At 31.8% G+C, this 109,893-nt stretch overlaps 1 protein-coding gene across 8 annotated transcripts; it reads right to left on the reverse strand.

Annotated features, from left to right (window-relative positions):
• Positions 1-6,139: 6,139 nt before the first annotated feature.
• LOC143240167 (host cell factor 1-like) lies at positions 6,140-106,291 on the reverse strand. 8 transcript variants are annotated; one of them, XM_076482153.1, is made up of 28 exons: positions 106,031-106,291; positions 97,096-97,409; positions 95,569-95,773; positions 83,960-84,151; positions 83,279-83,424; positions 79,444-79,561; positions 73,874-74,152; positions 72,897-72,959; positions 70,388-70,509; positions 68,489-68,684; positions 66,223-66,374; positions 66,007-66,063; positions 64,388-64,540; positions 59,813-60,107; positions 56,398-56,553; positions 49,564-49,688; positions 48,478-48,678; positions 44,956-45,127; positions 42,525-42,688; positions 36,254-37,157; positions 30,246-30,485; positions 28,199-28,654; positions 24,771-24,946; positions 23,285-23,425; positions 21,925-22,113; positions 10,509-10,827; positions 9,137-9,200; positions 6,140-8,529 (listed from the first exon to the last, which is right to left on the reverse strand). In XM_076482153.1, the coding sequence occupies exons 1-28, from the start codon at positions 106,188-106,190 to the stop codon at positions 8,502-8,504; spliced, it is 5,787 nt and encodes a 1,928-aa protein (XP_076338268.1). In that variant the 5' UTR covers positions 106,191-106,291; the 3' UTR covers positions 6,140-8,501. The 8 variants fall into 8 exon arrangements, with proteins under 8 accessions (XP_076338268.1, XP_076338267.1, XP_076338266.1 ...); XM_076482152.1 differs by having other exon boundaries at positions 48,478-48,681; positions 72,897-72,956; positions 106,031-106,290; XM_076482151.1 differs by having other exon boundaries at positions 48,478-48,681; positions 106,031-106,289.
• Between the last annotated feature and the right edge of the window lie 3,602 nt (positions 106,292-109,893).

The following is a 109,893-nucleotide window of genomic DNA, read 5'->3' on the forward strand; positions in this document are numbered from 1 at the left end:
ATATATATATATATATATATATACACATACATGTTTATCTTGATTATCGAAACGTTTTACTTAATCAATTATATTTCTTGGAACTGCTTTGGTTAAGAGTATGTGATTTTTAAGTCTTAAAAACCAAAATTTTTATCACATTTGGTTTACTTAAACATGCAGTTTGGTAAGGTTTAGAACATTACTGGGAAATGTATTCAAACGTAATGAGTGGCCAGCAGTCCCTTTTCTCAACACAATGTGAATAGACAAGTACCATACCATTCTACATAGTACTGACCAGGAAGGCTTCTTACGTTCTGGTCAGAATGGATTCTTCGTATTTTCCTTTACTCTGGAGTAACTAAATACGGTTCAGAAGACTGTTTGTTTTCATGTACATATTTCAAGATGGTTCGATACTGAGGGATTCTAAGTGACAATTTGTCTACCTTATCTTCTAACGTAGGGTGCAAAATAGTCATTAATAGAAGCATTTCACACACTTATTAAAAACCGTTTTTTAATGACACAGCACTCAAGATGAATTTTAAAACAATTTCGTTCAAAAACAAATGTTTCGAAAACCTGGTAAATGTCTCGATACATTTTATTGTCTTTTTTCGTAGTATGTTTTATTTTAGCACAGCGTCATTTAGCTAATCTCGCTTATATTAATCCAGTAGCATATTTTTATTAATGAGGGAAAAACCCCAAGACCAGAAATGTGTATTTCCAAATTGTGTCGTCAAAATACTGTGTGCCATTACTGTTTTTATTACCACAATGCTATTTTCTTGTCTTTTCATGCAAGCACCATGTCGCTGTTTTTCTACTTCTAACATGAAGTGTTTGTGGAAAGTATTTAAGGAGCATTGGTCATTTAATGTTAAAATTACTGAAATGTCTTTGGGTGTTTCCAATATACAAACCTTGAATAACGATCATCAAGTTCTCAGACATCTTAGAAGACGGAGATGCATTTTATTTCAACCAGATATGTATGTCCCAATTCTATAGGGCGTTACTGAATTCAACACGTACTAATACGACCATGTTTGTTAAGAATTAGAGTATATTTACGTCTCCGCAAAGAGGCAAACTATTTACTGTTATTCCTTTTTCTTTCTTCTTTCAAGCACTTTTCAAATGATTACTATTCCTTCATGTGTGTTTTCGTATAGCAAAGCGCTACCTGCTGAGTCCACCAACTATTCCTACATTTCTCGGCGGATGGACTTGAAACTTGGCAGGGTTATTATACCTTGGTCCAATACACCTAGACACCTTTTTGATATCTTTATGTCTTTTAAAGTATTTTATGGGGTTAAAATCAAGTAACTAAGAAATTACATTTTGGCTCTCGTGCAGTCATATACACAGCAATCACGATGAAAATTTGCACTAATATAAATTATCACGAATGTTTACGCACAGAAAAGTTTAGTTTGCTCATTTTAGTCTCTCTAGGGGGATCAGAGCTCACAGAAATTCATAATTTGAGAGTTTTTGGTAAATTAATAAACCTTATTTTAACCAACTTGCATGGAATTTGGAAGAAAGATACTTTTCTACAGGTCCCACACGTTGACAGGCAAAAGTCGTAAACCTGCCCATTTTTAGTTATTATATGGAGCTTAAGATGCCACAAAAAAGCATAATTTGAGAGATTTTGACAGTTATTCTGTCGTATTTTGGCTAATTTACATGGGATTTGGTACAAAGATGCTTTTAACAAGGTCTCACACATATACATACAAAAATGTGGAATACACCCGTTTTACGTGGGGAAAACCAAAAGGTTAAATAAACTTATAATGTTATGAATTTTAGTCAATTACTTGGTCACATTTCGGCTAACCTATATATAATTTAGTAAAAAAATAAACTTTACAGATCCCAAACAGAGATACCAATAATTTCGAAATTTTTGGCTTTTGCTCAATTTTTCGGCCCGGCATGGCCAGGTGGTAAAGTCGCTTGACTCGTAATCTGAGGGTCGCGGTTTTGAATTCCCGTCATATCAAACATGCTCGCCCTTTCAGCCGTGGGGTGTTATAATGTTTCTTTGAATGCCGCTATTTGTTGGTAAAAGAGTAGCCCAAGAGTTGGCGGTGGGTGGTGATGACTAGCTGTTTTCTCTCTAGTCTATACACTGCTAAATCAGGGACGGCTAGCATAGATAGTCCTCGTGTCGCTTTGCAGGAATTCAAAAACAAACTCTTTAACATAATATTTATTTATTAAACTAAGAAGAGTACGGAGCTTTTGCATTTACTTAATAAGCCATTTTTAACTCGATTTATGAAGAGAATGGCTGGAGACGAACGTTTTGAAAGTAATTTTATAATAGTTAATAGTGTTCGAAACATTAACAAATAGTAAATAATATTATGTATTAGAATTTATTTCGGTTTGTTTGTTTGTTTTTGAAATTCGCACAAAGCTACTCGAGGGCTATCTGTGCTAGCCGTCCCTAATTTAGAAATGTAAGACTAGAGGGAAGGCAGCTAGTCATCACCACCCACCGCCAACTCTTGGGCTACTCTTTTACCAATGAATAGTGGGATTGACCGTACCATTATAACGCCCCCACGGCTGGGAGGGCGAGCATGTTTGTCGCGACTCGGGCGCGAACCCGCGACCCTCAGATTACGAAGAGCACGCCTTAACGCGCTAGGCCCATTTATTTCGGAGAAGTCTTCGATTTATTAGTTACAAACGTTATGTGTTACTATTTCAAATAACCGAAAATTTGAACTTTGAAGTTAAATAACTCTTAATATATATCAAATTTATAAATGCTAAAAAGAATGATATATAAAATTTCCATTTTTAACAAATATATTTGATATACAAACGAAAAAACAATAAAATTTAAAGTAACCGTTATAACTAATAGTTATTGCAAATGATGGTTAAAATACAATTTTATAAACTTATAGACAATACCCAGTCTTCTATCTGGTCTAGAACTGAATATTGTTTCGACGACCTAGGCCCATGAAGAGTAAATTAATTCAGAGTTGATATTATCACACCTCGCTTAAGCTAACTGGCTTGGTTCTTTGGCCTCATACCTTTACAACCTGACTTTTTCGGCGGATATGTTTAATGTTCTCGTGGAAATAAAGTCCGAAGTTAATTCACTGAAGTTTAACAGTTTGTAATGCTCGAAATCTACAAACGTTCCTGGTCAAATTCTGTAGTTTTCCGATTAGTAACTGTTAATCACAATAACAGCTTCCATGACTTGCAGTATACTAACTGCAGCTGACTAATAATAATAATGATTGTCTCTCGGCTAGCAGTTTTTTTTTTTTTTTAAATAAGAATCATGCGAGTTTGTAGAAACTTCAACAATGTTCTAGCATGTTTTCGTAAAATACATATTGCTGGTTCTTAATCTCAAAAAGCTACAAATTTCGAGAACAGACAGTACTCACATAATACAGTCAAGAATATACGTCACATTCAAAAAAGGAAATTATGCTAAAACAAGCAAAGGTATTAAAATAAACGTATAATGATGAATCCGTTACAATAACAACGTGGCGCTTGAACTCTTCGCTAACCAACTTTTTAAAGTGCAATATTTTAAATCCATTAACTACAAAAGGCTTCAGAACAACCAATACACAACTTAATTTATAACCCTTTGTGGGCATCTTGGCACTTCAGTTTTATGGCGACAAAAGGAGTTCCAAATGTTTTAAAACTAGTATATCAATTCAAAAAGAAATATAAGTCAAACTTCTCTTTCGAGCAGACCAGGTTGGGGTGCAGCACTTTTAACTGCGAGTACTCTATAAGAATGACAGTCAATACACTAACTGATAAAGCAATAGCATTCCTGGAACTGGAGGAGAGCACGTTTGACAACACGAACTACCTTCCTTCTGGCGTATCAGTTCAAAATTAAGGATGGTTAAGCATCTATTAACCAGCCTTGTGTAGATATGCAGGAATGTTTTAAACCAAAGCAAATTTGTTTGACCATCATGCACATATGTACCAATGAGGGGTTCAGCCAAACTTCCCATTTCTATCATGTAAAAATAATTGTTTATATAGCTATACCACACCTGCTTATGTTGTTTAACGTTTTATACATAATCTACATTATTTTGATGATGCACAAGCATTTTTTGGCTTGAAATAGTGGCATGTTCTTCAGACATCTCTAGCATTAGCATGCTGTTTGTGCTTCACACAATGTGTGTTGGCTTTTCATTTCGCAAATTAGAACCCTCCCTTTCAAACATATGACTACGTTCTGATATCTATCGTTATTAACGAAAAATATTGTAATTAAGCCCTTTTATTCCCTCTATTTAGTTTGCAAAAACCGTCCAGCTAGTGAAAAAGTTAACTCTATAACGTGAGTCAGCATACAGGTTAAATACATTCCGTCCTTCCTTCGAGAAGTGGTTAAGTTTACAAACTTCAAATGTCAAGAGCCAGGATTCGATTCATTAGGCTAGACAGTGTCTAGTTTGCTCGGCTTTACACTAAGAAAATAAAACCTCGATCACTCTTTGACACCTCAAAAACATCCATTCATTCCTCTTTGAGGTAACTTGTCCAAAAAATGTTTTTCAAATAATGAATTCTCTCTTTTAATGATTGTGAAAGTTAGGCTTTCACTATTAAATATTATCGTGAACTTTGATAATTTTCACACACTACATAAATGTTTAAGGGCTATTATTGAAACGTATGACTATTGCACCTAATCCTTCGTTCAAACATTATACAGAATACACAAAACGTTAGTACTACTTAACACGAACTATTTAACGAATGCTGTCTCTCTTCAGGTCCTACCCCCTTTTTTTTCTGCTTTATTTCTTATTCCTTGAAGTATCCACACATTAATTAAAACATTGTTTATGTATGTACTTGTGTTTAATAGTTGCTGTCACTTAAAAGTTATGTTCTAAATATCTGTTCCTAATTTCTTCCAGCTACCTTATCATGTACTTGAAAGTTGATTTAATTATAGAACTTTGAAGTAATTTTTTTATCAGAGAATACATAAGGTTTGAAGGTGCATTCTGAACAGAATGATACAAAACTGGATGTAATAATTTCACAGCAATCTTCAAACCTAATAAAGTGTGAAAACAAGGATTACCACAATTAACTTTCAAGTTTCTAGAATGAAGGTATGTACTGTGTTATTAGAAATGTAAAATGTACAATTAATTAGAAGTGTTCAGTGTGAGTAATATACCTTGTTATGTTTGACAGGAACTAAGCAATAAAACACTTATCCTTTTTTGACATAACCCCAATGTAATTACTCATTTTGATTTACATACATAAGAACAAGGTTAAAGATCTGTTACATAAGCAAGACTCAAATAATGAATCGCACATCACTGGCCTTTTTTTTTTAAACCAAGAATGACCTATGACCTAAAATACAACATGTGTTTGGCTTTAACCACTACCACTAACACACATTACATTTGCCACTTGGAGAGTTCTGACAATAAGTGAGGTGTATTTGAACTCTGTATTACCACAAGATCACTTTAATGAAGATTAGGTACAGTGACACTTAAGTGAAGCTGTATTTCTTTATCAGTTTTCAAATTAGTTAAATGGTGGGATTAATCTTAAAAACACCTAATGAAATTCAGTTGAAAGCTAAACACAATAAAGACCATACATCTATTCAGTGTCAAAAATTAAAGTCAAGTTATTTTGAAAAGAAAAAGTGTTTTAACCTACATTATTAGATATAGAAATTAAAGTGAAATGTCACTGAAAACCATGAGAGTAAATTACACAAAATAAATCACATCCTTTATAGTAATTGTCTAAAATCATAGGAATAACTTCCATAAAATAATTGAAAATTACATCCTTTGTGGCACTAAGTAGTTTGACAACTTTCAGAAAAAGATCTTGTACACGTGATATTTAAATATATGAACAAAAAAAGTAAAGTTTGGGCTTACTTGAATAATAAGGAGGTTTAAAATTAATATCGTCTAATGATATTAAAGCAAACAACTTAAGGAATGGAAAACAATTCGAAAAGTACTATTCAATGGTGAATTGGTTGGTCAACATCAAAAACCGTAGATCTTAAAATAACACACTCATATGCTCACAAACAAAAAAAATACTCATACTACACTTTTCCTCAACGGTTTCTTAAAAGCTTACTTTATTCAGAGTACAGAAACCAAGTTACAGGATAGGATGAAGCACAACACAATAATCATAACATGACAACGTGGGTGTTAAACATTACACAATGATAAAGTGCCAGTTTTCAAAGTAATCATGTTTACACATAGTACAACTTACTTAAGTAATGGCAAGTTTCAAATCTTCTTGATGGCAAGAAACCCACTTGAAATAAAGATGTATCAAAGAACAGCTGGTATGGGTATCAACACCCATATCAGATGTTCCTGAGATACAAGTTTCAAATCTACTCATGAGATGATTTATGTTTGGTGTACTAAAAACCTTTCAGTTTAGATTACAATTAAAATAATGATATTCCTGTTACACAGAAATGCAAGCTATACAGAAATATTTTTCACTTTAAATAATTGATTTTTTCAAATTCAGGCATTCAAGCAAAACAAATTTCAGGTGTTGATTTCTTTTATACATACAGTGAAGACTCAAACATATTTTACAATTTGAAATTAAAAAAGTTACATGTGGATAAAATAGCCCAACACCATTTAAAACGGCACTTCCAAAAATGGGGTGGGTGAGCAGGGAATAAAGTTGAGTGAGAACAAAAGATAATTTAGAATACAAGCTCCTTATACCCAAAAACACACACAGACTGATCTTAAAATCAAGCCCCAACTATAATAAGTTATTTCTTACCTAGTTAAAGCTTTCTTACCAAAGTTCTACTCTCATATAATCTCTCTTTATATCAAAAAATATGAAAGATTAAAAATCTTTTTTTTTTCAATAAATCTTTGTCACAACTTAATAGAAAAACAAAAGAAGACTAATTTCCCTTCAGAACTCATCATATTTAAATACATATAAAGCAAGTATTTCCTCTTTGTCAGAATTAAACCAAGTTTAATTTAAGTTTAAGCCAGAGCAATCTGTTGACATACTTCATGATCATGACAAATTAAATGATAGTTTAATCAATTACTTCTTCACTTTGTTCACTGGATTTATAATTATTTAGAAAAGTTTATTTGAGAGTTAACAAAAGTTGAAAATGAATAACAGTAAAGTCAGCAACAGTTATAGCTAAGAGAAAAGCTGTTAAAACATGAAATTTAACTCTTGTCTCAGGTTAAATTTCTACTTAATATACACTTATATAGGAAACAATTTAATGTTCTGGAATTTAAAAACAGCAAATAATGTCATTTTAGAATGTTTAAAACATGTATAGTTTCTACTCATAGGATTATTTGAAAATGCAGGAAGTGAAAACAAAATTGAGGGAAAATAACAGAAATAAAAACAGTCCCCAAACATGTACTCAATTTACACAAAACATTATTGTACCATTGATCAAACTGCTATGAAAAATATTAATATTAATCAGTCATAAAAGACCCTACATTACAACACTACTAGAATTTCATTTTCAGAAATACTCTATGTATAGTATTAAGATTACATTACAAAAAGGAAACACTTAAGTGCTTTCTCATGAACAGAAATGCTCTAGAAATATTTGATGCAATCACCAAGCATGAATGGTTTATGTTATGAAAGCAGATGAACCCAAAATTATGAAACTTTTATAACAATGAGACTAACAAACATTCAGCAAACATAAGACTGATATGATGATGAAACTGTACATGTCCCAGGGAACTTTTCTCACCACTGTTATTAGAGAAAAAGGTCAATATATATCGACTAAATAAAAATAAGTCAGATCTATAAATGTAGCTTACATTCTACTCTGCAAGCCACATAATTTTACTTAAAAGACTCAACTGTTATCTCTAAATTCTGGTAAAAACTTTGTATACAAAATCTTCACTTAATATATCCATCAAACAAATATTTTCTTTCAGTGTTCCAACTAACTTTTGCATAAAATTCTGTAAAAGTGTTTGACCTTAAGTAAACTTCATACAAGAATTGATGGCTCTTAAAACACACAAAAATACTTTTTTTTTTTTTTTGCTTTTTCAGTTTAACTACAATAGTTCTGATATTCTTAATGACAAGCATATCAGAGTCTCAAAGTTTGTTTTTTTATTCTGGTTGCTTACATAAATCCCATTCAGAATCACAGTAGTTCAATACACACTAATCAGGATATGCTTCATAAGTTTATCATCTCTTTTAGTTACAGCAGACAGGTGATCATTCTTTTCCCACTAATATTTATCAGCCAATAATCCTCCAGTAATTAAACTTAATTGTACACCAGAGTAGTAAAAACCACCAATTCAAAACGTACACCATGCTGTACAAGCCTCAAGATAAAAATCAATAAATTTACAAAGGACTGGTTCCCACAGTGCAGACCTGAAGAGAATCACAGATTCTTTTCCTCAGTCAGTCCTTACTTTCTTGGAAGTCCTAAAACAAAGAAATAGATAAATGATAATAAATTGGAAAAATCTGTAAAAGTTTTCTTAATGTATGATCAAAGTAAATATTAAAATATTAAACATTAGTTTGCAGTGGGGTTTGACAGCACAATCAAGAAAACGTACTTAGACATAATATTATGTAAGTAATAAAATATTTAAAAGGATTGCAAGATAAAAGACCTATTCAATAAAACTGTAAAAGGACAGACTTTTTTCTTTTGTTTTTTTGCTTGGCCAAAGCATGTAATTAACATCAGTGGTAAAATAATAAAATACGTTTGTCTTAAAACATGAAAAAAATTCATCTATTAGATTTCTTCAAAAAATTACTACTTGTATAGAAAAGTAATAAAACCTATATCTATGACTTAAGGAATATCTCAAGGGCCCTATATACACACACACAAAATAAATATACTAGTGGTACCAAGAACTTCAGAAAAACATATGTATCTGGAGGAATATAGTTTCTTTAAAAAATTAAAAATCCTTTGGCAGTGAAAAATATATTCCAAAACATTTCAGAGTTTAAACAATCCTTAAAATGTGACAGACATAATATTAGCAGTACCACACTCTTTTTTTGTACCTACCCTTCTACTGAAGTAGCTGGCCTTTTGATAGCAACAGAGTTTCTCACTGCAGCAGGAGCACCATCTAAAGAAAGGGCTGAATCTTTATAATGCTGAGACACCTTTCAAGAATGTTGTATACACATTTTATAGTAAAAGTATTCAAGAACTCATTACCCAATTCAGTAACAGTCTCAATGAGTTATTAAATACATTCTTTTCACAACTTTCACATCTTCATTTGCTATATGTGTAAACTCTAACTTAATCCGTAAAAGACCTGTACATGACACATGGATGCTACAACTGAATTCATTACACACAATTAAAATTCTATAAATCAAACGAATTCTTGCTGTATTCATACAAATCTACTCTTTAGAGGTGGCATATTTTGAAAATCTTCTGGTGAATAATGTTATTGAAAATGGGTCTTCCCTCTTGCAATATGTCAGCTAAAAATTAAACTAACTTTATTATGAATGAATGAAGTGTACCTAATATCGTAGTGTAATTTTCTTCAATTAAAATTCCTTCAATCATTATGAGAGGAGATGAAGTCAATTTTTTTATGTGTGTGGTAATAACTGTCCCATCTTCTTTTAATGAGAACAAATGAAGTGTACCAACAATACTGTTTCTGTCATGACTTAAACTAGTTTTAGCTTCAAGCATAAATGCCCCTGTACTTTTCAAATCCAAGATCAAAATCACACAAAGGCTTTTTTTTTCATTAATTTTATATTCAATGCAATTCATCTTATGTTATTTACATAACACTTAGTTTATGTTTTACTCTAAATATGGATTTATTGCTTTTGTTATATTTGTTTGTTCCAAACATTCTGTACTAATCAACATACAAGGTTATCTGTGTAAAGGTACCCTGATTTGGAACTGAGTCTAAACAGAAAGCACTTAGTCAACAGTTTCCAAAATCAACTCTGACTATTCTTGTCTGACCATGAAGCAGGACTTGTGTGTCACTCTTATAAAGAAGAGAAGATTATTGCAATAAATTATAAATACTAAACCCTTGAATTCACAGTTCAAACACACTAATCACCACACATTTCCTAGCTACCTGTATTATAAGACAATCACATTCACCTCACAGTGTGACTTGCTCATTATGTATCAAATAAAATTATGTAGTGATTTGTTACTGACTATGAGGAATTAATGCATCCCAAACAGGCACTCTTGGACAGGAAGATGATAAAAAGTGACTTAGTTTGATTTTATTACTTAAAAATAGTTTAATATTCTTTTCATTTTTTAAAAACATTTTTAATAATACATTTAAATTGTTGATTGAAAAGGTATTACATATTTCATGTTTCCCCTCATAAATTTGAGACTTACCCAATTTTTGTTACTCAGGATAACTCACCTTGTAACCACCTGACCTGTGTAGCAGGACCATATCCTTTTTCATTGCGAGCAGCAATCCTAAAGATTATGGCGGGTTTCATGGTTGTATCCACATGGGCAGAGGCCAAGCTACTGTTGTTTACTGTACATGTAGCCTTAGGGCCACAATACACTCTTACAAAGGCAAGTTGTGAAGGGTTAGATGTCACTGTAGTTTTAGCTCCATCTCCTTGTCCACCTGTAGTGGCTGACCTCACAGCAAGGTAAACTGAATACTCAGTAATTTCTCCTGATGTATTTTGGGGGGCTTCCCATGACAGGTGTGCTCCATCTGCCCCCTGAAACACAAAATAATTTTAATTTACCCTTACTGCAAGCTTCAGCAACATCTACACCTACCAAATAGAAAATGACATATTCTTGTCAGTTCTTGCTGAAAAAATCTTACATTATCTTAATTCTAAAAAAAAAAGAAACATACTCATGTCCCTTATTACAGAAACTATTAATGTATGGTTTGATTGGTACTCATGTAATGATGCTTTCACCATCAACTAGATGAATAAATCGCATTTTATCAATATAATCTCTTTCTTTCAAATAACTTGTGTAAGTTACACATATTTAGTTATTGTGAAAATAAATAATCAATTTTAACAAGCTGTTAATTTTAATGATTGAAAAAACGATAAGTAATATACAGCAACTACCTACCTTAGAAAATATTAAAAATTCCAAGCACACATATACGAGGTCTGATCAAAAAGTTCTAAGACTTCTTCTGTTACAGGTGCCAGTACATATGCAGTGAGCTTCATTGAGGGATTTACAAAGTGCAAATAGTGATTAGAACACAAACAAGCCATTCCTCCAAACCTTATACCTGTGTTGCAAAAAGTGGTCAAAGACAGACCACTTGCCCTTGTCATAACAAAAATGGATAGAAAATAACAATGTGTTTGCATCATGCTTTGTGTGAAAAATGGTAAAGGAGGAACAAAAATCCTCAAAATGTTAAGAACTGCCTTTAGTGATGACTGTTTAAGTAAGGCTGTCGTTTTTCAGTGGATAAAATGCTTCTGATACGACCAGGAATCAGTATAAAACGACCCACATTGTAGGCGGATGTCCACTGATGAAATGGTCACTAAGGTGAAAGAAAAAATTTGCAGTAATCAACAATTAAGTATCTTCAAAATTGCTGATGAACTGGACATTTCTTTTGGATCATGTCAGCTGACTGTAACTGAAACACTGTGCATGTGTTGTCATCATGACAACACATCTTCACACACTGCTGTGTCTGTTCAAGAATTTTTGGCAGAAAAAAACATTCCTGTGATACCACACACCCCGTATTCTCCTGATCTTACCCCGCATGATTTTTTCTGTTCCCAAAAATCAAAATTAAATTGAATGGAAAGAGATTTGATGACATTCCAACCATCCATAATAACATGAAAGCAGAACTTATTCGCATAACAGGTGAAGACTTCCAGCATTGCTTCCAAAATTAGCAGGAACGTTGGAGCAAGTGTGTATCAGCTGAGGGTTTGATTGATTGATTTAGTGTTTTATGGCACAAAGCAGCTAGGCTTTCTGCACCAAACGTCCAGTAAAAAGATAAAAATAAATGTAGTAAAATACATAAAAGGAAATGAAGGTAAAACAAAACATCAGTGAAAAGCAGAAAAAGCATAAAACCAATGTTGACACCTAGTACAATGTTAAGAGAGAAAGCAAAGCACAAGAAGTTGTAAAGGACTAACTCTAGCAAAATGGTAATGATCATAAGCCACCAGGAAGACTAACAGGTAAGTACAAAAACCACCGTCAGTCACCTGAAGTTGTTCTTTCTAGTCTTGGTTCCAGGTTATGTGTCATTATGGCCAGAACCAAAAGGTAAAGTAACAAAAGTGTTAAAAGACATGCAACAAAATTGTAATAACAACTCGCCAGGATGACTAACAGGTAGTTCAAACAGCAGCGTGAGTCACCTGAAGTTGACCTTTCCAGTCCTGGTGTCGAGTTATTTAATGTTCTGGCCATTTTCCAATGTCAAATTGAACTAGAGAAATTGAGACTGAAAAGGGAACCACAATTAAAAAGTTGTAATGAATAAATATCAAACACTTAAATGAGATTAAAAAAATTAATGGCCATTAAAAAACTAAAAACTTTATCAAGGTGGACAGTGTCAACATCACCAATGACACTGTCCAATGGTACAGACAAACCCTGGGACAGAGCACGTTTAAAATAGTGCCGTCGTTGAGAGTCGTAACGATGGCAAGAAAGTAAAATGTGGCTTATAGTGATTTGAGTGTTACACAAACTACACACTGGTGCATCAGTTCCAGATAAAAGAAAATGATGAGTTAAAAAACTGTGACCAATGCATAGTCCAGTTAGAACAACTTCCTCCTTCCGAACCTTATGGAAACTAGACAGCCAAAGACCAATATAGGGTTTTATTTGAAAAAGCTTGTTGTCATGTTGCTCACTCCAAGTGGACTGCCAGCTGATGCAGAGCAGAGCCTTGAATACAGGACTATAGTCCATGTATGGAATAGGCACAGTAGTGCCAGTGCCAGAGCAGATAGATTTAGCTGCCATGTCTGCAAGCGCATTCCCGTGAATACCAACGTGGCCTGGTATCCAGAAAAACTGGATAGAAGTAGATGTTAATGAGAAATGGGCCAGTCGGTTTTGAATATCAGTGAGAACAGGGTGTGAGCCAACGTGAAGTGATTCCAAGGGCAGCAGAGAACTAAGGAAGTCGGTATAAAGAGTGCAGTCAGAGTACTGCTCAGCTTCAATATGACCCAGGGCAAGAGATATGGTGTACAGTTCAGCAGTGAACACAGAAGCTGCAGAGGGGATTCTGTGCACAACCACCAAATTGCAACAAACCATGTCAGAGCCCACAGAATTAATTGATTTGGAACCATCCGTATAAATTGGAATGAAATTATTGTTCGAAAGATGTTCAGTAAATAAAAGACAGTACTTCCAATCGGGAGTATCTGCCTTTTTCAGATGACTTTAAGAAGGGTCACATTTGGGGGCTGTAATGAGCCATGGAGGGATGGGCTGACCAATGGATTCTGCAATGTTATACAAGGACAGACCCAATTCATCCAACTGCGCCTGGATGCAAAAGCCAAAAGGAGCAATGGCAGATCGTCTGTTCTGAGAAAGTATGGTGCATTGAGGAAGGAAAACACATCCCCAGGTGGGATGCTTTAGTAAGGAACAAAGTTTTGAAGAATACAGTAAAGACAGTTTCAAATGGCGAAGGTGCAGAGAAGGTTCGTTAGATTCCACGTATAAGCTCTGAACTGGGGAGGTGCAGAAAGCCCCAGTGCAGAGTCGAAGTCCTCGATCATGAATGGGGTCCAGCATCTTTAAGGCCCAGGGTCTGGCAGAGCCATACACCATTGATCCATCGTAGAGTTTTGAATGAATAATAGCACGATATACCTTTAACATAGAACTTCGATCCGCTCCCCAACTGGCGGTAGAGAGAACACAGAGGATGTTCAGTGCTCTTGTGCATTTGACCCATAGTTGCTTTAAGTGTGGTATAAAGGTCAGCTTATGGTCAAAGATAAGCCCCAAGAACTTGGTCTCAGGGACCATTGGCAGCGCAACCACACCAATACGGAGTTCAAAATTAGGGTGAATACCCTGTTGGCAGCAGAAGTGCATGCAAACTGTTTTAGAGAGAAAAATTAAAGCCACTTGCCACAATCCACTTCAGTACATGATTGAGAGCAGTTTGTAGTTGCCGCTCAATATATCTCATGTTCGACGACTGACACGAGATGTGAAAGTTGTCGACATGGAGCCCGTTTTTCTTTATACTGAAAAGTGTGACACTCAAAACACAGCCCTGAGGTACCCCAAGTTCCTGTACAAAAGAACGGGAAAGTGTCAAACCCACACGAATTTGGAATCTCCTGTCAATTAAAAATTTTTTAATAAACATGGGTAAATGGCCATGTAACCAATATATATATGGAGGTCTCACAAAATGCAATACCTCCATGTTTTGTCATAAACCTTCTCAATATCAAAGAATATTGATACAAGATGTTGGCAAGGTTTCTTTGATTGATGTTTCAAGTCGAATTAGGTGGCCCGTGGTGGAGTGCAGTCATCGGAACCCACACTGGTTGGGCATGAGAAGGTTGTTTGATTCGAGGAACTAAACAAGACGAGCATTAACCATCCTCTCTAAGGTCTTACAGTGACAGCTCGTCAAAGCAATTGGACGGTAGTTTGAAGGAATCTGGGGATCTTTCCCAGGTTTAGAGAAAGGTAAGATAATAGCCTGGCACCAGGCATGAGGAAAAACATTCTCCTGCCAGATCCAGTTAAAAACAGAAGAATAACAAGAGAAGCAGGAGAGAGATAGCGCAGCATGTCATAGTGTCCATCATCAGGTCCAACAGATGTACTGCCAGACCAATGAAGGGCCATTTTCAGTTCCACCAGTGTAAAGGAACAATTATAGTCAAAGAGACAGTCAGTTCGAAAGGAAAGAAGTGAACTCTCTGCCCGAGTGTTGATGGCCAAGAAGGTGGAGGAACAAGCAGAAGTGCTAGATACCCAGCAAAAGCTTTCACCTAGAGTACCGGAAATGCTCCGGACATCAGCTACCTCTTGGCCATTAGAGAGTAAGATGGAGAGGGGGACAAAATTGTGGTGCCCACTGACCTTTCGAGTCCTGTCCCATATGACCTTAGAACTGGTGGTAGAAGATATGCTAGTTGTGAACTTAATCCAAGATTCCTTCTGGCTTTGACGTCTTACCCACCTAGCATGTACACGAGCCCGTTGGAAAGCGATGCGGTGCAAAAGTGTGGGATATCTACAGAAAGTATTCCAGGCCTGTTTTTGAGCCTTCCATGCCAAGTGGCAAGCAGGATTCCACCATGGATGAGGATATCGCGGAAAACGTGTCGAGGTTTTAGGAATACACTGAGCAGCTGCTTGTATAATACAGTCAGTTACCACTGCCACACAGTCGTCTATTGATGGCTAATTCATGATGGCAGGATCAGGTTCTACGAGAGCAGTGAAAGTGGACCAGTCTGCTTGATCCAGCTTCCACCAGGGCACGCCAGTAGGTGGCATCAACCACGACCAGTCTCTCTCAAAAGTATCGGAAAATGATCACTGCCTTGTGGATTACTGTCAACCCTCCATGAAAAATGGGAAAATAATGAAGGGGAGCAAACCGAGAGATCAATAGCGGTAAAGTACTGACTAGGTGCATGAAAATAAGTGAAAGAACCAGTATTGAAAAGAGAAAGATTATGATCAGAGAGCATACGCTCTACAGAGTGATCCCTCCTATCAATAACAGCACTTCCCCAGAGGGGATAATGTCGATTAAAGTCCCCCAGGATTAAAAAGGGAGACGGCAACTGTTCAATGAGAACATCAAGGTCTGATTGACCATATGTATCTCCAGGTGACAGGTAGAGAACAAACGGTGATGGTATGACCCAAGGAAACACGGATTGCTATAGCCTTCAAGGGTGTGTTGAATGACAAAGACAGAGTGGGCAGATGCTGATCAACCAATAGTGCCAACCCTCCATGTACTTGTCCGTCACACAGCCTGTCATTTCTGTACAGAGAAAACTGCCGAATGGTGACTGTATCAGCAGGTTTTAGAAATGTTTCTTGTGAGGAAAGACATAGAGGATGGTAGGAAGCAATCAGTGTTTTGATGTCATCTAGATTAAAATGTAAACCTCGACAGTTCCATTGCATCAAGGTGGCCATTTTTAATGACGGGTAGGCGAAGTGGCTGGAGAACCCTCCTGTTTATGACCACGTCTTTTTTTCTTACTGTCCTTATTCGGAGCAGGTCTATTGACAGCCATGGATCCTGCCCTGGGTTGATTAGGCAGGTCTTTGTTGTTGGAAGGGGATTCCAGTGATTGAGGATCCGAATGAATGATTGTTTTGCATCGTGGGGTGAGAGAAAAAGATGTATCAGAAGAAATGCCTCTATTTGAAACTGATAGATGTGGATCTTGAGGTTTGTTGAAATGTATGGGAAAAACAGAGATGGGTGTAGAAGTCGATTCATCAACCTTTATAACCATGGAGGTCAAAAGGCTTTTCATTTGTTTTGAAAATGATTCTCTTGGAGGCACAGAGAGATCTGTTTGCACTCCCACTGTAGTTGTGGAACAAAGTGCAGCAGCATATGTCTGAGATGGAGTGGCGGACAGCAATTTCCGAGCCTCAGGATAACTAACGTTATGAGTCGTTTTCAAACACTGCACCTCTTTTTCCTCCAACCATTTTGAGCAAGAACGAAAATAAGAAGAGTGGGAACCATTGCAGTTGACACAATGTGGGTCCGTGTGACACTCGTGGTCAGGCATCGTGGTCCCTGAAAGAACAGAACCTTCCCTGGAAGGCCCCCTCACCACATACAGGAATCCACACCGAGGGGTCAGCTGAGGGAAATTACTTTGAAGGGGATAGCATATAATACTGATATATGTACATTATTCTTTAGAATAAAAGTGAAGTCTTAGAACTTTTTGATCATACCTCATATACTACACACATACATGTAAAATCTGGGTACAAACTGTGGAAAAATTTATCCTAGTAGGTGAGCTATATGCAGTAATAGGATTCACAGAGCCATGGTGATAAACCATACACTAGATTTAATCTAAACACCAAAGTGAAAATAAAACGAAAATAAAAAATCAGCAGTTGTCATAGATGATAAATGCACATTACTCCACTTCTCAAACTACATTTTACTGAGTGAAGTCAGTTATATAAGTCAGCTGCTCCTAATGAAACCAAAGTTCATCTAAGTATAACAATTAACAGGAATAAAACAACAGGTTTCCAAACACACACAACTTGAAAGTGACAAGTAATCATGCACATGCTAGTCACTTGTGTTAACATGATATGCAAATAAGGAGCCTTAACGGACATAGCATAATTAACATAACCTAAAGCAAGCCTTTACAAGTTGGAAGAACTGTTGCATTTGAACAATATTACACATAAAGAAGAGAAACCATCATCACGGGTAGATATGATTGATAAAAGTGTTCAAGTACACTCTTAAGGTTATGTACCATTTTAAAAGAATTCTAGAGTTGCATTCATTACCACAAGAATGTTACCTATGTCGTTACACTACCTATACCTCCACTAGCTGGAACAACTCAAATCAACAATATCAAGTACCCATACACACTTCTGTTTTTTTAACCCATGATTCTTTTAAGCACTATACTGTTTTTGAATGTGATGTCTGTGTGAAACTTTATAATAAAAATGATAATGGTTTATGTTGCATCACTCTTTACTGACCCAAATGGATTTTCAGTAAAGTACAAAATACTATTTCAACTGTAGTAGTTTGTTTGTTATACATCACTGACAATAAGGCCTTTTGTACTATGGCAAAGCTCATAATACTAGCTGGATTCCAATATACAAAGTCTCTGTTAAAATGTTAATTACATGAGTCACAACAAACTTTAAGCTGCACAATGTCCTATCTCTGACTGATAACATTTTTAAAAACTGTGTGATGTTACCTCACATGATGAAATAAGGAGAGTGGACAATAGAATTACAACTGTACCTTCCCTGTCATATGCTGCTGCTAAGGAAAACATTGCAGACCTTGTCACACTGGATGAATTACGACATAAAAAGCCTTGGCTGAAACACTATTTTTTACACTTATCATAATGCTTTATTAGTTTTGTACAACTTATTGGAGTATTGAATACAGTAGTTTGAAACTATGTTCACTTATTCACTGACTAAGCAGATAGCTCAGATTAATTCCCAAAGAGAGAGAGACTGGCAAACATAATTAACATTTTGTTACCTCAGTAAGATGACAAAGCCCACAACACTTTCAATATTGTGCTGTAGATAAAAAAGGTCAGAAGTAATAATACGCTACATTACATCCAAATGCAATATACAGGAACAGCTTGATTTAACTGGAAGGTGTACATCCAAATGACCATCTTTGGTCACTCCAAGCTCTTTCTCTTCCTCGCTTCACTAGGTTCCTTTATTTGTTTCTCTTCCTTGTAGTTTATGGTTACAAAGCAATATAAATAATATGGATTGGAGGTTTAATTTAGGTTGTTGGGAATAAAAAAACACAAGCTATATTTGCAGTTTTACAAAAAATACAAATGAAAATATAAATGATACCTGGTGCTTCTGTGATATAATACTCTAAAACTAGATACAATTTCCTCTACATATTATTTGGTGTGTGAAAGAATGAAAACAAATGATCTCACACAAATCACATGGACTTTTAATCTTTTTACTAGTTACTAGTCTTGCTGTAACACCTACCTAAATACATTACTAGTAAATGTCATGTTTGTTCAATTAAAGTGTTCTATGCCCTAAGTCAGATTAAATGTGTTTTATAAACTACTGTTGTGAAAATAAACTTCTAACTCATTAACTAGTGGCTATCTGTTAGAGGTAAAATAACACACACACATTAAATATAGCTCAACAAGTTTTATCTAAGTTATATTCTGGTTGAATCTAGTAATTGTATACTGTGGGAATTAGCAGAAGGTAAAGAAGAGTTAATATTTTTAAAATTTATTTATTTGCTAATATGAAACCAACAATAAAATATAAGGATAGAAAAGAGAGTAATCTGCATTTATATGTCTAAATATTAGTTTTATGTTAGCAACACCTATTGGCCAAGGTTTACTGGTACTATACTTTTATGGTTTTATTTTTTTTTTAGTCTATTTTAATATATATAAAAATCAGGATCACCAAGTTGTCTTTTTTTTTTAATACTTTTTTCTCTCTAAGGTTATAGTTATTTTCTTGCATGGACATTCAAAGTCTTCCAGTGTAGTATATTCATATCAAACTTAACATAAAAACGTATTTGACAGTAATAAAATGACACCCCATAAAAGGTCTACAACAGTGGTGCACAAACTTTTTGAGTCAGGGGCCACAAACAAACTTCTCATAACCTTTGAGGGTCACAAAAAAGTGAAGATTAAAATCGACCCACAGTTGTTTTACACAAGATGGACATCACATTTAAGAACACACAAATAATGATTACATCAAAGAGTTTGCACATAATTCTAAGAAATCTTATGATACGTCAACTATCGCAAAGTCAGTGCGATGAATGGTGCTGCATGTCACATACGAGCTTAGCAATATCCGGCTTGATGTTTAACGCAAGACTGCTTCCAGATGATCATCAGTCAGCTGATTGCGAGTGTTGTTTTTGTTCAGTTTCATATGCAATAAAGCCTGTTCACAGCAGTACATGCTGCCAAACATGCTTGTGTGGACAAGTGCGTTGTTTTTCAGATTAGCAAATGTATCAGGCAATGCTTTGTAGAAGTCAAGCAAACTGATTTCTCGGTAAATAGCACGCAGTTCATCAGATGCCTGGAGATCAGGAAGTTCGAGCTGATATTCTGCTGACAAGTCATCCACTGACACACTGAACAGATCAGCAAAAAGTTTCATCAACAATCTGCATTGGTCAAAGTCATGAAACTGCGAGTTGAAGGATTGAATCAAGGTATCTAGCTTCCCAACATAAACTTGTGTGTCAATGTCCTTAATTCTTCTGTAGCTGTGACTGAAAAGTGGGAAAGTGCACAAAGTTGCCTGATGCTGCTTGCTGCCGGAACAATTGCAACTTTGTCCTGAAAGCTGAGACGTGATTTGTAAGCTGACAGACAAGCTGATTTTTGCCTTGCAATTTCAAATTCAGATCATTCAAGTATTGTGTCATATTGACCAGAAAGTTCAAATCAGGTTGCCATGTTGAATCAGTTGTGGAAATCACTTCTGTGTCTTTGTTCTTGCTTCTGAGGAATTCTATCACTTCATCAATCAACTCTCATAATCATCTTAGCATCTTCCCTCGACTCAGCCAGCGTACTTCACAGTGATACCCAAGGTCACCATAGTCTGGATCAATTTTTTCAAGAAGACTTCGAAACTGACTGTGATTGAGCACTCGTGATTTGATGAAATTAATGGTTTTCGTTGCTAATGCCATCAGTGCCTGAAAACCAAGGTCTTTACTGCACAGGTCTGTTAGTGAATAATACAGTGCAACTTCACCAACTGTCTGTTCTGCTTTCCTCGATGCTTCATCAACAGTGCTTACAGCCCGCTAATTTCTACGGTCATGGTTGGTGCTCCATCAGTTGTCACACTTACCAGTTTCATGAAATCCAATGAAACACTACTACACAGATGTACTATCTCCTCAAATAGAGTAGACCCAGTTGTCTGACCCTTCATGGAACCCATGCTGATTAGTTCCTCTGTGATATCAAACGATGACGACACACCACGAACAAAAACTAGTAGCTGTGCTGTTAAACTGATATCAGTCGACTCGTCTGCTGCTAAAGAGAAGCAGACAAAGTTGGCAGCTTTATTTGTAAGCTGCCTTGTCACGTCTGCTGAGAGGTGTGAAATTCTTTGTTGAACTGTCATACGATTCAAAGCCACCATATGTAGCTTGCAAACTGCTTCCGGACACAACTTTTCCGATGCAGTAATTATAGCTGCTTGACAAAATCACTATCAGTGAACGGTCAGCCATATTTCACTATCATCAACGAAATATCATGACTGACTTCACATGCTGCACCTAAATCTGTTGAGTGCTTTGAGAAAACATTCTGCTGATGATTCAGTGACCGTCGCAGAGATTCAATTCGAGCTGTTCATTCATCACCGACAACGTTGTGGAAATCTTTATGCTTCGACCCATAATGACGCTTTATGTTGGATACCTTCGCCACTGCTACTGTCGAATGATACAGCAGACAAATTACGTTCTTCTGTTGTTGAACAAAACAGTATTGCGCAGTCCAATCATCAGGAAACTGCCGGTTTTCGTCGTCAACTTTTCTTTTACGATTAGCTGCCATTTTTGTTGCAAAATAATATCAAAATAGGGCTCGTAAGTAAATCTCAAAGAACAATTGGAACGCGTAAGATTTTGTAATTACGGAAATATTATGTCATTGCACCAATGATTAAATGCCAATGCATTAACAAGATTTGCTTATTAAATTTTCTTTATTGCTCGACACAAATATGGAATCATCCAATATCTTATCTAATGCATATTCTTCTATAGTGCTTAATCTTTGTGCAGGTGCAAACTCTCTATGTTTGACTTTCCCGTTGGACATCACAGGCCACTCGGTGACTCATCGTGGGCTGGATTTGGCCTGCAGGCCAGGCTTTGTGCACCACTGGTCTGCAATAACAGACATGTGAAATACTTTATTGTGATTCTGTTAAATAAAAATGTAACTTACAAATAAAACAAATGCATGATTCTGTCACAATATTATGAACAGCAAATGTTATACCTTGCTGATTTTTATTGCCGAAGGAGCTCCTGGAAAACCGGGTAAGCACGTTTTAAAGGCTGAAATTTCACTCCAAGGACCACGACCACATATATTAATGGCAGCTACACGAAATTTGTAGGCTGTTCCTGGAAGCAATTCTTGTTTCTGAAGCATAGAGTGATTTGGCACTGACACTACATCAATGTCCTGCAATACAAGATACAAAACACCACTGTAATTACTGTATGCAGCTTGTGGACAAAAAGAATGATAAACAGCTTTCACATGAAATAATGTTAACTAGCATGTAACACAGCCAACATCTTTTACAGCAACTGATACCAATCATTATACAGCAAAGCAGACCAGCACATTTTCATGGTACTGGTTGTAAACAAACTTCATCACAAAAAAAAAGTTAGTACAACAAAATAAAAACATCTCTCTCTTCATAACTCCAACACTGTAAATATAAAAAGCATTAAATATCTCACGTATAGATCAGCTACACACAAACAAGCTACAACACAAACAATGCATTTACAAAGAAAATGGAATTTAAATATTTTAGCTATGATAAGGCAAAAACTTATAATATATAACAGTGTCAAACACCTCAGCTAAATTTTATACATATTAGGCACATAATGATGTGAAACAGAAATGACTGGTCATTTAGTCTAGTCCTAAAATCAAATCTAATAAACGTGATTTTAAATCTTTGCCTTTCACTTGAAAAAAAAGAACATGGTTGCCATGAACAGCAAGATCAGACTGGAACAGAGGTTGCATGCTTATAATAAATTTACTGATGAAACCCTGACCAATTAGCTTGGTAACAGTTCTACATTCTGCTAACAAATGATACTCATCGACAATTTCTAACTAAGTTTTATGTCACTTATCAGTACATTTATCTGATAGTTTACAACAAGTAAAACAACAAAATATCTTTTTTACTATTATTATTATTATAGTTGTTAAACACTACATAGTACCTACTTTGATCAACATAACTATTAGACAATAAAAAAAAAGATACAAATATATCTGCAACAGCATCTCTTGAAATAGGTTCTATATAATTAGAAACACTTATACAAATATTTAGTCAGATGTTGCAGAAAGATGGTTAAGCATGAAACGTACATAAATTCTTGAACATTCCTTACGTTTTAAACATAAAACATGTCAAATAACAGCATAAATCTGTGAAAGAACCATTTTAATTCTTCCCCTTCTTTTTGTTTGAAAATATATATTTTCTGGTTATTGTAAATTTTGGTGAAGAATATTCATCATAGACTAAAACTAAATCTAACTACTTGATAACTGAACAAACTATCACACCCATTTTTACTGTTAATAAACAACTCACGTCGTCTTTTCTCTCAGACTGTTCAGAGGGTAGAAAGAAATGGGTAACTTGTGCAGAATTCCCTTTGAAGAATCCAACATCATACCACTGACTGTCTCTTTTTACTGCAATTTTTGAAGTTACTTCTGGTATTGGGACATTCTGTCATGCAAAAACATACAAAGTAATGAAAATAACGAATTTGAGATGGAAATTTTTATAATACATGTTTGACTGTTGTTAAGCACAAAGCTATACAATGGGCTATATGTGCTTTTCCCACCAAATGTATCAAACCTTGAGTTTTTGGCATCACAAGTCCTCAGACTTATTGAAAAACTGGGGAAGGAAGGCTATAGTACATGTAATTTTCTTATTTTTTAAAATAAAAAATATGTTCTCATAATCACATATTACAGTGTAATTTATTTGTTTTCTTTTTTCAGCTTTTACATTGAATTAAACTTTACTCTCAGTGCTATTCTGGCTGAAAGTTAATATATTTAACCACAATTGTTTCTGTTAAAGGGGAATCATCATGGTTATTATGTTATGAAAAACACATAAAACAGTAAAGTATAATCTTTCATCACTTGAAAACACATTACAAAAAGCAATAAGACTAGCTATTTTTCCTATAAACAAGCCAATACTTAAAAACAAAATCAAAAAGACTTGTTAAAGACTTCTTTAATGATTAATCACAGTTGTAGATTCAGAAATTAGGTGTACATATTTCAAAAATTTAGCTTGAATTTTCAGCAAACTAATGTTATTTTTTTCTGTAAAGTATGTATGTTTGCAATTCAGAATAAAGAAACAACAAATGTATTTTCAAGAAAAGATTAATCAGCTGGTTTAACGGAAATGTTTAAAAATTATTTGCTGAAGGAAACTTTCACACACTTTTTCTTTTTTTTTCTGAATCAAACAATGTTTACATTAGGTTTATAGGCTATAGTCACTCAAAAAACATTCCTTTAGAAGGAAAAATATTTTTTAATTATTTTCTCACACCAAATAATTATCATTTTATCTTCATTTCAATGTACTAAAGTGAATTCACATGCAAATATTGAACTAAAAATTAAACTATTTTCTCCCTTCTACGTGGAACTGTTTTCTTCACTTTTAATTAGGAAACAATTCATACACATTTACATAAGATAGTGTTTCATAAGTTTTCTGAAAAGAAACTTTTTGTTCTACACAATTTATTACTAAAAATTATAGAAAACTTGTAGAAAGAAAAACGTCCAGTTTTGTGGAATATGGAAAATGAGTTTCACACTGTGTATCTCATGACAGCTGTTATGGGAATTTTACCAAAATAAAGCAGAGAACATTTCAACCTTCTCAGGTCATCTTCATGCTAACAAAGAGGATTTTTCAAGTGAGTTTCTCATCATCACAAGTTTCATACTCAAAAAACAGTTAAATATCCAACAAAAAATGAAATTCTATCTATATACTGATACTATTTTTTTTTCTAATCATATTGACTAACCACTTTATCTTCAGGTGGTTCTGATTTAACAACTGGAGTTGAAGATTCAGGAGATAAACTGGGATTATCAGAAGATTCATCTTTTGTTGAATCTTGTTTAACAGGAACATCTTCAGCTTCTTCATTATTGCTGGCAGATGACGAGATGGCAGCGCTAGCAAGTGTTGCAAGAGGATCTTAAGAAAAGAAAATATCACAGTTAAGGTTTAACACAGTAATAAAATCATTTCTGTTACATGATGCTGCAATGGTTCAGCCAAACAAAATTATAACAAGTTCTGATCTCACATGTAATATATAATTAGGTCTTTAATTATATTCTGTATTCTTTAGATAATAATTTCTTGATCAATTAACATTTAAGCTTCATCTGACAGTTAATTTTCAATGACAAAATACAAGTACAAAATACTAAGGAAATGGTCTAGCAAGACATCTGTTTGCTCAACATTAAGAGTTTATGATAAGAAACCACTTACTACTACAGTCACAAAACTATGTTCTCTAGTCAATAAACAATCTTAAAATCTTTAACTCGTAAGATACAAAAACATTTCATTCATTTAATGTATATAAATTATATTTCCCATTATCACTGAATATACAAGTATTCACTTTATTGCTTAAACTTTATAAAAATTATAAGTGTTTATATTTAAAACACTCTTTCAGTAGCTCTAATCACATGTGATTTGCCTGACACCTTATGATAAACATGTACAAATACAAGTGGCAGGCATTTAAGTTATGGGTATCAATTTCTGAAATTCTCATCTACATCATGCTAATTTGTTAAACAGCATATTAATAATAGGCTTGCCATTTTAGAAAAGATAGTGATACTTCAAGTATTGTGAAATAAACTTTTATACTGAAAGTGATCAATGAGAAATGGAAGTCAAAAAACATTTTTGGAATATAAACAAATAACCACTAATGACGTAATAAATATCTAACATGCTTATCTATGGTTCATATGGAGTAGCAAAAGATATTCCAGGACTTTTAACTGACCATAAAATGTTAATAAACAAAGTATTAGTAAATATTTCATCATTTACTGTCCTCTATATGTACTTCAATTTTTCCATCAGTTTAATAACAAATGATACAGCCTTGCATTATTCTCCTAGATTCTTTGCTTTGCCTGAAGCTAAAAACATCTCTATCATGTAAGAAAAAATGAAATAATATTTTCTGAAGGTTTCACCTTGCCCAATAGGACAAGTCAACTTGAACCTAACTGGATGCTGAACATACATCATCACACATCACCATGCAAACATTATAAAGATTCATACTCATCTTGCTATTCAGACTATTTTTATGTTGTCATTTATATAACTGATTAATGTTGTCAAATCAGTGTGCTTCCCATTTTACAAGTAACAGTTTCTATAAATTATTTTCACAAGAAACAAATCCAATAGTACAGCTTATTGTCAAGAAAAACAAAATGTGGTGAAATGAAGGGGAAGACTTTCACATAGTTTTCCAGGCCTTCTTGATAAACACTGCAGGTTTTCCAGGATTTTGACACTGAAATTTCTTTTATAAAATTTCAGAATTTTGCAGAATTTTCATGACACTAGAACAAAACTTGGTAATAAATATGAGTTACTGCACGTTTTTACCTGACAACATTATGTTCATCTTCTCGTTGTCAAGCAACCATATATGTACATTAAAATTCACAAAAAATAGTCTTTAATACTACCTTGATGTATTAACAATTAAATAATTACACAACTGCAAACATTAAACCTAATTTACAACTCAAAATATTGTAACTATTACATGTATATTTGTTATATATATTCTAATTAGTATATGAATGTTTGTTATCAATCTTCTTGCATCTTAAGAGGTATGTCCTATACAATCCTAAGCATAAAGCTAGTACTCATTTCATATTTGAAGCTGCAAACCAATTATTTCTCCTTTTAAATTTTAAAAAACTCAACCTACGTTGGTTGAAATTGAAACCTCTGCAGAAAGACAAAAGTTTTTTATATATTTTCCCCTTCTTCAAAAACACTCTTCAATTTACCTCTGTTTCTTCACTTCCCAGCAGGTTGACTTGCAATGCGGTAGTGTTATACCTTAGTCTAATATGCTATATTTTGGACTCCTGTGCAGTCACATTCACAGCAATCACAATGAAAATTTAAACTAACATAAATTTACATGCATCCAACATTTTGACATTTAAATACACTGAAAATGAGTAAATCCAACTTTTTTTTTATGAGTGTCAGAGCTCATACAGCATAATGAGTTATTCGTCAATTACTCAGCAAGTTTACACATGATTTGATACAAAAATACATTTTTTACAGGTCAAACAATGACAAATAAAAATAGTGAACTTACCCATTTTTAACAATCATGGGAGGAAGTTAAATTCTACAGAAAGCATAGTTTTGAAATTTTTTGACATTTACTCCACCATATCTTGACTAATTTACATTGGATTTGATATAAATATAATACTTACAAGTCCTGAACAGAGATATAAACAATTTTGAATTTTTTGTCTTTTGCTCAATTTTTCAGCAAGGAAACCAAAACTGGGGTTTTCATAAAGTATTCATGTATAATATAAACCAAGTTACTCAGGATTAGGTACAAAGATACCTACTTGCAGGTTCCAAGCAATAATATAGACAGTTTTTGGTTTTTCTTGTTTTCCACAATTTTTCTAGTGTCAAACTTGGCCATGCCAGAATTGTATGGTAGAGACATGTAGCATTATCTCATGAATTTGGTCTGTTTAAAATTTTAATACACATTTGTCACCAATTTTTTCCAGCAATTAAGACACATATCTCTATTTTGTTTTTCTAGATCTTGTGCTTTTTAGGTGTTCTGCTTCCACTACTTAACTACAGTTTTTTTTTCCCCATTTACTTTTACACTTTTGTAAAGAAATATCAGCTAAAATAAAAAAAAAAAAGAATCCACACACACTAGAAATACTTAACCAAAGTTTTGCTACTGGGCAAAAAAAAAACCTTGTCAGCATTCAATATAACAGATGTAGTGTAGCTGGCATAAAGTTCATGCACAAGTTTCAAGAATAACTTATGTAGCATAACAGCAGTGATGAAAGACCACAGATAATACCTTGTTTTTTTTCTGTGAAAGAGTTTAACACATTAATCCGAAATATGATTATACTGCATACTAGCCTATTCATCTGCAAGCTTTACACTTGCCCAGCTGGAAACTGTATAGCAATTTAACTACCAAATATTTAAATCCCTTAGAAACAAAATGCAACACAAATAACAGTGATTACACAGTTGTAAATAGTTTGAAAAGACATGCAGATCTTAATGTTACTACTGGATTATACTTTCAAAGATACTAATTCAGAATTTTAGAGCTTCAACTCTACAGTCTTTTATTATTAGCTCATAACTAACCAGAGGCATCCATAACGGCTGGTTCTGAAAATTTCTCTTCAGTTAAATACTTGGATATGGTAGATGAACTAACTGTTGAAGAGTTACCAGGCACAGTATCTGTGCTGGACAAACACACACTGGCTACCTTAGGGTGCAAGGCCATAGCAGTTGAAACTGTATTGTTATCTGTTGATACTGATGCTACTGGAGATGACCGCATGTTGGATACAGATGGGACACCAGTTTCAGCAGACAAATGTAAGGTACGTAACACTGGAGTAGTAGTTACTTCAGATTGTGTAACAGTTGTAGCTGAAGCTACAGGGTTTGATTGTAAAGAAAGAGTTACAGATGTTGGCTGTATACTTGCAATGTCTGGGATTTCTGAATGATGTTTGAGTGAAGTTTGAGTTTTTGACAGAACTTCTGAGGTGTCCATAGGTTGGAAGGATTCAGAAACAGAATTACCAGAACCTATAAAATAGAGACAGGGAGATACCTCTAATTTCCACTACATAGAGTTTTTATAGAAAACACATTGAAGTTGAAAATAAATATTTTGCCCATGTTTTAAAACTGTATGTATCTGTGGAAGAACAAACAATTGTACAATGCAGTTATGGAGTTTCAATGTACAATTCAGAAACAATGTACCATCTTACTAATAATGATGATCCATTATATGTTGATGTATGCTTACATCAATCAACCACAGTTAGCAAGCTCAAAACTCAATCTTTTTGCATGACAGCTAGAAATTCCCTAACAATGTACACAGGTTACTATGTTGTACAATTTTTGCCCAAGAAGGTGGATGATGATGATGATAAAAACCAGAAAAATGGCACATTTATTTATTTTATAGACTTTTAGCTTTGAACTTAGACAAATACTAATTCAGCTAAGTTGGCTAATTATTACCTCTCACAAAGCAGTGTATGCAATTAGCACTGAATGAAATCACTGAAGATTTATAAAAAAACAAAGAAAAGGGAAGATTATCTAATGTTGTCCTTTATACAATTTTTTGCTTCCTTAATGGGCAACATCAGCTATTTATAATGAAAAACAGTTGTAATCTCCAAGCTCATAGAGGGTTCTTATGTTCAATTGAAAACAGTTTTTTTTATCTTTAACTTAAAAGGTACTTTTATCATACTTCCTTAGTATTATGACTAAACAGAAAAATAACAGTGAAATCTGGAGAATATAGTCTATATTTCTTTAACTAATACCTTATTTTGACCCTCAAAAGCATGTATTTAAATCCTAAACGTAAAATGAGGTTATGAAAATTCTGGAACACAGTCTTCAGTAACATATAAAGAGCCATTACACATTAGAGGTGATTTTTAATCCAGTATTCAAGAAACCTTTATTCACACAATGATATTCATTTTCACAGATACAATTCAAGAGTTTTATTGTATCAAAAGCACAAATAACATTCTGTGTCTTCTTCAATAAGACTCATAATAACAGAATTCATGTCTTTAGCCACACCTCGTCTTCCAATCCTACAATCTCCCCCCCCCCCGACGACTTGAAGTTAAGACGAGGAAATCATTACCAATAAAAATGTGACTTTACAATTAACTTCTAAATGAGGGTAAAGTGAGGATACCAATAAGAGTATAAAACACTTATATTCTCTGTAATTTCCACAAAATAAGAACTTTAAAATTCAAATAATTTTTTCACATGATGTTAACTAGTTTCAACTGGCTAGATACATAGTCCATGTTTATAAATGATAGAATGTTACAAGACTGGTGATATTTTTCAAAGAAAGTCCTTGCAAACTCATTCCAGGTTTGTAGCTAAAAACAAGTAATGATGTTATTACAAGCATCATTTGTCTGCCAAACTAAAAGGATGAAAAAATAGCTTCATTTAATCCTTTAGCTTAGGACCTTAAATAAACTGACTGGATTATATACCAACAGTACTTTCCTGTTTTTTTTTAGTTCACACATAAAATATCACTATGTAAAAAACACTTTCCCCATAACTCTTCATGTTTTTATGTACAACAATACATCATGCATGCAAACATGAATCTAACCTAAGTTTTCTGTACTTGAATGTGTAGTTGAGTCAACTTCCATCTCAGTTTCAGAGTTAGCTTGTGAAGTAGACAAAGAAACTTTAGCTTCTTTTGAGGAAATATTTGCTTCTGTTGAGCCAACAGCTGGTTCTTCTGGATCATCTGCACACATCTGGGCTGGTGGCATTGCTCCAGGACGTTCAAGAGTGAGTTGTGATTGTATGCTACCCTGTGTTTCAGAATCTGTAACATTCTGAGCTGTAATGAGAAAAAAATAGCACTTCCTTTACCAAAATACCCAAAAGCACTTCATAGATTATTCTCACTCAACTGTTAAGATATGTTTCAAAATATAAAAAAAATTTACAGAAGCTATCATGAACAAATGAAGTCTGCAAGTGAAAGATGTTGGTTAAATAAAATGCCTATTCAAGTGACTACCATTTCAAAGAAACTGAAATTTACCAAAAACAAAATTATCTATGATAGTGATACGTTCTTGTTAAATAAACAATTAATCAAAGTAGGATTAAATCAATTAATGTCACAACAATAATCAAGTATTCAATATTTTTATTTCTGATTACTATAATTTCTCGTTATTCTGACTCTCAAATAGATGGAATTATTACTTCTCATAATTATTCAACATTGTTCACCAAAATCATGGTTTCACAACTTACAAAAATAATCAACTAATCAATACCAGTGTTTCAGTTATTACTATTAATGATTATTACAAGTCTTGCATGAAAATAATCAATTATTTGAATCTAAGTGCCCACCTCTAGCAGCAAGTGTTGGAATGTCAGACAAAAGGCTTGTATATGAATGTTTTGGACATGTTATAAAAGTTTATACAGCACATATCATAAACTTAATATTGTGGGAGCACATGGTATATATGATATAGTTGGTCAGTATTTGCACACGCTGAATAAAATTAAAGGATACACTATTCTTGAAATTAGTTGTAAAATAAGTAGCATATACAAATTCTTGACACCTTATCTACTGAAATATAATCCAAAGTATAAACAAAGCATATGCCTTGTCTTTTCTCATCTAATTCATATTCACAGAATTACAAGCAAGCAAAAATAATGTACCAGTGCTTCTCAGAAATATATTTTTTTCTATTTCTTTCACAAAATATATAAAAAGTAATCATTATAATTGAGAATCTTCAAACTTACTTTCCAAAAATATCACTGTTGTTTATTGACTTTATAATATTCTTCTGTATTAAATAATAATATAAAAAATCCTCATCCATAGTTCATAAATTATTTTAACATTAAACTATTGTCAATTTTTACTAGTACTACAAAAAAGCACTACGTAGATACGTTAGTGGTCAACTATAGACTGTATATTAAGGTGTTTCAACTTGCTCCAGTGATTCTTAACATCACTACTGAAGTCATCTTAGCTAGTGATATTATAAGTAAGATTCACTAAATGTTCACAGGGTTGTAGAAAATCTACAACATGTATTTGATTTTTGGCACTGCTTTGAAATATTTTAGTATTCATGTTTTTAAAAAATATGTCAAAGTTTTTTTTTTTTTTGCTTTTATGTAAACAATATAAGATCCAAGTTTGATTATGTTAAATTCTACTTAAACCTAATATAGTCTTAAATTTCATCCCATTCTGAAACTTAACAGAAATAATCTATTTCAGCTTCTCTACTGAAGCCTCAATACAGACACATCATCTCGCTCTAGAAACAAAAGGAACAGCCTATTAATACCAAATCTCTACTCTTTATAGCATATTTTAAACTGGAGCAAACTGGAACACCTAAACAAAGTTATCATCTTCTGTTATCACTTATAAATATGATAATCTTAATATACAGTCTGTGGTTGACAAGTAACACATTTGAATAAATTAATTTCTTCAAACGTACTTTTACACATTTATAATTTAAGCAACAAAATGTCCATTTTTTTCTCCTAATTGTACTTCAATTTCAAATAGTAATTTCTGAATATAAATGTTTCATTTACATTTTGTAACTAAACATGTACTGCACTATTTGGCATTTTACAGTTTTCCCTTTATTAAATCTCTATAGTACATTGAACAAAAATAAGATGTATGAATTTATTATTTTATCAAATGTTGCATTTTTGAAGTAGAATACCTATTACATTTTTAGTATACTCAACTACAATAACATTTTAAATATGTTTTCAGAATGTATTAAAGCATAGCTCTATAGTTTAAATTTGTAAAACCACAGCTTGCATCTACCACATGAATGTTATCATATAGCATACTTTACTGAAAGCAATAGTGACAAGAGCCAGCAAAAAGTTTAATGGAGGCAACTTGTACCAGATATTTTGGGAACCTAGTTGGAGATCATGTATTGCAAGTATTTAAGCCAAGATTAATGCTACACACCATAGTAATCATTAGAAGCCTCCATCCCATGAATACATGCCAGAATATACTGAACAGAGCACTGTTTCAATGCAGACTACCTTAAAATTATATATATAAATGATCAAATAATTTTTTTTTTAAATATTCATTTTTAGATGTCAGAAGAAACAGAACAACAGATTTTTCAGCCATGTTTTTAACAACTTTTGGTAAAAGGACAGATTGTGTAAAAGAAATATTTTACTATAGATCATTTCCCTGAATAAAATCATGCTTACAATGTTGATAAAACTATACTTCGTACCCACAATTCTCATCTTAAAACTTTTTAATATCTTGCAATTTTGTAGAAATAATCAGTTTGCATTTATTTCTGAACACTTAAAATGGTAAATACTGTATGTGCAATTTACTGACACTTTAGTGTTCTTAATATATTTGATCTATGCATTTTTTCCTTGTGGATCCAGAGCTATCATCCTCTCATACTGATTTAACCAAAGGAAAAGACCAAATCAAGACAAATCAAGGTTTTCAATTAATTGTTTTAAAAATATTTTTATGATTATTAAAGAAACAGCTGAAAAAAATCACTGACTGGCCTTTGAAGCCCCTGAAAAATAAAAATTCAGTAGCAAAAAATGATATATCAATATAAAATAAATTTAAATAACCCCCTTGATATGTAAACATGCTCCGGAAATACTAATGTATAAGTTTTAAAAGATGAGTGTTTTCTCATATTTTATAATTACAGAAGTTAACATCTTCTTACACAGAAAACGTACTTCTGATGAGTATTTACCTCTCTAACCCTGCACTGCTCTCTAAGCTATGCTAAAATTTCTTGCAACAGGGCATCAGTCTTTTATATCCCCATTAGAAAAACTAGCATATCAGTGGAAAGAAAAGGTTGGAAGTGGATAAGATTAAGTAATTAGCTACTGGAAATACATTTTAAGTGTAAGAAAATGTTAACTTCCAAACTGGTCCACCTCACCCAAAACTGAAATCCAACATTGCAAAGGTAGAGGGGCTGGTGAAAGCATATAAATATCTAATCCAGTGAAAGTAATCATACTGAAAAACAAGCATGCAAGAATATTAAAAGAAAAACACCTGTGGGGTATAGCATTCCTGGAACAGATATGCTTTTTGTCCAGTAATTAACTGCCCAGTAATGTGCCAAGTTTAAGTGCCTTTGGTTACAACAGAATATGTCAAGTGAAGTCAACATGGGAAAAACATACAATGGAAATGCTTTATATAAGATAGTGAGATCAAGTGCAGTCCTTCCAAGCTAAAAACATCTATAGAAAGTACCTTCAATACATACAATTACTAATAAAATGTTACAGGTGTGAAAGTGATTGTGATGGTTTATATTACCAGCCCACTGTCAACATATGTCATACCTGATCTGCATATGTACCAGGCTATAGTATTGAATGCAGTGATGGTGAGTTGTAGTATAGTGCCAAAGAAAAATGAAATAACTATATGTGGCTTGGGCTGAAGGACTGTGAACTGTCCATAAATAGGCCAAGTGAAATACTGTGGTTTTACAAAAACATCCTATCTCAAAGCAAGTGTCACAGAAGTATACATATTTAGTGCTAATATAATATTAAGCATACCTGACCAGGCAACACCTGCCACCAAGTGAAATTCAGAAATATGAGGGATTTTAACTAAATAAAATACAAATTAATAGTGCATTGACTTAATCAAAAGTGAACAGACATGCAAAACTGTCACAGGAGGAAGAGAGTGCCTGACTGATGAAGACACAGCTAGGTCTTGTAAATAGTGTGGACAAATATATTGAGTTATCCACATACCAGGCCGAATGATCTTCTCCAAAGAACAGCAGATTTAAACAACGAAAGATATAGATGACAAACTTGATGTGAAGAAACATTGTGCAGACAATGACCTTTCATCAACAAGTCAGTATATACCTGATGTACAAGTTGATAAGCCCAAACAGTGAGTGCAAGAGGTAACAGATCATGGGAAACAGAGGAATTCCATAGCAGAAACAGATGGGAAGGAGAACAATGAGCCACATAACACTGCAGGGAACGATTTGGACGAAGGAAGTACTCCAGATGTAAACAGGAGTATAGGTAGGAAATGGAAGATAAAAAAGTCAGGTTAAATGGTATGAGCAAGGAAAGACACTACACTAGGAATGAGTTTTTAAGTCGAGGTAAGGGACTGGACAAAAACCACATGTATAGATGGAGTTTGGTGATAGCAGGATAAAACACATCAAATCAGAGATTTTGGAGAATTGACCAAGAAAGGGGTAAGGACACACTCCAATAATGGCCAGAGCAGAGAAAAGCATGTCTAAGCCAGCCAATACAAAGCATCAAGCAGAACATGAGAACATTTTTAACTTTTTTTTTATGGTAAGGGTTAATAACACAATGTTATTTATTAATTTTATTCTTAACACCAATCAATATTTTCTTGAATTAACCTGACAATAATATTGAAGAACTGACACACCAGAAAGCAAGTTTTCATTTTGTTGTTCTTGTAGTGGGATCAGGCAACAAAAGTATCAATGGAAAAAAAAAACAAAAAAAAAAACTTAGCATTTCAAAGAATTTGTGTGTAAAAGCAAAGAATAATATGTTATAACAACCACATTACATCTATCATATCCAGTTCCAATGAGGCCTTTTTGCCCCAAACCAGGTCTTTCTAGACCAGCTGGAATATGACAGACATAATAATGGTTTAGGCTCCCTTTAAATCATTAATTTTCATGAACAATGATTATGGAATGAACCAGATTGAAAGTGAGATTAGTTTTAAGTTGTTTTAAAATGAGATTGTTTATTGTAAGAATTACGTATTTTATTTTTAACATCAATTATTTATCATTACTTCTTTAAATTTACTTCAAGAAAACTGGAAATTCATCAAGTTAGACTTCTTGGTCACAGAACAGGTCAACTACCTCAGTGCAATGAGAGAAAACTACATTTAAACAAAATGGAATAAAAGTTTGCTGCTATAAATAGTTATAAACCAGCAGCCAGCTTTTTGTCAGTCAATAAAATATAAAAAAAATATTGTATTATATATTTTACAAATATTAATATACCTCAAAATATTAGAATTTTTCTTTACAACTAGAGTTCACATCAAAGCAAATTTTGATCACATACGATATTCTACAAGACCATATGTTAACTACAGTTTACATCAAAGAAGGCTTAAATTAAATATGGCAACATTATTCTACAAGACAATACAACTACAGTTTACATCAAAGCAAATTTTGATTAAATGTCACATTCTATAAGACTACAACATGACCAATGACTTTTAAATGTTGCCAATATACATATTCAAAAACGAACCCAAGAAAATATATAAAGCTTTTTATTTTGAATAAATGAAAATATGTTTAAACACAATGGATTAAAAACATTTTAAAGTTTTACCATTTAAACTTTTTAACTGATGAATACTCAAAAAAATTTTCATTAAAGTGAACAAGTAACATTAAGACACTAAAACTGGCACTTATGCTAGTTTTATCTTTTACATTTTACCATTACATAATTCCCACACTTCTGTTAAATTTATTTAAGTAGGATAAGAAATACCTGAAACATCGTTTGATGAAATTTCCTTAGATGCCAAGGTATCAACAGCTTCTTTGATTTCACTTTTGGAAGGATTCTGTCCTGTCACATTATCCACACCAGAAAGTTTATTATTTTTATTATCTTGTTCTTTATCATGACTTTTATCAATTGTAGATTCCTTTTCTTCACCACAGTCTTTATCTGTACACTTCTTATCCTCACCACAATGTTTCCCATCTGTACATTCCTTTTCCTCACCGCAATGTTTACCATCTGTGCATTCTTTTTCCTCACCACAATGTTTACCATCTGTGCATTCCTTTTCCTCACCACAATGTTTACCATCTGTGCATTCCTTTTCCTCACCACAATGTTTACCATCTGTGCATTCCTTTTCCTCACCACAATGTTTACCATCTGTGCATTCCTTTTCCTCACCACAATGTTTACCATCTGTGCATTCCTTTTCCTCACCGCAATGTTTACCATCTATGCATTCTTTTTCCTCACTGCAATGTTTACCATCTGTGCATTCCTTTTCCTCACCACAATGTTTACCATCTGTACATTCCTTTTCCTCACCACAGTGTATCCCATCAGAACATTCTTGTTTTTGGCTATAATTTGTACCATTTGTGTATTCTTTTCCCTCACCACAGTGCTTGCCATCCACACATTCTTTCTCTTCACCACAATGTATTCCATCTGTGCATTTGATTTCTGCTTTGCAATTCTTATCTGTACAAAGCTGCTGATTCTTACTGCAATGTTGATCACCTGTACAAGACAACTGTTCATATCCTTCCCCATTGATAATGTTTATACCATCACCATGTACTTTCTCTCCATACTCAAGAGAATTCACCAGCCCATCATCACTTCGTGTGTAGTGAACTTCCCTAGGATCAAGTGCGTCCACTTCCTTAAAAAGTATCAGTAACATGAACAATTAAAATATCTAAAAAAATAAAATTCTTACATTTTTATTTTGACAACATTGAAAAATACAAGCTTATATTTATCACAGCTAACAATTACTCTCTTATAGCTTTGTCAAGTAATACAGCTTACAACATTTCCCAGAACACTAAATGGCCACTGACTGTTAATTTTAGATATATAATTTTCATATTTATTCTCAAAATTATCATAAATCAGAGCAAATAAACATGTTGTGATTTTCTTAAATCTTTACTAACCAAGACTTAATTTCTCACCATACAAGCCTTACAGATATCTTACAGTAATCTACAACAGAACTGTAAATCTTTTAACCAAATATATGGTTGTTATTTGTTATTAAGCACAAAACAACATGAAGGGCTATCTGTGCACTGTCCACCATAGGTATGGAAATCAGATTTCCTGCAGTCACCTCCAAAACTTAGGATACATTTTATAATCCCACGTTGTATCTTGTACCCTAGAATCCTTTTAAAAATATGTAGCATATTTTGTTTAATTTTAATGTGTTTCGTTTATGGCTTAAAAATGTGTGGTTATAATACATATATGTTGCACATGCAGTATTTTGCCAAAGTAGAGTATTAGCAACCACCAACATATTTTTCTTATGGTTTTAAACAGGACATATTTGTACAATTTATGCTATCCTTTCATCATGTGTACTTTATTCTAACCATAATGTTTACTGTACCTTAATTTTTTTCATTATAATGGACCTCATTGAAACATCTTTCTGAAAAGTTAAATGTGTGTTCAATTTCACTCCATTAAACCCTAACTGACTTGAAAGTGACCTATAACTTGCACATAATAAAACACTATTTAAATATAGTACATTCATTACTGAATGAAGAAAGCCAGCTTGAATTGCACTATTTGTAGAATTAAATAGATCTTTTGGTATTTAGTTAATCAAGAAATATGCTAAAGACAGTTTGTACCACAAAAATAGCATTTATATTGCAAGAATAAGGTTTACATATCTAAACTGTTAATATTATAGAAAGAAAGAGAAACAGTTTGCAACATTAATTTTTGAAAAGTTTATTTGTTTAGAATATTTACTAAAAGCTAACAAGTGCTATATATCCATAACAATCTACTAATTTCAACTTCATAGACTGGAGAGAAGGTAATTAGTCAACAACATTCACTATTAACTCTACAGGGATTTAATTATTATTTGTATGGTGTACACATGGTCATAAAGTATGGTTAGCATTTATGTGACAAGGCATAAACCATGAATAGCTCTTAGGCCACACCCAGCAAGTATATTTTATTTACCTCTTACATAGAGAATGAAAGAAACTTATTCATACTATGACTGTTAGTACAAACATACTAATTCAAACACAACATTTATTTTGATACTGAATAAATTTTGCTATGTAATTTCAAAAGTCCACTTCTTTCATTTTGAAGATGGTTTGACATTTGAAGAGTAATTTATTTAAATATTCCACCCAGTATTGTAGAAAATGTTGTATAAGCAGGAGAAAATAAAATATAATTAACTGTATCTGACACTGAAAAGCTGATTAACCCTTTCATGATGGACTCAGTACAAAATACACAAATTCATATACACATTTGCACATATTAAGTATTTATAGTATAACTTTTAATGCAATGTGTGTATCTTCACAAAATTTTTAGTGAAGATTGCAAGTGTTTTTTTACACACAAAATGAGATTTTCTAGGCAGGTGTTTTTACTGAAGATTTTTTTGCAAATATATCAAGCCTATTTTGTAACTAATCCATGTGCAAAGTGATTTCCATGTTATGAGTAAAAAACAATTCATATTATAAACATCATGTATCATTTGTTTAATCTCTAAGTCCTCCTAAATGCATTTCAAACACTTGTTTTCAGTAAAATTTTATATTTTCTGTTATTTTCTTTATCCAAACTTTGTACAGGATCTTTCAACTTGACTGATCTCATAACCACTAAACAAAGAACAGGACATAAATATAAACTATGCTTTCTTCTTGTTCTAGAAATGACTACAGGTTATAACAAAAATACAAATATTTAGTCTAAATATTTTCAATTTCATAACATTTAACATTTAATGAAGTACACTTTGATATTTCAGCAGTAGCTAACTAACATTATAGAAATTGCAATGACAGTGTATGCGCACTCATGTCATCATATTTAAGAATATAATGCTGGCTGTTACAAAGTGACCTATTTTGGTTGTGTTTTAGCAGACTCATATTTCATAAGATACAGTCACATTTCAGTTTTATTATGTGTATAAAAAAAGTACTTTTTCTGCTTTATGCATTATTAAACAGGTAAATAAAATGTAAAATAGTAAATTTTTATGTTAATTAAGGTTAGATTAGGAGAATATATAATACAAAAATGTTTTAAAGTATACTTGCAAAAAGCTCATGTGTTACATAATTTGATAATGTACCACAAGTTGCAGGTTTGCCAAGTAACTTACAACTTATAATGGCACAAATAGTAGTTAGGGTTCAAAGGGCAATAAAACAATAAAATTTAAGTATAAATACAGGTAAACATTGATATAAAATGCATCGATAAAGCTCGATAATCAGTTGGGCGCGATGGGGTCTTAGGCCCCAAATTTTTTGGGGTTTCTACAGAGGCCGCCGCTTAATATTACCACTGCTTAATGTAATCAGCGGTTAATGTGATCAAAATCAAAACCAAATCCACTTCAATCTTTTGTATGGTTTTCACGCCGCATATTGTGATCAAGCCCCGGCCTGCATGTAATAATTCCTGGCGCTGTCAACTGCAGTAAAGTACATAATCTGCCAGTCATAGGATAGCTCTCAGTGCGTAGGCAAGAAGTATCAAAACTTTATTTTCATTAAAACCACAAGTCATCCTTGATCGACCAATGGATGACGAAGGATGAGTCATATACACTCATACACCAGTGACAGTGGCATGAAGTGCTGCAAGCGATAAGCGTCAATGTTGAAACCATATAAATTTCTAAGAAACAGCTCGCTCCCAGAAGCTTTCAGGCGAAATAGTTTCTTGGAAATCTGTGACGTCAGCTATTCCCTTTTATTCTAATATCGCCGAATAACTGAAAGGTCTTGTAACACCAGCTCGTAGGCAGAATTTCGTCGACCAAATCAATTTTGTCGTGAGTGAATGGGATAGTGACCATCCGGTGGCGACAGACTGTGATTTTCATATTTTTTCAACATACAGCGTATTTATACCCATGGAGAAGAGAGGCACCAAAAGGAATGCTTACACAGTACAAGAGAAGATACAGATTGTGCAGCAAATCCGGAATGGGGAAGCAAGGACCAAGATTATGAAAGAAATAGGAGTTCCAGAGTCTACACTTCGAGGTTGGCTGAAGAATGAAGATCAACTGAGAGAATTCTGCAACCAGGTAGACAGAATGACAGGACTACAGAGGAAGAAAGCCAAGACAGCAGCAGACCCAGCAGTGGACATGGAAGTTTATGATTGGTTTGTGAGACTTCGAGCAGACAACATTCCCATCTCAGGACCCATGGTCCTTGCAAAGGCAGAGAAGACCTACCAGCAACTATACCAGAAAGATGACCCCATTCCAGAAGAACTCAGGAATTGCATCACCTCAATTCAGGCAGTACAGTACACAGAACAACTTCTATATTGGGCAGAACACCACAATCTAGGAATTTGCAAGATACTACAGATCCAGGACCTAATGAGAACTGCGAAGAGGATCGCGAACCAAGGAGGAAGACAACAGACACTTTTGGAGGCTTTTGAAAGAAAGAAGACTACTGAGTAACTATAAATTTGTGCATTTCAACTTGTTTTATGTGCTTACTATATCTTATTGTTATTAAATTTTTTTTAAAATCCGTTTTTGTTTCAGTACTGAATTCGTATTTTAAACTTTGCCATGACATTTTTTTTATCTGGTAATTATTTGACTTCAGTTTGTACTTAGATTTTAATAATTAGTAAATAAATTATCAAAATTAATTACTATATGTATTAACTTTTAAAATTAAACTAATTTTAATCAGCGTCTAATCGTAAAAACGATCACATGATTGCTCTGATGGAACTACTTTTAGAATACCAGCCCCCATCAAAGTAATTAATTCGATAAATTTCTTTAGAATTCTGCTTTTTACATTTAATTTCAGTCTTAAAATTGAGTTTAATAAATAAAAATAAATTTAAAAAAATGCTATATCATTGGTGTGAGTAGTTTTGTTTGTTTTTCTTTATTTCACTACAAAACGCGTAAATTTTGCATTATCGCTCACCCGAGGGTAAAAAAAAATATATAATCAAATCGGTATAAGGCGCAATCAGATACAACGCGGTCGAATTTTTTGGACCCCAACTAGCGCCTTATATCGATGTTTGACTGTATATGTATACTGCTATTAGTTATTTACAATAAACAAACAGTTTCATACTACAATTCAAAGTTGTTATAGTAAAAAAAGGTAATTTAGATTTATTGCAGTTTTTCTTATGGTTATGAGATCAGAAAAATTGACCAACCTTATATAAAAAGTCAGGGTAGCAGATAAAATAGTTTTACTGAAAAAATGTTTAAATGTTATTTAGAAAGTTATAATGATTATGCAAATAAAATCTGACATTTTTTGAGACAAAGAAAGTATTTTAAATATTTAAGTGGAAATCACTTAGTACTCAGACTAGTATACAAAAATACCATTTATAACGACAGACAAATCTTTAGTAAAAATACTTTAAAATCCTGATTTTTTGAACAAAGACTTGTAATGCTTACTAAAAATCTTTAAAATTTTGTGAAAATACAAAAGCATATTAAAATCATAGTATAAAAACTATGAAAACAATAAAATGGTTACTAAGTCGATTTTGACTGATTTCATTGCAAAAGTTAAATAATAGTGATCAATTCATCCATTCACCAACAAATGTTTACCCTTTCTTAACAGATACTTAATTCATCAAGACCATGGATTCTTTCTTGAGAATTTTAATTTAAAGCTACGCATATACTTTTTGTACACAGCCACCTTTAAATCCAATGTGACAGAAGACGAAAGAAAGCTAGCCAACAATACCCGAAAATAACTCCCAAGTTACAACTTCTGTGTTTGGATCTGAAAAGTACACTAGCATAAAATCTTGTATCTTAGAATATATTGTTTTTATTATTTTTATTTGTTTAAATAGGATATTTGTCCAGTTATTTCTATTGTAAAGCATGACTGTGGGAAAGCTGTATATATTTGTTTTTAATCAAAAACAGTTTGAAGAAAGGCATCTAAATATATCATGATTTCCCTACAAAATGAAAGTAAATAGTTACCTCCTGTCCTGTTATATGAGACACAGTAGACTGATCTAGACCACTCTCTGAATCATCAGTTCCCATTGTCACAGAAGAAAGTTGTGAAGGTATTGCTGCTGTTGAAGCATCTTTATTAGACACAAGATTTGCTATAAGCTGTGCTGCCTGAGTGAGATCAAGGTCTGCAACATGGAAGAAAAATACCAACATATGCAATATATATAATTATTAAATATTTGATACTTCACTAAATATTACTTCATGTGTATTATTATTTAACCTGATAATAGTTTCTACTGCTACAAGTGCTCCACCATTTAATATTAAAGTAGAAATATATTATTGTGTTCTTCCTTGTAATTTACCACTGAAAATTAACACTTTTCAACAAAAATTAGGCCTACATTTTAACAAACAGTAACAAGTTTCATTAACAGAAAGTGTAAAGTAATTGTTTTATTATACAGCTAATCAACATAAAATGCTAGTAAATATTTTAATTTTTCCTTTTTTTTCATGAGAAATTCATACACAGTTACAAGTTACTTTCCATGAACATCACATTAAAAGATTCCTCATAATTAGTCTTTTAGAAGCTTTTATAAGTTTCACTATTCATTGTTTAATTACTGTAGGACTCAAAATGTTACATCTTACAAAAAAAAAAAAACACTATATTCACAGTTTATTTCAGTTCAAGAAACAAAATCCATATTAGTAACTGTAATTGTATCACTATTAACCAAGCTTATCCAACACTACAATACAGCTGTTGTCCTGGAAAAAGTGGCACAACACACACCTTTGTATTGCACATAATTTTTATACAAGTAATATCTTATATGAAAACAAATACATTTGTTACTCTTTGGCAGGTGTAATGTATCCTAAACATTTTAATATAAAATTTTCCTTCAAGAGCTGCTTATAACCCAGTGATAGAGAACCTCTTTAATATAAGAACTATTGGGTGTTAGTTTTCACATTTGATCTAACACCCAATTTATTTTTTGCATATGTATAAGCAATAACTATTACATTTTCTCATAGCTGTTGATATTAAAATTTCAAAATAATTACATTCAGCAGCTGATAGCCACAGACAGGTACTATAAGAACCTCATTCAACAGATGTACTAACATTTGTAAACTGTAAATACTGAAGTGAACTTAAAGCTGTTGATTACTATGTCACTGCTTCATCTTATAATTTTTTTTTTTTATACATGTAGCTAGCTAGATATTATTAAATACAAGTAAAACAAAATGTATTAACTTTTTATTATGTTTGTTTGTTTAGAAATAAGCACAAAGCTTCACAATGGGCTATATGTGCTCTGCCCACCATGGGTATCGAAACCAGTTTCTAGTGGCGAGTCCACAAAAATACTGCTGTACCCCTAGTGGGCATATTTTTTAAGTGATAGCCATATTTAATGGATAGGATTATCTTATTTGTCTTGAAAGTCAAGTTTCAGAAAAAGTTTTAGTTTCTGTTAACACTAGTCATGAACTACTCTTTGAAATATCACATTCCTGACTTTTCTGCACATTTTGAAAGATCTCACGGAAGTATGCTACCCTTTGGATAAAGTGCATTTTGTACAGTAACCGACATTTTATTACTATCTAATGGAAATACTATTATTCATAAAATATTTTGCACCTAACCTGACACAAAGAAATTGGAGTTCTTGCATGATTTATAAAATGTTAAACAATGTGCCAGGACATTATTTATAAAGAACACAATCATTTGTACTTCTTAACTTTGTCCAAGAAGCATAAATAATAAGTGTTCCTTAAAATTATCAGATTGGATTTATAAGGACAAAAATTGAAAATCCCATAATCAGTATAGCAAATATGAGGATTTCATTCACTTTGATCGTGTAGCAAACATACTTCCAAGCCCATGTTATTTGATGATACACACGAGAATTAATATACTTTAAGACAGATTTCCATTGATGATTGACAAGCTACTCAAACTGTTGAACTAAATGTGTTCAACTAGAATAGAGCCACTCAGAATCAATTTTAGATGAACACTCACCATGAAAGAGCAGGTTTAACATACAACTTATCTCATCATGAAATGTAATCCCTAAGCAAGGCCAATCAATATCACACATACATACATGTAATTTCCAGATTCAATTGATTTTGGCCAGTGCAATAATTTTTTATAGTGTTTGATAGAAAGTTGTATTTATTTGATGCCTTGATTTCAGCAATCAAAATAAAGAATAAAAAATGTCATTAAGTACAGTAAAATAATTTTTGTTCTAAGAAAAACAATTTGCTTTCCTTGTTTAATTTAGGGAGAGCAACTTTCAGTTTTCTTTTTTCTTATTAAAATTAAGAATTAATATGCCAAACTGATGAATAACTGAAATTTAAATTGCAGATACAAATATAGATTACTATTTACACAATTTATTCATACCAGCTGCTTTTTGGTCAACTAAATCTCCAGTTCCTCCAAGAGATTCTGAAAGTTGAGCATCTGTTGCTCCAGTACTATCAGCTGTCACCAGGGTTTGGCTGGTTGTTGGTGCTGAAACAATCATCACCTTGGCTGACTTCCCAATGGCTGATATAGGAACCCCACTCAGAGCCTGTTTGTAGAACAAAGTTTACATTCTTATATTAATCCATCAACTGATTATAAAAGATGACAAGACAAAAAGAAATAAGAATGTATTGTACATAGTTGTTGCTAAAAGATCTCAATACAATATGTTTAATAAAAACATTTTTGTCAGTGTTCAACATAGTAAATGCAAGGTAGTGAAGCAAAAACTGATGCCTATCCAAGAGGATGACAATTTTGTTTGGTTTATCTGTAGGCAAACTAAATACTTATCAACATGCAATATAGTTGACGTTTAATTTTCCTAAAGATATATCAACAAACAAAAGGCAATTGCTCAAATACACAGCAGTAAAATAAATATTCAAATATTCATGCAATGGATAGAATAACTTGTTTGTAAATACTGTCACATTGTGTTAGGTCATGTAAGGAAGTCTATGAACTTCAAAATAAAAATAATTTTAAATTGTAAGTCTCACATGTAATAAAATAACAGAATACACAATGAGTATGCACACTCGTGAAGGGGAAAATTTATATTACTTTACTGAAATGCATCCTTTAGAAACACTGGAAAAAACTGAAATAATTTATTAATGATGTTAGTTGAATATCCTTATTCAGAAGCAGTATTTTTGCACAAAGTTTAGTTTTTATTTACACTTTTATTGCTTTAACAAGCTCTTACAAACCTCCACATATCTCAAACTCTAGGATTATTCAAAATAACTTTATGATGATTGAGATTTCTACCTAGAAATATGTTGACACTGATTAATTTTCTATAAACTTTGGTAACTGCTTATTATCTTCCAGTTAGACAGTGAAATGGATGTTGGAGATGAATGTTATTTAAGATATGCATGGAATCTATCAATGGTATTCTTACCCCTGTGGAATAGGTCAAATGTGCCATCCACCTACATCAGGATTTCCCAACCTTTTTTGAATTATTGACCCTTGGACACACTTATAAAGTTGTCATCAACCCCCAAATTCTTAGAGTATAAATTATAAATAAAACTTTACAGTCAAGAAACTTCAATTGAAAATAAAATTTTATTCATGACAATACAATCTTTAGAGAACAAACTGTAAAAAAGAATGAGATGGATGGGCTTGAATAAGCATACAAATACTGGACTGTACATTTGCAAGTTTGGGTCTTAAGTCCCTGCATTCAACATTAAGCATGTTTCTCTACTTGCTCAGAAAACTATTCATGTGGTTAAATCCAGCATCAATGATATATGAATTTGGAAAATCATATGGTAATTAGTTACACAGGCCAGCCTTATCCTAAGGTGCATTTATTTTATCCCTATCAACTCCTGGGTCTCTATTTATCCCCTATACAGTCTCACCAACCTAAGTGAGTCAATATCAACCATTTTGGGAAACCCTGACCTAAACAGTTGAAAAGATAGGTTGCATTGGGGCATTTCATCATGTACATTCTGGATCTCCTGATGAAGAAAAGTTGTACTCATAAAACATACCTGAACAATCATGCTTCACTTGTATTGCACACACCTACATGTTTTCCAGTGACCATTAATTATTTTATGTGTATGTTTTTGCTGGTTTGTGCAGTAATTTTATTAATGCAACAAAAAGGTAAAACAAATTACATATAATAACTATCTATTTAAACAACCTTTTCAGTCAAACATATTTTAGAACTGACATACTTTCATAACTTAACATTTACTTTAGTTATTCATATACACAAAAAAGCAATTTATTTATCCCACTCACATTTTTGCACAGCTAAAAGGAGCCTCAACTATAAATCCACTGAGGTTTTTCTTCCCACTCCAAAGCACAAGTTAAGAAACTATCATATTTTAAAAGTTATGTTTATCATGCAATTTTACTCTTCTATATGATTTAATCAGTGCAGCCTCTTTGTATTCAACTCCACAGTAGTTATGTTTCTTTTGAAGCAACTTCAACAAAATTAGTAAAATTTAAAATGTTATTACTGTTAGCTCAAGTGCTTTTTTTTAAAAAAAATCAATATACAAACAAATGAAATTATAAGTTTTGTCATACACTTAGGAAAAATAAGTTTGTAATTTTCTATGGTATTTTTTAGTTTTTTTCGGTACATCATAGTCTTAAGATTACATTTTGATCCATTAATGAGCATCAGTGATATGCTTTTGCTACCAGGTTAGAAAAAATATATTGTGTTCTACATTAATATAAATTCAATTTGTCTAACATTTTATTCAAATAGTAGCAAGCAATACATGTCTATCTGTTACATAATAACAGCCTAGACTTTACATCATTTCTTAAAATAATTCAATTTCTTTAGCCCTTCATCTCCTTCTTTATGTAAATTGTATTTAAAAATTTTAAAAATTGCTCATACTCTTACATTTGTAGGTTATTAAAATACAAACTTTGCAGAGCAATGTGAGAGCCTCAGAAAAAACTAACTACCAAAGAAAAAAAATTACATCAAAATTTAATGTGATTTACACTGTGTAACATCACTGTTAACTGCAAACATCAAATCAGAATAATTAAAAAACACTGATTTACGTTTTTGTACACCCACCAGTAAGTCTGCATACTTATATCACTAGAAACTGGGTTTAAATATCAGGTAGCCCACTTTGTAGCTCTGTGCTTAACTACAAACATATACATTCTATTAAAGAACATTGATTTAAAATTTTTTGCAGTAACAAGTATGATTACTGATATAATGGGAAGATATTTTATGGTTCACCCAGATTTTTGCTGAAGAAAATTCCAACACCTAAACAAACATTTCAGGCCTCTCAAAGCTTATATTTTAGTTCATCAACTGCACCCTCTCACTACAAATGCAAGTATCTGGTATCGTGAAGCACAAGATTCACAAAAGACAACATGAAATTTTAATAAACTCAATTTCAATAACTACTTTTTTCTTTAACTTATTTTAATGAAACCAATTATTTCATTTGAGATTTTTTTGTTCACACTGAAATTTCAGGAAATTTTCTAGGATCATTCCTTAAAAACAGATTTTCCAGTTCTACAATTTATACAGACACACACATATATACACAAATACATTCTTTTTTAACACATGCAGTAAAAAAAGACCAAAAAATAAAATTACTTTGGTTTAGGTAAAGAACTGTTTTAAGTTAATAAGTAAAACCTAAATGCAATGATTAAAGTATTAAAAACATAAATCCAAACTGAAACCAGTGTTTTTTTTTCATTTAACAATACTTGAAATGTAGGATAAAAATGGTGGAGAATGAATATTAAGAAGTTCTACCTTAAATTCTGAATTATGATAATTTAATAGTACTAAAAATACATGCAATAATATCAAAGCTACTTCTACATATAGGTATGATTTACCTGTGTAGTGACAACAGAAACTGTAGGACTGGGTTCACTACCAGTAACCAAAACTTGAGAAGCACTATTTAGTGATGGCTGGGTGGTTACAATGGCTAGAACTTTTTGAGTAGTCCCAGATTTTGTCTTCAATGTTACTGCATGGCTTCCTGTGGGTAGAATTCCTTGTGCAGGAACAGCTAATATTTGAGAGCTTCCTGGCTGCTAAAAAACCAGAAATAAATAAAACATTGCATTTAAGAAACAATAAAATTTGTAGAAAAAAATGAAAGTGGAAGAAAAAGTCACAATTATGAACTGAAATCATACGTGTTCATAGTTTTTAATTACAGAGGAAGGGCAGCGTGAGCAATGTTTTGTATCAGTTTGTATACTGCAGAAACGAACCTGATAGCTTAAAAATTTATACTTTTTAAATGGTTCAATGGAAAAATATCATGAAAATAAATTCACTAAACATACCAGAGAGTTAATCTTTGTTTAGACATTTTACACACAGGTATAAATGTCTTACAGATGGTAAATTATAGATATAATTTCCATATGTTTGTGGATAAGACTTTGAAACCATTTTAGTATTACTTTTCATCTTCATTTGAAAAATAGTTATGAACAGACTATATCTGGGTGGAAAAATGAAGTATTAAAGTAATTAAAAATTATAATAACTGATACTGGAAAACTGTTAAAAAAACTGCAGAGTACATAAGTCAGACTTGTGGGAAAAACATAGTTTAAGGATTTTAGTACTATTGAAGGAAAAAAAAAACTTTTATTTGGGGGAGTCACATTATTAAAGATTTATATTAGAAAATTATAATGACATTTCAACAGCTAAACAGAAAAACTTTAATAGAAGGACACAGCATTTCAGACCTCATTAGTGCATATTTTAAAGTATCAACCTTTCAACACTTTCTGCGACATAAAATTATACATTATTCTATGTTAGGTTACTTCAGAAAATGTAACAATTTATATGCTACCAATTCATAAGATTAAAATAAGCATTTCAAGATTTAACTGATAAAAACTCTTTCTGGTTTTAATAGAGTACTTTAGTTCTGAAAAATATATTTGAATTACCTGAACAGCACTGGTTGTACCCTTTTCAGAAAACGATAATGTTGTTGTTTTTGTTCCACTGTGCAAAGGAGATGCTGGCATGGTAACAGAAATGGGTGATGTTACTGTTGATAAACCCTGAGCACCTGAAATTAAAATAATTCTATCTGCTTATTCATTTAGTTATAAGAATTACTTTAACATTACTGGATAGTTGGCATTTCTTGTCTTAATTTCATTCAAACTGCCTGAAGAATATGTCTTTTTCTCTATTATGTTTGCTATGTTTGTTTCAACTTGACATTTTTTGTATATTCTATGGGTTATTACATTTATTAACGTTCAGCTATGATACTTACAAATTAATTAAGGGGTCGTATATGACTGAACTTATGCTCCATGTCAACTTTTTAATCCTCTAGTGATAACAGGCAGTGAAAACAGTACAAATATTTCAAGCATTGTTTGTTTGACAAAATACAGCATTAAAAAGAAGTATAACAACATATATAATGCTTTTTTTCATCAGTGTAATAGTTTTCTGTGGAATGTTTACTTTATTCTAGACCACAACATCCTCAAGGAGGCCTTTGTATACTCAACCAATGAGAACAGTAATGGAATAACTTATTTTACAAACCAAATCAGTTGTTTCATATAACTGTAGTGATAAAAAGGCATGGCATATTAGATAATCAAATATTTAACTATATAATTTCTGTTTTGATTAATATGCTTTTGTGTTAAATGAGTTTACATTTAAGGACAAAAGCTACTTCCTCAAATTTATTCATGAATTCAACATAAATATCAACTTATCACTGCTTAAATGATATTCAAGTTCTAATAACTTCGTATCTTACTATTTTGGTTAAATACAGTTTCTTTTTCATTATTATCACTTTAATTTCATACATGACAGAAAGATCTAGTGTTCTTAATAGTTTGGTGACATTCTCATAGCTCAATGAATACAATTCACTGACAATCTTAAACAATGCTAAAATCATAATAAACCTGAAGAAAAGTTTGAGTAAGTAACATATATAACCTTCACAAATTAATAGCTGGAAGGAATATGAAATCATCCCATGACAATTCAAAGTTTTGTTTCACTACAACTTTCAAGCTACTTTTCTTCAAGCAATATATATAAAACCTTACTATATGCATTACAATACTGATATGCAAAAAACATTATAACTTCAATATGCACTGATCCATAACAGCCAAACAAGTTTATTTTACTCCTCTGTCCCAGGATTTTTTAAGTGTTTTTACTGTTTGAACAGTATTGAGCTAATAGATTTGATGTCAACATAAAAATACTGAAGTTACTGTGATAAATATATATTTCCACAATATATTCAGTTAATAGAGATTATTGTTAGGTATTGTAAACAACTAAAACAGTAGCTTTAATAGTCTGTAAAATGCTTAATGAGCAATTAGACCAACTGTGTGCAAAATAAACTGAAGGATGAGTTTGATACTGTTTATATAACCTTGAAACTTTAAATATTGGTAAACAGTTGAACTCATTTGAAGTGATAACTTAAAAGCAGAAACTGTAAATTATACTATCAAACCCTCTAGTCAATTATACACACTTGCTTACACATTATTATAGTTTTGTGTTGGATGGTGTGTATATGCTATTATTAAAGCAAACTTTTAAACATATTTTCCTATTGGAAACCAATAAAGAGCAAGTAGATTAATAAATTACTTAATATAATATCAATCTCACTGCGATGTCATATCCAATACACATTACTACATAGAAAAAAAACTCTTGATATAAAAATAAATATATCATACAAGTTGCTTACAGATAAGTGTGAAAAACAATTATACAATAAACATGCACATTGGGAAATACCATTATGTATATTTTGTTTTTGCAAACTGCTATATTTCTCATTACAATGTCATTCAAATTTCAATGCCAAGGATCAAAAATAAAAACAACCGATTTTTATAATTTTCTAAACGTGCAACAATGTTTAATCTCAATCACATCTCTGTTTTGCACAGAGCACACAAGTCAACATTAGGTCTGTAAATGCTTCAACTCGCTCTTATAAAATTACCTTTAAAATGTCATCAACATGCAGAAATTTCAAATTTCATTATCAATTTCCTTAGATAAAACATGAAAAAGATACAAGGCTTCTAAATCTAATTTTAATTTGTTGTCCCTTACCAAGAAGTATACAAACATCCCACCTGTAGATAATATTCACTGTATAAAAGAAACCTTCCTTAACTCTCTCACTATGAGCTCAACCCAACAGGCTCCAATCTTGTAATCATTTTATTTTGTGCTTGTTATAATTTTCATACCATAACTTTCAATATGGTATGCACATCTTTACAAAATTCCGAGATTATTAGTGAACATTAAATCTGCTTTTATTTACAGAACAGAAGAATATCTTGGACAAGGGTTGGTCATCAAAAGTGGTTGATATTGCTATTGATACGAGGCAACTAGAATGGAGTTTAAAAACATGATTTTAAAACTGTAATAAAGATTAAAAATAAGGTATGTTTCATATTGAATTGAATTTAAAGAAAAATATCAGATTGTTATATCATGCTTTAAAGCCTTAATATTTTATAAAAAACAATTTGTTCAAACAATTTTTCTTTTTGAATGATGACTGTCCAACAGGCAAAGTAGTTTTAAGTTTGAAAAATACTTCCATGCACCAGAAAATAGTCAAATTTCACATGCAAAATCCTTATAACCTCCAGATAATTATCAAAGATTTTTTGTTTAGAAATAACTATGTTTTACCCACTGTTTTTATTACTGTTTCTCTGTTTGGATTTGGTCAATCTGACCAACCCTGTAACCATGTAAATTAGGAAATAGACATAATTTACACCTTTTACATTCTAGAATGACTACAAATTATACAAGAAATCACAAATGTTTAGTCAAATTGTTTAAATCTCGTTGATGTATAATCTATATACAAACATTATTTTTGTTTTATTAACTTTCCAGGCATGCCAAGCTAACATTACAGAAGTTGCAATGGTGCAGCGTAGGTGTACTTGTGTTACCATATCAAATTGTATAAAACTAACTATTACAAAGCAACCTGCATTAGATTTGCTCTAGTGGGCCAGTGTTTTGTAAAATACAATCTCATTTTGGTTATAATAATTTATATATTTGTATATATTATTACTATTTATAAACAAGTTCTTAAGTTTCAGTTATTTTTTTCTTAAAATATAGAACAGTAATAAAGAAGTATGGAAAACAAAAATCTCTTTATTTGCTAATTTTGTACTCATATCCCAGTTGCTGTAACTTGCTTAGCCTTTTCAATTTTCACAGTTGGAGGATCGAAAAAGATTTAAGGTTTTACATATGCATTTTGATATAACAAAAATAAAACAATTTACTACATTTATAACACAGATATCCACTATAATTTAACAGACATAGTAACTAAACTGTATTTGGGTCTAAAAGAATATGATATTTCAAACAATATTTTCACCTACCCCTTCATTTTAGGTTAAGACACAAAAGAAATAATCTTGGGAACTTTTCAACTCTTAAAGCCTCGTAAAACAGCATGGGATAAATTCAGGGCTTTCGATTAGTTATAAAGCCATGAAACAGCAAAGTGGATGTACATAATGAAGTATTTCCAAACAGAAGAATTGGGCAAGGCCATTTTGTTTGATTTGCTAAATATTGTATTACCTCAGCAAATATAAAAGATAGGGACTTCTTACTTCATATTCTGGCTTGTAATTATTGGTAATTTCAGTTAATTCTCAAGAAATTATATATTTTGTATTTGGACATCACAAGCACCTAATATGAACCAAAACATCATTCAACATACCATATGATGCACAAAGATCAATATTTAGGATTTTTTTAATTAAATAATTACTTTTAAATGAAAAAATTAACTAATGTATGATACTAAAATTTGAATTATAGTCTACAATACAATTTGATACCAAACTCACTGACATACATTCATAAAATTGTGGGTCAGTCGAATTTTAATGCAAGTCTACAAACCTGATGACTCCTGACCATAGGAAGACCAACAGTGAGAGAATTAAGTTGCTATACTGTTTGTTGATTTTTCTAGCTCAAATACTTCAAAAAGAGTAAAAATAAAAATCATTGTTTTATAACTTTCAGACATTTACTTAGATCTACACAAACATGTAAGGAAAGCTGTTGATTATTTTATTTTTTTGTAACCTACCTCTAATAAAAGATCTGTTTTCTCCATATATGAACAATAAATTTATAAACTTTGATAAATACATAATGCACCTTCAGAAAATACAACAGTAGCCATGTTACACACAGATTCTTCTTATGTAGAGGTTATAATTATTTGTTTCTTTTACTGATGTAACTACCAGAATGGTATGGTTCTACAAACAAAAACCTTTCATGGTTACTTGATATATTCAAAGAACTGAAAATAGAACTGATACCATGTTGGATGCTAGTAATGAATGACATCAGGTCAGCATGGTAAAATGCAACATGATTTAGAACTTAAATAAAATAATAACAAAGGTAAATTTTACAAATACAAGAAGATGGAGCAATACAAGTACTATCTATGTTAGTCTTAAACACATTATATACAAGTCATTGTATGGTAATAACTCTTTCAACAATACAAGTTAGCTCATAGAGTTATATGGCCTATTACTGAATGGTTCTTGCACATAGCTTATAGTTATCACTCTTTTAATCATATCACCACAGGTATTTTCTACTGTGCATGACCAAAAGTTTCAGTGACTTACACTCAATATTTTGTAAATCTGCTATGTTATACCAATTATTATAGCATAACACATTAGCTAATAACCCATATCTTAACAAGTTTTCAGTTATTCATTTTATAAAGGCAATATTTTAAAAAATCCTGAATTTCCACTAATGTAACACATTTTCTCTATGTATGTCCTTTTCTCTATTTTATCCATCATCCCTCCAATGAGTAAGAAATTAAAAGTAAATTACTCACAATAAAATCCTCATTGTTCAGACAAACAATATTTTAATGGCCTTCAATTCCATTTGGTTTGGTTAGAGAACTATCAAATAGAAAATTACACCTCTTGCCACACCCACCTATCACATCCTTTCTTTCAGAATTTGTTAATAGTTCTCTCTTACATTATCTATAACCAACAGAAAACCAAGATTTACATCTATTGATTAATGTATTATATGATGTTTTCTAAATGATAAATTGTTAATTTCACTTTTAATATAAGCATAACTCCCGTGGGGAAGGTTACATTTATCTAAAATGTTATAGAAAAAAAATTGTTTACTGTTTCACATGTTATTAGTCTATGCTCTTTGGTACACAATTTAATTAGAAAACAAAAAAATTTAGTGCATTAACACCATTAGTACAAAATAAATATGGTAAAATGTCCTCAACAATTAACAGCAAGAAAAAAATAGATTATGTACTTTATTTCTTGTTCTTTTATATTTATCCTTTATTATTTTAAAAGTAAGTAAAATGTAAAAATATGGATCTCTTTAGATTAGTTAAGATTACCTTAGGTAAAATAAATAATAATATTATTAAAATGTTTCATCAGGCAAGCATGTGACCAATTTGGAGTAGTTCCTGAATAATGTGATTTCACAGCATGACATGAGCTGTACATTATCCAAGTCACTTACAACTTATAATAGCATGAATAGTAGGTAGTCATGGTTCAAAAGGTAACCAAACAATAAGATTTGATTATAAATAGATGTATGCTGTTACAAGCTTAAAATTATTTAGGAAAAATGCATGTTGTTTCTTGTTACAATTTGAAGTTATTCTAGAAAGAAAAAAAGACAATTTTATTCACTTCAATATTTTATAGTAGTTATGAGGTTAGTCAAATTAACCAATGCTGTATTCAGATACAATTGAGAAAAAACATAAAATATAAAGTTTTACTGAAAGCAAACAAGTGAAGTGTATTTAAGAGGTTTGGGGGATTATACAAAGAAAATTAGAGGCTTTTAAGATGAATACAAGTATTTTTAATCTTAAAATGAAAATCACTTTGTACATGAAATATTCAAAATAAATTACCCATATATTCATGGACAAATAGTTTAGTTTATTAAAAATACTGAACTAAAAATATAATTTTTTTTGTATGTGAAAGACTTGTGATGTTACCTAAAAAAGCTGTCATTTGTGAAGACATACATACCATATTAAAAGTTAATAGTATTAAATATTTAAAATAAGCATCAAGAGGTCATGTGGTCAGTCAAAATCAACCAAGACCATGTTCAGAGAGTGAGTAAAATAAAACAAATAATAATATATTTCTAAGTATCTAATGGTTGACATAAATGTTTAGTATAATTTTCTTTACAATCTAGTTATTAACTTTTTATGAAATAAGTACAATAACATAAGAACAAAATAAAAATACCAATACAGCTCTAGTCAGTCACAGAATAATTGCACCACGCAGAACAAGACAGACACAAAGAAACAATTATGTAAGTAAGTATCATTTAATAAGATAACATGTATATACATGCTCATGTCAAAAAGTAATATTTATTTCTGTAAAAACATAACATCACTCAAAACATCCAAGTATAAAAATGTTCAATGGTCATTATACTTTAAACCTCAAGAGGCTATGTTTCAAATATATGACATCTATGAGACATTCATAAGTTTCATAATGCTATGATAGACTGGTTCAAATTAAAAGGTGGGTTTGACAAAGTTATTAAAGTAAACCAACACCAAATCTTGAACATTAAAATGAGAATAGTACAAGCATGACACAGATCTCTGAACTAACCTGAAGATGATGAATTAGTGGTAAGAATAGTAATGGCTTGCTGACCAGCACCAAGTCCAGCTCCAGACACAACAATCATCTTTATTCCACTGGAGGTGTTCACAGTTTTCAACTGTGTTCCAACTGAGATTGGAAGAACATTCACTGTGGAGGTTCCTGTTTGATGTAAGATTTGGATCAACAGAATTAAAATCTCATTATACCTCTTCTACACAAGATATGAATTTGAATGTTTTACTTTCGTGAGAAAACTAACTTCTTTTAAAATCATACTTACCATAAATAATAATACTCTGAACTCTTGATGACGAGAAACCCACTTGAAATAAAACTATCTCAGAACCGCTGGTATGGGTACTAACATGTTTAGTGATAAGGAGAAAACAATGTTTCGACTTTCCTAGGTCATCTTCAGATTATGAAAGAGAGTGTCTGAATGAGATCATTTACGGACACGTCTTAGGGACGAGAGTATAAATGGATACTGGATTGTAGGGGGCGTTGAAGGTGGATGTTAGGTTATTAGTTAGTATAGGTATAAAGGTGTTCCTTTATACTGGTTTAATTTTGGTTTTAGTTGCTGTATAAGTAGAGCTTCTTTGATTTTTTTTTTTGTTTATATTTGTTTCCCTACTTAATAGTTGGGTGTTTTCTACGGTTATGTTGTGTTTATTTGATTTGCAGTGTTTAAAATGTGTGAAAGTTTTTTGTTTTTTTTTATGTGTGTGTTCTTTGAACGTGTTTCCCATTTTTCTGCTTGTTTCTCCAATATAGAAGTCATAGCAGTTGTTGCATTGTATTTTATAAAATTATGTTGGTGTTGTGTTTGTAAACTCCAAATTTATTCAAAAACCAGGTACAAAACTAAAGTCCATACTATGTAAAAACTACACTGACAAACACAACACCAACATCATTTATAAAAATACAATGCAACATCTGCCATGACTTCTATATTGAAGAAACAAGGAGAAAAATGGAAACTAGATTCAAAGAACTCGAAAAACAAAAACACCTTCACACATTTTTGAACACTACAAATCAAATAAACAGCATAACCATAAAAAACACTCAGCTATTAAAGTAGGAAAACGAAAATAAAAAAATGAAAAATCAAAGGAGCCCTACTTATAAAACAACTAAACCCAAACTTAAACCAATTAAAGGAACACCTTTATATCTATACTAATTAATAACCTAACGTCTAACTGCAAAGCTCCTTACAATTCCATGCCAGTTTACAGTCTCCTCCTTAAGACATGCACCTGCCAATGGCCAGTTACAAACTCTCTCTTTTTTAACTTGAAGATGACCAAGGAAGGTCAAAATGTTGTTCTCTCCTTATCAGTAAAAGTGTTAATACCCATACTAGCTGTTCTGAGACACAATACTCTGAACTATCAACATACAAATAATATTTTCTTCAACATTTTATTTTATATCTTAAAGATCATGCAATGCAATAAGTTTTCTGTTGCAAAATAACTGTATTTTTGCATCAGATAAATTGACCACTTAATAAAATGGTATATTGCAGTAAAGAGGTATTAAAGTTTAATAAAGGGCAAAATTTTAAAACATTCCAGCTATCACATACTTGGGAAAATGAAGAAAATGCTGATTCAGAAGTGGACCAATTAGTCAAAAATAAAGGGGGATAGCCACAGTACAACAGCTGTAAACATGCCCTAAAGCTTCAGTATAATTTACAACCTCTAAGAAGTAAAAACTAACTGATTATCCATAAGTTGCTTTAAATTTCAAAAATAAACAGTAATCATTTAGTTATAAAGTTAGATTAATTACTTGATGAAAAACTATACTACACATGAAACATTGGAACAAGTAGGCTTCAAGGATGGTTACAGAGTGTTTATAAGTTTTATAATAAACCATAAGCAATGTTTCATTAAAAACATAATAGAAAATGATTTAAAACAACAGCAAACAAAAGATTAATACATGGAAACAGATTATATATACACATTTAAATTCTCACATGAAGCTATACAAGGGTTATATACACATATATTCCTAATTTTAAATTGATAGGATAGAGGAGATGCAGCTAAACAACAACACCCACCACCAATATTTGGACTACTTTCACCTGACTTAATAAGATTTGACCACCATTCTTAAAAATGCATCTGTAACAACAAAAAACAGAGTACATTTTTCAAGCAATAGAGTGTGTGTTTTTCTTTTAGCAAAGCCACAACGGGCTATCTGTTGAGCCCACCGAGGGGAATCAAACCCCTGATTTTAGGGTTGTAAATCCATAAACTTACCGCTGTACTAGCGGGGGGCTCAAGCAATAGAACACCAACTTCAATCCTCGGGTCCAAAATCTAGGTTTACTAACTGCGAGGTCAGACAGAAGTGAACATAACTGATTCTATTACAAAAAAAACTTTACAATAATCCCAATTGTGTGGAAGTTCTAGTGACCTCCCATAAGAATTATCTTTTCCACATAAACTGTTACTACAATACACACTGATACTTCAAAGTTCTGGCCTATTACCAATATTACTTTAAGGGTGATAGGTTAAGTTAAAGATTAACTTGCTGAAAAACACAAAACTGAAATAATTTAGAAAAAAAATCAACAATACAAAATAGGTTTTTTAAAAACAAATGTGTATATAATTACCTTCTTTGTTTTTTCTGTAAACACCCATAGTACCAACATGTTTAACAAAGAATGATGGAACTATCAGGAAGTGTTCTCCCTATATATTTTACTTTATGTACTAACTATTCATTTGATGCAACAGGCTTGTTTATGGTAAAGTTTAAAAGGTTAACTCCTACTGCCCCTAATTTTTGAGCTACCATCCACAGAGAAATCACAATGGCAAGTAGCATTTACTGCTAACCCTTTGGCTAATACTTAACCCTTATATAGCAGGAATGTTGTAAGTAGTACCATCAACTTACGATGGCTGCCATTTAAAAGTTAACAATGAATAGTGATTGATTGGCACATTATAATGCTACTACAGCTGAGACGATGAGCACAACTGACAACAGCTTCCAAATATTTCAATTTGAGTGCCACATCAAACATCTTGTTTCATTATTTGTGGGACTAATATGGGACTATTGTATGGCACTATTCCCAATATGCATGTATGAAAGTTTAAAATGATCTTTAATAGACACAGTATTAAAATATCTAATAACAAATACAAAATCCTACACTCTCATAACTATAGTTACATTGTTCAAATTATAAAGGATAGGAAACATGCATGAAATAAACAAAACAAAAATCAAGTTTGGAATAGAAAACAGCAAGCATATAAAAACACTTGCCAGTCTATTATGGATACAAGTTACTCTTAGATACATCTCTGTACTTCAAAAGGAAATTATAATTTGTGTCAAAGTAAAACAAGTTTACTCATACCTTTTCCTGCCTCAACAGTAGCAGCCCCAGACATTACCATTTTTGACTGAGGATGAGTAGTAACTACAATGATCTGAGAGGAAGGTGAAGACAGTTTTGGGAGAGTAGTCAATATCTTTGCTGTTGTACCTGGTTGACTTCCTTTAGGTGCTGCAATGACTATTGTTTGCTTTGGTACATTACCCGTTGTAGTTGAACCTAATACTGTTGCACTCCCAGGTTTGGCAACAGAGAGGACGTTTGATGGCAGTGTGCGAACAATTGTGTTTAACATTTTTTGTGTCTGAATAGTTCCCTAAAAATAGAAACAAAATACAGTGAGACCCAAGCACTTACTGAAATGTATTGTCAGTGGATTTGATACAAAAGATATCTTAATTTTTGAGTAGTACTATAAATCTAATGTTAGAAATAAAAAGATAATCCAAAAATTAAACATGCATAACTTAAATTTTAATTTCAAAGCTTTGTTCCTAAACACCCACAGAAAACAGACAGAAAAATTCTTTAAAATTAATATAACTTACTCATTCACAAAATACTTCATTCAAAAGACACAACTAAAAAATACTAAAAAGAAAAAATAGATTATTTTTAAAAATATGTACTGTACATAGCAAAGACGTGCACAAATTTTAAATAAGATAGACAGCATTATTACAGGCCTATCAACATTGAACCGGACTTATACCACGATTTATAACTAAACAACAGTTACTAAAACATGATATCAACAAATTAAACAGGATAAAATGACAGATAGTAAGAATTGTTTTAATAAAGTATGTTCCATAATTTTTTAACCTTTCTTCATTTGTTTCTTGTATTTTCATGCATAGTTATATGAGGGCTATCTACACTAGCTATCCCTAATGTAGCACTAAGACCAGAGGGTTTGGTTTGTTTTGAATTTCATGCAAAGCTACCCAAGGGCTATCTGCACCAGCCATCCCTAATTTAGCAGTGTAAGAGTGGAGAAAAGGCAACTAGTCATCACCACCCACTGCCAACTCTTTGGCTACTCTTTTACCAATGAATATAATAACCCCACAGTTGAAAGGGTGAGCTTATTCTTAGCTTACATGTTGGTTCTTGAACAAATTACACATGTATACCCTATACTATACACTATACAGTATACTGTGTTACTACAATTAAAAACTGCAGGTGTAAGAGGTACTCTATATGTAAATCTACTGTTACTTAGTTCTAAGCACAGGAAAAGGTAAAGATGTGAATGTCATTACATTATATTCAAAAGTTAAATTTAAAAACTTCAATATATATTAATAATCCTGCCATCAAAACATAGTAATAATTAAAACTTTTATAATATAGCCAAATTTTAATCTCTGAATTTCAAAAGAAAATACTTAAATGAATTATCAATTATTACAAAGTGTCCAACTAATTACAGGCACATACATGTAGACACTGCCAAGCCAGAAAAATCTTAAATCTCTAGCCTTCTTTAAGTTACATGACACACCTCTCCCATGTCATTCTGTCTTTCAAAAAATGTTAATTCTCTCTGCCAATGCTATAGAATAACATATAATAAATACAAAGAGCATTTCTTTCTTTACAAGATTTATTATACAAATGTTTAATTTCAAAATCCATAAAAATTTAATCCCAGTTTCATGGTTAGAAACTGTTTTTCTGCCCTAGCAAGTAATGGAATTTTTAACCTATTTATAGCTTAATTAGAAAGTCAGTTAAATTACAGTAGTTTGGAAATATTCTACTTGACTGGGTGATGTATTTGTATGTGTTATAAAATATATATTTGAAGTATTTTCTTAAGTAGAGATTACAGGTACAGGCTTAAACTCTAATGAAAGTCCAAAATTTCTTTTTCATGTATATTTTTCCTTCATTCTTTTATATATTTTAAACAAAAGTAACTAAAATGTAACATTATGAAAAAAAAAATCATAACACCAGCTGAAACTAACTGCAGCATGATTGTGATCTCACTGGTTGTTTACGCTGCGTTATCCCACTGTTGTGAGCTGCCTGCCACATACTTATAAGGTTTAACTCTTTTCCAAACAGGGGTGTTGGATAACATTGACCTTTTAACCCCAGTTTCTATATTAGCTTTCAATATGGTGTGTACATGATACCAAAATCTAACAAGCTTTCAGTAAACATCACAAGTCCTTTGTGCACAAAAAAGAAGAAATGATTTTTTGAGGTAAGTCTCTTTTATTAATGATTTGTTCTTCAATACATGGAGTCAGAATGTTAACTGCTCCAAATGCAAAGTTATTTTCATGTAAAATATTAAAAGTACTGATCTTATAAAAATTTTCAAACTACATTTGTGTAATTTATAAAACTTCTTAGACAAGTGCCAAACTTACTTTCCATTTAAAAATTTATATTTTGTCTGTTATATTCTCTACCTTAATTCTATATAAACTCGGGTCTATTTAACTGATCTTATAATAACCATAAAAAAAAAGGTACAAAATGAATATAAACTACCCTTTCCCCCCTTCAAGAACAAATGCAAATTGTAACAGAAAACTACTCTTGTTTATCCTAAATAGTTTAAGGCTTGTAGCTGTATACACCTGTTTATATTTATTTTTATACTTTTATTGCCCTTTGAACATGTTTAATAATTCTGCAATACAAACTGTAAACCACTCAGCAAACACGTTATTATATTGAGTAACATAAGACCAGAGCTACTTACAAGCATACCATACCCTGTGGAGAATTATTATTTTTCATCTTACCTAATCTAACCTTACATAACCTAACAAGTTAATTTTTTTTAATTTTATTTACTTTAAAATTAAACAATAAAATTTTTATACCTGTTTTTTCACTATTGGTTACCAATAATATTTAAGTAAACTTTTTTCTATACTGATGTTATTAGTAGACTTAATGAATTTACTTAATTAATCCACCAATGAATACAATATAATGACATGCAAAGCAGATGAAATCGTGAAACTATTACAACTCAAGCTTTCTAATTGTATCATAAGAGCCTTAAAATATTTCCCTAAGCTTCTCAATTGGAACATCACAAGAGAAACTTTTAAACTAAAAAGGAAACAGACAGTACTCTGTCCTGAAAACAATGTCACTCAATACGGTCTTTCTATTGGTTATAAATGATATAAAATGTCAAAGAATTCATCAGAGAGGATGTGACAGGTAGGAATGGCAAAAGGATAAGACTTTGTGGTTTATGTTTCTGGAAACAAAGAAGATTAAGTGTTGTAAGAATTACACTTTACTTTAGTAATATGTATATTTTAATGAGTAATTTCCACTAAATACCATACTTCTGAGAGGAGTTGTAAATATATTAGAGAATGGGCAATATCTAGAGAACAAATACTGCATTTTTTGTATAAGGAGATATTGAAGATTTATTTAAATATTTCTTTTCTAAGATTAAAAATCAAAACTTGTATAATATCAAGAGTTGATTTATTAATCACACTGTGATGCAAAGTTTATTTGTAAAATTGAAATAAATCAGTATAATAATTATATTTTGAATGAAACCCATAGTGAAAGAGTTAAAAATAATTGTAAAGTAATAAAATTAAAAACAAATGGTTAAATTTGAAATTTAACTAAACTACTTTAATGTATATGAATAAACCTGACAACTTAGTGGTTAATTCAAATTTTAAAATGCAAGCTTTAATTTCTTAATTTCAAAAAGAAACTTAAATTCTCAGTCTTCTCCCCTTGTCTGTATTGTGGCATGTGCTTCCTCCAACTATGATGTTCAGAGTTTAACACAGGTTACTCATTATAGTACAGAAGCTACTAAGTAAGCATAGATTTTTTTTTTTATAGCCTTCAATATTCTTTGTTTACAGAAATATAAACTAAAAAGCCAGACCTGCTTCTACAACATCTTTTTCACAATTTACTGATAATTCTTTCTGCCATTTTTCTATTTCATCATTTACAACCAACAGAAAATCAAAGATTTAATTCATGAAATGGCATACAATGCTATGCTTAAAGATTTTTTAGTTATTTTGCCTACAGATTTAAAGTTGCTATTACCAAGTTTTGATCCAGTGATTAAGAGAATTAATTGAAGGCACTTATTTCTTAGTTAGAAAGCCAATTAAATTATTATAGTAGTAGGACATTGTTTGCTTTTTAACACGTTTTTTTAAGTGCATGTCTGATATAAATAAATGTACAAAGTACCATCATTTCATAAAAGTAGGCTTAAATTTTATCAGTGAGTTGACAGAAAAAAAACAAGTACCTTTGTTAACCTCAAGATGACCTAAGAAGGTCAAATGTGGTTCACTGCTTTATCAGTAGAGTTAATACCTATACCAATCATCCTGAGATACATTAATGTATAATCTTTATCAAGTTATATTTAAATTAAATGCTATTCAACTTTGTTAAAATACTAAAAATAATTTCACTCATCATAAGTAAAAGAAAAAAAATCAGTATCTATCCTAAACATTTCATAAATAGGTTATTCAGGTTTATCAAACATGGTTTTTAACAAGAAAGTTTATCATAATTCTTCCAAAATTAAAAAAAAAAGGGAAATAAATGCACCTGTGGTGAAATTGATGATATTCCAAGAATTGTAGGCTGGGTGGCACCAGCTTGTGTAGTGATTATTGCAGTTCCTGACTTGCCAACAATATTTCCACCTTGTGTTGTTACAAGCTTCACAATAGTAGCTCCTTGAGGAATGCTTGTCTTTGACTAAATGAAATAATGTTCAATTATCATTGTTACTGCTATTTTCACCATGTTTTTTAGGCACTGAAAGTATAGTTTCTAAGTTTAATTATTCCCAATACAAAATTTATTCTTTAATGAATCACTTACTAGCCTTTCAAACAAACAAGAATTGAAGTTTACATACATCCAAACACTATTTAGTTCTGCAACTTGGTCTAGCTTTGCGATGATCTTTTTATCTATTTCTCTCTTAAATACAATACCAATTAAACCTACTACAAAATGTTTTTAATATATTTTTAACTATTTTGAAATACATCATTCACAAAATAATTGTGAAAAAATTAAAAGCCTTTTTTATTTTTAGTGTATTTTCTACATTGCCGACTGTGTTTTGGCTCTGTTCAAGACATTAAAACTAAATCATTTAATTCACCATTCACATTACACCGTCTTTGGGGAATTTCAGCTCTCATCAGTAACCCTAGGCAAGTGTTAATCAAAATAACAAGCCTAGACTTCATATAGTGATGAAGTGTACATTACATGCATAGTGTTTTGAATGGTCTATACTTTTAGCCACCACAATGCACAGGATTTAAAGAATATGTCATCATTATTATTGAAGTATACAATTGATACAGATATTACACTTCCATAGTATACACTCTACATCAATAAGTTTTGGAATTTTTCTAAACCGTTATATATACGGAACATGCTAAAGATGTTCATATACTGTCCAAAATTTTGCCTGAGGTCACAGGCAGAGCACAAGTCTTTTGCTAGATAGTATGTCACCTATATTTATTTTAGCTGCTGAGAATAAAGTTCTTTAAAGGACATTTTATTTGGAGGTTCTTTGGCTGTTCATAAAAAGAGCTGAAGGTCAAGTAACATTACTTCATAGGATTGTTCCACTGTATCCTGTTTCAACTTGTCTCATTTATGCCTTAGTTACTGCTACGTGAAACAGACATACTCCTACATGTCAGTACCTATTTTCTGATTAGTCATCTGCAGAGAGAATGTGCCATGTAATTACAAATTCTGTCAATTTTCAAAGGAGGTTATACCTGATCTTTTGAAGATGAGCACCCCTGAAGGGGTCACAGTTTCTGAAGAAGTTTCATCCTTGTTTTCATCCTTTATACCTCCATTTTGCTAGTTATAAAAGTTAAATTTACTTAACCTTTAACTATAGTCTATTATCCTTTTCTTTTGTTGCTTTATTACTAAGCACTAGTCTACACTAATTGTAAGCCAACTTTTAGTTTTCTTCAATAAAGAATTCATATTGTTCAAACTTCCACAATCTTCACATTTTCATGTAAATTTGGTAACTGCATGTAGATCGTCAAAGGATGCACAGTAACCACCATTTCAGTCTTGCTTACATTTCTTAATTAATTTCTTGATTTATGTATTGAATAGTGTGCGTTTAGTTAAATCTAAATCAAATATTTTATCAGCTATAACTTCCTCACCTGCAGATGTCCTTGAATAGTGCCTGTCTTTCCTTGAACTAAGCTTACTTTTGGCATCTAAATTAAGAAGAAATGAAATTTTGTTGTGAAGTAAAGTAATTTAAACATTTTTCTTTACAGAACCAAACATCATAATGAATTCTGCTGTCTAGCTTGTTACAATTTTTATGCTAAAGATATGATAATAATTAACATGTATGGAATTCATAAACTTACAGCTGCCACAGTAACTCCTTGGGTTGTTTTTACTAGAGTTACTATCTGAGGTTGGCTAGATGTAGGTCCTGCTTTATGAACTGTGATAATCTGTTTGCCAGGAGTACCACCTGCTGTCTTTAAAACAGTTGCAGAGTTTGCAGGGCGTGTACCTACTCGACATTTATGAATCAACATACATGAAATGAAACAAAACAAAATGTTTTAGATGGTTTAGGGAGAATCACTTCAGTGAAGAATTAGAATCATGTGGCATATAAATCAAATGATAAACTAATTTTTGTGAACCTTCAAAAAGTGATATATGTACGTTTAGAGATAATAAAATTAGTTAGGCTTATAAAAACTGCAACAATAAATAAAAATAATTCACAAAAGATATCAATTTCTTTATTAATCTAACGAGTTAAACTAAAATTGCTCTTCACCATTTCTTATTGTTAAAGAATACTTTCATAAAGTTCAGGTTTTTACTCCGACATGCCCTATACTTCCAGAAGCAGAGAAACAAAAAACATTAAAAGTAAATTTCCAGAAAACATGTTATAAAGCAAGTTGTATCTACATGTTTTGACTGCACACAACAAAAAAAGTAACTTTCAAATGAGGTGTTTTTTGGTATGCCCAAGAGAACCTGTTTTTTTTTCATTTCTTTTTACAAAGTTTTCATAGATAATTTTTTCCCTTATTAATGCCATTGTATCAGAGAATGATACATGTGCTTGCTGTCCCACCACCACAATGATGCTGTTGGAGTATATGCAACATTCAACAGCAGTACCTTTGTTAATTTCAATAGTTAGTGTTATATTTAATTTTCTTTTCTTTTTAGTGGTATCCATTCTACAACCAAGAGAAATAGAGAGAGACTAGACTTTAAACAATAAAAAAAAACCACTGCTAATAAATCTGTATGTGGTTTATCTCATTCTGTTCAAATTAAACCAATACTTTATTCAATTTTATCACAAGTTGTAAATTTCCACTTTTCATGACATGTATCTTTCTACTGTTTTAACCCTCTGAAGGTACATGAACTTTTTACAGAGTTACATTTAAAACTTAATTAAGCTACTTAATTATCAACATGTGTTAGTAAACTTCACATTAAAACAGTTAATATATCAAGTTTTAAAATTATGTAAAGTTCCAATTTCTTGAGTTCAGAAGTCTATACTTAAATACATTCTTAATATTCACTTCTCTATATCATGTGACACTCTCTCTTTGAATTGGCTAATATAAATATACTTCACATCACTATTTCAGGTTCCCAGTTTTCATACAAATTACAAACTTATACAGGGTGTTCGGAAAGTCACTATGAAGTTTTTTCTGTTAATAAATATACAAGTGCACAGTGACTTTCTGAACACCCTGTAGTATAGAAACTGTTAAGACATGATCTAACTGTATAGCTTCCAATCACCTTGATTTACACACACAAAAATTCAAACCCACATGCTACACCCTCCGAATTATATACTGTTTTTCATAAAATGTCAATAATACTTTTCAACATTTGTTAATATAATCACCTATAACCAACTGAAAAATACAATACACAAAAAAATCAGATTTTTTAATAAAAACCTACCAAATTTCATCTAAATACACTTAGTAAATTCAGAGTTGCATATGTATAGTTTCATGATTACACTATATAAGGTAAGTCACTTTCATAGCTCATTATAATCATTAAAAGAGTGCTGCTTTTGACTCTTAATCTGCTATTAATTGCTCTGTCAAGTTTTACAAATGTCAATGACATGGAAAATATGTTTATTCTATGATTAACAAAATCAGTTACTTTCTCATTTAATGTTCTCTAGTAATCACATTGCATTTTACAATAACATGAAAACATGTTCACAAACCTGATGTATTTTGTCACTTAATGCACTACATTTGTATAAATAGAAGTTAGGTTTAAAGTCTTTTTTTTTCATATTTTCTATTTTAAATTGTAAAACACTACAAAACATATCCATGAAATCCCAAAGAATGCCCTGTAACAAAAATCAGCTAAAGAAATTGCAATTCAGTGGTTAAAAGGTAGATATGTTTATCAAAACACCTTTACTTCTAGAATACAATTATGTGATACACTACATGAACATCTTCTGCCAAATTTCCAACAGAAACAAAAAAAACTAACATTCTGGTCTACTTTTGACTATACAAAATATAACTTCTAAATCACAGAGAATAAAATTAATATTACTATACTTCAATATTTAAATAAGATATGCTTAAAGAATCTGACCTTGGACAGAAACAGGATGATTAATCCTTACTCCTTGTGGAGTTAGAACAGATGGAGACACTACCCTGATGTTACTAGATGTTGGGGTTGTTTGTGTCATTGTCATGGTAATTTTCTGCGTTGCTGCTGCAGCTGCAGCTAGTGCTGCCATCCCACTCATGCTGGTTACTACTGCTGTTGTCTTTGTTGTTGTTACCTACATAAAAAAATATATACATGTGTTTGGTTTAAACATGCATACCATGCACTTAAAATTACATTACAAATGAATAGATTATCAGAAATGTAAAAATAAAAAAAATGTGAAACAGTTCTGCTTTACAAATTTCAGCTGGACCCATAAACTATTCTGATCATCAAAATACCGATAAAACATAAACATCATACTACTTTTATTTAATTTAAAAATATGACAGTAAACTAAGTTGAGGAAGATAAAGCTCTTGCTCTAGTAATGTGACCTCTTAGATTTTTGTGTTCTACAGCATTTTCTCTACCTCTGTGAAAAACCTAAAAATCTAACGAGCAGGGTTGGCAGCAGGTATTGAATTCTGCTTCGTGAACCATGCAATTACTAAGAACTCCATACTGGATACTCTCTTAAGCATTTTCTCACTCTAATATCACACAGATGTCTCCTTCTTGGAGTTCAAGATGTACCCGAGACACTCTCCGTTCTTCAGATTTGTTCAATAAAAATTTAATAACCAGCTTGACAGACTTTGAATATAGTTTGCTGAAAATAATTGACTGACTTTTTTAATACAATTGCAGTATGAGACTTGGGAATATTTTTTAATTTACACAAAGTATATGTAAAAAAAAAAAAGACTAAAAAGTTTAATAAAATGCATTGGAAGAGTATGTTTCAGAATACTTCCCAAGTTTTAGTAAATAAATACTTAATAAAATCATCATTATGCTTTGTACTAAAAGATGCAAGGAAAATGATAATGCTTGATCTAATAAATTAAACATGCTTACTTTTCATAAACATACACTTGATAGAAATAGATCACATGTAATTTCTAATAGAAACATAAGCTTTAATGACTTTTCATGTATACTTTTCAATTCTAAAGACTTTATACTATCTCAACCAACACAATATTATTAATGTAAACATATTTTATCTAGTTAACCCTTTCACAACAGGATTGGTATAACAAACACAAGTTTGAATACACATTTGCACAGGTTATGTATTTATAGTACAACTTTTGAGACAATACATGTCTTTGTAAAATGTGGAAGACATTTAGTAAAGGTTACAAGTATTTTTGTACACAATAAATCAAATTTTTAGTGAAGTATTTTTCTAAAGATTTGTTTGTGAAAATGTCAAGTCTGTTTTGTTACTAGTCTGAGTGCAAAGTTATTTCATGTTAAGATTACAAAAGATATTCTTCGTTCAAAAAATCTCAAATATTATTTGTGTAAATCTGAAACTTCCTAAATACATTTCAAACATTTGTTTTCAGTAATACTTTATTTTGTTTTTTGTTTTTTCTCTACTCTAACTTTGTGGAGTGCCAATTTGATCAACCTCATAACCATCATAAAAAAATTAGGAAATACATATAAATTATACTCTTTTGTTCTACAATGACTACAAGTTAAAACACAAAAAATACAAACAATTAGTTTAATTAGCTCAAGTCTCATAAGCTAAGAAATAATAATTTATACTTTAAGAAGCTTTTTCTCAATTTTAAATGAGTTATGCTAATTTTCTCAATAACTTGAGATCTGAAACCAAAAGTCACTTGTAGTAGTTACAACATATTAACAGACAACACATTTCATTAAAAATCACTTCATCTTTTTGAAGTTTAGAACAAGCAGTTTTCAATTTATGAGTTCTTTACAGAAAGTACAGTAGTGAACTAATCATCTTACTGGGTTAACAGCAGCAACCTTCCTGATAACCTGTGTTCCACTAGAACCTGCTGTTACTAATCGAATCTGTTGTGTTCCTACTGCACCAGATGCTTTTGTATGAACCACTGTCATTGTACCTCCTGCATGAAAAGTTAAAATACTTAGGAAAGTGGCAATTATGTTAACCATGTGAATATCACAACCTTTATGTTTTCAAATTAATTTGTCTTTCTTTAATCAAACAAAATAAAAATGTAAATACTTGTAATGGGTTTCAGATAAATTAGTTATTAGTGACTATCAGCATAACAGAATAACACAACACAACTTTTAAAACACAAACAAGAATACAGATTTAGTATTTCAAAATGTATTTCAATACAAGTAATAAGCCACTAGCAGTTAAAATCACCCACACAAACTATGGATATGTGCAACTGTTCTAAACGTTTCTATTTATTCATTATTCAACAAAAGCTACATACATGTGCTTCTAACTGGCAAATTTAAAAATGTATTGTCACCCTACAACCTTGAGTGTGGCATGGATGGGACAGTTTCGATTTGAGCCTCCCAGGTTCATCCCATAAGAAAATTCTATGCCATGATCTTTTACAGTATTACATTCAAAATTGGCTTTACCAACTTTATTGTCAATGTGTGTTGATAAACATGCCATGAAAATGTAGTTTATACTTCAAATTTAAAATATTTTAACTTTGTTATTTCAAAAAAAAAAATCTAGAACTCTCAGTCTTCATTTTTCTATTATGTGGATACAACTGAGCTCTGATTTATATATGCAAACACAGCTCGTTTGGGTTTAGAAAATATTTTACATAGAAGAGCGAACAACGTTTCGACCTTCTTCGGTCATCGTCAAGTTCACAAAAAAAGAAAGAGGTATCTGACTGGAAGCTGACAACATGTTTGGAAGGGGTTGTGTAACTGAGTGTCAGAATGTTGAGGGCAGTGTTATATGTTTGAATATATAATTTTATTTTATTATATTTAATATAGGCAGAAGATGACGATGACCGAAGACGGTTGAAAGGTTGTTCTCTCTTCTACGTAAAATATTTTCTCAACCCAAACGAGCCGTTTTTGCATATATATTTCTCTACAAGTGGGTTTTCTCAACATCACTGAGCTCTGATTTATCTAATCCAGAATTTCCTAAGCATACAAAATAAGCTGCAATAGTTTATAACCAATTAAAAAAAAAAACTAAACATGATAACAAGCAAGAATCTAACATTTGAATCTTCTGCCTTTTTTATTTGCCAAGATAACAAATAACCAGTAAAACTCACCGATAGGAAGGGAATGTTCTACTCTACTGAAACCTTACTTACAAGCCATTGTTTAATTTTCCTACCATAAAGCATTAGCAAGAAAAACTGTTTTTCTGTGGACATCATTTTTCTGCTTTAAATGCTAAAGAACTTTGTTCAACCTATTTATATCTTACTTAGAAAACTGGATTAGTTGGAACAGTTTTGGGTATTTTATTTCAGTAACTGATACATTTTTTGTTCAAAATAACTTTGGGAAAGTCAACAAGTCTTGTGGAAAATACCCTTCAGTTTGAACTAGAACTAAAAAAAGCTTGAGAATGCAGTGAAACATGTTTATATGCATATTTTATTGTTATTAATTTTTAAATAAAATGTTAAAAATCAGAATCTTCAACTTATCATAAAAATGTCAGTAAAATAAAAAAACTAAAATTTCACATGCTTGACTGAGCATATCACTACATCTCACAATCACATGTTACCAACATCAGCTCTATTGAAAATAACTAATGAGTTCTGTTGTGATTTACTGTCTTTTAATACAGTAAAAAAACCACAAAAGTGCAGGTAAACAGATGTGAAAACATTAACAGTTGAAACTATAATGACACAAGTACTTTAAAACTTTCTAATCATTACTGCAGTTAGTGCAAGGAAAAATAACTGATACTATTCATTTCATATTTTTAAACTTATTTCACTACAGCTAGTATTAGGATTGATAAAATAACAGATAAAATACAATCTTACAAAAAACAAACAAATAGCTTTTGATATTCATTTAGGAGATTCTTAACATTATTTGTTATCTATTTTATTCTGCACATGCACATCCTATAGTATCATTTATCTGTTTAAATATAAAAATTTAAGATGAAAGAAAATATTTTTTATTATTTGCATGAATGAAACCCCCTTCACTCAGACTGACTGGGACTACACAGACAAATCTTCAGTACAAATAATTTAAAAGTGCCTGACATTTTTGTATACAACAGTTTAACAATGTCAAATAAAAGCTTGCCACATTTCATGAAGATACAGTAAATTCAGAATTGTAGCAAACACTAAAATAAATAGCTTCACAGATACAACACTGGTTCAACTGATGAGCTTGTCTACAAATGGTTAATAGAGTAGCTACAGAAAGTGTATGCAAATTTTTCACAACATTTTTGAGTAAAGCAGTGAGCAAACTATATCACAAGTGTATACATTTAAAAACCCACCTCGAACAACTGGAACTGCTGTAGAAGTAACTGGAAGACAAACAGATGGATGCGTGACTGCTACTAAAGAGATTAAGTAATATGATGTATCAAGTAAATGATTAAAAATATCAGAACAAAACAAGAGCTGTCAATAATAAATGTAAAACAGGTTTTATAACCATGTCTAAATTTTGGGTGCCGAAGAAAGAAGTATGAATAAAAATAGATTCATAATATTTTGTATCAAACCAATTTAATATTTAAAATGTTTCTCTAAAATAACTATCAAAATATTAATACAGAAACAGTAACTTGGGAATTTTAATTTTTTATTCTTAACATTATTTTTTTATATATTTTATTCTGCACATGCACATCCTATAGTATCATTTATCTGTTTAAATATTAATGCCTACAACAGAATTATGAGAAGTTTTTTCACTTAATTCACATAGTTTCCAAGTCTCCCAGAAATGTTACAAAATCTATAAAAACATCTAGATTTTTAATAGCACTCTAATATAAGCATTATGCAACTTATCTTCAGAAAAAAGTTAGGGGGAATAGTGTTTGTAATGTCAACTTGTATATTTGATTTACTTATATTCCCACTGAAATGTACTGATGAGGGCTACATTTAAAAAGAAACCTACAAGACACAGTGTCATATCATAAATGATATAAAAATTAGAACAAAATATGAAATTGTATTAAAATATTTTCTAAATATCTTATATAGTTAAAAAAAGTGTATCGATACTCAAGAATTTCTTCAATTATTACATGTTCATTTGAATTAAAACTGTTGTAAAAGACTGCATTCTTTACTTACTAGATTGTAACTAAAAATGTCATACAGAAAAATGTACAGTATGAACAAAAAATTGTTTTATTCTTTGCTCAAAAAATCTTTATTTACAATTGATCAAAGCAAGTCTAATTATGAAAAGTTGTAAAATGTCACTGTAATAAAGTGTGTGAAAAATGCACCCTACCCGTTGAACGACTCTGGACACTGGGGGAATGCTGTGGAGCTACTGTTTGCACTGGTATTTTTTGTGGTGAAACTGCCACACTAGAAGACAGTAACTGGCTCCTGACAGGTGTGGTTGGAGTTGTAGGTGTAGATGGTGACAGCTGAGAGGATGGAGTTGTAGACACAGCAGAAAATGGATGAGCAGATTGGGTGGTGGTTGCCTGACCCACAGCAGCTGCTGAGACACTAGTAACTGGTGGCATGTCATACTTTTGAAGTTGAAGTAAATATGCATCTGCTGTTTAAATAAAAAACAAATCCGTAAAATTATTTATAGAGGTTAATATTTATTTTAATACTCTTTAATTCTCTAGCTCCCACCCTTACAACTTTATACACATGATTGATGATGAAGAACCACACACAACACACAGGATGAAGACTGGCATAACCTAAACAAAATGCATACCAAAGGTAGTCAATAACTACACACAAGATACAGGATGAAGATGGGTATAACTTAAATTAAACGCGTACCAGAGGTAGTCATTAAGAACAATAAAGTCCAGAGCAACATACACTTTTTTTTTTTTTTATTTAATCAATTGCCATAAGATTTTAGCTTGAAATGACAAATATGTTAAGAACAGAAGTAATAACTATGGACAGATTTGAAGTAAACATCCAAAATTTAAAAAATCCTCCAGTATTTGAACAAGAATGTGTAATAAGGCTTTGGAGCAAAAATCCTTTTACTTAAAAATGCTAGTTTCTTCTGATAACAAATGAAGAAAACTAAATCAACAAAACATGATCAGTTCAAAAAAGTTATAACATCTATAAGAGAAATATAATAAACTGAAAATAAAGAATATCATTAAATACCCTGGTTCTTTACTGGATGCTATAATGTTTTAGCTTTTTAAACCCATACCTTGCGTGTTTTGTCGAAATTATTTTAGCGATGTCCTAATAATTATTACCATACCTTATAAAATTTCTAGTCTGCTTATAAAAAGTGGAAAATAACATGGTTTGGATTAGTTTTCAGCCAAAGAAACACAGATGTTATTGGATGCAGTCACTGTGATGGGTAAATCTGGACTTTCAGTAAACACTGTCTGCTTTGGTTTAAGAAGTTAACCATGCCACAGTTGAAACAATGGTTAATTTCACCCATCCATAACTAATTTTGAGTATATTTATAGTTAAGCAAATACAGGTAACTTTCCTGTAATTTTGTGTAAGTGTCCTTTTATACTTAATGACATCCTTATAAACCAGATGTGGAAAGTCCAAAGACATTTACTGATTCTGTTACTTACTTGAGAGTTAGATACAGCAAAGGTCATCTCATAAAAGCTTGTATATGTTTAACCATGTATTTGGGTCTACTCCTTGGAGTGTTTAATTCTCAAAGAGTGACTTGGATACTTATACAAGTTGGTAAGTCACTTAGAATAGAGGTTAATGGAAGTAACCTATGAATTTAGATCAGGACCAACTTGAAAGTGCAATAAGATATTCTTCTTGCTATTGCCTCATGTAAACAAGTTTATTCTTCTGTCTTGTGCAACTGTAAGAAATCCTTGATCAGCTACAGCAATCAGCAAAGTCACAACAAAAACTAAGAATTTGACCTGTTTAGTGCTAAATGCACAAAAAATAATTTCAAAAATGTTTTTACTTCTTTTTTCCATTTATGCATGCTTATTTTACCTTTGTTATCCATTTTTGTTTCATTTTTGCAAAAACTTCTGGCTACCTGTTGGATATCATTACACAAGTATCAAGCTTAAAGATCAGGATTATAATAAAGTTAGTTGACCCATTTTACCATCCATAATTCGGAAACTGATCATCAGAAACCTACAATGCCTGGCAGATAAGGTAACAAGATAATGAGAAAGACAATTCCAGTAATAAAAATAAGTTTCCACAGGAAACAATATAGTGCACGTAAATACAACATTAAATACATCAGAAATTTTACTTCCATAAGAAATATATCACTGTCAGTTTAACTTTGGACATTACAAATGTTCTTGTAAAGTCAGGGTAGTAAACTGTTGCAACATTAATGTCATATTGATGTGAAAAGGACAAACCAAGAAAATCATGCAGTAATGAGGTTTAGGGGAAGCTTACAAACAAATCTGAACAAAGAGAATCAGCTGTTATGTACCTTGTAACATGTTATCATTCCTACACTTCTGAGAAAAGTTTTGAATGAAACAGTCTTCATGCAAGATGGGAATCCACCCAACATTGCAAAGACTGTCAGGATGCTGCTGGGACATGCCTTCAGGGACTGAGCAATTAGCAGACACCTTCCACATAAATGATCAGTACAGTCTACAGATCTCACACTTGATGACTTTTGGCTATGAGACCACCTCAAGTCTTTGATTTACTTGATGTACCCAATACCCTGACAGACCTGAAAGATATGGCATCAAGTAAATTGCAACATTTGAAGATTGGATAGCATCTGAATATTCAGATGGGTGTCATGCCTTCTAACAAATGAAAACAGCACTGATATGAATGGTCACACTGAATACTGTTAACATGTTGGATATGCAAACATCATGATCAGTACCTTCTGTTAACAATTGTTAATGACATTATAGTTGTTTTTCACAAATGTCTCATCAATTCATCTAGCAAATATTAAAGGTCTCTGTCAATTAGTTTAAAGACCTCAGAATAGGTCAACTAACTTTGCAATACCCCTGCATACCTTAAACATTTTGTACTTATGCATGTAAACAGTTTAAGTTTTATGACAATGATGCCATGCCTGCTGAAGGCCAATAACAGTAGGAAACAATTATAGCCAGGAACATATTATGGGCCACTAGCTTTTCACAGCCATTTCATACCAGGAAAACCAGTAAACAATGAAATTTTGTCACTTTAACTCACACTCTTTAACAAAACTCTTTGTTAACCTGAAGATGACTAAAGGAGGTTGAAACCCTGTTCTGCACTTTATTTTAATTAGTTTTAATACCCATACTCTCCATCTTGAGAATACATTTTTACTTTTACTTTCAAGTGTTCCTCCTCATTGCAAAATTATCAAAATTATACAGTTAACATACAAACTTGTCACTTCATTAACTATTGAAGAAATGTTTATACAAATCAATGCCCACAAAAACAAATTACTGACCAATGATTCACACACAGTTTTTTAAAATACAGATATGGAATATTATACCTGTTTATGTAGAAACTTCTGTCTATACAATCAAATATTGTTTTTCAATTAATAGTAAGCTGATGAATGTAGGAAAATTTGGATGCATCATGAAAACATTCTTTCAAAAATTTCATACTATTGTAATTTTATTGAAATAAAATACTCTTTCAATTTTGCAACAGAAAACTTGGGTCACTTGTTGAAGTTTTGGCCATGTTTGTCCTGTTCAGCAATTAGATTCTGGCATTTCTCTGAAGTTAGAAATGTCAAATTCAATGTTCAAAATTCTTTAATCTTTCTTATGAAAAAAGTTTGGCACATTTACATAGGGTTCAACTGACTTTTCATGTATCTAAAACACTTTGGTCCCAGGATTTTGTTCCCTCACATATAAAACTTATGAGACTTGAAGCTACGTAAAACTATGTAATGGGCTATCTGTGTCCACCATGAGCACCAAAACCTGGTTTTTTTGTATTGCAAGTCTGCAGATATACTGCTGTGCCACTGGAGAGGGGGGAAGAATTTATGAGACTAAAATCAACTGTGGAGTCTGAGACATTTAATACATTTCAGATACGTCTTCATCTGTATCAAGTCATTTAGTTACTGAAAATAATTTTGAGACTTTTATATATCTTGTCTCCTCACTACAAACATCAAATCAGTATACCTCTCTCAATTTTAACCTCCACCTAAATTACTTAACATACACAAAAATATAGTACAAAAAAAGAAAAATGTGTAGTTAACATAACTTTAAACAAATGGGTAAAAAAATAAAATTTAAGGTGGATAGTACAAGATTTAAAGCCTACTTCTTTTTGAACATTCAACAATACAGTTTAACCCTCATGCTTCATGTAGATCAAAGTACACAAGTCACGGCTTTTTACAGAGTTACATTCAAAATTTAATTAAACTACTTCATTACTAATGTATGCAAACTCAGCATCCAAACATGGTTAACAAATCAAATTGTAATAAAAAATTTAATGTTTATAATTTCAAAAGAAAATAATATTTCAATAAATCATCAATCTTCCCCTTGTGGGGCATTTGTTAACACCACCTTCCCCATTCATCATCCCTCTCTAATGTCCTGAAAAAAAGACTGAATGACATGTAATGCAAGGTTGTTCTTAGTTCATAGGCAATTCTTTGGTAAAAATAATTTTAAAAAATTTTGATTTTTTTCTTTATAAATAATATAACATTTACTAAAAGCTTTTCAAATTTTGTGAAGATAAACATCCAGCATTAAAAGTGAGAGCACAGATACTTTCATAGTTATCCAGGAGTATAAGGTCAATCAAATGACAAAGTGCATGTGGAAAGAGCTAAAGTTTCCATATTTCCAAAGGTTTCAGATACCTTCAGTTTCATAAAATAGTTGGCAAGTTTTGAATGTTAAATGATATTTAAAATAAGTCTCAGATATGAAGTTTAGTTTAATATAAATATCAAAGCATACCAGCCAATTTACATTCAACTCTGATAACTTGAGCAAATTAGGTGATATCCATTTTAACAACAGAAATGGCAATCAATTTTCATTCCTGGTGTTAAAACCAGATTTATATAAATTTTGCTTTTCTACTGATACAGTAGTATTCCATCTAGAAACCCAATGACCACTGAAATCCAAATCAACAATCTTCAGTAAAAATGCTGAAAGTGTTACAAGTTTGTATTATTTCCAGTTTTTTATGAAACACCCTCTACGCTAATGTAAGAGCTTTCAGTTATTCCGTTTGGTAATGTAACACATTTGTCCATTAGCATTCTTATACAACTGTACTCCAAAAATGGACATAATGTGTGTGTGACTAAAATAATATATATAATGTGGTACCACCTATTGACAGACAGCAGAAACAAAATTCCATAAAAACTTTTGAACTTTAGGTGTTCAAGATCCAGACAATTAAAACAGAAGTTTGTTGCATGTAATGCAGTTATCACAGAATAATTTTAAAAGTGCTCTCCTCACAACAAGAAAAAGAGTTTCACTAGGGCTGTATGTGAGAGTTTGATTTTATCTTAGAGGTAATTTGTAAATATAGGACTAAAAAAATGTAGTTCTTAAAAACAAAAAAAACTATTTTCAACAAAGGTTACCACTTTTAATATTTGAAAACATTACAATTTATACCAGCACAATCTGAACAATTTTCCTGCTCAGTAAAATAATTTTTTTTTGGAAATATTCTTTTTTTCAATGAAGTAGAAATACTGTGATTAGTGATTACTAACACAAATAGACACCCACAGAGTGGCATTTCTGCTAGTACCTATAATTTAAATATCTGGAATGAAAGAAAAATTCAAGGTATATGTATCTACAAAAATAAGTGACAAAACAAAAAGTTATATTTTACCTGTTGGAACACTTCCCCAACATACTTCTAAAGTTGTTGTTGAAGCTCTTACAAGCTGAACACGAGATGGTGGTGGTGGTTTTTCAGTTTCCAAGTACCACAAGTCTTTACAGCAAACCTAAGAAAATAATCATAAAAACATTTTTCAAACAGAGATCACCAATTCATTTTATTATTATAAACCTTCCTCATTATAATAATTAAAAATAAATGCAAAGGTGTAATGTTGTTTAAACAACTGAAAACATGCAATAAATGCAGTTCTTAGAGAAAGACCTTTTTCTTTCCATTTTAGTTCAGAAATATAAAAACTGTTTACAAACATTTTCAGATTTTAAAAGCATAATTACACATAAATCCAGCTTGTTTACTACCGACCCTGTTTAGTCAAAGTGCACCCCATTTACATATTTTTGGATATTTCTGTTGTTATTGGAATTATTTTTGGAACTCTTATTTGTTCACTCTCTGGTGGCAACCACTGTATTTCTGCTATTTCTAAATCATGTGGATTTCACTGGTTTTCCTCTTTCTCCAAATCAAACTACTTAACCAAATGGCATCAAACTAAGTAAAAATTTCTAAACAGTTACCTAGTGTTTATTGAAAAATAAACAATTTTATTTAGCATTTCCATAAAAAAAAAAATTCCAAAGGTTTGCTGAGAAAATATTTAAAATGATTCCTTTCACCTGATAATTTAATATTTCTACTGCTATCAGAAAGTTTTTGCATATATTCAATCAGTTTAACTTGTTTGATATTCATATATTTCTTTTTATATCTTATTTTGTAAACAATTCTCTTGGTCTAAATAAATCTAAATTCAATAAAACTAATTTGTTTCACCAAATAATGCATTAATCTATGCACTTTGTTTGAATATGATAAACTGAATAATAATATCCAATACACAAGAATTTTGATCATCTGAATTCATTGTTTGCTATTGCCTGCCAAACTTACTGAACTTAACTAAAGGTTTCATAAAGATATAATTTAACATGTAGAGATTTTCAGGAATGAAAACTTATTTAATGTGAATTGTGCTGCTGCATGATAAGCAGGGAAAATCCATGTGCAATAATTTCCCTTGAGAACTTTCACGTGAAAACTTCATTCTTAGCTGAAACAAAAACAAGATGTATTGGAAATGGGGAGAACAGATGGGAATATATGTAGAAGAGAGTATCTATTGGAAACATAACTTCAAATTAAGAGAATGCCAACTTCCAAAACGATTCCTCACTTTTGTGTACAGAAATGCTAAAATCCTACACTTAAATGGTGAAGAGACAAGTACAAAAATTAAATTCATTGGGATCTCTTCAGAAAGCACCTAAAGGGAAAGCCTATGGAGTGTGACACCTAATGGCAGGTGATCAATAGTAGCATGCCAGTAAAGAATCACATCTCATCTCCACCACAATATGCTATTCACCCATGATGAAATGAAGAAAACATAAAAAACAGCTTGATAGGTTCCAGGGATAGGCAGAATGTGATCATGAATAACCAAATACCTACTCACAAATTCATGAATAACCAAGTACCTACACACAAGTGGTCAGTAAGCCAATGCGTAGTTTGGTCAGGGCATGACCACACTGTACTGTGTGTTCACCTCAACTCTATTGGCTGCTGAGGGCATGCACATTAGTGATGTAAGAGATACTCATACTACACTGACAATGTCACCACTATCTTACTTCTCATCACATTGTGTTAAGCCCAACTGATGAAGACTGGATCATCTTGACTATATTTTAAAAAGAGAGGAAGAATTTTCATTGGAGAGACTTGTAAAAATATTTAGATCCTTATCAGACCGCTAGTTAGGTAAGTCTTTAATTGAAGAAGGTGCAATTTTTAAAAAGTAGAGGTAGGAGAGATATCCCTGAAAGAAAATGCATCCCAGAGGAGAAACATAATCCCAGGGACCCAAAATGGAAAAATTCCATGATATTTAATGTTAAACAGTCCAAATAGGACATAGGATCCAATCAGGGTGTAAATGAGTAGAAGAATATACAGTTACAATATAAGAGGGTACAAGAAGCATCAACAGCATAGGCAACCTAAAACAGAAACCACATGTGACAAAGAGGGAAATAAATCTCAAGAGAAAAGTGATACAACAAGCAAGAAGCCAACAGTATGGATTACAGATTACAAAACCTCATTAGGTCCTGGTCAGGCATGGGGATTAGTGAAGAAAGAATGAGCAGGACAAAGTGAAGGAGAAGATAGGGGAATAAAACTCCCCGTGACACTATGAAAGCAAAATTCAATGGACAGGGCTGCCCAATAATCAACAACAGTGGACATCAAGAAGCCATGATCAAATAGCCAAGTAATAGAAAAATTAAAAAGACTGTTTACAACAGAATGACTAGGAGAAAAGAAGGTTAAAGAGGCTGCAGCTTCAACTTATTTGACTGGTTGTCAAGATATGCACCAACTAGCTTGACATATACACTGTTCAGCTGCTGAATATATCCCAGAAACATTGTTAGAAATACTTTACCCACATGATTGATCACTGGTGGTAATAACAAAATAATGTAAACTTGTCCACTTATTTATAAATGTTAGGCACAATACTTGTCAGATTTCACCATATAAACACAAGTTTTAATAATAAAATTTTTTTGTTGTAGTATAGGGTAGGTGTCAGCAGTAAGATAATGCAAACTCTGATGCCCATAGCCTAGATACACTAGTTTCTGCTCAAGTCAAGAACCTCTACCTTTTGTAACATAGTTCATACCAAAACACTTTTATGTGTAATCCAAATGAGTTCTGATATTTGAAAATACTTGGAAAGAATACATGACACAGAATAGTTATATAAAAATAGAATATATACATTTATATTTAATACAAAAAATAATTAATCATAAGTTAAAGTTACTTTCAGAGAAGAACAACATTGTTAGCAGCAGTCCAAATTCCTGGTGGGTGTAAAGGTAATTAACAACCATTTACAAGTACCTTCAAAAGATAAGGTTGAAGCCTAGATTGAAATGCAAGACAAATTAATATGAAGCAGTCTCAATGGACACACAACCACTAAAAAAAAGGTAACTAAATCAAAAAGCACAGAAATCATTGGACAACAAACACATTGAAATTTAAGTCTGAATTTTTTGATAAAAATAAATGACACTTTCTTCAGCCATAATTCTTTATGCACAAGGAAATGCAGGAAAATCCCAGAAAAAAACACATCTTACAAGATACCCAAGTGTGCTCCTGAAAACATTACTTCCATGACTGAATATAATATTTGCATTATTAAACTGTTTAGGCCAGGGAGTTAAAAATTGCATGCAATTACAATTATCATCAAACCAAACAACTGTTAGATAAGAGTGTGACAAAGTGACCATGCATGAAAATGGTTTGGATTTTTTCCCACTTCAGCTCTCAAAACAAGAAATCAAATATATATATATATATATATATATATATATATAGTATTAGTGTTTGAAACATCTTATGTAGTATACACCCGAGTAAAGTGTTATTAGTGCATTCGTTTCAATGTAATATAAAAGACTGACAGTTTCCGAAACATTACAGCAAATTCCAGTTGCTTAAAAAACAAAATGTACACCTAAAGTGCTGTTGCAGTGATATTTTTAAAAATTTTAATACTAAAACTAATATATGATACTGACATCTGCTTTTACTGAAATGCTTGTTACATTGAGGAAGTGTAAATGTTTAATTTTTTAGAATACAATTTTGTGATAAAAGAAAATTACATGAATATACTATTTCCTACTTATTACACAAACAAGTAACTTTAATAACACTTTTTTAATCTTACTTGATTATTCCAAGCTTTCCTATAGCCATCCCGCCCACTCCAGATATATAACCGACTATTGATAGCAACAGAACAATGGCCAGCTCGTGCTCTTGGTATGGCATCTTCAAATACTTCCATAGCTAGAGGTTCCCATGACATTGTTTCTATGTGTACAAATATATTTGTAATAAAGTTTGCAAGAAACTAAAACTTAAATAATGATAAACTTTCTACTATATGCTCCTGCTTGATTCATATGGTGAACATCTTACTTCAGCATAACAGTAAATTATACATGAAAAAGTTCAAAGGATTTCATGGAAATATATGACTCTAGTTTGTATCTAAATGTTTTGAATCTTGTAAAATACTGCAGAAATTACCGAATTTGTGGATTAAAGCTACATAAACAAAGCACTGAAGTTCACAGAAATTAGAATTATTAAAACATTATGTAATTTTTAACCATTACAATACTAAATTAGCAGATTTATTTAAATGTACTGTAATTTAAGATAATTTTATAATATTTATGTTTGTTCTTTTTCATAGACATCATTGATAAGTTTATATTGAAACTTATTTTACACTCTCTTCACACACATCATTGAATCACGGATATTTCATACAAAAATAACAACTGGAATAAGAATAAACCTAACTACTCATTTTAAAAAGAAATTTAAAGAAACATCTTACCTAAGTTCAGAGAAGCTAAAGTGTTTGTACACTTCCATTCCTTCTCATGGGTAGCTGCTTTACTATCATCCATCACTAGAGGGACCCAACCACCAAAAACAAACATTCTGTTACCAATCAAGGTAGCAGAATGCAAACTACGAGGCAGGGGAGGAATACCATTTACCACTGGTTTATGCCACTGCATCGTATCTGAATCGATTAAAATAAATAAAAATTAATGTGCTTAGCATGGATGGAATGTACAATAAAATAAAGGAAATATAAATAAACTCATAAAAATATTTTATTAATAGCAACAGAATACTCTAGTCTACGTTATTCTTTGTTTAAAAAAAAGCATCACTTCAACAAGATTTCATACACCAGTATTTTCATGTGTGTATATATATATATATATTCTTGAGAAAAGCCTATTATCAACTCCTAACGATTATTATAAAAATCTACTGAGCATCAACAAATAAACAAGATACATTAATTATGCTTGCATACCACATCTGACAGGAAATGATTTTTTCCCAATTAAGTTATTAATTCAGAGAAACACTAACAGAAAATTTGTTTACAATTTTCGGCATCTGACACCACTGTAGCAAGTTTATTTGTTGGATGCCACAACTCCAACTCAAACAATTAGTTTGATATTAAAAGAAAGGCTTTCTGGAAATTAATTTGTGCTTCACACAAACACACACACAAATTTAATTTTTTTACATACCTCATTTTTGAACCTATGAAAAATGAACAGAGAAGAATGTACAGAAAAAACACTTTGCAATCAAGCTTGATTTTAATCATTTCTGTTAGAGATAAAACAACTCGTTTTGCCCATTCAGGCATTTTAATCACTCCAATACATTTTTTATAGTATACATATAACAGCTCAGCTGACAAAATCTGGTTTTGACTGAAAGACCTTTGATTATAAAACATAAGAAATTACAAACAATTTAAAAGTACTTTATATCACATTAAGAAGTAAAAGACAAAAAATTATATAGTAACTGTTCACCACTATTCTTTCAAATAAAAAGTCTTAAAGTATATGTCTACATCACCAAAATTAAGACATGGCCAAATTTAAAGTATAACATTGACAAGGTTTATCATGGAGAAAACAAAACTAATTTTGAAAAGTGAAATATACATTATAAAAATAACTCATCTGTTACCAGTTTCTTTCAGATGAGTACAGCAGTGTTTTTTACATATAATTTATACATCGTTACTAGTGAGATGTACAAGACTAAAAATTTTATGAGAAAGTCAGCAAAAGGATAATAATATGATAATATATAGCAACAGAATTTTTTTTCCCTAGAGTTCTACTGTATTATTAAATGAGTCTATAAAATAGTATCAAACATGTTTACACTACTCTTAGCCATAGCTGTTAAAATGAATACTACTAACAAAAGTTTTGTTTTCTTCTGATTTATAATCCTTTTCATTTGATGTAGCAGGAGCATGCTCAGGTGTAGACACACAAGCAGACTTAATCAAGCTTGCTATTTGTTGCACACACAAAGGTGAAAACATTATTTACTAAAATGATTTGCGATCATTTGTGAAGTAAACTGAGAAAATGGCAAAGGCATTAAAATCAAATTAAGTGTTTCAAGGTCACAGAAAATTAGATTACTGGATACAAAACCACAAGAGAATGTAGAAAGAACGTGAATATGTTTATAGAAAGTTAGCAAAATAAAAATGAGTGTTTTAACATAATAGTTGTTTAGTTTTGTTTTTCACAGTTTCCATAAAATTGATAAAGCTGATTGTATAAAGCAAATCTTTCTAACATTATTTGTTTTTTGTTATTTTTATGTCATAATGCACCACTTAAAGCACCATCTGTAAATACATTTGGAAGTGTGAATCACCATGCATGTGGTTTTCCTAATTAATATCTATATTATCAAATGGTGTTAATTAAACTATTCTATAACAACTTCATACTGCTGCTGGAAATTCAGATACTGTTATGTATCTCATGACAGCTAGTATGGGTATTAAAATATTAAAATAAAAATGGAGAACAACATTTCGACCTTCTTAGGTTATCTTCAGGTTAATAAAGAGAGTTTGCACCTGTTAACCTTTGTTAACCTGAACATGACTTAAGAAGGTCAAAACATTGTTCTCCACTTTATTTTAATAAAAGTTTGAACACCCATAACAGCTGTCTCGATACACATTTTTACTTCAAGTAGATTTCTCATTATCACGAGATATTATGTTTCAAAAGAAAAAATATGATTTTAGGAAGTAGTTTAATTACAATAAGCAGTTTCTAAACAAATCATGTTTAACATTAATTCTAAATCTATTAAAAAAAAATTGATTGATGTTCAAAAGCATTATAAATCAGATACAACCAGATAAATTATAGATTATTTGTATTTATTATTTCAAGACTACACACTGTGTCATTCTCTGCATATTTATTCTCACATATGTGAGGTACACCAAAACCATTATTTTCTAATTACCATAGACTACAGCATTAAACATCTGACCATCTGAACTAATTGTGACAAGTTCATTACTGAATTAATTTTACTTAGTGTGTCAATTAAAAAAAGGTATGGATACAGTTTTGATGCACAAACGTCTTGAAATATTTAGTCTTAACATTAATTTCAATTTGATAATACATGTGTATCATCAACTTTTATGCCTATTATACAAGATCATATGCTAATGGAAGGCACCATATATCTGTGCAAGGCAAATCTTTTGTGTTGTAATAAAAGAAAAAAAGCTGGTGATGTGTTCTTAACAGCAACTAATTTTATGAAACTTGTCAGCATGTCATACTTCACTTTTTTTTTTTACAGGAACAATATTGGTTAAAAGTTTTAATATATACATTTTTATCATGAAGATTATTTTACACTGTTATCTTAGCAACTAATCTAAGTTTACTTAGCCAACTGAGCATGATTAAATATTATAGAAATAACACAAATACTGTTGACAACAAATATATATAACTGATGATTCAATGTATTCTAAACAATTTGGGTTTCGTTTGAGATTTCACATGCCTTGTCGGATTGGCATATTAATTTAGTAACATTAATAACATCTGTAATAATAAAATGTAAATACCGATAAAAAGTATTCACAACCCACATTTTAATCTGCACCTGCTACCATCCCAGCGTTTTTCTCAAGCCAGAACAGCCAATGGTACCATTCATTTGTTATACAAAAACAAGAAGCATATGCTCACTAGATATATAAAGTGCACATTTATATACCAGAAATAGCAAATTAAAAATCATGTGTATGGTTGTCAGTTTCAGTATATTGTACTGCAAAAATATGACTGATACAACTGAAATCAAATTGTAAGCATCAAAAATATAGTGATGTCAAGAACTGCAGAAACATATGTTAACATTGGATCTGCATAATTTATGGAATTTGTTAATCAATTAATTGTCACACTTTTTAGTAATTATATTTAACTAAACTAATACTCTCACAAGATGATAAAAAGACAACCACCTTAAAACCCTACAAACTGTTTCAATACCTGTAGTTAGCAGAACAGAGGTGGCTCACTGCATTGTTTTGTGCTTAACAAAAATATATACACAGAAAAGAAAACAATATGCCATTAAAACTTTCAGATTTTTAATTAGTACAAAATATGTTTGTTTCATGATTCCAAAAAAACAAAAATATTAGAATATTTTGCAAATTACACATAACATATTATTTAAGTAGAAGTTAACCCTCTTTCAATTAGTATATAAACAAAAAACTTACATACAAGAGATAACGTACAAACTACTTACAATGAAAATTGAGGAAAGCTATTCAAAGTATATTTGAAAATAAAATATTATAAAATAACCATTTGTTCTCTTGTTGCAGTAATGTGTGTAAATATATAAAGGTACTGTGGCATCATAAGTGACAACAATATACAATAAACATAGTGAATTGAGAAGTAATAACTTTTTTTTTCTTATGAGGGAAGCCTTACACAGTAGTTTTCTACAAGTGAATACTTTTAAGCCTTTAATGAAATTGATAACATTTTTCATGCTTGAGGCTTTCATAATACTTCCATTTTTGTACTACAAAAATTAAGTCTAGGAATTTTGTTCAAATAATTAACATCTGTTAACTCAGACCCATTTTTAAAGTTTCCTTTCATAATTATCGTTCCAAAATTTTCTAGCTACAGCTGATAAGTAGGAAAATCTTATGAACAATTTGTCTTTGCTGGTTAGTTCTAACAACTTATATGTTAGCCATTGTTTATTTATATCTGCTAAAACATGTTATAATGTGAGTAGTTCATTTCAAAATGTAAGTCAAAATTATGATAGGTTAGTAAGTATTTCACATTTAAATAAACTATGCTAATTCTACAATTACTTTCTAAACATCATTAAATTCCTGTCATTTTTAAGGCTTAAAATAAAATAAAAAAAAACTGATATTCATTAACCTTTTCATGATGAGTCAAGGGTGAAAGACCATGTCATAATGTTTGCTGACTTGCATTCAAAATTTATTTAACTACCATTTTACATATTTATGTGAGGTTTGGAATCAAATCATAGATTACAATTCAAACTTCACTATTATATGCAAGTTAATTTCTTTATTTAAAAGTAAATATTAAAAGAGCCCACCTAAATATAGTTTTAGTGAATAATGTGGTATGTTGAATGCAGCAGTAATTAAAATCAGATGTCTGTGATGTCAAAATACTAAGTCAATAGTCTCATAGAAATTAGGAACTCAAACTACCAATACTGACCAATTATGACATAAAACTAGAATTTCATATCATTTTTATTTTGCCAAGATATAGTTTATGTACTGAATTAAACACAATGGCCCTGTTCACCCCCTATTTTTTAGGAATGGTCCCTTATGTATTTTTACTACAATATATGACATGTAAATAACCAATTGACAGCATCAGTTATTTTTTTTCAGCCATTTTAATCTGTGAAAGGACTACCACATTCTTTTGACCTACTGACTGCAAGGATGGTCTTTAGTCTGCTCAAAGTTTCATACTTTCTTTCAGACCTAAATACATCTTAGTTACTAAAGCTTAATAAATTAAATATGTAATTCTATGGTATCAGAATATTTATTTTTTAGTTATTCAAATCTGTATATTAAATCTAAAAAGATTTGTTGTTTGATATCCTCCACATGCAAAATTTTAAAAGGCTTAGCAACCTACATCCAGCAGCAAGTGAGTTCAAAGTTCGTAGTGAGAAGAGATAGTTGTTTGCTTTACTTCTTCAATTATTGTTCTATATTTTAAAAAAAAAGTTTAATAACTTATTTCTAAACAGTAATAATATATGTATAATTTAAATGTTACTATATGATACAAAATACTAGTCAACTAAAACAGTCAAGACCAGGTCAGTTTTATATTATTGGATATGGTAACATGAGTGCACAAGCACCACATCAATGCAAATTATATAATGTTAGCTAGGTATGACTATAATGTAAATATAATAAAAAATAAATATTGAATTTAAAGCTACTTAGAATAAACATTTCTATTTTTGTGTTATAACATGTAGACATTCTAGCACAAAAAAACAACATAATTTATATTTCCTAATTTTTTTTATAATAGTTATGAGGTTAGTCAAGTGACAGACCCCATACAGTTAGGGTATACTTTAAAGTAACTAAATATAGTCTTACTGAAAGCAAATATTTAAAATGTATTTAGGAAGTTTTTACAGATTACACAAATAATATTCAAGATTTTTGGGACAAAAAATAGTTTTTTTAACCCTTAAACATCGAGAATGTTGTAGGTAGCAGCATCAATTGATGATGGCAGCCGTTTAAGGGTTAATTGTATCATGAAATAACTTTGCACTCAGACTGCTAACCAAACAGATTTGATATTTTCACAATAAAAGAAAATAAAAAATAAAATAAAAATATTTCATTACAAAAACTGATTTTTTTTTGTATAAAAAGTCGTGATCTTTACTAAATTCCTGTCCCATTTTGTGTAAGTACACATATTGCATCAAAAGTTATAAAAGGAAAATCTTGGTCTACAAATGTGTATATGAACTCGTGCATTTTATGCCAAAAGAGTTAAATATGTAAGAAAAACATAGATGTTAAATTTTAACAAATACACATAAAACTCCTAAGCATTAAGCACAGACCACTCAAATATTTAGTTTCTGAACATGGTTAAAATAGAAAAACTACAATTCTTTAACTAAATATCATGTTCCTGTTTCTAAAAATGTCCTAAAAGTTAAAACAGTTGTAGGTAATACACAAACATTAGTTTGAACCCATGTTTTAATAAAAAAAAAAATGTTAAATCACTATCACAAATGCTTCTAGTAGAGAAAGACGATTTTTTTATGTATGCCACATAAACAAGGCAGTTGCAGAAAGTATCTGCAAATTAACAATAATGTAAGAGATGTTTTTTAAAGATGATTAACCAAGTTAATTGAAATGCATTACCAACTGCAACATTATAAATAGATCTGTTAACAGTGGTTTCTCTTGGCTGTATAAATAGACATGATTATATCAAAGGAGAGCTGCAAAAATTTGTCTCCTGCACTGATTAAATAAATGAATTGATAAGCAAAATGGGAAGATACATATAAATAAGGCAGCTAATTAACAGGTTTTGACCATATCTAATTCCTGCCCAGTTTTGATTCAATGAATCAACAAAAGTAAAACAAATAGACTTAATAATAGACTAAAGAGATGATCTATCCAAGATATTGTAACAAAATGAAGAAAAACATAAAAACCTCGTGTTTTGGGGGTATAAAGTTAGTTCTCTCTGGCACTTTACAAATACGGTCAAACCTCTCTTGGCATTTACTGTAGTCAGACAAACCTGTGCCAAATTTCTTCAGAATATCAAGAAACCAGGCTACTTCATACCAGTTATAAGAAGAACAACATTTTTCAATCAATTCACAATGTTTTCTAAATTGAATTTGTCTGAACAAATTTCACAAAATAGTTTATTGGATAAGCTGTTCACAACAGTGTCAGAAACTAAGAGACCACTGTTGAAGAGCTAAGTAGAGAAGTTGAAAACGAAGGGAAATATTAGATTGGGAAAATGAGGAATCATGGTTCAAAAACCACCCCTCGAAAATATTTAAACAAAAAGGGGTGGGGTTGTCCAGATAAAGAGTCTGGATCATCCTGCAAAGTACTAGAAAAAATGCACTAGTTAAGCTGGAGTGTACTGATGGTGAAATTGAATATGGCAGACTTAGGTTGACACAGAAGGGATCAGTAAAGCAGAACTGTGGGTGGGGACAACTGAAGTAGGTTCAGAATCAGAAACCACAGCTGAGCAGGCAAGAATAAATAAATTAGAAAAACTCAACATAAAACATGAGGAAGAAGATGAATTGGTAAATAAGAATAAAGACAGAGGCATTCACCATCAAAACCAAAGCATATGGAACTGGAAACCAGAAAAGAATCAGCTAGGTATTGAGATTGCTGATAAATGCATCCTGGAGAGAAGTACCAAAAAGGGAGCATAACCTTAAAACATCAGAAGAGAAAAAAACCACTCAGTAGGTAAATTCTTGTTGGGACTAGATAACCAATCTGCTGTAAGATTCAAAACACCAAAGACAAACTTGCTAAGACTAGACCCAGAAAAGAAGATTCTGCATTTGAAAGCAAAGTGAATGGGGGATGATAGACAAATGCTCCTTTGTCTATTTATGTAAGGGACAACAGTCAATTTATCAGAATGAAATATAACCAAATAATCAAAGGCCCAACAAACTGCAAGAAGTTTCAAAAAGTTGCAATGAATGAAGATCTCCTGAGAATCCAAATACTCACAACCTGTAATAGAAGAACCTTTAAAAAAAGAGTGTAGATTGAGATGGGAAAGAGGCAGAGGAATGTCAGTTGAGGTGCAGTCTCTTTCAAGCTAACAAACAAAGCGATTCATATGGAAAAAATGACAGAGGCAAAATGACCTTGAATGAAATTCCACTGATTGTGCAAAACCTATTTAAGACCACATGTGTGCCTGACACCAGGGAACAAGGGCATCTGTGGAAGCCCAAAACCCAAAAAGAGATGGAACATCACATGAGAGAGAAAGGAATTGGCTTTATGGGGCATAGCTCCAAATCCATACAGCAATGGAGCCACAAACCCTGAGAATGAAGATGGGAAAAGGCTGACCACATGACAAAAGTATGGCACTGATGCCAGACTAAGAAGAAGAGCACAACTAAAAACACTCAACCCCATGAACAAACCAAAGGTAATGTCTGGATGCAGGAGAAATGGGGATATGAAGGTAGGTAAAGATTTTTTACCTTAGTCATCCACAGACCTAGAATGACCAACCAATAAAGAGTGTGAAAATACTAAATGGTTAACTGCAGAAATATGAAGCAATATAGATTGTATAAATTGGTTACATGATGCCATTCCCAGTTTTCTTAGGAACCACAAACAATTGAGAATTCCGGAGAAGTATGAAATACTTCAATAGCAATTTTATGCAAAAGATCTTGAATCATCTTTGAGAGATACTATAATGAAATGGGATTTCCAAGAGGAAAAGATAAATAGGAGGCACAAAATCTGAAGAACCGAAGGACCAATAGAGTGGGCACAAATGAACAAATCTAAGTGTCCTATCAAAGTGCCAGAACCCATGGGATAGTCCCCAATGAAACTGGCACTGAAAAATATGAAGAGGGCACTCAGGAGACTTACTACAGAAACCTAGGAGGGTGGTGTCATAATGGAGAAAATAAAGGAAGGCAAGACGCATACATTTACACTTTCTCCCCTGTAGGATAAAATGGATGCTACAACATTTGGAGCATTATTTTCAAAATTTTTACTATTTATATCATTGAGATTGGCATCAAAATGTAGTTTATTATTTAAAATATTAAAATTACACATTTTAATTTAATAATTTACAAGGAAATGTAGAAGACGAAAATGTTAAGTATCGGTGTTTGTGTGTCACATAACATCTAGCTGTATTATTGCTCAGTTTCTATTTTATTATGCCCATACAGCATGCCATACAGCATGCACAAGTACGTAATGAATTAGAAACACAATTTTAAGATATAGACAAGCTAAATACAAAATAAGAACCTCCCACCTCTACGACTTGCTGAGATATTAATATATTTAACAAATCTACTAGAGTGCCTTCACCCTTTAAACCAATTGTTTGAAAGTTCTTAACTAATAAGACCAACTAATAAATAGCACAAGTTTATAACCAATAGAAAGAGAATTTCCCTCTCTATGTAATTCTAACAGTTGTTTGCATGTAACTTATAGATGAAAGAAAGAACTTCCCCAAAACTGCAGATGTGTGATCAATAAGTCATTGCTCTGAACAGGAATGGGATTTTTTTTTCCCACCCACATGTACTTTACTTAGATACCCTATTAAATTACAGGGATTTTGAAGATACCAACACTAAAGTTGATTTTTTTTTTCAACATTTATCTGTGAAGCCTACAAAAATTATCTCTACACATCCAACTCACAAGTCTAAACAAGGCTTAGGATAGTACATATGCCTAAGCACAGAATTTTGTAACTTGGATACATACCCGAAATCAATAATTTTCAATTATTTCTTATTTACTTTCTATGTTTCAAGAAACATAATTTAAATATTTATGAGTGAATAGTAATATGTATATTTATACTCGTACATAATGTAGGGCAGCTGAAATAGTATACTTTTGTAGGCCAATACATAATTACACCTACTGCATTTGTATTATTCTAATTATTTACACTGAGGTAAATTTAAAACCACATCATATCACATTCAAAATCTGACAAGCTTAAAACAAAAGGGTAGTAAATTTTATAAGTATGTACCTAAATAACACCTTCATACACATATGCTGTAAAATTCGATAGACATCAAATAGACAAGCAGTAGTACCGAAACACCTGTGATGTAAATGGATCGGCAAGACTCAGAACCTACAATGATTATTGGACCAGTGCATCTTTGAAACATATAATAAATATTTTCATACATTCTAATTGCAATTTTATTACCTTTGGAAGTTTCTTTTGTAATTGTTGTAGGAAACATAAGCTGCTTAGTCCAATGGTGTTCTTGGAGCTTGGACACGTATGAATGACATTTTCTGTTTTGCATGTGCATTCTTGCTCTTGAAGGTGTCGTATTATGATTGCTGTGTGCAATGACAGGCTAAAACGTATACCGAGATAGTCACTTTGCTCTCATATTAGTTAAAAAATAAATCAACAATTTTATGAACAAATATTAATAAAAAATACTTCATTAAAAATGATTTTTTGTGCACAAAAGCCTTGTAATATTTACTAAAAGTCTACCAAATTTTGTGAAGATACACTTAATATATTAGAAGTTACTAGTACGTAAACTGTAACGAGTACAAATGGTTACGAGTCAGGTCCAATGGGCCTAAGCAGTGTCGGTAAAGTTAATAGGGAGAAGAGAGGTTTGGAAAAGATGAGAAAAAAAGAAAGGATGTAAACAAACAGCTTTTATCCAAGACTCCAAATACAGACTTTCATAATAAAAAGACCAGTCAAAGGCCTCACAAATAGAAGGCATGCAGACACACCAGTGATAAGAGGTCATCCATGGCAAGGATATCCCGACAACAAAGGAGTCATGTATGAATGAATAAGACTGAAGAATATAAGCACACCAACATAAAAAGGAGTACTCATATTCACTAAAAAAATATATTGGGGAAAGGTGAATGGACATGGAAAGAAGGTGGATGGAAGAGAGATAACAGTTAACATACCTGGAAATTTATGACAAAAAACCAAAAGGAAGTGAAGAGAAATCCAGAGGGGGTAATACAGTGCTGCAAAAACTGGAGGTGGGAATAGGTTGCTCAGATCCTCACTGTCAGGACCAGATTCAGCAAAGGTTCTGGAAATGTAATAGGCCACAAGATAGTTTACAGTTTATGACACTTCATGGCTGAAACCTCCTCAGCAAAGAGTTTGAAGCTTGAAGCCACATAAGTAAAAAGATGTGATGGATCAATAGAAGCCAGATTGATAAGAGATGGAATTGTAGTAAACTTATATGGAAAAGAAAAATTTTCCACAAATACTAAGTCAGATGCAAATAAATAACAACAAAATGAAGGTTATCAAAAAACGCATTAAAATTAACTGAAGGTGCACATGAGAGTAAAAACTGACATTACTTCACATTGGAATGCCAAACTGAGAAATGATGACCGTGCTCTATGGTACAAAGAGTGTCAGCTGTACCATGAGGGTATATTGCATTCCTAATGATGAAGGCTTGTCACAGCTCAGCTATACCATGATAAATTACATGAGAGTGGGTGAGAGCATTGAGGCTAGTCATGAGAAAAAAATTACGCATATAGAGGGTAGCACAAGTTGAAAAAAGCTATTATATGAGTGGATATAAGATATCAAATATCTGAAAATAACATTTGTTTTAATGCCCTAAACCACTTTCACATAGTTTTGCCTATCATCAGTGATATGTCATTCTACAATTTTTATTTTCAGAATCTCTGCCACTTACCTATTTCCAACTGCCATAAATCTCCAAGGCGGCAACCACTCATACCACCATAGATGATTAGACGAGGTTGTTTATTGTCGGAACTAAAATATCCAACAGCTGTATGAGATTCCCGTGGAGGTGGAGGTTGGCCAAACACTTGAGGACTATCCCATGTCATTACACTAGAATAAGGTTTCAGTTCCAAGGTACAGAGATCATTCAGGTACCTGAAAGGTAAAAATTTCTTTATTTACTATATCTGCCTCAAACATTTTATGAAGGTTTTTAAACAGTAATTATCAACTATTTATATGCTACATACATCATAATAGTATAAACACAAGCAATCACACCCAATTAATCTCAAAACCAGAGGTGTCACCAACATCCAGTTGTTTCTTTTTTTAATTACACACAATGGAAAAACCCAAATTGCATGAAACTAAGTAAATTTACTGAATAGCATCTAGTTTTTTCATCCAGAAAATTCAAATAATATGATTTAGTATTTTTACCTCTGTTTTGAGGTAGGTAAGCAGGTATTTCAATGTTTATTGGCACAAAACTTCTAGGCTATCTGTGCCAAACAAGATGTAGTGTACTATAATGGTATACCCACTGTTTTGATAAAAACATTAAAATACTCCCTTTCACTTCATAAAATTTTTATTTTGTTTTTCATGTTGATATAGCAAAAGGTGTGCATTTTCTTATAGCAAAGCCACATCAGGATAAGGATATATGCAGTGTTCACTGAAAGGAATCAATCCCTTAGTTTTTTAGCAGTGCAATTTCAAAGATGCACATCTGTCCCACCAGAAGACATGGCCAAAAAATACATCGAAATTGGATGTAACAGTAAAAACATTGACTAAACTGGGTGTTTTCTGCTAAAGTCTCATGGTCATTTTCGTACTGTTTTAGCACATCGTCAATACTTCACTTTAAACACCATGTGAATTTAAAATTGTTGAACACATATGACTGAGAAAGTTATATAAGATACAACATTTTGGTTGCAATTTCTTTCATAATATTAAAAGCATCTTGTTGACTACAGGTTTAAATCTGGAGGTAAAAGAAACCACTAATACAAGGTGCACAAGTTATAACAACAAAATTATCTTAAGATTTTATTTAATACTTTTTGGCTCCAGTAACATTTTTCAGTCAAATGAATAAAAGAAAAAATTCAAAGAATAAAGTTAATTTGTCTATGTCTGTTGCGCCACAACAATTACTGTTAATAGTTAAATTATAATAACTTGTATATTATTAAAGCACAACTGTCAACAGAACATGAACATTGAACTTTGCAATACATCATTTCAGTGTTACTCTTAACAGAGTCTGTGTAATGCTAACTGTAATTAATTTTCACTGATTACAACACAAGTGTATCTGTATCAGTTGAATTGCAAATACATGGTTAATTCTACAGATAAGAAATAATAATAAAATTATACAGTTAAATTGATATCACCCAATAACTTTTAAAATTTATCAAAAATAAATTAATTGAAATTAACATTATGAAACAACTAGGTACCTGGGAATGTTGTTCTTAGGATCATCACTGTCATTTGCAAGTCCTCCAAATAAGTAGGCCTTATTACCAATAAGAGTGAAGCTATGACCAAGACGAGGACATGGAGGTAATCCATTCTTTGGAGGACGAGGTTTAAGCCTTTTCCATTCCCATCGGCTAGCTTGAAGTTCATACAGCTCATTTGAATACTTGCCATACTCCACCATGCCTCCAAATACCAGAAGCCTTGTGCCATCACATACAAAGCCATAAGCTGCACAACCAGGAGGAATATCTCCTTTCACTGGTGGTACAAACCACTGATTTGTGGCTTTAAAAAATATATATATATTCTTTAAATACATAGAAAGTAACTTAGAGTTAATAATATTTTTACAGTCTTAAATTGAATTAATTATTAATTCAAATTATACTATTCTGTAGATCTACAGAATACTATGATCCATGGAGAAAAAAAAAAATCTGATATTCAAAAATAAGCACTATCAAAGGGTCAAAGTTTCTTCAATTATGATATCATATCAATTTTAGAGAAACATTGAACCTTATGTTAGTGTTTGTTTATAACCCATTTTACCTGTTTCTATTTCATTACTGACTTTATTTTGGGATATCTCCATATTTTGCTAATTCTTAAATTTTGGAACCCCTCACTAACTTTGAAGACATACAGGTACAATATAATTAAAAACCTCACACATTTCCCTTTTACTCTTCTAAATAATTGATTATTAGATGTTCTGATTTCTATAAAGATGATTGAGGGTATGACCAATTATTTTAAAACATCTTTTCCTTACCATAATTAAAATATTTTAAAGTGAACACATTTCTCAATTGTTTTGTGTAGTCTCTTATCCATATACATTAAATTTCATAATTTGTACAGGAACTAGCAATGAAAAGTAATTACAAAATATGAAATTCTGATTCTGTTATTTCTGACACACAGACTGAAGTCAACTCTTTCAGTGAGATTAAAGTTGGCATCAACATCAGTATTGACATCAAGAAATGGAACTGAATAAAACTGGTACAAAAGAAAAAAAAAAAGTTATCTGTAATTTCCAGTGACTAAGTCTATCTTTCAGGAAACATTATAGCATTGTCATATAAATATTTTTTCATTGCACACAATTATTAATAAAAACTCATAAAAGAAAAAAAAAGCAATTACTCATATTACTTCTGTTTTTATGGTAACATAAGAGTCTCAATACAATCTTTGTTTGTTCTGATACATCAAAAAGCTTGTTTCACAAAATCCTATAATAAAACTTTGTAAACCTTTTTAGCTCCTGTAATTATTATATAAAACTTTTTTTGAAATTGGTTTCTAAATTTTTGAAATCACATACCACTACCAAGAACCAGATCTCTCTTATTCAAGATTCTTAACATTGAAAGTCATCTATACAAAGTTTTGATTTCTCAATGACAAGAAACCCACTTGAAATAAAAATGTAACTCAGAATGGCTGTTATGGGTATTGACATTGTTATTGATAAGGAAAGAACAATGTTTCGACCTTCTGTTTCTTAACAGTATTAATACCCATAACAGCCATTCTGAGATACAAAGTTTTGATTTGTTCTTTTTCTCTAGGTTAATGACACTGAAAAGATGCTTCTCATTTGATATTAGAACCACAGTAGTCAGACTGTTTCCATGGTCAACTTATTTAAGCACCAAAGCTTTGAAATGTGATAAACTATATAACTGACCTTCTTTGTCAAAACATACGAGTCTCTAAACTGCAAAATGAGATTTAGATAATTGAATAGCCATACAAATCACAATACTACATCTAAACATTTACTGTTTACAGTGTCATCTTATCACAGAATGACCTCAGCATTTCACAGAAAAACTTAACAGTATCCTGAGTAAATGATAAGAGTTTGCTAATTTAGCTTTTTAAAAGTTACAATGGAGGGTAAAATAAGTGGTAATCTCAGCTAAACACCTGATGACATTCATGTATGTACAAGAAATTTTAAACTTAAATTAAGTCACTTTTGTTTCTTATTAACTGATAAATAGAGGATCAACCACATGACCCTTAATAATAAAAACAGAACCCTCCTTTTCTGGAGTGAGAAAAGGATTTCTTAACAATTTTCCAACAATCAAAAACTGATACTATTTACTTCCAGGTTTATTATAATTCTTAAGTTAAAAACCTTTAGTATTAATGTTACAGTTTTCCAAAACAGCTTTAAAAACTTCCTGTTTCATTTTCATTTTTAAAAAATCTGACCTTAGATATTTCTTCTACATATAAAAACACAAGTAAAGAAGTCATTAAACACTAGCCATTCTATCTTCCTTTCACAATAAATTTCCCATTGCAATTGCTAAAAGTACCAGTAATACACTTTAGTGTCTTCTACAGATGACACAAACATGAAAACCCTTGAAATCAAATTCAATTTTTGAAGCTCTGACTTTCTGACTGAAAATGTATTTCAGATATTCATATCTTTGCACAACAAAGAGCTATTTCCTCATTCTGCTAATGGGAAGATTTGTGCACATTCCATAGGCCTTTAACGAAGCTTCTACTCCTACATATATTAATGTGGACTGTGCCAGCCTATAGCCCTTCACCAACAGAAGAGTGATATCCTCCACACACTGTGTGTCCACAAGCACTAATATTTGAACAAAGGCTTATTCGTGAAAAGTAAAAACAAACAAACCAGAAGTAGTAGGACAGATAGGAGTTTGTGCAGAGAAATCGCTACATGAAATACACTGTCCAATAAGGAAAAATGTTACCTTCAGAAATGTTTACTTACCTCTCTGCACAACAAAGAGTTAGAAACCAACATTGAGAAAACTGCAAGGACCAGTATAGATAAATGAATAACAAAGATGAGTGTCTTTCTGAAATAGTAGTATCAAAAAAGGAAAACCTATGGAATCCCACCTACTTACTAGTAGTGGTGGTAGTATAGTGGGGTAATTAATCAGCGAGAGACCACATCTATCTCTTGTAGGGTAATACTCTTTACCCAATAAAAGTGGGAGAGCCTAAGGTATAGTTAAGAGTATCTTGTGTAGTGCTAAAGTGTTTCCTTGGTAGGTGGAATTAAGCTTGCTCAACTGGCCACTTTCTTACAAGAGAACTACATATGTGTTTGTAGTATGGCTAAAACAGCAATAGCTCAGTCCATACTATATCAGAGAAACACTTAGGTAAGATACCTACCAGAATAATCAAGTGAAGGGTAAAAATTATCCAGACCTGTACACCAAGGAACACAACACCAGACCTATATGCCTGGCCTAACCTCAAGGAATTGCTTAGTTCATAGTGTAGGGTCCTGTACTACATTTCCAAATAATATCCCAGATTTATTTCCAGTCAATGGGTGCATCCTATTGGTCTCATAACAGTAGGATTATACCAACCCAAGTATGGTTTCTCCCATATTCTACTGGAATAAAACAAGAGGTAAGAATTTGTATGAGAAAGAATCCTAAAGATAAACTTTGACTTTACACGAATAATAAAAAAATATTTTTACATTGATGGGCTGAAATGGTTACAGCATGTGCTAGTCAAGAGAGGGTAGAGGCATACACCTGGTGCTGTTGTCTTTTTTTCTATGTATTATGGAAAACTTCTCAAAATTGGGAGGTACTGAGCAGAGACAGATGGGTTTAACACTTTCTGTTATTCCATGTTCACATGGCTTTTGGAAAAAAAAAGTACTTCCTGTGAGACATCAATGGCTGTTTGGCAAGTTTCATCATCTTCTATACAAACATACAGACAGTAACAATGATAAAGAAGTTGCAAAAAACAATATGACTTGCTAGTCTCTTGGAAAACTGGAGAACAATGGTTAGAGGAAGGTGAAACCCAGATATACAAAGTTGCAAGGTGGTGTAAGAAATGTAACATTAGTATATTTAGGGTTTATATGTATGTTTTAGTCCAATGCTATATAAAGTTATTTGCAAACAGTCAAACAAACCATGAATATCAGCATTAAGTCTGTTAACTTGCTACTGATCCAATGGGAGACTTTTTTAAATTGCTCTCAAGAGACAAAGTGGGAGTGAGATAAAAACAGCACATATAGTACAAAGGAAATAATATTGGTCAGAAAGATCACAATGAAAAGAGAGAAAACATTCAAATATCCTATTACCTTCCTGGGTAGTGCTGATGTTTGAGAAGTGAGGAGTAATTAGAGAGAAAAAAGATTAACTTGTCTTTTAGATAATTTATGTAGAAGTTATTCAAGGCAAAGTGTGAAAGCTACTGTTCCCATAAGAAAGGAGACAAAAATATGTCTGAAGCATACAAAAACACTGAACCACTCCAAACACAAAACTTCTTCTGCTAAAGTCACAGAGTCTGGGACTGGAAAGCAGATATTGAAAGGAATCAAAATGCCAATTGTATTAGAACTCTCCTAATGGAAACATCCACTGAAATCACCAGGAAATGAAGAGACCACTCTGTAAGAAGGACTTGCTTAAGTATGCTACAAGTTGGACCTATGTTCCTAAGGCATGATGGACCCAAAATCCAAACACGACTGAATATGTACCTATTGATAGATAGAAGTAACAAAAAGTCTGAATGTATTAATGGTAAGATAAAACTGATGATGACAGCAAGACTGCTGAACAATCATCTCCACAAAAGTAAATACGAAGAAACTACTGTTCTAGAGACAAGACTGAAAATGGATAATATGTCCAGAATTTCACTCAATCTAAACAGAAACATTAGTTGATAGGTTATAGTTTAGATTTAGCTGTCATCAAGATCAAAACAACACAATGTCCCACCTATGCTGTGATCACCAAAGGTATGGAAAATCTGCATGTATGTTATAAGCACTGGAAAACTCCAAACAGATGCAAGTCCAAGTGAAGTAGAGCAGGGGAAGATCCATGATTGTGTGGGTTGAGTGAGTCACCACAACCACAAAACATGAAAAGAGTAGACAGTTGACCTCTAGATATACTTGCATTGATTGGCCAGAATCAACAGAATGGTGCGACCTAGAATAAGGAACTCAAGATAAGAGCACCATTGAAAAGAGAGAAACTATTTAATATAAAGAATAAGGAGTTATGATTGTCTTGGTATCAGAAGTTTCATGTGTCAAAGACTTCAATGAGTAGGCTGAACTTGTACCACATACAAACTGAGAAAGACCCCCCCCCAAGTCAATAAGATATATGGAGCAGGTCAGGACTGAAATGAAGAACCAACAAACCACCCCAAACTTGACAACTTCTAAAGGAAAAGGAGGGTTACAACAGTAAAAGCTACAAGGAATGAGGCAAGGAGACACTAACATCCACATAGTAGTGGAACAGCAGACCTTTGGAAAGTTATCTTCAAGAAAAAACACACTACACCCAATGGTAGACATGTGAGGTCATAGACAACTCAAAGGAAAGCTCTGTGAATTAAACATTTGACCATTTTGAAAAAAAACAAACAAACAAGGACAAGGTAAAAAATGGAAATGTACAAAAGTTTCCTTAGTATAGATGACAGGAAAATATTCTTAAGCCTAAAAAAAAACAAGTTATGGAAAGATAGCAAAGTTGAACAAGTGAAAAAAAAACAAAAAACAAGGAGATCCTTCAGCTGAAATAAGATACCCAAGTGAAAGAGAATCATGCAAATAGGTACCCCACTATTCAGTAAAAAAAGAGAGGAAGAGAAAACAAAAGAGGCATAACTGGATAATCCAGGCAGTAACTTATGAAGGTGGGATTACTTAGTTCTCTTCAGGAATAGAGAATTGGTAGCAGAAGCAGTCATGGAAACAAAAGTAATGAAACTCCTCAAAAAATGTAGCAGCCCAGCCAAAGTAATGAAAGGAAGCAATCAGGAACCCTAGATCTTATATGAAAATGGAACCAAACACATTATGTTCAACTGCAATAACACTGCCAATGTTAGGGTGCCTTCAATCACCACAGCAATGTTAAATGACTCCTGTTTAGTAGTATCAGAACCTCAGAAGATGTTAGAAATATGAAAACATTAATTAATAATTCAGGTGATCCATGAAACAATGTTATTTGGAAATAAAAATAGGCCTGGTATGTTGAGGGTTCAAAGGCCTAGGATGTGTCTTAAAATTAAAGTTTAATTAAAAGAGATAAAAATCAAAGTTGAAAGTAATTCAAATCAATGTTCTAACCAAAAAATTAATTTAATAATATCTTTCTTTTTTATAACCAATAAAACTATGGAAACAAAACTACACTACAAATTGTAACAAAAGCTTAAAATAACAAGCACAAGAGCTGTGTTAATAACAAAGACCAAAAAATAACTGAAAAAAGCAGTGTTGAAGAAAATATGTTAAAATGCTAGTATGCTTGAAGATTACTATGCATGTATGATGTGTTACATTCATTTGGGCATAGAACCATAGTCTAATACTGATTATATCATTGGTTGGCACAGTACACATCGATACATGTAGCAGTGGAAGCTTTATTCAAGACTTGTGGTGTAAATACCTTCACTGTAGGAGCACAGAGTAAAAACTCTTAATTGCAAGGATGAGAGTAAACATTTCTGAAAGTCTCGATCCTTTTTTTTTCTGATAAACTAATGCATCCTCCATTTCACAAGACAAAATCGAATACAAGTAAATTTAGAATTTATATTTTATTCATAATTTAACTTCATTATTCTTTAAGTTAGTGTTTGTAATGCCAAATTTTGAAAGAAATGTACTCCTTTTTACTAACTTCACTGATCTATTATGAATTTCCCATTCAAAGTCTGCACCCAATCTCTGTCTCCAAAACGAAATTATTTTTATAAATAACCAGTTTAGTCTCACTTGAAATACTGTGTGCAGTTTTGCTCTCCTTATTCAATGAAGGATACTTACTTATTGGAATTGAATTCGTGAATAGTAATGAAGCATGGGTTTACACTTTTCTCAAGGGGAGTGTGATGTATGCAAACCAGAACAACCAAATGTTTTTTGTTGTTCATAAGTTATGTTAATTTCTTCTGTTTAGAAGTCAGATGTTTTAAAACTATGAAAGAAAAAAAGTTTTCTTAACTCTACAACTGCTTTCAGTATAAATATAATGATACTATAACTGCTTGTACTTGTCCAGTTCTTACACCATATTTCTTACTACATCCTCTTAAGTACTGATAACAAACATTAAAATATAATTTTCTGCCAGGGTTTTTGACATGCTGAATAACAACCTCCCATAATTTCAAGTTCTTTAACCTCACTAAAGACAAAGAACCATTCAATTTCTCTAAGATCAAAGCATCCAATAATAATAATCCAATTTCCACTGGCAACTTTATCTTATACATGTACTCTTTCCTATCATCATAAATTACCTATTACGAAGGTTTAATGAAAACTCCAAATAAACATATTTTCCCTTTCTTTTATGCTAACAACTTCAACCTAAAATCTAGATATATTTTCCACTGTCTACAATATTACCTATCTCATATGCCTTCAAACACTCTTCAGATTATTAAGACTTTCAAACTTTATAAAGTAATATTTTCATACTACTCATTCAACCAGTTTGGAAATGCTAATAGTATACAGTATGACAACAAACCTGACAAAAAGAAGAGTTCCCAAAGGAGTTACTGAACAAGTTCTAATGACTCAATGGTTTCTAGGGTAAATTGTAAGTGAAACAAAATAATGGTATATTAAACCTCCTCAGCATGATATACAAGTTTATACATTTTTCTTACTCTACTTCTAAACTTGACTTATTCCAAAATAACTGGATAAATCTAAATTATTATGTCTAGTATGCATTCAAGCTCTACTTTATAATATTTCTTTATGATTTTATAAGTAGTACAATTACATAACTCTCTTACTTTAAAATTAAACTCAATTTTAGTTTAATGTTTGTTTTGCAGATTGGAAGAAACATACTTCTATACATTATCTAGGATAAGTTTCCATGAACATTTCATTTTTGTTCAGAAAGTAGTCTTTTTAACTCATGTAGCTCTTTAAACAGTTCCAATAACGTGGTAACATTTCTAATAATATTTTTATTAATACACAGTTTTCTTCACTAATATTAACTGTTATAGTAAGAACCTCTTAAGTTACATGAAAACGAATTATTTTGAATGAATTTTAAACGTTTCCTACGTTTAATTCCGACTTTATAAAAGGCTAAAAGTTGTCATATTAGGATCAACGAGATGTACAAGAAATCAATTTAACCATAATGATACACGTAATGTTAAACTAGTATGAATTTAAGCACAATACTAAAAACTAGATGATTAAAATTGCATTAAAAATTTGAAAGTCAGCTAATCCTCAAACTATAACAATAGTCAAAACACCCTTCTGTTTTGTTGTTTTTTCAGTTAGGCTTACTTATGAAGTTATGTCTCGATTTTTTAACCCCCAAAAATCTACGTTTATAATTTGTATGAAACATATTGATCTCCTGTTTCATTTTCAACAGATTTGTCAAGTGTTCCATTACGAAGAAAATGTAAAAATATTTAATTTCAGTAATTCTAGACCTTTGTTAACAAGTGTCAGTTTTCTCTAACAGCCAAAGAACAACAGAAACACAAGTTGGTCACCATGTTATTTGTACGACATAACTAGTTTACAGTTCTTAGAAACTTAGGGGGCCGCCATATTGAAAACAGTGACTCCTAAGAAAATTTATCAAATTTTTAAAATGATTTGAACAATGATTTTCAAACTATTACAGGAACTATTGTGTTTTTAAATGCCAAATGACAACTCAAAACAAATATTAACATATTTTTAAAAGAACGTGGTCACTTTGTATTTTATAGAACTCAGTTACCAATGACAATACAGTTGTAGATAAGCCGCCATTTTAGTTTTCGGTCTACAAATACTCTAACATTTAGGCCTAACAAAAACGCAAACTTACTTGTATTGTAAACATGAAGTTCGTCCACGATTCCTTCATTGCCGCCACCAAAGACGATCATCAGATCTTTAATAGAAACTGCTCTATGACCATGACGAGGTCTTGGTGCAGGGCCTGTAGTATTTGTCACCCGCTTCCATTTCACTATGGGTGCCGCCATTTTGAATCATACCCATACGCCTGGAAGAAACATGCAACTGCCCGGATGATAAACACAGGTTAAAAAATATTTAAAATGTTACAATTATTTTAAAAACTTATATATGTGTCGATTTCAGCAACTTCCAAGCAATTGCACGATACGTTATTACAATTATTTAAAGTTCTAATAAAAAAATAATAAATTCACAAAATATAAAAGTTTCCCATAGTTCCATGTTAATAACCAGATCCTGGACTTTTGCAAGAGGAAGATTAGTGCAAGTGACCTTGATTTCAAGAAAGGGACCATTTGCATAATTATTTAAATCAGTTTTATATGTCAAATTTAAAAGAAAAAGTAGAATGTATAGAAAAATTCAACGAAAAATAATTAATACGAATCAAAACTTTGCATCATGCAATATAGCTAATGATAGAAATTCTCATAAAGTTAATGTAGTTTAAAGATATAAAATAAACTCAAAACGAAATATAAAATAAGGAAAACATTAATAATAAGCACTTATATATGTAAAAACGGCTCGTTTGGGTGGAGCCGTTTTTACATATATATTTTTTCTACAAGTGGGTTTTCTCGACATCACTGATTAATAAGAACTTATATATATTTTTCTGAATTTTGCGCAAAGCTACTCAAGGGCTATCTGCGCTAGTCACCCCTAATTTAGCGGTGTAAGACTAGCGGGAGGGCAGCTTGTCAGCACCATCCACCGCCAACTCTTTAGCCGTAACTTTATAACGCCCAATCAGGGCTGAAAGGGCGAGCATGTTTGGTATGACGGGAATTCGAACCCGCGACCCTCAGATTGCGAGTTGAACGCCTTAACTATTTTAAGTTTCTGTATTTAATTTAATAATAGGTTATTATTATGGATACTTTATGAAATATGGCAGAGTGAAAAAAAAAATTAAGTTACAGAATACATTAGTTTCATCTGTAAGGTATTTATTTAACAAAATCGATTATAACGATAGATCACTATATTATACGCTTAGTGTGTTGCACACTTAATTCTAACGACTAAACGTCAGACGATTTGCCACACTAGATACCCATGCCAAAACTAAAAAAATTATATACATTCTCCCAAAATTTATTCCGTCCATGTCACTTTCGTATGTTGTGTTAAGACACAATTCCTAAATACACCTCAATAAAACTAGTATGTATGTGGGTATATATATATTTTAATGAAAATAAATAATTACATTCAATTAAAGCTAAATGAATAAGCACATTAACATGAAATAAAATACGCTGCATATTTTTAAAAAGGATCCTAGGGTTAATGTGTTTTGTTTATGGCTTGAAAATTTATGGCTATAAAATATATATATATGTATATATATACTAGTTTGATCTCGTATGTGTCCTGACATGACCAGGTGATGATAACTAGCTGCCTTCTCTCTGGACTTACGCTGCTAAATTAGAAACGGCTAGCGCAGACAGACCTCTCTCTTTCTCGGTGTTTGGGTAAGAAATGTTCATACCCTGAAGGGTCAGGTTCTCTATGACCTCTTCCTCCTCCCCGTACTTATGGTCTTGCCAGATTGGTATTTGTAATTGTTGAATTGACTATTATTTTGATCCTTTTCAGGGCAATGTTCATGTATTGTGGCACATATATAGTTATTATTATACTCTATCAGCAGATGTCAAGCCTCGTGTAGCTTTGCGTGCGCCACCCGCTAGTACAGCGGTAAGTCTACGGATTTACAACGCTAAAATCAGGGGTTCGATTCCCCTCGGTGGGCTCAGCAGACAGCCCGATGTGGCTTTGCTATATGATAAACACACAAACACACACACTTTGCGTGAAGTTCAAAAACAAACAAACAAAATTTAATCTCGTACCGTGAAACTTAACACGTTGACCAATAGAAACGATTGCTCAGTTACGAACACCTATTATGTGAGGATCCCCATATCAAATTAGACGAACTTGATGATAAAGTACAAGTTCGATGCTTTTACTTTTGTGCTGTAAGACTACTGTACTTGCCAATTCCAGGCCAGATTTTATTGTATTGCACTTTAGAAAATTCAAGAGTTCCTTGGCCAGTGGTTTGAGGTACTTGTAATCTGAAGGTTGCGGGTTCGAATCTCTGTCACATCAAACATGCTCGCCCTTTCAGTCGTGGGAGCGTTATAACGTGGCAGTCAGCCCAACTATTCGTTGGTAAAAGACTAGCTCAAGAATTGACGGTGGGTGGGAATGACTAGTTGCTTTCCCTCTAGTCTTACACTGTTAAATTAGGAACGGCTAGCTTAGATAGCCCTCGTGTAGCTTCGCACGAAATTCAAAACAAACTACAAACCTTAAGCGTATATGCCATCTTTTCTCCATATTAAACTTGAAATTGTATTGCTGTGCTGAAAAAGGTTTCTACAGACAAATATTTTGCCAAAACTTGCGATGAAACTTAACAGGAATTCTCAGAAAGGATTTTGTATTGACTCCCTGGAGAACCCAGGGGATTATAGTTTATTGTTGTCTGCTACACTTGGCAGTTTTGTTGTTATTCCTGACAGATGAAGTCTACCATACACCTCACCTTTCACTCTTGTCATAAAAGACCTACACTAGTATAAAGTGATTCCTGATTCCTAACTTAGTCAACAAATTTCTAAGAGACCTACAGAAACCAGTCAAGTTCGACTCGAGATGTTCAGACTGATTCAGATATCAACAGGTAAATAAAAGTGCTCTATCTTAAAGAGATGTTATGATGTACCTAAGTTTACGTAATAGCTATCCTTTATCCTTTCACTACCAGGGAAGACTGAGAACACAGATACAGCTGAAATAAGTTCTTTTTCACGATGAGAATATCTCCAAACTCTTGCCACACGCTAAAACTTTGTCCCTACACTAACAATAGATTTTTTATTGTAAATTATATGTGGTTTCAGAAAGTATCTTTCCATGATCGTGATTTAGAAGCATTACAGTATTAGAAAGTAAAATGGAACAAACAACACATTCAAAAGAAACTCATCATATATATTTGTTACATCACCACAACGGTAGCTTGTGAAGTATGAAATATTACATTCAAGTAATAACAATTTTAGAATTAACCGTTTGAACAACAAAGCTCACAACATACCTAATATAATAACCATTAAATCAATGCTCATAGTATCATTTTAAAAAGTTATTGACCAACTTCAGACATTTTCATGCTCGCATAACTTGCTTAAACAAATATGACACTTGAAATCAAATAATTGAAAGAGTTTCTATCAGATTCCTAAAAATACGCGTTTTTGGACGCTGAAGGTATGACTAAATATTATGAATAGAGTAAATCATATATTCACTGACAAAATAAATATTTAAGTCCAGTATATGCTTCCTAAAAGTTCAGAAAATGCTGTACTGTTTATTTTCTTCCAAAAACATACCTCAATTCTTAACAGTTGTTGTAAGCTGTATTTCCAATGATTTAATTCAGTTATTTGCTAAAGAAAGCTGTTAACCATGATTATGATGTAATAATCGAGAAATGTGAATAAGATCAACAAAGAAACATTATTTATGAATTCGAGTATTCATTCAGTGAAGTTACTAATAATGCAGTGGAGTATTTTGTAAGTTTGTTTGTTTGTTTTTTGGAATTTTGCGCATAGCTACAAGAGGGCTATCTGCGCTAGCCGTCCCTATTTTTGCAGTGTAAGACTAGAGGGAAAGCAG

Source organism: Tachypleus tridentatus, chromosome 13 (genome assembly GCF_004210375.1).
Source record: "Tachypleus tridentatus isolate NWPU-2018 chromosome 13, ASM421037v1, whole genome shotgun sequence".
Lineage (NCBI taxonomy): Eukaryota > Metazoa > Arthropoda > Merostomata > Xiphosura > Limulidae > Tachypleus > Tachypleus tridentatus.

Bases quoted from the DNA above. Each gene is read 5' to 3' on its own strand.
- LOC143240167 (XM_076482151.1), bottom strand. From the start codon at position 106,190: ATGGCGGCACCCATAGTGAAATGGAAGCGGGTGACAAATACTACAGGC. The intron at 60,108-64,387 runs GTGCATTTATTT...TTCTATTTTTAG, and splicing joins TATCATCAATTTCACCACAG to GGAACTATTCAGACACAAAA. The intron at 56,554-59,812 runs GTATGAGTAAAC...TACATCAAACAG, and splicing joins TACTGTTGAGGCAGGAAAAG to GAACCTCCACAGTGAATGTT.